The following is a 129446-nucleotide window of genomic DNA, read 5'->3' as shown; positions in this document are numbered from 1 at the left end:
ATTATGCTTCTACTTTGATTTTGAATGGCAGTGTTGCAGTGTTGAAGTATATCAACAAAATGACTGATATTCCACTAGTCATTTGCAATCCATTTTGTAACTTTAAAGGCATCAAGTTATGTAATAAAAAAAACCCCACAACTTGCTAAGTTTCTTTTCTACAATGACAGAAGTGAGCTGAATTTTCAGAATGACTTAGATCCACAGGAAACATCCAGCTTTTTTGCCCAAATTGGAAGATATTCTCAGCAGAGACCTGGGCAGACTGGATAGTTGGGTGGAGAGGAATTTCATGAGGTTCAGCAAAGGCAAGTGTAGAATCCTAAACCTAGAGTGGAGTAACAGGTTAGTGGTTGACCTGCTGGAAAGGGGCTCTGTGGAGAAGAACTTGGGTGTGCTGATGGACAACAGGTTGGCCATGAACCAGCAGTGTAATCTTGTGGCCAAGAAGGCCAATGGGATCCTGTGGGGCATTATAAAGAGTGTGGCCAGCAGGCTGAGAGAGGTGATCATCCCCCTCTACTCCGCCCTTTAGTGAGGTCTCATCTGGAGTGCTGTGTCCAGTTCTAGGATCCATTGTTCAAGAATGGAATTTCTAGAGAAAGTCTAACAGAAGGCTACAAAGATGATTAGGGGCCTGGAGCATCTCCCTTATGAGGAAAGGCTGAGAGACTTGGGACTGTTTAGCCTGGAGAAGACTGAGGAGGGATCTTACCAATGCTTCTAAATCCCTAATGGCTGGGAGTCAAGTGTATGGGACCAGGCTTTTTTCAGCAGTGTCCAGTGACAGGACAAGGGGCACAAACTGAAAAACAGGAAGTTCTATCTGAGCATGAGAAAGAGCTTCACTATGAAGATGGCAGAGCACTGAAACCGGTTGCTGAGAATATTCAAAACAGCTTGTTGTAGAAATTTAAAACCCATGGAGATGCTTTCCTTTGCAACCTGCTGTAGGGAACCTGCTTTAGCAGGGGGCTGGACTGGGTGATCTCCAGAGGTCTCTTCCAGGCTCTGAAATTGTGAGTCTGTGATTCTGTAGAAGCCAACAGGTAGATTCTTTTCTTTACTATAACAAACATTTCCCTGAAAGAGTGAAACAGAAAAAAAAATTAAAAGGGATTAGCAATATCTCATAGATTGGTGCTTCTTTGCCTTCATTACCAAATAACTTATCTTCTTTAATTTTAGAAGAAAATACTAATGGAAACATGTTTATATTACAAAAATGTTGCTTGCTCTAATCTTTTCAACTCTCCCACTGGGAGAGCTATGACCTGGTGTCATGGTTACTGGTACTCTACATCATAACATCATGTAGTGAAGTGGGGGTTAAGGTGTAAATGCTCCAGTTCCAGGTACCTGTCCAGAAGAGAAGAACTACATTCCCCAGACGGCTTTGTAGTCGGAGAAGAGATATAACTCCTGGCAAGGTCACCTGATTGCTCTTCTCTCTCTTCTTCACCTCTCCTTGCTGCTGCCCGTCCTGACTGCGCACATCACTTCAGTATTACTGTAAGGCCTACAGCTCTCAGATACTCTCTCATTATTTGATTTATTTGCTTCAATTCTAATTATACTGTATTATAGCATGTTGTCTTGCATTCTGATCCCTTCTCCAGAGGCGTGGATTTTGCAAAATCCCTCCGCCCCACTAATCACAGATCTGGGCCAAACCAGCCTGTAAACTATTGATACCTGGTTAATTTGTACATCTGAACCAAAGTCAATTAACTTGCTATGGGTGGGGTTAGAGATGTGAATAAAGCAACTAGGTTCCAGACCCAAATCTTGAGCACTAACTCTACTGTTTTTGAAGTCAAGTCAGAACTTTGGGAATCTACAGTTTTGGGCACTCCTGAAAAAAACAGGGATATCTTAGATAGGAGGAAAGTGCATACCTCATTCTGTGATGCAGAGCATAAATGATTTATTGGCTATGTTTATCTCTTTAAGTTTTGTGGTTTTTTTTTTTTGGTTTTTTTTTTAAAATAATTTTGCTGATTTTTATTCGTAGATATTAATGGTGCAGAGAACATAATTATGTACTATAGCACTCAAAAAAACAGAATCTGAAATAATTTTTGTTTTTATTTAAATTTGTTTGTGAGCAGATTGGCCTATATTCCACAGAAGGATGGAAATGGCCTTTCATGCTCTTTTTTCTTTTTGCTTGAGTATTTTGGCAGTGAAATTATGCTTTTTATGTACATTGGTTAGAAAGCCTTAAGTCCTTCATTTATTACACATACTTTTTTTGTGCATGCTTATTATTCATGCATTACAGGGATATGAGGTCACAGTTGCAATAAGAGTCATTTATTTCAATTTAAATATTACTGATCAGAGTTTATGAAAATATTAAACAGACATTCCCAATAGAAAACTGAAGATTGACTATCTTTTCCTGTATCTGTATTAAGAATTCATTTCTTTTTGAGAGAGAAATGAATGAATAGGACAAACACTTCAGAATAATTATATTTCAGAACTTGTTGTATTTTACTGAGCAGCATTTCTGAGAATAACAAACTCCCGAGTGGCAGGATCACATTGTAGTGGTTACTTAAATAACCAGAAGCAGTCTCAGAACTTTTGGTGTGGAAAGACAGTATTGAAGTTGTATAGCATTTTCTCCAGCCTTTCACAAAAGACAAGAGAAAGAGAGATGCTTTGGTAATAAGTGAAAATGCATTGCCTGCATTCTGAAAGCTTGCCAACCTAATCTACTTTTGATCAGTAGGTACTAAGCCTCCTGATAGGCACAGTGGAAAAGCCATGAAGGAGATCATAGATAACCATGTATTTAAGACCATTAAGCTTATAATTGTTCACAAAATTGTGATCTTGGAAAGTGCGTCTGCAATAATGGAGAGTTTGGGAGCTGTGGTAGAAGTGTGGCCTACAAACACTCCAGTTCCAACGTTTCTCATCTTATCTCATTTATTCATTTACTGACAGTGCTCATTCAATTATTAGCATATGCTACTGAATCGCTTGAGATACTTCGCTGACTAGAATACTGCATAAAAAAGGATCATAAAGTTCATTTTAGCTATAAAGATGCAGGCAGTGTTATTCTTTCCTGATTATCATAATCAACATGCTGGGGACTCAAATACCTGTGGAGATTCTAACAATAAAAGAAAAAAAAGAGAAATATTGTTATATCTTCTAAAAAGTGTATTTGTAGGATTTATTAAAGCAGGAGGTAAGTCACACTCACCTTACATGAAGGACATCATCTTGATTATGAACTCTGGATGACTAAACTTAGATAATCAATCAATGGTATCTGAAACCAAAAGACTGTTGAATGTAGGTTTCAGTATTTTAACTTCGGCTTTTTTTGCTCTTTTCCATGACTCTGTGTATACCCTTTCTCAGCATGAAGTTAGATAACATCAACTTTAGTTAAGTGCATCTTGAGAGATAAAGGATCTGTTGCTTTGGCTAAAGGAGTACTTGTCACTTGGGACCTTATGGGGGACAGGATCTTTGCCTCAGCACTAGTCTTCCACAGTCATGCTGGTTCCTGAGGCTTCCACAACCTCTCCTTCACAGGAGGTACCCCATTAGTAAGGTTACAGCAAGTATCAACTTCCGTAGACCAAGGAAAGTTATTTCACATGCGGAGATAAAAACCTGGCTCCCTTCTGTCGTCCTTTTCAGTTTTTTTCTCAAATATAGTGCAGCTGTGTTTCTTCCATTTTCAATGGTGTGTTTTTGTTGTTGTTGTTTTTCTTTAAGGGTTTCTCAGCTCCATTGGTAGGGAAAAGACTAAGAATCACGGGGGATCAGATAGAATACTGATTCATCAAGGTCAGTGTTTTTTCTCTCATAATAGCTTGAAGAAAATGGAGGAAAAATAAAAACAAACCTCACTGTGGAACAGTGCTGTCTTGTTTTCTTTTCCTTCCAACTATTAAAAAAGGTTTAAAACAAAACAAAACAAAACAAAAACCAGTGAGCTAATAAATGTCTGAAACAAGATGAAAAACTTTGTTGTTGTTAGGGCATTAATAAATGTTTTGTTTGCAAAGGAAGATCAGTTTGCTTTTTTTTCCTGAGACAGTAAAAAGAACTTTCTTGCCTAAAACAATGATTTTTTATTTATTTTTTTTTAAACTAATTTGATTCTGGAGAATGTACTGCTTTTACTGAGTAACCAACTGTCCTAAAAATGCTCATGCAGCTGATCAGGAGCAAAACTTACCCCATCCCTCATATATGAGTGAAGGAAAAGATGCAGAAGAATTCTCTCTGAAGGAAGAAGAGTCTTAGAAGGGACAGACATTCTAATTTGAAGTCTAGGTAGAATTCTCATTTAATTGAAATAGAGAATAATGAAGGAAGGCTGATATGGATAGACCTCACTCATGGCTTATAGAATTGTAGAATCGCCAAGGTAGGAAAAAACCTCCAAGATCATCCAGTCCAACTGTCCACCTATCACCAATATCTCCTATTATACCATGTCCCTCAGTACTACATCTACACGTTTCTTGAATGCCTCCAGGGTCAGTGACTCTGCTACCACTCTGGGAAGCCTTTTCCAGCACCTCTCACTGATCTCTCTTGGAGAAAAGTATTTCCTAACATCCAGCCAGGATTCTGAAAATGGGATTACACTACTTCATCAAATCTAGATATGCGACAAGCAAATCAGTGGGACTAAAGACAAATGTTTTTCCTGTTTGTTCTCTGAAACAAAAAGAATGCAAAAATATTATCTGAGCATGTAAAGCACATCACAGAATGCTAAATTTTGTGGCGGCAAGATACGGTGATGGATTTTACCCTCCAGAGCTTTGTGCAGATATTTTACAGTTGGTGATAAACTAAATTGGATGCTTGGCATTTACGTAAATGTGATCTGGAAACTAGTGGAATAGATAAGAAATTTCTTCTATTGACTTTTCACTAATTGATGTGAAAAACCAGGAGACAGATTTTGTTCCTAGTCATACCTATATAAATATTCAGTAATGCTGATCTCAGTAAATGATAAAATTGATGTAACAGAGGTTGGCCTTTGCATTTCAGATAAGTGAATCTTCAAATCTGTGCACTATTAGTTTTACTCTTCACAACACCTGCTTTTGCAATTTATTGTACCTAAAGAATAGCTTAAGATGCTGCGTGTCAATTAACACATCACTGTAAACTCCAGCTTAGGGTGAACAAAGTTTAAATCTGGTATAAAATGAACAGAGGTTACTTTTAGTGCACTATTTTATCATTGAATATAAATGAAATGAACTCCTCCCCAGACAACAGTCACCCAACAGACTAGAAACTTTAAGATCCAACTCCCAGGAGACCCAGATAAAATGGTTTTCTTGTAACCAACTTGGGGGATGTCAGAAAGCCTTGTATGCCTTAACATTGGCAGACTTTGGCAGGCTACGTGCATCTGCAGAAAGACCATGGTGTTATGAGACACACAGTATTCCGTGATCCTGGGATGCCACAATTTCCCAAAGCGTTCCACCACTGTAATGTGAGATAAAGTTAGCGTTAATGTAAGCAGTGCTGCTCTGTTGAAATGTTGTTAGTGAAATCATCCACAATTTATGAAACAGGAAGTGACTAACTTCTGGCTTCCTTTTCCACAGCCAATCCATTTATTTCAGAGCATCACTCTTGAAGAATGTCATAGATAGATATGAGGATATCCTAGAGCTGAATTTCTAATTCCGTTCTCTCACTTGTCTAGAACTGTTGTTGTTAGTTCTCACTCATAGACAAATGTCCAACACTTCATTTGTATCCAACATCACGAAAACTGCAAACATAGAGCTGAAACTTGTCTGTGCTTGCAACTTGATTTGAAGCAATTTCTCAGATGCACAGTGTACAGAAAAAAAAAAAAAAACACAAAACCAAACAGTAAGCAGGGATAGAAAGCCAGCAGAAATTAGCAGCAGTGTTCTGCAACACTGGGTAAGACACCGCTGCTATTTATTTTTTACAAAACAACATTTTGTTTAATCCTTCATAAGATGTATAAAATACATTCTTAAATCATTGTCTTGAAAAATAGACTTCTTACATTTTCCATAACTTTCCAGAGCTTTTCCTTAAGTCTTTAATGAAAATATAATACAACTGTATATTTTGTCATTATATATTTTGCCTTCCTTAAAGCACGAGTTTACAAAATATTGGGATGGCTACTTGTCTACCATTAGACAAAGAGTTTAAAGACTGGACTCAAGTCACCAGTTTCTAAAGAACTCAGACCAACCACTGGGCAAATAGGTTTATTTTTATAAAATGTTTTGTGTATGAATATCAATTAGCAGTTTAGTTAGCTTTCATTGAAGTAAACATAACGCTGCTGATAGGCATAAGAAACAGTCAGGCTTCTTTTGAATCTATTAACCCAAACTGTTTGTACCCTCCAACTTCAACATAAGCATCCATAACCACTTAAGTAAATGGGATATTTCTGACTATTGTTCAGTGTTTTTGGGAGAATTTATTTGTGTGGGGAAAGAGAAGAAACATAATATGCTACAGAGAATAAAAAAGTGAACAACCAGAGCCAAGGGACATGGTCTGAATAAACATTGAGAATGTGACTCTGAGATGAATGCAAAGCCTTACAATTAGTGTCTGCTGGAAAACAGTCTGGAAATAAGGCCAAAGAGCTACCCTTCTTCTTTCAAGTATATTTCATGCTTTCCAGTGTAATGGCTTGGTGTCAGGGAAGGTAATGTTTGCTTATTAAAACAGAGGACTTCTTATTATGAAGAAAGGAAAACTTAAGAATTGCTAGAAATGACAGAAAAAAATTACCTTTAAGCAAATGTTGCACCCTCTTTAAAATGGTGTAATAATATGAGATTTTGTTATTTAATTTGGTCCTTCCACAATTATGAGCTTGATTCACCTCACACATTTTCTGAATTATGTAAAAGTCATTTGTCTTCAGAGGCTATCTGAAAAGTAATTATTGCCCCAGCTCTGAAATTACCCTTCCAGATTTTGCCTTGCTATGACTATGCGCATGAAAAGACACACTCAGAGAAATGTATACAAAATATTATTACCAACATTGTTTGCACCCACTTCTTAAAGCATGGGTGAGTCAAAATTAGATAGCTCACAGCAGAGCTAAATATAATTCAGTTTTTTGAAATGGAATGCTTGGTATCAATATTCAAGGTCAGAGCTTGAATAAAAGTTCAACTGTCAGGGCATGACTTTCAAAAACCCATCTTGTAATGGCACTGGTATACTAATAAGATAGAAACTAAAAAACAAGTGGGTAATAATGACCATGCTATCAGTATATCAGGTATGACATCAGTTGATACATGTGGGTGATACTGGTGAAAAGACAATAAGCCAGTCTGAAAATCTATTTGCCTTTCAGTCTCTATATTACTTTGTTTGGCTGATGCCTTGAGGGATGATGAATGTATTCGTTTCCTTTAGCAGTTATTCAAACTATTCTATAGGGCTGTTCCTTTATAACAAATTATGACTCCAATTTTGTGCTTGGCTGAAAATGAGCAATTAATCATGGTAGTCATTAGTCACAGACTCTAACTGGAGAAACAAACCTCCATATTCACAAATGCATGGGGTCTATTCATACATGCTAGCAGTTTTTGCTTATTTACTGCTTATATTTTTTTGAAAATATTATACCCTTTTTTTTTTTTTTTTTTTTTTTTTTTTTTTCTTTCATGACTTGAAGAGCACTGGGAATCAAACAGCCACAGATTGAGGTAAGTTCTGTACTATGTGCTTTCAATAATTGCTGTAGTAATGAAAAGGAACCCTATTCTTCCTCTCCATGTTACAAAGTACTTTAAAAAATGGTGAAAAAGGGTCATGGATGCAGGAACTTGCAGTTAAAAGAACAACTCTTTAAATATGCTAAATTTGATTTACTATAAATAATTGTTCCATTGTAAATCTCTCTTTGAAGATCTGAATCAAATGCTATTCCCTATTTGGTATATATTTTCATGAGCTTGTTACTTTCAGCCAGCAAGGAATTGAAAACAAGAAGGAAAAAGAGCTGGGAATCTTATAAGAAACCTTCACAATAACTTTCTTTTGTTATCCTGAGCAAGAGCTTTTCAAAAGCACATAGGGGAGTGCTGGAGTTTAGTGAAGAGGGACTTAACTGGGACTGAGCTGAAAGGAAAGGGAAACAACTGCATTTGATTCTGCTCTCACATGCTTTTGTTGCAATCATAACTGCACAGTGTCAAATATAAATTTATCTTGATGTAAATGAGAGAAGGCGTAGGTGCGAGGCTTGGATGTTTTGGAAACCAACAGCAGACTGAAGCTGCTATAAAATACAGGCTCTGAAGCACTGGAAGTTCAGAACCTATTTTATTGGAGTAGACCTCTTAACTGACAAAACTAAGTCTGCTCAAAGGCTAGTCTTGAGTTATTCTCTTTCTTCAGGCTTGGTTTTGTTAAATAATACATCTGTTTCTAAGCACTGCACTCCCTGGAGGAGAGCTCCTTCTCTGAATGTGAGGTTGCCCTGTGCTGAGTGGGACCTGGACCCAAGAGGTCTCATGCAGCTCCATTTATTCCATGATCCTATGGGCTGCAAGGAACGGCAAAACTGATGCCAGTTTTGATGTAAGCTGTAAAACTGTTTTTACTGCATGGGGAAAGAAAAAAATGTTTTTGTTTCCCTTTATTTTGATTAGTTTACATTGTGATGAAGAAGGTTTGTGCATCTCCTCCCCCTTTTGGCTTTCAAAATTTGAACCTTCAAACCTTTTGGTTAGCAGTGGTATTGCTATTGTCAATCCATATATAACCATACCTAAATTATTATTTTTACTGTTTCAGTACTAAATTTGGCCTGACCCATTTAAGTCATTTTTAGAGACAGATTTGCATTTGAGCTGGTTATGTGAATGCCAAGTTTCAGCCTACAATGGCTGAAAACAGCTCAATAGTGAAATAGCGAGTGACACTGTTTATAAAGGAATCAGCTCCTCAGCCTTGATGACAGCTCTGTGAATGTGATGATACAAGGGGATGTTCAATCTTGCTCGTTGTTATTACTATGTAGATTCCTAACTTGTTAACTTCCTTCATCCTCAGAACATATCCTGCACCTCACATTTTTACATTACTGACTTTTTCTTGTGTCAGTTTCCCTTGAGGGATATCTTGTGAAGGACCACAATATTTACAATATCATCTATATTTATTTCTGTAGCTCTGCATTCTGCCTTCAGGCATGGCCTTCAGACAGAATTGCAATGTTATGCAATAGCATATTTTTCCTTGGCCTTGCCTTCGTCCAGATGGTAGGTTGTTATTAGTCTATGTAGCAGGTCCTTAAACTAGCCCAGTAGTGCTGACCGATGCATATGCATGTATATATACGTGTGTGTGTAAGTATGTGGGATATACAAAAGTGCTTCACTGGGGGTGCAAAATTATATTTCCCACCTTTTAAAATATATATATATTTTCACTCTCTCCAGCTCTATACATTTTCATTCACTCCTTTGGAAGTGAATCTGAAGTTCTGGAGAAAGCAAGCTCAAGATCAGGTTCAAAGTCCCCATACTGCTGCCTAAGTGTCCATCTCACTCTGCAACTCAAATTCACAGGGAAAAATGCAATCAAACACAAGAATTCTGATGAAAAGCTGCAGTGGTAAAGTACGAATATCACCTACATATTGAACAAAAGAAATGGTCTATCACTTTTCATGAAACATAAGTTTTTGTGTTTGGAGCATACCCATTCACTATTTCAAAAGCAAAGAAAGACGTAGTGGTATTTTGGTGCATAACTGTATTCTTTCTTTAAACTGAGACTCTAAATGCTCAACTACCCATTTGTGTATGCATGGGTGAAGGGACTTAAAGCATAAAATTTTGAAAGGCTTCACATAAAATGTACATCCACTCATTCATGACTCTGAATGTGCAGCAGTATGCAATATTCATGTTTGTCAGTGGAAGTGAGTACAGAGCTAAAGAGAAGAAAGGGCTTCTGTTCTCTATACAGCATTGAGTAAATGTCTATTATTCAATATAGTAAAATTATGTGAGGAAGATGTTTTGGAGAAAATAATTATATTTATTCTATGTCAATGTCTATTTATGAAATTTGATTCATTTTTCTAAGTCATGCTTTTTCCCTTTATGCTTCATATTGAGAGAGGCTACTACTTCTGTAACAACTCTGTGTGACTCTTCCATTCAAAGACCAAGATGACCAATGCAATAAAGAATGGTGCTGGAAATTCAGCATTTATTTCAGTTAGGGGAAAAAAAGGGAGAGAAAGTAAACAAGGTGCAGAAGGGACCATAGAAATTTATGTAAAGTCAGGCTTTCTACATTACTGGACTTGTACCTACCAATACATGTTTCCTTATTATTGAGACTATAAACTCCCAACACAACAGATTGATGTTTGAGAAAATCTTTGAATGTATTAATTAAGAAATTTTTTGTTGGTCTAAATTCACAGTCTTTAATATTATCTTCTGATTTATTGGGGTAATATGACATTTTAGCTAAGAAATCTTGTCTTGTTTGTTGTTGAATAAGATAGGATGGCATTCAACCAATTGGTTCTTCTGTAGCTTTGGTTTAGTCTTGTTAGACATTTTGTGACTCAGAATTTATACACTGTTTGAAGTGTCTCTTTATACATTATTCATATTCCCAACAGCACAATATTGAATTTTGATTTCCTTCCAAGGATTGGAAAGGAAATGAGGGAGAAAAAGATGTTGTATCTTTTCTTTTTATTTATTTTTTTTTCCTCAGACTTAGCTGACCATTGACCTACTTTATTTACTTAAATAACATGAGTGATACAAGTGGACTGATGACATTATTTCTACAGATATCTGCATAGAAGCAAAATTAAAAAGGAGGGAATACAGTCTGAAAGAGACAGACAAATACAGTCTGAAAGAGACAGACAATTTCACCTTTGGAATTATGCCAAAAGAATAGAGTGTATTGCTTTTTTTTTTTTTTTTTAATGGAAGAAAATGAATGAGTAAATTTGTGTTAGTAAAAAAGTGCTATGGTCTCTTAAGAACTAAGGCTCAGGCAGTGCTGCAAAAAGCTAAGGAAATCTGAAGTTTTTTTGCGATGCCATAGACTTTCTAAGTACAACTTCAGTACCTTCCTTCAGGAACTTTTGCATTAAGCCATGAATGCAGTAAATTCTGATGTTAACAGAAAGCTAATCCCTCTCTCCAAGAAGAAACTGAGAAGGAATATAAATACCAGTGTCTTCTTTCCATGAGGATAGCATGTCCATGGCTTTGACATTTCCTCTTTTGTCTCCTCCTGTTATCTTTTTAGATAGGATGCCTCAGAGCATTGTTTCTTCTATCTTGTAACTTTAAAACGAGTTCCTCTCCACTGATTTGACAGTATTCATTGATGTAATCCCTTTGATTCAAGCTTCTCATATGTAAATATATCTATTTATTTATTAGAAAATCCTAGAAAAGTAATAGGTCATATTAAAGTAGATAGAAAGTACTGTCATGTCATTGTTGTACTGTTTGATTAATTTTCTGTGGAGAATATTCCTGCACCTTTTTGTGATGTTTAGCAAAATAGAAACATGAAATATTTGCTTAGACTTTGATGCAGTGAGAAGCCAGTAGTAGATAGGCGGGAAGGTGGATAAAAATTGACTATTTTCCCAAAGCAAGAACTGTATGCATACAGATGCAAATTATCAGACAAGCTGACAAATACCATGCTTAGTCTCTAAGTTTTCCTTTTGTCTGGTGGGACAACCACATCACAAGTGCTCCTAGAAATGAAAGGAAGCATGACCTGTTCTCACCTCCACCTGAAGGTTCAAGGTTCAAGCTGTGCCTTAGTATTTCTGCTACAAAACAAAATTATGCGACCTTGGATTCCAAGTCAAACTGGGTAAAATATTGTAGAATTATATTTTCTATACATTTCACATTATTATAGTTCTTCCTCCAAAGTGTACAAGGTCTTGGACTGCTTAATAAGGGGTCCAACTGATTTGGTGCTGCTTTCTACTGCATTTTTCTTCTGTTTGTCCACTAGCAGGTGAGAATTTGTTGAGAAAAAGCATCATCAGTTATTATCAGAAAAGATGACTCACAATTTGGTTACTCAGAATTACCACTGAAATGAATTGCAGGAAGAATCAACAAGACCATAAATTTTCTCTTCTCAGTACTGATGACTTGAGATCAGAAGGAATCAGAAGGTTCTTTCTTGCTTCTAAGGTAGGAAATTCTTGGCATTTAAATTTCTAATCACCTTCTATGTGTAAGAGACTGCCTAAAACATAGAGGATAAAAATTTATCTGGCTGATCCCCACTAAGGATCACTATTATAATCTTGCACAAAGAATATAGCTTAAATTTAAGGCATACCTTAAATTCAGGTTCCTTTCTGTGGATATGCACACATTCAGGAGCATCATGTTGCCTATTTAGATGAATGACTGAGTTTTCTTTGTGATCGTCCTCTCATTCACCACAGAATATGTACATACATATAATGCTGAAAAGGCCTTTTGAATGCTTCTCTCTGTCATATCCTTGACTTTCATACTCCTGAAGATGTTTTGCTGCATTTTCTAGAGATTTTTTTTAGTCTGTCTTTTTAACTTTCAAAACTTCTCTTTTCTCAGGGCTCACTGGGAAGACTGGGTTGAGATGAACATCTTTCAGATTCTTTTTCCTCATGATAAATATTCCTGCTGAATATTTATGGGCTGAATTGTGATGAGCTGTCCTTCCTATATTGCATATTACTGGCTATTTTAATTCATGAGATGGGATTCAAAGCAGAGATGTGCTCCTGGAAATTCTTATAGCTCTATGTAAATCAATGAAAGTTATTGTCCCTTTGACAAGTTGCTGGAGTTGTTTTTTTTTTTGTTGTTTTTTTTTTGTTGTTGTTGTTGGTTTTTTTTATCTGCTTCTTAGGAAGTGAGTTTCATCACCTACTCCTTCTTTTATTCTTCCATGAAGTCTAGCTACCTTAGTGTGAAGTACCGTGTGAACTGAAACAGGGAATCACAGTTTTGATATTCCCTCTTCCGAGATAAGAATAAAACAGAATTAAAGAACTATTCTCCTTTTTCATTTATTTTCCATGTGAGCCTGGAAAGCAAATAGTTTTACTAAGATTACTTGGACAATCTTTCTCAGCTGTCCTCAGAATACCTGCTAAGAATTTCTCCCTCCTTGGATTCTGTATGTCCTGATTTCTTTCCATAATGTGAACATGAGACAGACTCTTAAAAATGTAACAGTAACAAATTTTTTGCCTTTTGATTTGTATCTCCTCCCATTCCTAGTCTCTTATGATTTTCTCTGACCTCAAAATATTTGATTTTTGTGAAAACAAGGAAAATCATAAATGTTCGGAAATTATGGTTGATTTAAGCTTTCCATTATTAATGCACTGTGCAATAAAGGCTGTAATATCAGTTCAGTAATCACGGAAATTTCAGCTTTGTTTTTTGTCTAAGGGTTTTCTTCTTCAAAAATATGACAATCTGACACAGGATTAGAAACACATTTCATTGATAATGCCTGTGACTTCAATCAGTAGTCTAGGACTAGCAAGTGAGTTGGTCAAATGTTAGCAAAAACCTTGTTAAGTAACTGAAGAAATCAGTCTAACATTCACTGCATACTTTAAAAGTGTGGTGAAAAATATGTTACTTTTTAACTTATTTAGCTTTTCTAGTGATTGTTGTAGTTTCTATTTTTCTCTTCCTTCTCTTTTTATTTTTTTAATGTTGCTTATGAGAAGAGTAGGGGGAAAACATGGAAATTATTTAATTTCAAATTCCTCAAGAAGGGATACTTTTTTCTTTATTAAATGATTCTTTTAATAAAAGCATATTGTTGGAACCATTACTGTTCCTGAGACTTGTCAGGATTGATCTTTAAAATACTTGAGAACAGAGAAAAAATTACCTTGTAACCAAGCCATGCATCTGTCTTAGCTTACTGTGTAGTCTTGAGAAAGTCATACTGTTTGCCTGATGGCCTGCCTGATAAGGGATACCAGCACTTCTCAGAACCACAGGGGCTGTGTGATTCGCAGCGCATTCATGATTGAAAAGCTCTTCTGTACTCCTTAGATGGAAAGATCTATAGCAGTGGGAAGCATGACTCATTTCTTAAGGTTATGTGTGAACAAGCTCAAGGGACAAATCTTAGGGTAGATTAGAAAACAACTAAAAATTAAGGTCAGTTCCCTGAGTTATTTAACCACAAATTTGCTTCTCTATTATTTCAATGATTAAAAATGATATAAACTTAATTCTACCACAGGGAACTTCATGCTTTAATACCAAAGAATCTTTATTCATGTCTTTTTGAAAGTAGGCAGTCAGGGAATATAATATGTTATGAGCACAAAATCACTGTGTGTAGTACTAGCAAAAGATCTGCTGCTGTAGTTACATCCTTTTCTGTCATGGATATGTTGAAATTACTAGGGCACTGAGTGGAGGATAACAAACCCTGGGTATTGCCATACACTAATTTTTCTTTAGAAATTCTGATTTTACTGTAATCACTAAAATTTTCTGATAGTTGTGTTTTTGGTAGACTCTGGTTATCTATCTTAGTCCCACTTCAAGGAAGTAAGATGTTTTGAAATTTTTTCTACATTTATGTTATCTACAGGAAGAAGGGTACCCTCCTTCTTTTTAAACAGACAAGTCTTAAAAATTGTCTACCAGTGAATTGGTAAAACTCAGCATTTCTTGCTTTATTTTCTTGACTCAGCAAAAGGAATGAGATCCAGTATGGTCTTAAGTAGAAGTAAATACCCAGCTAGAGTTGATACAGTTGAGAGTTTACTGGGCAAGGCACTGTTTCATCAAGAGCAGTATCAGGAAAAGTTATCTGATGTGAACATTTTAGGAATTTAGAGGTAGGGCTTAGAGTCATTTGCTATGGGCAGTAAAAAAAAAAAAACCCTACTGTTTTTAGTTATTTTATTTAAAACATTTTTTAAAAGTTATTTTACTTAAAAAAGTATACAATAGTATCAAAGAAGCAAGTCAGTTTGGAAGCCTTAGGGAAGTGAATGAGTAAGTGTGGCTGGGATGACAGAGTAAGGTGACGTCTCCAGATATGAATGCTTCTTTCTCTGACAGTCCTTAGTTCAGTCTGAGAAGAATATGTTTAATTAACTCCTGTGTGTACAGTGAAACATTAAGGCATCTATTTCTTCAACAAAGGTTTCTTGTATTTAAGATTAACTCATCCCAGTTTTATACAGCCTGTAGTTTTGTTGAGGGCAAAGCATTTAAATTAGAAATATCAACATGGCTTCATTGTCATAAGGCTAGTAAAGGGAAAGATTTTTAATGAGTTAAACATTGCTTGGAGCTGAAGCACTGCAGACTTAGATTTTCATATGGCTATGCCACCAGACTAAAATACTGCACCAAATGAAAAGAAACAGAAAGATCATTTTCTCTACCTTATATCCCCTGGGAACAGTGAGAGGCTATATGGCTTTTACTTTCTGTTTCTCTCCCTTATCAGCATGCATTTTTGGGGAGAATGTTCTGTGTTTTCTCCTTCAAACATTTGATAGGCAGTCTAAATAAAATAAAAAAGCAATGAATTTTGTAATAGCATCATTTAGTGGAAGCTGGAAGCTGTTTTGCTTCTTCAAGACCAAACTATATGAGGTAAGTCTGGTGATTAGCATTCAAAGTGTCTGAGCAGGGGAGAAAGGGATATTTCTGGTTTGCAGATCAATTCTGAGATACGTGGCCACCCTCAAGATGTGGGATTGCAAGAAACTTTAGAGAAAGAGGTTCAGTGAGTATATATACCAAGTTTATGCTTCTGCTAAGGACTGACTGAAGTGCTGGGGAATATACTAGTTTTAGGTACAGAAAGAAAGGTTACAAAAGGGCTACATCTGTCTACTGGTTTCCCAACACTGTATGGGGCAATTTGGAGCTCTGAAATATAAGAATTTTATTTTTCTATTCAAATACTGTAAACAAATGTAGCATATTTGGTTTTTCCTTTGGTTGTGGTGAATGGTTTCTTTTTGCATCAGCTCTTCATAAATCTTAGACAGTTTAGTACTTATCCTCAGTGAAAAATGACAGGGCTCTGACTGACTAGTGACAACTACCTGATAAAAAAATCCTTACTGTGCTTCTGGATTAAGACAGAGTGTACCACGGTTCCTATTTATAAGTACCTGCTGTTTGCATCATAAACATGACAAGTCTAGTCAGAGCAGAAAAAATACAAAGCCATGATTTGAAACTGCAAAGTTTGAAGCAGCGTGTCTGGATTTGACCCATGAAGTTTGCATTGTGCACATCAGGTGTGTGCATGAGGGTTTGTCACACTTAGGAGTCCCTCAGGCCCTGAACCATCTGCACTTATTCATAGGCTGCTTCATCTTTCGTGGTGGACACAGCTCCAAGAAGGCCCAAAGGCAGATTGTTTATGTACTGTTTGGGCTCTCTGTGCTGAAACAAATGTGGTAGGGAATGGTGGCAGTGGCATACCAAGGGAAATGCCAGCTGTGAGCCCACTTGTGCTGCAGGCCATCCTGGGTGTTGCTGTAGGAGGCCTGGGATCCTGCTGCAGGTGTTTTCCTGGACCGAGCTCTCTAAAGAGCAAGGAGGGAGGCAGGGCTATGGAGTGAATCAGATGCTTGAAATTAGTTGCTGCAAAACCCCTTCTTGCTTAATCCCTGCCTCAAAGGATATCTCAAAGGTCAGGCTACAGTCACAAGAAAGGGAGTAACAGTCAGTGTTATATCCCCATATATGCTTTCTGGGCTTTACATCTGCAAGAAAATTCTCCATACTGCTCTCGTCCTGCCTCCTATCTCCCTAGAGCAGCTGACACCAAGTGTTTGCAGCACTGGATCCTTAGTCATCAAGGGGAACAAGGCTGACAGCAGAGGTTGATGCCTGCAGAGAGAAAACAGTAACCAGCTGATGCTTCAAACAGCAGCTGCAGCATCCACAGATTCACCGACTCCCACTCAGAGACCTTGCCTGGATCCATCAACATGCAGCAGATAGGGCATATGCATCCATGGAGAAGCCTCCTCTAGGCAGAGAGAGCACTGACCGTGGGTATGAGGAGGTCTTTGTCCCACTGAGACCAACAAGGACGGAGGTGAGAAAGCTCTGTGGGGGTGGAGAGGGGACAGAGTCTTTGCAGTGTGGATAATGTCCATAACACTTTGCTGGGGAAGGGCAGAGAAGTGAGAAATGTTGTTCCTGGGAGCGGGGGAGTCTGAAGTACAGTGCTAATGAAGGAGAAAGTCAGGGGTTGTACCCCAAAACCTGCAGCCTGATTAGTCAGGAGTTGAAGATGTCAGATTCACATCAGGGGTCACAAATTGAGCTAGAATCCCTTCATTAGGCCTGCTGCATCTTTGGCTTTACCATTTATATATAGTAGGAAACTACTGGCATTGATCTGCCTATCTATAGAATTTCAAAACATCTACAAAACTTGATATAACAAAATACAGTGTGTGCTCTACAATTCCCGTGCCTGTTTCTCTGTATTTATGTTATACCTATACATAAATTAAGATAGAAAAAAAGAGGGAATATATGACACATAGATAAAATATGGGGTTAAGGTCAGATGGCTGTAATGAATAGCAGGGAGATCTGGAATAGATAAGGGTAATATTTTCTGTGACTGAGATGCACCATTATAATTTTAAAAGGCTTTTTAATATTGTGTTGTTTGGCCATTACTTTCCAGAAGAGTATACATGATATATGTCTGAATGCCACAGGCATCTCCTAGGAAGTATATTCTAGATGTCAGCAAGCAGGCAATGTAGCAGAGAGGAGAATTTCATCCTGCTTCCTCCAGATTGCCTGGCTTGAAGCCTCGGCTCACCTCCCGATGGCCCTCTGCTCTGCTGCTCTGGCTGTGTTTAATGTTCAGCCTGAGAGACAAGGGAGGATTGTCCTTACAAAATGTACCTACATCAGCATTGCCTAAAAGAGAAATACAGCAGGAAACACTGGTTCCAAATTGTGTTTAGAGTACTGGGTTTCTTCTGAAAGGCAGATGAAACAGAAAGGAAAAAGAAAACCAAAGAGGTTATTTTTGTTCAAGTAGAGAAAGGAGTTCCTTTTGGCACCTTTTCTAAGGCATGAACTATACCCAAAGAACAGCTGAAATGGGGTGGGAATGGCACTCCTGGTGTAAACAGTGAGATTTTTCTAAGGCAACAGCTACTCCTTTAGATACAGGTTTGTGCTGAACTGGAAATTTGGGAGGTAGAAACTGATTATCATTCCTGCTGGTAAATCTGCCAGGCTAAATATGAAAATAAAAGGCCCAAATTTTCCAGGCAAAGCTTGCCAATTCTAAATAATCCTGCTAAACATGTCAGCTGGAGACTGATGCAAGGGCTGCTGCTCATACATTATGTAGAATTCAGGGCCACAGCACAGAACTCTGAGGTTTTGGGGCTGAGAAATGTGTCTGGATCTGCTCCACTGGTAAGTTTGGGGAGAATGATAATCACAGAAAAGGTGCATAATATGAGGCTGCTGTGTATAATGTACTTGTTCACTAGTTGAGAGGTTCACAGATCGGAAAGGAGACTAGAATCTGCATGGGAGACTTGCTAGACTAAAATCACTTGATGTATGAGACAGATCTAAACTTTCACATTTAAGCCAACCAAGTTGTGCTGGTTGAGAATGCAGTCCAGTTTTAAGTTTGTGGTGAGATACAGGAAATCTTTGGGGTATCTGAATTCAATGAGGTAAAGTGAAGTAACCCCTATATTTTTCTGGTTCTTTTAAAAAGAAATCTTTTAATAAAACTCATACTCTGAGTACATTTTATGATCTTCTTGATCCAGAATTACTGTTCATCCTAAATGTTTAGATAGGAAGAAATATTGTTTGGCATAAAAGAATGTAGTGAATCAACGTTATCCTTAGAAGATTCTTAACCAAGTTTTTCCATATATGTTCATACTGCTTGTTGTAGCATGGAAAGGTGTTGGCTCATTACTATTGATGTTAAAAATGAATCAGCCCCCTGCTGTGTTCTTCCACATTGGTTCTTTTATTTCACTCCTGAAGTGATAATAGATATGGATTATAGTCTAAAGTCCCAAATTTTCATGGGGCTTAGCGCCAAAATTTAATGTGTTGTAAAATAAGAATAGAGGTATCCTATTTATACTAAGAGAAGCTTTGGTGGGGTTATAAGACAGCATCCAATTCTACCAGGGATGTACCCAGGACTGCCATCTGTTATGCTGAGACTCACTGTTTCTGACTCTAGTCCAATGCCAATTAAGTCTAGCATACTGAAAGCTGAGGTGAAGTGTCCAGAACAATCAAGAGAATAAGAAGATCACAGAAGGAGGTTGATGCTCATTCATATGTCAGTAGGGATCTATGCACTAGCAATGGACTTAAAAGATAGAGCAGAACAAGCAGTATAGCAAAATGGTAGTGACTACATGAAAAGTGTCACTGCAGTGACATTCCTGAAGAACTTCAAACTTCTCATTTTCCTGGAATAAGCAATAACTGTGCTATCGCACAGCACTGGCACGAGCAAGGGTTGTTTTTTAATGATGCTATCTATCTTTTGTGCATACTGAAAAGATAAGCTTGAAAGTAGAAATGTTCTTCAGAAAGGACCTGATAATTCCTACCATTTGTTTTTGCTCTTTTAACTGCTACAAAGCTCTGAGCTGATGTTTTTCATAGACCTAAATATCATAACAAGGAGGTCTTGCTCCCAGGTGGTAATTGTCAGCTCAGAGCTCTTTTAGTGTGAAGCTAAAATTGCTTTCCCCATGTGTACCACTTTTTGCATTCGTCTGCACTGTACACTGATTTGTTGGCCAGTCACTTGGGCTGTTAAGGAAAAAAAAAATCATAGTTAATTCTTGCCCCTAGTACTTTAGATAGCTATGTATCAGCTGCAAGTTTTTTCACGTCTCATTCTTTTCTTTAAGTGTTATTTTAGTATGTTAAAAAAGAAAAAAGAAAAAACAAACAAACAACAACAACAAAAACAAAAACAGTTTCTGGCACAAATCCATATTGATTTTGACTAGTTACTACATTGAGAAATGATGATTAGTCCAACATTTGTTTCCAGTTTTGTCTCCAGTTTAATATTCTATACACATTTTATTTCTTTATATCTTTGATAAAGTGTTGGAAACTTCTTGGAATTCCATGTGTATCAACTAGTCACATTTATCTACACATTTATTGACCCTTTCTTAAACTGCAAAGAAGCTATGATGACTGCTCTCAAATCAGGTACTCCCTAGGGATAGTAGGGCCCTAATAATGAATCCTGTTCCCTCCTAACATGTGGCTGATGCTGCATTTCTGTAAGTGACTCATTTTGACAGGCAATTATTTTTGCTAGGCTCCTATTTCCAGTCCTCTACAATAGCTCAAGAATGAGCATTCATTGTTTCCTGGAAGCTGGCCATGGCAATCTCATGTGGACAGATGTCAAGTCAAATTCACCTATAAATACACTTGCTGTGAATGTCTGTGAGACACTGTCCAGCTGATTTACCCTCATGAACATCCACAATGTCTAAAGCATTCTGTGGGTGTTCAGAAGGCGTCAGTAGTTCTAAAGACAGGGTGTTCATTCCCAGTGATAAATAGGATACACACTAATATACATCAAAAGACCCAGAATTGTTGCTACTGTAAGAGTCCTCAGCAGTGACTTCACAAGTCTTCAGGTCAGCTATTTCCCAACACTGTCAGTAACACTAGAAGAGTATGACTTGTTTGAAGCTTTGCCATATGCCTTCTAAAACCATCAGCATTCTGTTTGCTCCAGAAAATATCGACTTTCATATTATGAAGGCACATGCCTGCATGCATCTTTGCATAACAAATAGCCAGCTATTGGCATGTTGCCCTAGCATCTGAACTCTGATTCTTATGGTGAACTCTGTGTGCGCATTAGCACTCACGTAATTGCTTCTATCAAGTAACCACTGGGTGTATTTTCAGGGCAACATAAAGGTCATTAGGACAGTCAGTAAGATTGTCTGCATGTTAGTACAGAAAACACGGTGACATTTAATACATCTCAGGTTCTATGGGAAACTGCTCCAGCTCCTCTGAAGAGTAAACATTCTGGACATTCAGCCCCTGAGGCTCCTGGGTTTGGTTTCTCTCAACCAGGAAAGACTAGGAATTGCCCTAGTTGAAGATGCACTGATAGAGTTTGTAGAGCCATGAGGCTTAAATTTTCTGTTCTCTGGTCTATGTCATTGGGTAAACTCTCACCTTTTAAGCACTTACTTCAATATATTTAATCTTGGAGGGTTTGTTTTGTGTTTGTTTGTTTGTGTTGTTTTTTTTCCCCACTGTTAGAAGACTGGAAAGCAATAGTAATTATTGACATACAAAGTAAGCATCTTATTGTGGCTTGTATGCATTAAACAAACTCCATATATTTTTATATATTTGTAAAAGAGAGCACAGAACCAGGTTGACCACGGAGAAATGACACACAGGTTGTTTCTGATTCATTGGGACCATCTGGCATCCCTTCAAATCCCCACTGAGATTTCTCTCTATACATCACTCTGGGCATGTTCATTAGGGAAAGACAGCACGTAGGTCAAATTCAAGTGTCTATAAACACATTCAGCGCTAGCAGGTGCCTGTAGAAGCATGTATGAAAAATAAGCTATAGACTTGTTTTAGAAGGAGGAGAAAGCCTGCTGTTTGAAGATGGTGCCTTAAAACCATGCACAGAAAACTCAGGCCAGCTGCTGGATGGTACCTTCTGGCCAACCTCACTCCATAGCCTTCTTTGAAAAGCTGTTGAAATACTTACAAATGACAGCTTGCGTCTTAGTTTCTGCTATGACTGCAGATCACAGCAGACATTGATAACTATGTGGCTTATCTAAAGTGAAAGGGAATCAAAGCTGGATTATTAAGATAAGTATTTGCTTGTTCTTTGCATCAGAGAATTCCAGTAGTGCGGGTTGGCACCTCCTGAAAAGTAACTGAAATTCTTCTGTGTGATAAAAACAAAAGGACCTTTCCAAAAGTTCAAGAGTGAAGCAGGACAAAAAACAAACAAACAAACAAAAATAAACAAAACACCACAAAGGTGCTTGTATTCCAACATCTTTGCTAGACTTAAAGGAGGTCTACTACGTGGGTGTGAAGAAGCTTCTTTTGGGGATGGAAATGTTTGTTATGAAGAAGGATGAAGGGAATGAATGAGCTGCTGAGATCTGTAAGAGAGAATGTGTTGCTGGAAGAGGATTGTTGATGAGATATAATATGAACATACTTCAGAAGAATCTCTTCTAGGTAAGAGATTAGGTAAGAGACTAGGCCCGAAGGTATGGAGTGATCTGCTTTGTGTTGTTCCACTTACATCTATTGTTAGGGACTGTACCGTTTGAGTTACTCTCAATATTCCTCAAAGGTAGCTTGAAGGTGCAAGCTGTAAGAAGGGACAAAGAGGCAATGTGGGAGAAATTTAACAGTCTAAGGTAGCTGTAGCCTGGATACCCACTATTCAACCTTTGCTTCTGTTTTGTACCAGATGCACTGGGATAAGGTGGTTATGAGGACAATGTAAGAGAAGTCAGTAGCTTAAAATGGTAGTTTTGTCTATAGTCTATGAAAAAAACAAGCCTATGATATCTTCAGGTAACTATCTCCATATTTTTCCATTAAAATAATGGAAAATTTAAAAGAAAACATGCCTCTCTCTGTATATCATTTTGTTCTGCCTAGTTTGAATATGCCTATTGTGTCAAAGTACTCTGAGTCATGATCTTCAGTGAAAAATATCCACATAGATTCACATTTGGAAGTGTCAAACTTTCCATCCAATTTCCAGGCTGGACAGTTCTTGTGTGTGACAGAAATGATAACTGGAACAAAGAAGAGGAGTTAAAATGAGAACATATGATTTATTTATGAGATATGAAATAAATGCTTTCTCACTGTTCTAAGCACACACATAACTCAATTCAATAATTTCTAAAGCATTGAGCTCTCCTACCTTTTACAGTGTGTAAGTGAAAATTCCTTCCAGACCAGATGGAAAAACATCTGAGCATCACTCTGCTTTGCTGATTAGAAAAAATTTAAATTAGAAAATATCTATGAAAACTGCTTTTACTACTCATCCAGCTTAGGATTTTCTCATAGAAACTATGGATTTGCTCATAGAAACTACTAAAATCTAGTAGATTTTATTCTGCTATGACTTTTCACAATGACGTATCAAAGATAAAAAATGTTTGTCAAAGACTACAAGTATTTACATGTATGGGCCCACGTTGTTTTTGGCCCAGTCATTAGACTCTTTTAAAAGAATATAAAATCTGTCTAGTCACTATAGAATAGTCAAATAAAATCTGGGAAATTCCTGAGTTTCAGATGATAGCCAAAATATGTGTGTACAAACATGTGCATGTACATGAAATGAACTTAGTATTTTTTAGCGTTGGATCAGTTGTAATGCTTTCTCTCACTATCCCATTGGACCCATGTTCTGGGCCATAGCTATTCCCAACTCATATAACAAAGCTCCAAAATTTTTTTTTTTCCCCCAAAAAAATTCCCAAGGAGGTCACTTAGTGTAAAGTAGTAAGTGTTCCCATATGTCTATTCTCCTAATACAAATCTGGTAAAATAAGCAACCTAACTTCACAGTTACTCCAATTAATTATTTAATTGTCCACTGATCCCCTCTTTACTTCCTTTTCTTCCCCTGAATTTTCACATTTGATGAGAAATCTTCCTTAGGATTGTTTTCATTGTTGTTTTATTGTTGGGTTTTTGTTTTTATTTTTGTTCCTAAACACAATACAGGGTCATCTCAGACATCTTTCCTGTAGTCGTCCAGGCATCAGACCTACTTTCTAATAGTTGTTCTTGCTCTTTTGACTTCTTTCTGTTTTGTTATGGTCTTTTAAAAGCACTGCAAATAAATACTTCTGTGTCAATATAGTTTCTTCTTGTGTGTGTGTTGAGTTTCTTTATTCTACAGTATGATTTTGAATACTGCTTTTTTTTCTAGTTTACTCTTTTTTTTTTTTCCTTTTTTTTTTTTTTCCAAGCAAACTGTGAAGATGCTTAAATCCACTATTTTTTTTTTAATCCACTATTTTTTGTGTCCAGCCCATGACCATTCAAACTCTGCATGGAGTAAGAGTTGTTTTTTTTTCCTTTCACCTGCTGTGATCCTGAATTAGCCTGAAGATTTGTTCTCACAACATTTTTAATTTGTATTGCCAAGTGTATTTATCTACCTTTTTTCCTGGTGTGTGGGGAATTAACACCCTTTATAAACATTAATACTACCTTTTCTATGAAACTAAGTCAACAAGAATATTTCTCCATGAACCAGCCATGATGTTATATTAAAATAGTTAAATCATGACCATTTACAGTAAAGGACAACTATCCATAAATTTCTGTCTTCATTCATACATCCAGCAATATACTTGACAGAAAAAAATAGCAAAGTGCATTCTAGTAGACATACCATCTTACAAAAACTAAACCAGACATTCATCAATTACTTTTTGGAAACCAGTCAGTAATTCAAATCAGTGTGCATGAGCTAACTGCTGTGGTTAAAAAGGCTTCAAATTACAACATAAATTTAGCGTAAGCTTGCAGTTATTCCTACTGAATTATTGCGATGGAGTAGATAATAAATAGAAACAGGCTATAGCTTAGGTTTGTTGAGTATTATATATAGTAAATTATATTTTAACCTAACTTATTTTTGTAAGTTTTGTTGCAGAAGATTGTGGATAATAAATAGATTTCCAATTCTGTTTTGGATAGCTCTCATCCATGCCTCTGTCTGCACATAAAATTACTGGCAGCTTTATGTATCTAAGCATTTTAAGGTTATCTGTTTTATTCAAAGTGAAATATAAGTAAGATGCAGTCAAAAAGAGATATCAGCAGGCATTTTCCCAGACAACACTGCAGTGTGTGATGCTGAAAGACAATTAATGTACTGTGCTGCACACCAGATTCATGTTTTGTGTCTTCTTCCTCCTTTTCTAGTTGCTTCTCTACACTAAAAATTCTTGCTTCAGTCTGTCACTGAGTTAAACAAAGCTTCTCCAAGTATGTTTAGGAGATAATTTACCTATTTTTTCTTCAGTTCTTGCAGTGACTTTTATGAAAGTGGTTGTGGATTTTTAACATGGAGTTTTCCTTACTTTGTCCAAAGTCTGTTGTTCTGTATTATTCCATTATGTACTTTCTCCTTGCTATCTGCCATTTGGCATGACAGTGTATAATGACACATGGCACCCATGTCTGAACAGGTTAGGCACCACAGTGTTTCCCATGAGAAGATGCTATTCCCAAGAATAACATGGATTTATAATGATGCCTGGACTAAACTATGTAATAGGACCTTCCTTCCACAAAATCACAAAAGTGGTATAAAACTGACTTGCTTTTATATAAATTTCTAAGTCTCTTGAGCCTCTCTGCATGTCATTTGGCATATATATGCTCACAGACAGGTATTCTTTGAGTACACTTATTTTTATATGCCTGTTGGTTTGCTAATTCTGTTAGCAATGCTAAACTCATTGCTAATTCTTCAAATACATGGGTTTTACTTGGTTAATTTAGTGGCATGGATGTCGATGTGTGGCTGAGATGCTTAAATTCCTTACCTAATTGCTCTATGTTCTCAAGAACCCATAATGAAAACTGAATGTCATTGATCCCTAGTAAACAACGAATGGGGAACTGTAGCTACCAATTCCTTTAACTGACATGTCGAATTTTATTAGGAGTTGCAAACACTATCTGAAATAAAAGAATGGATTTCCAAGCAAAAGATCGATATGCTACAGCTACCTTTGAGCTGTACCATGAAACTCCCTTGGGAGTTTCTTGGAAAACTTTAGATTTGGTGAATTCTTTCACACACATGGGGGCAAACTTCTGAGTCAGAGAAGTCCAGTATAGTAACAGAAGCAGGTAAAACTGTGGGAAACAAAAGCTGTTTATCTGATTGTAGTATAAAAATTAATGAAGAAATCTGTCAGATAATGGAGAAATCCACCATCCATGAGGGACTCTGCTCTTAGTGCTCCTAAGTCAGAATTTTTTTCTATCCTGTGGACAGTTTTATATGATATAAGCAAAATTCAAGCACTGACCTAGCCTCACTTGTTTAACAACTAAATATCTAAGTATTTATTCAGAGGACTAACAATCTAAAATACAGTCTGAGTCAGTATTTGTAGAAGATAAAGCAAAGCTAATCCTTGGGAAGCAATAGAGCAAGGTTGTTCTGACCTCCACGCTTTCCAAAGCAGGAAGTTGTGGAGATTCATTTAGATGCAGGAAGGAAAAATGTCCAGGATTTAATCTCTTAAAATAAAAGTGCATTGCATGCAGTAATGTATTTATCATTCACTTTGAAGAATTTTAAGTATTGGTACAGAAATACCATGTTTCACATAGACAAAGAGGATTTGCTACCTATGAAAAACAGCAGATATTTAGACTATATTTGGACAGCTAAAACTTACTTGTGGAAACTTGGGTTTCCTTGGAAATACTGCAAATATTTCTCTAAGTACAGAATTCAGTTCCATTGGAAAATAACAATGTGAAATAATGACTAATGCAGCTGGACAGTGTGGGGTGAAAAAGAAATACCCTGCCTCAGATTATGTGTCTGCTAATTTTTATATCCAGGTTGCATCATATTAAAACTTTTTGCTTGGATAAATTAGTCTATGTTCCAGCCAGCTGTAATATGTACAAATAATGTAACAGAAGGAGTCAGGGCACATACATAGAATATTGTAATATTGAATTATTATGTCACATACATTTCCAGCTATATAAAAAAATAGAGGTTTTGCTTTCTTTTTTTTTTTTTTCTTTCTTTTTTTTTTTTTTTTTTTTTTCCCACTTCTACCTGCCAAGGTCACATGGTGCAATTCAATCCACTCCAGTAAATGGAAAACCTTTTTTTTTGTATTTTCCTTTTGATGGATTTTATTTTGCTGAATTCATGCCAGATTTATCTTTGCAGATAAAACAGAGATGAAAATACTATGAATTGAAGAGTTGCATTTCTAAGAAAGAGAACATTAATTGCTGTTACTTAATAAAAATGCTGAATTATAAACACTCTCAATCATGGTAGATGTAAGCACACCAACACAAAACTGATGTTTCATGTGTCTTTTTCCTTGTGTGAAGCTGCTTTAATCACTACTAAAATTACATCAATTACAATGTACTTTTAATAAGTTCAGTAAACTTGCGAGTATGACAAAGATGGCAATCAAGCTTCTTAGCTTTGAGTATTAATATCTAGAGTGACACAAAGACTTTAAGAGTGTAATCACGTAAGTGTCACTTTTAGGGTAATTAATTGACTGATCATTACACTGAAAAGTTGATTTATTTTGGTAAACTAAAGTCAAAAACAGTTTGAATTTCTGAAGCAAACGAATCTTCCCAACAGCACACAGGGATTACATCCTAAATATTTCACTTTATCTGGTAAAGAAAAAAGCCATCTGGGAAGGCAAAAGGATGCTGGATAGGAGGATATCATATTCTACAGTGGTAAACCAATAAACTTGAAAAAAATGGAAGAAATGGAAGCTGAAAGAATACATATAATGTAATACATCCCCTGACATTATAAGACCAAATACCCTAAATGTAGTACTAAAAGATAGCTGTTCTCAATGAGCTAGCTTCTAATAATTTCATGACATAAAGCTTTTGCTGCTCTTAAAATGATGAGAGGAGAATAAGAATACCAATAATTCTGTTCTTTAGTGGTGTTGTATTGATAGGCTAATGTAATAATGCTGCATCCCGGTTGATTACAGATGTAATGCTACTTCTTTAGGGTATACGGACATAGCTCTTTCTTTATATGCATCTCCATGAAACCACAAAACTCTTGTTAAGAATATACTCTAGGCATGAACACATTTTTCTATAAAGCCTTCAGAGCTCAAGTTTATGGTACTACAACCTTTCTAATGCTGGAATGACACTTCTTAGAAATACTGACATGAGGGTATAGGCCATTATATAACAAATGATATTCACTGAATGAAGACAAAACAAATTTCAACTTTCCTACTTGATATTCAGCCTAAGAATTAAGCTCTGTAAATATACATTTTATTCTGTATATTTACTAGGGCACAACCTCCTCTAATTTCATCAGAGAATCACAGTGCAGTACAAATAATCTTGTTCAAGACTAAAAGCTTATGTAATAAAAATTGCTAGTGGATATTTGCAGCTGAAGCACATTGGCATCTGACTATGCTGTGTGCTCCCTCCTGCTAGCAATTACAAGATGCTTCACATAGGATGCCAAGTTTTATTCAGTGTTCTTTATTTGTGGCAAATTAGGGAGATGTTCTGAAGCACTGAGACTGCTGAATGTATTTACCAAATGCCAGGTGACTGCAGTTATCATTTTATAGGTGAACAAAACAAGAACTATCCAATTGTGCTTTGAATGTACACAGCAACAGCAGTTCAAATTACACGAGCAATAGTGTTACTATTTATACAGGTGGTAATGGCACTCTAGAAAATACCACCCACATGGGAATAAGAGACTGTAGTAAAAATCTTTTATTTATCTGCCTATCAAAATCCTCTAAGGCTGAATATAAAGGGTAGTGTTTACAGGTAATATCAGTGGAAGAAAACTGTACCTGTCCTCTTACGTGTTGAAAATGTTTTACAGGCTTTTCTTCAGCACTGAAAAGGAAATTCACTGACAAAATATTCTGAACTTGGTAGGGAGCAGGTAGAGGCTTGAATGTGTTTCTTGTGAGGAACAGGTTTTAGCCAAATAAAGATAAAATGTGCCTACAAAAATGCATTTGTATTTTTACTCTTTCATAAATACATTCTCTGGCTTACAATTATATAGAGATAGCATCTTTTAACACACGGATTGCTGTCCAATCCTTGGACATACTTAAGAGCTGTATAAGACAATACATGCTGTGAGAGCAGTGGTATTTATCCTCCTCAGAGGAATGCTGCTGAGACCCCAAGGCATTTAGTGAATACCACCAAGCAACTCTACACACAGTGTTTCCCATGAGATGAAAAGGATGGACATGCTGTGTTTGTGCAGTGTATAGTTTGTAGCTGAAGTGTTCTACTGTATACTTCCAGCTCTATGTTGATGAGACCCAGGGGAAGCAGAGCAATTCATTCTGCAGAGGTTTCTGGGAGCTCCCAGATGCAGGGTGAGTGAATGCAGAAGCCCTCAAGGGCCTTGCCACTTTCTTCAGTGTTAACACAGAACATTTCTGTTTTATGAGAATACTTCACTGCTATTTAGCTGGATGAAGATGAGAAATGCTGTAGCCATAATAACTGTATGATACCACTGCCCATAAAACTTCTGAGAGAGAGACGAGATCAACTGTTGGAGATGGGAAAAGCAGTCAAGCTTATAGACAAGTAAATCACATGCATTCAGGCATATAGTTTTGTTTTGGTGAACTCTGATCTTTAAGAAGCCTTTCCAGCTTTGGCTAGCAATGGCAGTCTTTTAAGGAATTCTTCAGTTCCATAAACAATATTTTATTAGCTACCGTTAACATACCTGTATGATTTAATACTGTTTTCCAGACAGTCCACCTCTGCTCAGCTCGGGTAACCACCGAGTGAGCAGCACTATACTAATATCTGCAGTAAGTTAGTATTGCCTATATGATTTCAGCTCACATAACTCTCCAGTGTAGGTCCCCAAGAGTCTTCAAGAGTGAATTTAATGTTAATATCTTGATAATTCCAAAAGCTGAGTAGGACCAAGGGGGCTAATCCATCAAAGTATATACTGAACATTTTTTTCTAATAACTATTATATTTTCTGATTGGGTTATTATGGATTTTATATCTTCACTGATGAAATGTACTTCCTTGTAAACGGTTTTAGATTAAGATGGGGACAGGACTTTAAGTGGTATATGTAGTACATTCACACTAAATGCATGTGATTACTTTGGCCTTGTGCCCAAGATAAGAATTCTTTTTTGCCACTGGCTTTAGCATTAGTACTTCTTGAACTCTAAAAATTTGCCAGAAATCTACATGCCTGTTTTCTCTCTTTCTATGTATTTTGGGTTCTATAAGTTTGGGGTGCATTCTACTGTTTGTTTTGGTAATTCTAAATATTTTAATGCTAGAAATGGGATTAATTTAAATAAGCATAGATGGCTAAAGAATAATCTAGTTCAGGCTATTCACCTTTAAAAAACAACTAGTTTTTATTTTGGCCATTGTAAGCACTGAATCAAAATCTTGTCCAGGGTACTAACAGTTCTCCCTCACCAGATTTCACACATATAAATTGAACTGATTCACAAATATGTATTAAAATTTGGACACCTGAATTTCTTTCCAATTGTTGTCAGCTTTCCCCACGGAGCTTTCCCCACCTTCAGTCCTGCCACCTTCCTCAAAAGACCATCACTTATTTCTTACCTAGGTGACCTGCAACGATGCCTAAAGGAACCTTGCATGGGAAGATGTGATTGAAATAATGGGTATTCTTAATGGTGTTAGGGGCAGAAGTTAGAGAGATAGTCAGTTGTTGTCACTTTAAATTGGATTAAATTTGACATTTTTAAGTTAATTAGCTTAAAGACAAGTTTAACATCTAGGATTTAGAAATAGCTAGCCCATGACAGGCTTTTATCAGAGATGGGATGAGCCAGTGACACTTGGGAAAGAACTAAGCCAAAAGGCATGTGTGTGGAAGGGCACTGGGGAGAGACTAGGAGCAGCTGTTCCAGGTGCCTCTGTGAGCCCTGGAGGAGAAAATGATATTAAGAAACAGTTTGCATGCCAGCCCTGTACCTTCCGAATGCATGTTGTGTCCCTTGGTATCTGTTCACCTCTGTATTAACAGAAGACCCGACTTGCTATGACAGACATAGCCAATCCAGACATGTCAGTGAAAGCATGCTGAAGGCTCATTGCAAAACGAACAAGTTGCTATCAGCTCACTTGGTGAATGTAGTAGTAACATTTGTAATGCCATACTTTGGCCTAGGCCTTGACAACCCACAGTTTTCAGGGTTTATTTGAAATAATTCAAATACTTGGCAATGTAAAGACATACTGCTCAAGGAGAAACCCTGCTGTACTTCAGCCATCACAGAGCCAATGTTGTGAACATAGCAGTGATTTGCAGTGGTTTTATTGGAGTCACCATAAATTATACTAAATACCCTGGTTTCTGTGACAATGTGAATCTCTGAGCTGTGCCTGATTGCACTCACAGACCTGGACTGTCAGCACTGAGTTTCTTGATATGTCTCTTGGAAAAGGACTGTGCTAATGCCTTTTCTTCATACTTACCTAAGTTCTGATTAGACTGCACACTCGTGCCAAAAGCCCTCTCTGACATGGTTTTATGTATTTTGTATTTCTCCTCCCCAGGTCCCTTTTCAGATAACAGCACATACTTCAGTGTGATTTATTTGGAATGCTTAGGCCCAATGTACAACAGAAGGACAGCATCACAAGGCGTACAAGAGCACATGAGTTGCATTAGGAACAGGGGGAATTTTTGCTCACTTCAAGTGTACCATCTATACACCGAGTTACAGAAAGTGAGTTTTATGCACCAATGTATCTTTGTAGAGGAGATTAATATCCTAGCTGGAGACCTCACTGATCCTCCACAGGCTAGACTTGAACAATTCAAGAACAACTTGTGATGGTTGGATTTATGCTTATGTTGCTTGATCCACATGGAGAAAGTAGGGCTATAATGGAAGCTTCAATAGGGAACAATTCAGGAGAAAGCAGGGAAGGAGTTCAAGTCTCTTTTCCCTGGTTCTCAGGGTGTGATGATTTTTCCCACCTATAGGCCTATGCCATGTTTTTATGCACTAAGGGTTCATGCAAGTGCAGGCTTTTCAATGAGCTGATAAAATAGGAACAGATGGCACAGGCCTAACAACTTTCTGGAACCAAGCCATTTCAGAACAGCAAGGTTGAGTCATTTGAAGCCACCATGATTCATGGTAAAACTAATGGTGGGAGTGTCTGCTGGATCAGCCAGTCCTTACTGTGCTCCAATTAGCTGTGCTTGTAATTGATGTTACAAGTTTGAAGTCTGTTGCGACACATGGTGATTAAAGTTCTCAGCATTGGTGGCTTTTGTGTTTTAAGCAATCGACCAAAGATTGCCTTAAAATAGTTATGACTATGATTAACGGAATGAGAAGGTGTCTGAGAACCTAATGTTTAAGCAGTCTGGCAGAGGCAGGGAATTAAAGTGTCAAGGGCCATTGCATGCCAAACTTCCAGTTTCTCAGTATGCTTAGACACCGTATACTGACTATAACAGGGGCACTGTACTGAATGCTCCACTGGATATTTCCTGCCAGCTGCTAGGCATATTCTTGTCTGGCTGAGTGTTTTGTTTTGGCCTCTAAGAATATCCCTCACATTTTTGACCAAGTTGCATAGAATCCTGTGAATTTTTTATTTTTTATTTTTATTTTTATTTTTATTTATTTATTTATTTATTTATTTATTTATTTTTTCTACAGAGAGATAGATATACACATAGATGCAGACACTTGTAGATAGCTAGATATATGGTATCTCTTTTGATAGCGACTAGCACACCAATATTTTATTTTAGCTACTGGTATACATAGGGTATATCTCTTGGGCTCTTGGGCTTTTATCTCCCCTGAATGCATCTGGTGCTTTCTAAGGTCTACATGTACTGGCACAGTCATTACAGAGCTCAACTGTGAAAGTATGAGCAGTGCTTTCTGTGAGAGGCACCTACAGCACTGAAGCACAGCCAGCATGAGTAAGAGGGACATGGACCTTTCACTGTCTTAGCAATCTGAGCAAGCATTCTGAAGAAGCAGGCATTCAACTTCTTCCAGCTGCTGAGAGGAGAAAAAAGACACTTAGGGTGGTGGCTGTTACTCAGGGTTGTGTGATGATCCCAGAAACATGAGCTTTTGTTTCCAACTTGTCACCCTTTTGACAGTAGCAAGAGAGGCAATCTTATGTGTGAGCACCATGCAGTTCCTCTCCATGCTCTCCTTGCTATGTCTGAAGAGCCCTGGACACAAGGCCCTCCATACGCTGGCAAAATCAATACTGCAAATGTTGATGAGAAAATGCAAGGTGAAACAGCCACTCAAGAGAGCTAGCTTAAGGGCAGCTTGGTTATGTCTGCAAAATTTCTGGTAACAGCAGTGTTGTAGACAATTTTTCAGATACATCCATTTTCCTCAACTAAAACACATTTGAATGTATTGCTTGTTTTGTTATAATCCAAATACTGTGTGTGGACCTATTCTGGCACTAAAACACTATAAAATAAGGTTATAATAGTTTTAGCTGTACATCTGAGTAACAGTATCAGCTTGGGATCTTGCTGTGGAGTTTACATCAGGGATAAATGCACATAGGCATCTGTGAATATTCTTCTACATTATGCTCCATAACTCCCCTCCTTCTGGCACATCTCACTGAATGGCTCTTAAACGGTGTGGTTAAAACTTACCTTTTTGAAAGTAAGAGCATTCTGTTCAATAATTTTCTGGAGAAAGCAGAAAACAAAAGCCTAATCTCTCTCTATTTTGTTCACTTTGCTTCTTTACATGAAGTTTTTTTCCCATCTCTGAAAATTGGATGGAAAGGGATTCTTATGTTTCTTTCTAATGATTACTGACTTTGCAGTTAAAAACTATTGACCTCATGCAATGCCCAAAGGATCCCAATGTAAAGAAGTATGGTAGTTCAAATAGCTTAAGTGTGATCAGATCCATTTCCCCCATTTGGTATTGCCTCCTACTCATTCAATTTTGTTTTTTATTGAAAGAAAAAGACAGAAGAAAGTAGAACACTCTGGACTTCTGAAATATCCCTTACCAAAATCGCCATGCAGTAAGAAAGAGATCAAAACTAGCTTTGGTACTGAGGTACTGAGGTATACATTGGGGGGAAGCCTAAAGAAAGCCTCAAGAAAGGTGCCCAGGTCCAGGAAAGGAGTTCTCAGCCTGGTCCCTTCCTATATCAAGAGACAGAATACTCAGCAGGCGCCAAAATGAGCTGAGATTCACCATGATGTGGTGAATCTCACCCTTATGAGACTGGATGCCTTTGAGAAACCATTACACCCAGAGGGCTCACATTTTACCTCTCCCATATTACTGGAGAGCACCCATTTTTTTAACATTTCTACCCTTTTCATCCTCTGTGGATTTAATCAGCTCCTCACATTTGCTGCAGAGTGAACTACCATATCCGTGTCACGCTTATGAACACCACCGCAGTGTCAGGTCTGGAAGAACACTGGTCAGTATGAGCCTTAAGAATTTACCTATTATCATTTCAGCACCAGTTATTGTAAATGCGCGCATTTATCAATGTTGTTTTGTGTAGAAGGTGAAAGTGATAATGTTATACTTCATTAATTTAGAATATTATGTTTGAAAACTTACATTTTATTGAACTTTTGTTTTCATCTTGTTAAATGCCTGCTTTAATGTAGATAAGGGTATATTAAAGCCACAGATGGCATTGATATCTGGTATAATAAAGGAAGAATACGTGGAGAGCTTTTTAAAAGTCATTGTTCAAAATTTCCTTATAGAGAAATATATGAACCAGTAATAACATAAAAAAGACCACTGCTTGCTAGTTTGGAGGGAACTGTGAAGAAAATGCAGGTTAATTACTTCAATAAGTTTTGGAACAGTCTTAGCACTGAAAAGAATAGCTCTTAAGCCACTGAAACTTTTAAAAATAGGTCTACTCTAAATGTTCATTCTGAATTTAAAAATAAAAACAAAGGAATAATTCACATGGCAGAACACAGACTTCATTTACTTCATTTACTTTTAAGCACTTTAACTGCATGTGAAATTGAGAAATGCATGTTTTATAAGTAATATGTATATGCATCTATACATATACTTAATTGATTTGTAATCTTTTTAGAAGTGCACAGTGAAAGGAGAAGGAGCAAAGAACACAGTTCAGAATGGGTAAATTTCTGTTTAGTTACCAGAACACTTTTTTCTCTATGATATTGTCCAAACACTACCAGACTATCCAGAGACTTGCAATATCTCTGTCTTTGGAGATATTCACAGCTCTAATGAGCACTTCCATGAGTTTTCTAAATGGGCTCTAATGTTCACAGTGCTTGAACCAGCTGATACACAAAGGTCCATTTGAATCTGTATCTTTTTATGATTGTGTAAAATTCAAAGGATTTCAGGTGCATAAAATGCAGAAGAATGAAAACCAAGGTTAGTGGAAAATTGTCTCTAACAAACCTTGAACCTTGGCCTTTCACTGCAAGGCATACATTACTTGAATGAAAAATGAAGCAAAACTATGATGTAGCTACAGTTCTAATTCAAGCAGCAGTTGGTGGATTGCTATCAAAATGCATACTTTGGGTGCAAGAAATATTAATTTGGAAATAATTTGGAAATAAGAATATTAATTTGCAGTGTAGTAATAGAAAACTGAAAAACTAGTTATTCTGCATAAAAAGAAAATCCAACATGAGTATTTCTGTCTGAACTGTTCCATGCTGTTGAAATTCCTGGGAAACAGAAGTAAGTGATTTATTGGAACTTATTAAAAGAATCAACAATAACATTAAAATTATTTATTACAGTGTCAGACTTTACTCCTCACATTTTAGGTGCTGAGTGAATGAGAACCCAGTCAAAATTGGTGCAACAGGAGGAGGTACTGAACAGGCTCACACCTTTGGTGGTAACGGGCTTCATAATTATACAAAGAATCAGACAAGTATTATGCACCTTTAGTAGGGAGTACTGTTTGATGGAACAATGTGGTGTGGTCATTATCCTGTCCTTGATTTTTCCTGATTCTTTAGAAAGGTCTGACCTGGATGTCATTAAAGAATGACTGGAACCTGGAAGCAATACGTCTAAGTTATTAAATGGCACTCTTTCTTGACTTATTTGAAATGCTGCTGCCTTTTTTCCTTCAGATTGAGTCTTAAAGATATTGACACTACCTAATGGATGGAAAAACCATTGCCTTTGTTAATATTATTAACTGATTTGAAAAGCATCCCACAGAGAATGGGCACAGAATGATGTTTTTGACAGCAAAACTGAAGTCTATCAGGTAAAGCAAAATTTAATTAAAAATTAATTATAACACAGACTTCTGTGTTACATTTTGTATAGCCTCAGGCACTTCTGATTTGCCTAACATCATTTTGTTGTTGTTATTACTTTTTTGTGTTTTTGCATGTTGCTGTTTGCCTTTTTTTCCCCCACTCCATACACATAAGCAACAAGCACATTTCAGGTACCGATTCTTTCCTTTTCTAAGGAAGTGCCTAGTTCATATGAGATACTACAAGATAAATAATAGTATATCTACCTCTCTAGGGTGAGTTCTAAGCAAACACAGGAGTGGATTATTGTTCTGTTTGATGAGGAATGAAAGGTTTGAGGAAGAACAAGGCTCTATCTGAACAGGCAGGGAGGCAAATGGATGAGATGATTGCTGCGTTCCCTAAAGAAAGAAACACTGAAGATAGGACTGGAGAGGTAATTCACCTCTGCAGACATCTGTTCTTCCTGGAACTGTTCTGCATTTTCCAAGCCCTATTATGTGGTCTCTGTCAGTAAAGGAAAGATAGCTGTTTCTCAAGAACTATGGAAGATGTTCATTTTCTTTAATATCAGTACTAATTTGTTACACAGGACTCTGTCTGAAATTATCCGGCCATTATTGTCATCTGTGCAAAAACAGAGTTCAGAAAGAAATTATAAATAAAACAAAACAAAACACTTGATGGAATAAGAAGTAATTAAATTCAGGATTTATGGAAGTACAAATAAATAAATAAATACTGAGAGAATGAGACAGTGAGAGAATCGGAGGATGAAAATAGAAAGTACATAGCAAAAATGAAAATCAACAATTGTCTTCTTAATAAATTTATGTCATATCCATAAGTTTCTTAAAGCATGCGTAGAAGACATGGGATAGAGTTTATGAAAAAGGCTGAATATTTTCCATGAAAGTAGTAGTAATCGGATCTTTATTTGGATCACAACCTTTGTATCTTTTGCCACAGCTGACCAAGCAGTACATGATATAACAGAAAAAATATGCTGGAGGCACATCATCCTTGCAGAGTTTGTAACTTCAGATGAGGGATACAGCATGGGCTGCATTTATACTTTAATCAGTATGGGCTTGATGATAATTTAGACCAACAGAAAGGCTACTTTAAGGTCTCATCTAACACATAGTAAAACACTGCATAACGTCTTTACATAGATGTTTCCTATGTATGTACATGAATTGAAAAGGCAACAGAACTCTGGGTTCTTGCAACTGCATGTACAGTTTATACTGCATGTAGAAACAATGCAGCTCTAATACTGACTTGCCAGATATCGATTTTTTTATTATGTGAATAGATTATCTCTCTGTAAAAGCGTTTGATAACAAGATACAGGATGATTGATTCAGAAGAGGAAATCGCTGTGAAAACTTCAAGTAAATGCTTTTATAAATAAGTTGGCAGAATGAAGAAGAATGAAATATGATGTGTTCATGAAGCATGCAGACTCGTAACTGTAGTCTGTTGCTACAGAGAATAACTATAGTGGAATGGAAGTTCAGTTTCTATGATTGTTCAAAGTGCTTTTTTTTATTTAAAGTAAAGCAGTAAAGGCAGATGGTAAACAATACAAACCAGATGATAAATAAATGTCTCTGTATTTTATAGATAAGTTTACTGTGTCAGACTGGTGAGGTACTATTCTTTCAGAAACAAAAAGTTTCCATGTTGAAAGGCAGAAATAACACAAACATAGGAATTTATAATTTACTGTAAAAAAATGCATCCTGGTCTTGTAATATGCAGATCCTTGGATTCATGCAGTCATTAAGCCTGTTTTAATCCTTGTCAAGGCAGTCAGAACCCTTTTAAATTGGGTCTGCACATAAAGGAGTCAGGTTCAACTTCTCAAGCATTGTTGCTGTAGTATAGGAAGGAAAAAAAATGTCACTGAAATTTTGGTAGGGTGCAAGATATCTTGTTCCTAATGAGTTCCTGCCATTTGGAGTGCTTTGACAGCAGCTGGTGTTAGAGAGGTGAAATGCTGGAGAAACACACCTCTGATACTTATGATCTTATGAGTGTTTACATACTGGGGGAATAAGGAGAAACACAAACCTACAAATTGCTAGTATTCACTGATTACAAGTATCACTCCTGGAAAAAACAAAACAGAACAGAACACAAACCTTGAATAGCTGGAGCTCCAAGCCCTGGCTGTAGATGCCAGGTAGTCACAATGCTGGTGTCCCCTGTGGGGGCCCTTGTTTCAGACAGAAACATCACCAGGAACTACCATAAGAAGCAATACTCTGCTTGGGCAAATTGGAGCAATTTGCTAGACAAGTCAGATAAAAAATATATTCATTCCTAATGGTAAATCAATACATTCCTAATGTACATTTCCTGCTGGAAATTTAAGAAGTTCCCTGTCTGCTGAGACACATCTCTGACCTTGCATGTAAAGGACCTGAATGTCTGGCAGCCAAGATATGTTGGAGGCAATATACTTAACATCTTTTGCTGCTGACACCTTATGTCACCATTGCATAACTTTAGGCTTTTTGTCCATTTTGTTAAGAATGAAAATAAGAAGGCTGAATTTCATCAAGCAGTACTAAAGAAAATGAAGACTATTCATAAAAGTGCAGCCACAAATGGATTTGACTGCAGTAGCTTTTAAAATACTTCATTTTCATTTGTTAATAATAGTATGGTGAGCACTTCTCCAAAATTAGAAATAAGATATATAATATGCCACCTTGTATTTAATTAGAACATTTTTAATACCTCTGGTACAAATAGCTTTGGACAAAATGCAGTAGAGTTGTTCTTAATTTGGTCACTGGAGAAATGCCATTTTGTATTTTTTTTTTTAGTTACAACAATAGAAAGAGTAAAGAAAAGGATTACAAAAGCTGCTGGTCTAGAATCTCAGTGATTGCTAAACAGCATAGAGAACAGCTTGAGAATGACAGTGTGTAGGCATATAAATATAGACTTTTCTCTCCTGTGGATGTGTATGCCAGGATGGTATCTATATTTTGCAACCTGTATCTTTCTTGTAGTGGTTAATGGATGTTTAAATTTACCAAAATATGGGGAAAAAAATGTGGAAAATGAAAGAAAACTGTGTTAAACAAAAAACAAAAGACAGTCACGTTCTTTATTCAAGCACTGGCAAATAGGACATGAGATTTGTGTTCCTCTCTAGGAGGCCAGTGGGGTACCTGTAATGAGCTTGGCTGCATATTTTGTGTAATTTACAATGGAGCATGACAGTAGGCTGGAAGCAGCAAAAAATTCAGATGCACAGCACTGTATGATATATGAGACAAATCCTTTAGTATAACAAGATGCATTGTGAAGGCAGAAAGAAACTAACCCACATGTATTATGATCTTAAAAGGGATAGTACAACAGTAAAACACAAGTTTCTAAACTATAATTCTCTAAATTAGCTGTGTTGAAATGCCTTATGTACTTCTCACAAAGGTTTCATCTATCTCCTCCAGCAGAATGCTTCCATGGAGAATGAACAAGCTTTCCCCAGAGCTACTAGGGCTGGTTTTGAGTATCAAAAGATACCACACACATCTAAGGACAGACCCAGATAATTTCTATAGTCACAAAGGACTGCACAGCTTTGGGAGGTAGTATGTTACAGTGCTGATCTTGGCAACGCAGCCAATAAAGTGTTTGCTTTCAGCATTTTCTAGCATTATTGTGCTTTGTGAGAGTCGCAGATGTGTTCCTCTCATTTTTATTTATTTTTTTTTTCAGGAATTCTGTTAATCCTGCATCTAATCTCACATACACAGAAGTAGCAAAGTGGCTGAAAAAGAAACTGCATAATGCTGCAGTCTTTGTGAGAGACAAGAACCCTAATTCTCCTCTCCGTTACACTGGCTTGCTGCTAGTGTTACTTCACTGACTTCAACACAATTCCCTCTCCCCCCTGCAAAACTGATTTGGCAGAGTGAAGAAGCCATTCCACAGGGTGTTGTTTGCAGGAGCTCTGTGCATGTACTCTTACACAGTATGTGTGAGATCCACTTTGAATACGTTACCCACGAGAGCTATTTATAAACTCAGAATGCCTCAGTTGAGTAGCAAAGAACATGTCTACCACTGTACACAGGTAACGCTATCACCTCAAGTAACTGCAGATTGGTGTAACTCTTTCTAAAACATTGTTTCTTCTGCTGGGAATTCTATTCACAGGCTTTACTTGTCAGAAAGCTTCTCTTAATGAACAAAAGTGACATTACTCTGAGATGATAGAACCTGGAAGCTTTGTTGAGTTTTTGTGTGAGTGACTTGAGTGTGATTATAATCCCAGGACAGCAAGTGAGAGCGTTTTATGTTCTGGTTAGCAGTCCTCTGCCCAGTATCACTTGGACACTGACTTTTCTCAATGCTAGAGCTCTGCAGTGGAAACCAAAACCAGACTCTAGCTCTTTTTCCTCTTTTTCAAAAATACTTGATGAATCTTTGGGCAAAATGTTTAATACCTTTCTCTTTGAGAAGCAGGCTATATTAAAAAAGCCAAGGCTGGGATATATTGATCCTGGATATCTAAAAATCTGTATGCTACCCTGACATTTTTACAGGTGTTAGTGTACTACCAAAATTGCCCCAAAGGAAACCAGCTTGAAGGGTGGTCTTTTCAAAAATGAAAGGAGGAAAAGAAGGAAAGTAAAAACAGATGAATTCCAAAGACATACATTACAATGTTCAGGAGCTGTCCATACTTATTGAGAGAATAATTTTTATTGGAGCAAGTCACAATAAGTTCTGCCCTTAATTAACCTTCCTCTGGAACTCTGCTATGCTGCCAGTGGTGTGATCTACATCCTTTGTGTTACACTCACTGGTAACATTTATTTTATCTTACTAAGCTGCCACGAATGCAAGGTGCTCACCAGGATATCCTGCACTGTTGTTCACCACAATCAACACTTAAATGACATTCAGTTTTTTGGAGTCTGAAGGACAACGAGTAACAGATACTGTTAGTGAAATATTATCTTTTAAAATTACTGCAAACCAGAAAATTACAGAATCATTTCCCGTATTTGCCAGACAAGGAACAAAAATGGAATGTCACCTACCTATGCACAGGTGCCTTAATATAAATAACATACAGCATGAAAAACATTGCAAGCTTTATTTATGTAGTTTCTAGACAATGAATAAATAAAATGTTGTCCACGGGAAGAGAAGTCAATTCAAGTGTGAATATTCCAAATTTAAATAGAACAGAGATGTAAAATTCTACTAATGGCTTTTGAGAAAATGTGTGAGCAGACAATGTTTGAAGCTAAAGGAAGAAGTGTCCCAGGTCATGGAAGAATAACAGCCCATTAATCAGTGACAGTAAATGGTAGATTTAAATGAAGTAATGTTTGGCAGACTCAGATGCTAATACGTGCAGAATCCACAATGCACCCTGTCAAATAGACCAGCACAAATAAAAAGGTATTAAAATTGCTGTATTCAGGCATGTCTGTCAGTACAGCAATATCATTTTAACTGATGACCATGTGAATTGCCATACTGGATCACAACAAATGTTCATCAAATTCAGTGCTTGGCTTCTGGAGGCGTCTAGTCACTGTATGTCTGGCCAAGTCTTACCTCCTGCTCCTTCTGTCTTTGTTCTAAAAAATAGGTTGATAATTGTCTTATAAAAGATCTCAGAGTAAGAAAGGAAAAAAAAAATAGTAAAACAAATATTTGTTTTGGTGGAAGCAGAAGTTTCTTGAGGTTGAACAGTACTGAGAAAATAGGCAGAGCAGATGTGTGCATACAACAGAAAAAAAAAAAAAGAAAGAAAGAAAGAAAAGAAAAAAAGGAATCCCATTGAGGTGCAAATTGGAGGTAGTTAGTCATCTTGAAATTACTGAAAATATGATAAACACACAGTCTTAGGTCAATTCATTTGGTAACGTACAGCAATTATATAACATCTGTAGATGAATCATAAGTGTTTTGCACCAAATTTTGTAATGCATAAGCTATTTTACATAATTTTTTTTATTTTTATATTTATTTATTTATTTATTTATTTTGTATGATTCATAAACTTCCCAAGCAGGACTCTTGTTTAAGCCATGCTGTCTCTTGATCCTCTTTGTTTTCTGCTTTGGACTTGTGTATACTTCATCCACATCTTCACCTCACCCTGAGCCTAGTAATGCATTGCTTTCTTTATATGCCATAACAGTGTTCTATGTTACTGATGTCAGTCAACACAGCTTTTGTAAACTTCCTTTTTGGTGTAATAGGATCATGAGTCTTTGTTTCCAAAGCATTTTTTTTATTTTATTTATTTATATATTTTTTTTCTCAGCTGTGTGAGCAGGGAACTTAATAGAAGCCTATATATCATTTTGGACTCTGCTACAGCTGCTGATATATGTACTGAGCTGTTGTACTGCTGCACAGGCCAAGAAAAAATAAATGGTTATTTTTATGTCAGCAGGAAGAAGTAACTACTGATTTGAATTTTTCAGCACTCAGGTAGCTAGCAAAAGTAACAGTAATACAGTATCTCAAAGCCTCAAAGCATTAAACAAGAATAGCTGTATTTGTGTTAATCTACATCATGGAGTGCATAAAACCTTGTTATTATGCTGAGTTTTGCAGTCAGGCCTAATGAATAATTGCCTGGACTGGAAATCAAGAGCTCTGGATTGTTTCCTATCCGGCACATTTAGGAGGCTCTTGGGGAAAAGCCACTCTTTCTTTATGTGCTTTAGCCTCCCATTCCTAAAATGACCTTTGTGAAATGCTGTGAAACCAGTGGTTTCCCAGTCAATGCAGTGCTATATGTCATTACTACAGCCAGTATGCTTTTGAACATCAGTTGCTGCATAAGAACATCAACAGCTGCTGAATACATACAATTTTCATCATGCAGCTGTGACAGTCTATTGACTTTAAAGTCTATACCAACACTTTACGTCTCTCATTTTTATTTTTTTTTATCCCATTGACTCCTAAAACATAATGATTTGCAGCCCTAATAGTTTCGCGTGAATAAAGGAAGTATTTGCTCATAGTAAATGTCAGACAAGTCAACATATCAGACATGTCTCTGAGGTATTCTCAATTGCACTGGGGCAGAAAAGCTCATTTAACTCTAAGAAATGAAAATTGGACAGTGGAGGAACTTTTAATATTTGCAGTAGCTGGTGGTCAACAGGGAACGATGGGGCTTGTATTGAAATAATCCTTATTGTGTTAGCATGTTTTAAACCACTATATTTATGCCAGGTACTTTTAGCAGAGAGCATACTCAGAGGTATGGCATCAAGTTAGGATGGTGCAGATTGGGATGCAGTTTTGTTTTTATTCCTCCTTTGTCTGTAATCTTGGTTACAAAATCAGTTTTTTAAATGGGAATTATGATCCAAATCTGCGTAAGATCTAGGGGATAAAAATTAAAGGATATGTTATTATTGTTGTTTTGTAAACACTGAAATAGTAGCACTATTGAAAGAAATTTCAAGTACATTCTTTCTCCTGCACTACCTGAAGGTAAGTCTTGGCTTGGAAATCAGAAAAACAAGCAAGCAAACAAACAAACAAAAAACTTGCTTATTTGGAATACACAGAGAGATTTTCATTGATTTGTACAGGTTAAAGCCTATACTACCTCCTGAGGCTGCACTTGCATCTCTTAACACAAGTTTGTCCCATGGTTAAAAATTAAAAGCTTGTAAGAATTTGAAGTAAATTGGTAGAATAAACTGGTAAATATTTCCCAGGTAAAAGTCAAGATTTTTTTTCCTTTTGCAACACCAGATGGATGTGCCTCCAAGTACAGGCTAAGGGGTAAATTACTGACTTGATTCCACCAAGGTTTATGTTTATTTGCACACTGGGTCAAGAAGAATTTTTGGTTTCCTTGAGTAATGAACTCTAAAGGGATTACACTGATGGCAAGGCAGTATGTAGTCCAGACTGAGAGATCTTTTCCCAGGTGAGGTAACACTGAAGAAACACGGGTCATGTTTAAAGGATATAGTGAGGATATATTGTAGAGTCATTTGATATATAACTTTCAAATCATTAGCCATGCTCCCTATGGAATCAATTCTTCCCAGTCTTACCGCAGAGTTTCTTGCATACTTAGATCTGATGGCTTAGTCTTTTTACTTAGAACTTCATATTCTAGAAACTAACGCTGTGACTATGAACAAAATTTGCATTCATTCTGACAGTAAGTAAAGGCATCTGCAGTCTATAAAGGTGGCAGTGCCAATATTGGCATCTGTCTTGTTTCTGGTCTCACAGCTCTACTGCTGAGAGCTTCCCACATTATAACTCTGATCTCTGGCACAAAAATCTCTTATTTCCTGGAACAAAGTCCTCTACTGTTGTGGTGCCAATTTTTATACTGTTTCAGTCTACTGGTGTAAGAAGGGACAAAAAATGGACAACCAGCATGAGTTCCTCAGGAAACTCATAGGAAATGTATGTGTCTTGTGAGCCTTGATAACTTTGCAGTGGCAGAGGTGCCATCTGTTACATTTTCAGCTCACCTGTGCGCATCTGTTCTCTTCTTACAGTCTATGGCTATTAGGTTGCAACAAGGTGAAATATGTCAGTTTTTCTAATTCTTTAGATTTTTATTTTTAATTTAAATTCAGATCTTTTAGAGAAACATTCCCCTGAGTCCAGTAAAATGTGTTGTAGTCAAAATTTTGAATGGCATCATTTATCTCCTCGATCCTTTCAATCATCCTTTTTCAGTACATAATGATCTTGCATTGGAAACTGGGCAGCATACCCAAGGCCGGCATGCTTTAAAAAGCTTTGGATTGCATAGATACATTTAAAATATATGTTTATGAGCCACCTGATATCACCAGCACATTGCTTAGAATGATGGTTTGAATAAAGTCTATTATTTCTTTCTAAAAGGAACCTCATGTGTTTAGTGCAGCTGGAAGGCCAGCCATTAGTGCGGCTTATCTACATCACACATCTGAATCAGAAGCTACTGCACAAGGAATTGTCTGCTAATAGGAAATATTTCAAATAAAATCAGTGGTTGAATAGCCTCTTCTGGGACTTGCAGTCTTAGGCTATCAAAGCACATACTCCCCTGCTATATGTTCCAATCTTTGAGCAGCTGTATCCTTTACAAGAGTTGTCTCTGATGCTCATATTTCTTCTAAAGAGCCTGAAGCAGCAGTGACCAAGTGGCTGAATGCTACCCATTTTACTTGCATTTCCTGGCTTGTCAGCTGTCTTCATTATTTCTTTTTACATCAGTTATTGTCTCTTCCATGACAGCTTGCCCTTGTACTGGCTTTCATATTTCATGAAAAATTTCTCTGCTTTTTTCCTCATTATTTTTAATGCCTTTTACTACTAAAATTTCAATCAAATTTAAGTATTAGTGCTAACATGAAAGCATCAGCTTTCTGAAGAATCTGAATAGAAACAGCAGGAAGAAACAAAGTAGTCTTATATTCCTAAGAACTCTTGTAAGATGTATTTTGGCAGCTCTTTCTCTCCTGTGTGCAAAGTTTTTGGTGTCAGTGGCTGCATGCATGCTTCAGAGAGGTAAGCCTTGGAAATGAACAAGAAGTCTCCAGTGAATGAGTACTGTACATCATCTATATGGCACTTTGTATTGCTTCACAGAGCTGGCTATGAAATATCGTCTGCCCTTGCAGGAAAAATTTGAGTCTCTAGGAAGAACCGTTTGTGTCTGCCGAGGAAGAGTCAGACCACATCACCATGAGAACAGCAATAAAATGTGGAGGTGGCTGCAGGAGGTGGCCACAGGGCAAATGCACCATGAGCACAATGAAATGCTCAGAATCCTCTCATGGTTGCTCTTCTGTGCTTTCTCTCTAATCAATACTGTAGCAGGAGGCACTGCATCAGGTTAGAAATGCAAGTGTTCAGGGAATCCAGCATCTGCCCAGCTTTGCATCTTTGCTTAAAGTGCAAGCACAGTACTGCTACCTTGCAGTGGGGATACAAGCATGTGGGAATACAAAGATTGCTAGTAGAGCAATGAGATTAAAGCAAACAGTAAGAGCAAATTTTGGAGAACGGTAATATTCTTATGTTAGATTTGTCTTCAAGTGAAGTTACTTGAAGAAATATATTGATATTTTCAATGATTTCTGTTTGAATAATCTAAATATTAAAAAAATAACATTTCTTTATGATTCAATTACTATAGGTAACTTTATGTTATGCTGTATAAAAACTACTGCATTCAGTAATCTTTCCTTAGCTAAAATAAGTATATTTTTTTCAATTTATTTGGAGAAAAACAGTCATTGCTCTGTAATTTACATTTGCTTTAGAAATCAAACCATTGTTGATTTTTTTATGATTCAATAATAATACAGTGTACTATTGTACATTGTCCTTTTGCTGTGCAAATAGGTGTTTTTCTTGAAGAATCTGTAATAGTAGCTACAGATATTGGATATCTAAGGTAAAAGGTTGCCCTGGGAAATAAGCAAAGCTAATACTGCAAATTTAGTTCCATCATTTTTGAAGAACTTTTAGTACTGTAAATATTTGCAATAGGTCTTGAGGTATCTCAGCAAGGAAAAAAGCAGATACTGCCTCTTTTAAATTCCAGTGACAAGCCTTTTGTATATTCTCTACAAAATGAGACAACTTGTCTATTTAGTGTTCGCCTGAAAGCTCCCCGCTGCCAGTGCTTGAGCTACACAACCTCCTTGCAAAGCCTTTGCTGTTATATTTTTACAATGCAAGGCTGATTTGTTAAAAAAATATTTCTAGATAAACCTTTGCACTGTTCCTGAGGGTAAAAGCAGTCTAAAACACAGGAGCATATAGGGTTTACAGATTTCATCATCATTCAGTTTTTGTTAGCAGTAGCGTTGCAGGCGCTATACTTGAATATGTGACTTCTCAGAAAGCTGGAACTAAAACAGATATAAATATAGAAAATATTGATCAGAATTATTTGTTTTATATGGGAAATCATACCGTCTTCTGACAGGTTACTGAATGTTCCTTCCAAATGTTCTATTTGTATTTTTCTGTTCTCTCTTTTCTTGATTACAAGCCCTCTGAACGCCATCTCTGCACTGTAACATGTACAATGTCCTCAGTAGAGGACCTAATGACAAAAAATAGTACATTGCCAAGTTCTGCTGGCTGACTTGAGTATGACTGTTGGGGTCACCACACTTTATAGACCACACTGCATAAAGATGAACTCATTCAGCAGTACGTGTGAGCTAAAATAAATGCCAACTCTGACTTGGAATGCATTTCTTTCTCATTGAGGTAGGCCATACACTGGTGAAGCAGTGCAAAATGTCTTCAGTGCAGCGAGATGTGTTGCAGATGTTCTGTTCAGGATTAGGAGGATACTGCAGACAAAAGCTGATGGTAATAAAACACTCAGGACTAATAAACATATCAAACAATTTTAGAGTGCTTTTAGAGATAAGTGTCCAGCAACTGTAAAAAGAGCTAAAAAGGATCCACTTAGAGAGCTCTCTTCACCTTTGAACGTACTTTTCTCAAAACAGAGAGTGATGACATTATCTTAGAACCAAAGTATCATGAAATGAATTGAGTTGGAAGGACCTTAAAGATCATCCAGTTCCAAGCCCTCCGCTGTGTGCAGGGTGTCTTGCTTATGTTTTAAATCTGTTTTAAATAACTCTGACGTCCTTTCTTTATCCACTTTCTTTAGGTGTTTGTTGTTTGTTTGTTTTTTCCTATGAAATAGAAATCCTGAAACAATCATGATGAAGAAATATTACAGTAATTTGCTTTTTTCAAAAAGCAATAAAATGCTTCTTGTTTCTGGAAAGTGAGGCAGAGAGAGAGAGAAAAGGAGGGAGAAGAAGCTTCAGATCTACATTCTCAATAATTTACAGTTTTATTAAATATATTTTTGCTCTGTTAGATACCAATATTTCAATTAACAAAATAAATTATTGGAAAAGCACTGTGAAATTTTAGAACATAGTTGCATTTAATGTGAGATAATTATTGATAATGATTTTTATAAAATTCCAATACACTTTTACTTATGAGTTTTTGTAAGACCAAATACTATTACAATTTTAATAATGAGTGTTTCTTTCAAATTCAGTTTTCTTCAAGTGCTATTTATATTTGCAAAAGAGCTATATACAGATTTCTAATCAGAGCCAGCATATTTCCATAGTCTGTTGTGTGTTCCCTGAGCTGAGATGTTCCACATATCTTGAGTACTACATCCTCACGGTTCTTGAATACCTCAAGGAATGGTGACTCCACCACCTCCTTGGGCAGCCTGTGCCACTGCCTCACCTCTGTTTCTCAGAAGAAGTTTTTCCTAACATCCAACCTCCCCTGGCACAAGTTAAGGCCATTGCCTCTCATTACCTCGTGTTACCTGGGAGAAGAGGCCCAGCCCTACATCTATTTTCTGATCATTGTAGACATCCTGCGTCCAACCTGTGTACACGTCTTGACTCTGGCATTGGCCAGTAATAATATTGTACTCTCCTATGTCTGCTCTGCATCCAAACAGCAAGCTCCTTGTCTTTCACTTTGCTGTTGCATCTCATCATAACAGTGAATGAAAATGTCTACTTGTGTTTCAGCTTCATCTTTGATCCTCTTGGGTCTTTACATTGCTCAGCCCCTTAACAGGACAAAAGGAAATGTGCTGTTCTGTGTCTGTTGATGCTCATGGTGCTACAAAGCACTAAACAGTTATGTGTGTTTTCTTTTGCTTCTACAGCAGAAGTATCACTTTGCATGGAAAACCATAGTGAGTGGAAGGAAAAAAATTTTTAAATATTCCACAGAATTTTTATGATGCTGGTGTGAATTTTTTCCTCAAATATGTCAGACACATATACAACTGAAAGCAAAGCAAAGCAAAGACTAGCAATTAATGCAAATTCCAGGAGGGCTCTTAAAGAATGACTTGGAACACTGCATATCAGCACATCGTGCTGTGCTCTTCCCTCTTTACAGCTATTTTGGGAATAAAAACTTTTTACTTGTTTCAGCTAAAAGTGCATTTTCTATGTTTCCCTTTCAGTGGGACAGCTGGCAGGGTAAGGTACTAAGCTTCCTTTTATATCTCAAAACTTTATCTGCATTTCTTTACTAAGTGGAATGCTTCAGGACCATTTGTACTCAAGGTGAACTTTGCAATATCTGCCTTTTTCCAAACAGCAAGCATTCTTGAAGTTTTTGACCATTTTGATTTAGAGTTATTTTATTTTTTTCTGGAGAGAAATTTGAAGCTATAAAACCCAGAGTACAGATTGAAATGTCTTAGTAAGAAGATATGCAAAACACTCTGATGAGTTTCATTCTAGGTGTCTAAACACAGACATGCCTTATATAACTTGGAAAAAAAAAAAAAAAGTTAATGAAACACCACTACACTTTATTTGCAAAGATTCAAGATAAAGGTCTGACAAAAACTAAGCTTCTTCCAAGCATATCTCCAGAAGACTGAACCAAAACTCATCTTTGTAACTCTGAGTTGCCATTGCACATAAGCCTACAAGATTTTTAACACATAGCAGGATCTGAGAAGAGAATGCATGCAGAAGTAATACAGCTCGGTTACCAGGTGATCAGTCTGTGTACTTGGCTATCAGTATTTCAGACAGTCCTGTCACTGAAAATACAAGCCAAGCTGCAATTCTTTAAGAATGGCCAAGCAAGAATATAAAAATATTCCTTGGTTTCTCAAGCTATGTATTACAATCAGAGTTTCTGGCAGTGTATCTTCTTCTTTTAGGGATGAGAGACACAGTCTCCTTTTCTCCTTTCCATCTCCTTCAGACACCCCTCAGCATGCAGCACTGCCTCCCATATAGTTCTTCCTGCTGCCTTTAATCTCACAGTCTCCTGACACCGTGATGGGAATGGAAGAGAGTCCTTCCCTTACTCTTCTTCTACCTTCCTGCTCTTCATACTACCTGCTCTGCTCATTTCACTTTCACAACACTTCTGTGTGGCATCACTGAGCACCACATCTGTGTTTTCCAGCCTGTGTCCACATGCCCTCTTAACAGCTCTTAAGCATAGCAGGTAAACTAAGGAACCAGCCCAGCACATGGCTGTACTGCATCTGCTCTTCTATGTATGATGAGCCCAGGCCGCAGAAGGGGAAAATACACAGCTCAACTTTGAAAATATAACATATGAGGCAGGATGTGATCCACAACAAGTCTGGCTCCCGTGTAACAGAGGCCAGATGTGGAGAAGAAAGAGAGTGGTCCAGGGTAATGCTTCTCCAAGAAGTCCTCACCTCTACAATTGTCACATGAAATGGTGGGGTCATGGCAAAGACTACTGGCTGTCCATTGCAAGGTGACACAATGGCTTTTAGTGTGAAAAATACAGCCTACCCAGATAGAGCAGAACTGCGTCAGGGACCTTTCCTGCCTGCAGCTGCCCTGGCACCTCTGTAGCTACATGGCTTCCAAATGGGATCTGGTTCATGTCCAGAAAACTCAGGGCACGCACAGAGAACACAAGATGGGCTGTAACCTCAGTGTGCCAAAGTGTCTACAGTCACACCTCCTGTGGTTATTTTCTTGTAGCACCAGGGCTGTCTGGGAAATCCGCTGTTACAGAACTATTTAAATAATGATTGTTTCTATTTCATATTTAAAATGGGACAATAGAGATGGCTTTGGGGTCCTAAAGTTTGTTATCGTGAGCAGCCTTGCTGGTGTTTTTTAATGTAATTAGAATAATGCAAAGTTTTACATATTTAAGGAAGCTTTTTGCAATAAATTTTAATGGATTGTAGCAAGTCTTCTGAGAATTTGTTCAATCTACAAAGGAAGAGAGTGAAGGACATACAGCAGGCAGCTGCACAAAGGAAATAAGAGCATTAAATTCATAGTAATTTAAAGTATTTGGGTTCAGCTTTTCAGATGATTGATTTACAGCACTAAACAGAACATTTTTTATTCCTTTTTATTTATTTATTTATTTATTTCCCCCAAGGACAATAAATGTCCTAAAGCAGAGATTTACAATAAACCAGTAAACCATTCAGAGGAAAACTTGCCCATGTACAAGATTGCTAGGCTTCTCCTTTAGATAAATTAACCTGTTGAACAATAGCCCGCCAAGAAATAACTTTCTTCTTTTTTTTTTCTCCTACTAAGATCAGAATATTATCTAGGAAAATAAATTATTCCAGAAAAACAAATAAATAGAAAAGAAGAAGCACATTTAAAGATTTAAAGGAGATTTTTTTTTTTTTTCAGAAGTTGATTAGAAAATATATAAGAGAGTGATTGAAAATAAATCGTTATTTCTATAATTATAGCTAAAGGTTAATACTGCATTATATCAGTAAGTCATGGTCATTAAAACAACATTCCAAGTCTTTCTCTGGCTCATATCTCAGCAATTAGAGTGATGCTGGAATGCAGTAGAAAGACATTCTGCCAAAATCATTATGAATTTTAGAGAGGAATTATATCTTTTCATAAATGTCAGCAATTTTAATCTCGTGAAGGGACAAAATTCAGTTGTCCCCATGATGTATGTGTGATCATGGGAACACTGAGAAAATATCTAAAGGGCTACATCAGGATCATCTGAGCTAAGCAAGATGCTGTTGACCTGGCTGTTGGGAAAGAAGGAAAGCTTTCTAACACTGCTAAGTATGCAGTTTTGTATGAAAAAGAAGATTTGAGTCAGATTCCACATACTTGTAGATTCATCTTGAATACTCTGGCCACTCTGAGTGTGATCATTTTAAACAAAAACATAGTAACATTTTTCCCATACCTATGTAGGATGCAAAATAATATTTGATTGTGACAGTAGGCAACAGTATAGCTGGTGTCAAAAACAGTCTGTAGCAAAAGACTTAATTATATAAAATGCCACAAAACACTCTAAAACTAGGCATTTCTGCAAGTTTAACAAATCCATTTTGCAGAAGTCACTCTATGACTCTAGGAGATAACCTAAACCTAGCCAGAATGTGGCAGATGTGTCCATTTGCTGATTTAGGTGGGTCAGCCCAGGGCACCAAGAAAGAAAAATTGAGCCTTTGTTCTCATTACATTGTATTTTTTTCTCAAGAGAGGGTATCTTCTGAGATAAGTACCTGACAGGTAAAATTACTTAGTATATCATCATAAATCTTTCCTGTTTTGTTTCAGCTGTAACCATCAATTATGAAGTAATGAATACTTGCATAAAATAGAGTACAGTCACTTTATTTTCCAGGACTAAATATAAGTCTCTTGGCTTGTAACATTTCACAGAGAAGTCTGACACTTTCTTAAGTTTGTGCCAGCTTACTTTGCAATGATCAAGTTAACAATCATGCAATAAATTGATTTTTTATTATACAGAGATGATAATATATTACTTTTCCATGGAAATTAGAAGTGGCTGTAGCATCATTTTATTGACAGACATAAAACGAGACTGTGCAAATGCTTACTGATTCATTTCTGATTAAATCATATTAACCTCATTTAGGTCTGACATAAAGGGGACAGGTACAGGTTCAGTTCATTACAGAAGATGCACTTCTTAACATGTAAAATATGTACCCACTTTAAATGATGTTTCTTATTGTTATTTGTAGAGAGATATAATATCACAGTGACTAAATTAATGGTTTCAAGGCAATGATGAGCAAATTGCTGGTTTCTTTGTACTGCTTAAGTATTATTTTTTTTTTAGTCTATCAGTTCTTCTCTAAAATTTTGTCCAACTGCATGAAATGTTAATGTCCCACAAATAAGAAGTTTTTTACTGGAGAAATCATTGATAAACCAAAGATCCACACCAAGGACATTCTGACCCACTGAAGAGACCAGAAATTCCTCAGGGAATCATTGCTCAGTTTAAAATAAATAAATAAATAAATAAATAAATAAATGAAAATCATCTTAGGAAGTTCATGCTATGGGAGTCTTGGCTATTAAAAAATAATTCTGATCTTTTGTTTGAAATTACATGCTGCTTCCTTCACCCAAAGCAGGGCTTCCAGTAAAACATACATCCTCTTCCCAACCATGGTTTCCTATGTACAATGAGCTAAAGATACTGTTGTCTTTACTTCAGCCGCACCATCCAAAAATTATATTTTTTTTCAAATAAATTATCTTCCACACAGGAGATATTACCCTGCCAAACTCTAAAACAAAACAGCTCAGAGTGTGGTGAGGTGCTGGCACGACTCCCCACAGAAGCTGTGGTGCCCCATCCCTGGAGGTGCTCAAGGCCTGGTTAGATGGGGCTCTGGGCAGCTGAACTGCTGGGGGCCAGCTCTGCCCATGGCACAGGGTGGGACTGGGTGGGCTTTGAGTTCCCTTCCAACCCAAACCATTTTGTGATTCTATGAAGACAAAGACACATTTTATCACCATGAAAATTACTTATGGGATTATCATGGTTTTACCTTTTTCCACTGCATGGGAGTATTTTATGCTTCTAGAGATACATTGGCTGTATGTATGTATATCTGTATAGACCTCTTTTGTTTAATTGTCACTTGCACTGTCCTTAGATTGTGCCCATTGTAATCTGCTTTTTGTGGCTCTTTGGATGCACCAGTATAGCAAGTATATATAACTATCTCACTTAGAGTAGACTGAGAATTGTAATTTATATGTGACTCTAAAAATGATAGGATGTAGAATTGTTTATATTTCAGTCTTATTTTACCTGTGTAAAATAATAGCTGTGGCATATTACATTTATAGGCATAGCCACTGTCCTCATACAAGTAAGTGAGAAGATCTTGGGTGTTCCAAATGTGAGACATTATCTAAATAGCTAAAGAAGATTTCACTCTGTCAGTTACTCAGCCAAAACCAGTTACAGAAATTTCACAGCAGATATATCACCTGAATGAGCCCTACTCTGAGATCAATTTGTCTGCTCCTACTGAGAGAAAAGACTTGGACAGCCATGTCTTGTGATGGAATCTCACCCAGGGAACAGTGGTATGTGATTTTGAAGTAGTTTTTTGCTTGGCATTAAGTATCTTAAAACATAGAACCTTGAAATCTGTGGGAAAGGAAAATATCTGGATATACTACAGTGTTTCTGGGCAGAACTGAGTAGCAATGAAAGCAACGAACTCTGCTAATCTGCCATGTAGATATTATTTGATTAGAAGGCATGTAGAAAGTATACGCAAATCTGCCTAAAGTACCAAAATGCTCATTCAAAACTTCCAAAGACATTCCAAATAGAGAAAGAAACAAAGGTTCATTCCATTTTAAACCTAGTGCTGATTTATTGTTAGCTTAGAAGTTCTATATTCAAAATAAATGTTTGAGAAATGTCTCCCACATTCTTTTTCTTAAGTACAGACATTGGCTTGTCTGTACTTGTCTGTATTTAAATGTGTAGCTATTACAGTTATTTAATCCACTGTGCCAATTGAAAATAGACAAAAGTTGAAAATCATTTATAGAGACTCTTAATCCCGGGCCCAAGTAGATTTATATATGCATTTAGTTTTGTGTCTAGAAAGTAAGCCAGTGTTACTAAACAATATTAATAGCCCCTATACTATTAATAATTTATCTGATTGTTTTACTTTTGCTAAATATTTCTTTTACATGCTTTTTTGAATTTGTAATTGAGTCAGTATTAGAAGAGGAAATGCTGGTAAGATCCTTAGCTGATATGAATCACCATTAACTACTCCAATTTCTTGCGTATGCATGTTGTCATAAGCTGAAGTATAAGACATTTTTTTTCTCTTGCTTCTTCTGTGCAGAGCTGTAGAGACATGCTGTTGTCTTTGTCTGAGTTGTCTTTGCTGAAGTTTATCTTAAGGTAAATCAAGTATCTTCTAGTAGCAAAGCACCAGCCTACTCTCTTATTTCCATAGGCACTGAAGCCACCAGGTTTTAACTCAGCCTGAGTAATTCACTGAACCAAGAAAATGAAAAACCTGTACAAAGCAGCACACTTAATTTACATTTCAGTAGGAATGTAGTGTTACTTTGGATATTGTGATCATCTAAGCATGTGCTTAACTTACAAGTTAATCATCCCTGAGAATGTGGCAGTTTATACACAAATTTAAGTGCTTTACTAAATGCAACTGCATTCTCGCATCACTATTTTTCAAGTTATATATCTAGTCCTCTTTTGTTCACAAATCATGTGAAAACGGGACCAGATTTATGTACTATTTATTTTTCTTAAGTATTTATTGAACAGTTTATATAACAGTATTCCATCTAGGTCTGAACTGTCTGCCTTGGAAATATGTTTGTCACAACAGTTGTGACAGCTATTTTGATTACTGGGAAAAAAATTCAATGGAAAAATGAATAGCTGAAGACAAACCATTTTACTTGTGAATGATATGGATTTGATATCCACATACCTTTACCTTTCTAAATCTCCTTTGCTGTTGTGGTGCTCACGCTTATCGTTTACACACCAAGGAAGGATTCAAGTTAACGGTAAGCAAGTTGGTGCAGACTCGTTTGTGATCAAATGCATATGTGCTACCCAATGCTGTTTAATTCTTAAGTGTTATCTCAAGCTTCATTTCATTAGTAATGCAGAAAGAAGGCCAAAATGTTTTATTTACTTTAATACAGAATGAGAATTCAGTAAAAGTTTAATATTCTCTGTACAGAAGTGTTCTTGGAACTACTGAACTTCAACAGAAATTGAGGGACTTTATAAGCTTTCAGCAGATAAATACTACATTCATTTCGGTGGAAATACTGAAGCATGAAAGTAACAGGATTGGCTTAGCTATGCTAGCGAGTCTGCATCTTCCTAAGTAGGGAATAGTTCTGCCATCCTTCTCACACTTATGAATAATTTTCCCCAAGACTGAGTTGACAACCCAGGTCTTGTGAGATTAAAAGGTTAATATATCTTGATAGCAGTCCTAGGCCCCTTCAGACTTGGATACTTCTGTAAGTGTTTTAAAACATAAAAGCTGAATTGATAGAAAACACTAAGGAAGATACGAACTAATATACTCTAGGCTATTCCTAAACATTTCTAGCCATGATGATGGAAGATGCCTAAAACCAGAATGAATTTCATTCATGTGAGAATTTTGTTTTCTCATTTATTCTGTCACAGGCTTTGATCAATGATTCAAGCACTTGAATGCAGGTATCTATTGCCATTTTGAATGCCCACATCTCCAGATGTTGATGCAGAACTGCAAAAGTCTCTAGTATTCTCTGTGTTGTCGCTGCCTTCCAGTAGACTTGTTTTGGACATAGCTTATAGCACCAGTACATACCTCTATGAGAGAGCTTGTACCTTCTGCAGTTTGACTTGGGCAAGTCACTTAGGCTTCAGTTCTTCAAATTCTAACAGGCAGAGCATTATTTAATGAGATTTGCAACATCTTGGGCTCTTAAATATCTATCTCTTTAAAAACCCGTTATACTTTGCTTGAGGTTATTTACAAGACGAAGGGAGGCAGGGCCAAGCTAGTATCTTTGCAAGCTAAGTGGCGTTGCACACCAGCATAGATTGGTGGACACTGATGTGTCCCCAGAGTGTGTTACAATGCACTGGGAATGTGTTTCTGTCACAGACTGCTAGTCCTTATAAGTTAAAAAAATAAAAATAAAAATAGCCTTATTAAATACCTAATTTCCAATAAATATCAGTAATTTTTGACATGTTCATTGTAAAGATTATTTCATCCTCAGTGTGCATTGGAGAGAGCAGTTCCCAGTCCACGATCACTAATCATCTCTGTCTTTGAAAGAAGCATGTGAGGGACTATTTTTAAATGTTTGTAACATTCAAAGTAATTTATACATTAAAAAAAAAAAGTAGCGTTCTTCTTATTTCATAAATAGAACAGTGCGCTTTGCATTAATTTCAGACTTTTATCATGGCTGCCCTAGATTCCTAAGGCAGTAGAGGTAGGAATGATTCATGTTCTCTCCCTTTAATTGAAGTAGTATGATATTTGGTCTTAATTATTCTTTTAAATATGTGAAAAAATACAAAATGATGATTGAAGTTCAATAAAATTTCATATCACGATAGGCTGAGGAAGTAGAGCAAAGCCAGAACTTCATAGAACATGGTCTTTCCCTTCATGATACCTTCTTGTATAAAAATAAGTCTCATCAGGCTGTGATTTATATGCTAGTCCAAAGCCAAACTGTAGTTAGAGGCTTAAAACTACAAGATGAGATACCCTTACATTAAGCTCAAATTGAAACATTAAAAAAAAATGGGCAAATGTTTGATATTTTTTCCATTCTATTTATACAGTACCCAGCTAAATTTATTTCTTGTTCCTTGTCAGTTCTGCAGCATCTTATGTTATGGAAACATCTTCATTGTTAATACTCTCAATAGAATAGTTAGGGCATTATGATTTTTTATTACTTCCTCAACACCCTGGCAAATGGCTCCTTTGTATTTCTTGTATTATTTTCACATGAATTAGGACAATACACAAAAGTACTATAATAATTCTTATTTATATGATGGGTTTGAAAATCTGCGGGAAACATGATTTTATTTACTGTAAGAGGAATGTAGAGAATAGTGTAAAATGTCGCTAATTCTATGTTTTTGCATATTTTTAAATTTCATACAATCTTTATGTCATTGTAAATGTTGTAATATGGTGTCATGGTGATGGGTATTCTTTGTGTTTGTGCTGTTGTTTTTCTGTGGTTTTTTTTTGGTGTGTTTTTTTGGTTTGTACTGGAAATGATGATACACTTTTAACAGCTCAAGTTCAATTCAAATGCTTCAACAGCATTAATCTAACAGTATGGATAGTCATTTCAGGAATACGTTTAGGTGTTCATCTTGGAGCAAGCATAAGGAATACTCATAAGCTGGTGGTAGGAACAAAACACAATGGCAAAAATCTGTTTGGCCATGGTTGGAGAAAGCAAAAATCCTGTGTACTCAGTAACAGCCTTTGGAAGGGCACTGCAAACATATTTTAAGAGATTAAATATTCTGAAGCAAGTACTTTATTTGGGGGATAAATTGAGAACTACAGAGCAGAAAGAGAAAAGTCTCTTAAAGAATTTTTAAAAAAGTTTTCAAAGAAAGGTGAGAAAAACTGTAGTCTTCAACTTCCCCATAATCATGTGAATACATTTTGAAAGCAATGCACCAAGACTAAACCAAGCAGTTTTTACTGACTCTGAAGAAAGGTCAGTAAGTGTAATTTCTTAGCACAAGCTTGAAAATCTGCCCCCTAATGTGCTGCAGTAATTACCTGAAAATGTGCAGCACGGAGTCTGAATTTTCTGTTTTCTCTTCACGTGCATCAGTGAGAGACCTTAGATTGCTAATCAATGTACATTTTTTTCCATGGAAGTTTTTTAAGTGATTACAATCTGTAACTAGGCCTACTCAGAAAATCATATGTGTGACTTGCAGAGTTCTCCTCCAGTTTCTTCCAGTCAGCCTGGAGTTTGTCCTTCCTCCATTTCAACTACTACCTACTAAAAATGCAGCACTTTCACAGGGAAGGTTTCTCATAAAAATCATTCCTCCTAGTGTATAGATCCAGCATCTAACTTCTCTACTTGCATCCTGCTTAATCTTATAATTGACATATAAAAATAAGTGCTAAATGTTACAGATCCATTTAATCCTTCCTAACTTCTCACCAGATTTCCCATCCATTCTGTCTTCCAACATAGTTTTAAAATAGCATGTTTTCCCCTGTGCTTTTTGGAGTTGGGATCAGGAAAGTCAAATGGAATTTTATGCATAAAATCACCTATGCACCAACTGTCCCTGAAAGAGAAATTGCCGACAGAGAGCTGAGACCGAAAGGGACTTCACTAACACATCTGTTTCCTTGTGCTGAAAACACAGTACATTCAGTAGCAATCATATAACGCCCAAGGAAGACCTATTTTTTTCTGTCACCTGTTGGAAAAGAGTTTTCTTATGCAATATTATTCTGCTTCTTTTCTTTCAAGATCATCATTCTCATGATTATAATTCACCAAGTCAGTGTCTGTTATTTATATCCACACTTTACTCCTGTTGAAAAGGCTGAAGCTTAGACATCTATTCAGTGTTTTCTGGAGACAGACTGGACTGAAAGAACAAAGTTCTTTGTTCTATCCAGAATCTGTTCTTGCTCCAATATCTGAGAATCACCACACTAAGTTATCTGGTGAGTACAGATACAGCTTTGTTCAGTAACTGATACTGTGTTCTGCCTCCTGCTAGCAGTTACAGCTTCAATTCATCAGATTTATAGAAAGAGAAAAGAAAACAAACAAGAAGAAAAATAGAAGAAAAAAACAAACAAACACAGAAGTAACAGAAGATTAAGGATAAAGGACAAAGCTGAGTCAGCCATTAAAGGCTTGTTTTCCTAGGGAGGATATCTCTCTTAAATTTTTATCTAACTTCAATAACACAGTGCTGAAGATTGATTTCAGGCAAGCATTACAGTAATTGAAAATAATTTTTAATCTTATGAAAGATTAAAAACAATGGTCTGCAGTCTGATGACTGAATTAGATAGATACAACTGTAACACTCAGATTTAACTCACCTTTAACTCACAGTTGGCACAGTGCAGACTTCAGAACTAATGCAGAGTGGCCAACAACTTTTCTTTTTTACGCTGTGCTCCAGCCATTTCTTGTTATACTAGAAATTGTATGTTATCAGTGGGAAAAAGCCCTCTTATTGTTTTTGTCTTTCTTATTTCTTATGAAACCAGCTATGTCTCATTTCTGCCAAGAGAGCATAAGCAAAGGAGCCAATTCTTATCACTGAGAACAGTAACTAATGATGCACATTCTGCACTTATAGACTTTACATAAAATTATAAAATAAGGCAAAATGGAAGGGCTCTAACAGTAAGCTGTTAGAGTTGACTGACAGCCTCTAATGTCATTCTCAGTTTCTTAATATTTCATCTTCTTGGTGTTAACATTCTGTGTCAGTGTTCTCTGTTCCTGTTCAAGGACAATTTAAAAAGTTAGAACTGAAATAATCTTTTTTCTTTTAAAAGAGAGAGAGCTAAACCTAAACTTTTCCTACCAGAGGAAGACCAAAAAAAAAAAAGAAAAGAAAAAAAGCTTCCCAGTCTTACAAAGCAGCCATGTCTTGTAATGTTCAATACAGCACATTCAATACAACACCGAAAGAAACCTTCCTATTGTTCTGAATTAATTTTAATCTGACCCAGTCCTTATCCTACTTCTACCTGTGTCTCTACAACAGATTGAACAAATCTAGCAGAAGCTCATATATGCCTTTTCCTGAACTGAAGCTATTCTAGATTTAAATCACAATCCTCATACATGAGTGCCCTTGTCCACAAAAGTAATTTTTAAGCTAATAGGCCTAGTATTAGCTTAAAATCTATCTAACTAAGGCTCATCAACACAAATGAGAGCAGAATAAATTCTAATTGCTCTCAAGGCTTTAATTCTTTTTTAGTTAATACTCATGTAACTCTTTCAGAGATTCTTCCATTTCTGTGGAGTATTCAGATTTAAACTTCTGCGAGAGAGCACAGGATATTCAGAAGAAATTCTGGTTTTGCTGCAGTAAGTAGAATATCAGTGGTTAGCTTTTAGGAAACTGGAACTGCCAATCTTTGTCAGCACAGAAACATATTTTATCTAATAGGCCACATAGCCTCCCTGAAAAACTCTTTAAATCTGTACACTTGGTTTAATCCTTCATGAAAAATGAAGATATCCTTCTGTCAAGTGCATTGATTGTCAGAAATCAGCATTACACAACTTCAGAGCTCTGGCATTAAGTTCATTTCGCAGACTATAAAACTGAAACATGCTGTGCTACTCTTAATTTACATCCTTGATGTGAATTTCAGATTCTCCACTTAAAAATATTTCTTCTCAATGGGAAGAATTGAATTGATTTGCATGTGAGTGCTTGATTTCTTTTCACTAGGTATCTATCTTCAAGACCACATTCTTCTATTTTCTCATCAAAACTGCTCTATGGAATCTCATTAAATGTCTTTCCAATACCAAGTACACTTCAGTCCACTTGTATTTTAACCACAAATCTTGATATTGAATCACTGAAAAGGGTTCATCTGACTTGATCAGCTTTGGTTTTGACTAGCACATGTAGTTCTACCCAGCGTAGGTACTTTCACTATCTTTTTTACTAATTAACTCCTCCTGTTATTTAAATTAAATTCATCAGTTTCAATTTTTCCTCACCAGAAAAAGTAAAATGAAAATATTCACATGAAACCTGTAACGCTGACTGTGTTGTTATTTAAATTCGTCAACTAACTCTGTTTCTTCCACACATCAGGTTAGCCTACATGAAACTGTGCTTTGTTCAGTGTGTTTGTGTCTAAAGGGCATCACCGTTATCAGTGGCTTATTTTTTAATAATCACATCCCAATTTACTTCACAAATCATAAAGCTGCTTCCCATTCTCTTGATACTGATTCTGATTATTCACAGAGAGAAAAAATGCAGAGCACTATACAGCTTTGCTTAGGACAAAGTGCTCTCCTCTTTCTCTTAGACGCAGTGCAAATTTCTGAGTTCACCTATGTTACCTCAGACCTGATTCAGTCCATTTTATGCAAACAAAGGAAAAAAACGTCAGGCAGACTGTGTATGGTTCTAGCTATACAGAAGGCAAATCAGCTGGAGACTTAACATGGTAACAGTACAACAGCTTCTGAGCCCTACTTGCTCTGACAACACATCCCAGTGGGACTGAAGGAGTCTGTCCCTACTAATGCCGTGCAGCTATTGGCAGCAGAAGTGGCTTTCAGGAGCTTCCTGTCTTCATGCAAACATCACTCTCACTGCTGGGAGTGCTGGGGATTTTATACATCGGCTGTTACACTAAATTCAGACAGCAAGTTAAAAAATTAGCAGTCACATTCATTTGCATCGCACTTCTGAGATTCTGCACTCTTCCTCATACACAAATGTGACAAAAATGATAAATTTTGTAGGGGAATATATTGTTGAGACTGATTAAAGTTTTGGTTTCTGATTTTGATTGTGGTGTGTCATAGCAATTAAATGCAAAATAAGGGTACATAAATCATATGCTACAATGATCACGTCTCTAAGATAGACATCACATGTCAGTACAAAGACTTGGAGACAGACAAATCAGTTGTCAACCATGCTAATTGCAGTGTGCTCTGAAAAATGGCTGCCTCCACCACTGAAAATAGAACAACATAACCTGTAGCTAAATAAATAGCATAATTATGAGTTTACAAGCAAGCCACTGTAATTCATTTTGCACTCTTCCCAGAAAAAAAATCAAGCTCTATCCTACTTCATATCTTCATATGCTGAGAAGATCATAAGACTGGAAGATTTTTTTGTTCTTTCCTAAATCCGTAGGTGCTTCTTCCTTAAACAATATTGAGCATGGATCATGTAGTTTTTAAAAAGAAGTATGTTAAACACTACTGGTTTTCTATTATGTGCTGAAAAAAAAGAAAAGGGAGTAGCACAACCCTGCCTAATAAAGTGAGACCTTCTTCTTATCCATACTCATCCAAAACTTCTGTTTAATAAATATCCTCCTTGTGCTGCATCAAATAACAGTCATTAGAGAAATAGGCTTTCATGCAAAGAAATAGTAAAAGGCACTGCTCTGCATACAAAAATGGCTCTTACAATTCTGTTCCAGTGATCTTGGGAGTACTGGAGCAAGCTGCTTATGTGATTCTACTCCCACTAAGTTAACAATGAATACTCAAGGTCTAACATCAAGTCTTGCTCTTTGGTACCAAGTGCATACTACTTGATCACAAAGACAAGTTGTGAGAACCAGAATTATTTTAAGAATTGTCATGAATGTCCACTTGTCAAGAAAAGAGTTTGTGAAAAATTCTTTGTTGTCTGGGAAGAAAAACAAGCAAACAAATGAGTGAACAAACAATTACACAAACCAACCAACTAACCAAGCTAGAAAAAAATAACACAAAGATTGAGTTTTTATGATGTGAAGATGACAAAGTAGAAAAAGTAAGCACAGCAATAGTGAGGGAGGATAACGATCAGAGTGAGTAATATCCAGAGTAAAAAGAAAAGAGGTTGGATGCTTTCAAATACTTAAATTCATTTATCTCCTGCCTCTGCCTAAAAGAGGAAATATTTGCCACATCTCATCTGATCTCAGAAAAAGTGAGGGACGCGAAAAAATGGAACACAAAATATCAGAGAGAATATGAATTATCAGAGAAGAAAAAGTAATAGAAAAAGGGAAATGAATACCATCACTGCCTATTGCAAATATACAAGTTCATGTTAGCCCACTCCTATTCACAGATAGCTAATTTTATAGAAAAATATAATTTAATCAATACAAATAAAATAAAATATAAACTATAAACTGAGAAACATCCAAAATACTAGTAGTTGTTTGATTTTGTTAGAAGAATTAAATGGCTTTTGCCTGCCTGATCTGCCTGTGCTCTACTCACCAGTCTTCCTTCTTCAACCAACAGGTTAAATCCTGCAACACAGTTTCTCCTGCTCCTAATCCTCCTTTTCCATAGTCTGTGCCAGAGGAGTCACCTTCACTTGATTAGAGCTTTTTTTATTTGCTTTCTTAGCAGAACTGTCAGCTGCTGTAATAGGGTATGGCAGATTACCTATTAACTGAGTCAGTTCCTACTAAATCATGACACAAATGCTAAAGAAGTTTTCATGTAATGTAGTTATGGGATAGAATGTACCTCTGTCTGACAGAGGAGGGGACACCACTATGTCACCATCCTGGGGACACTCAAGGTCAGGCTGAACGGGGCTCTGAGCAGCTTGATTTCCTCTAAGTGGTCCTGTTCATTGCAGGGGAGTTGCACTAGATGGCCTTTAATATTCCCTTCTAGCTCAAACATTTCTATGATCCTATCACTAATATAATTTCCTTGAGGTCCATTCCCCCATCATTCCTCTGCAGAATACATCCAAACAGGAAATAGATAAATAATTTTTGTAGTTGCACACTTTAAAAATCTTTCTGAGATACAGAATCACAGAATCACCAAGGTTGGAAAAGACCAGCAAGATCATCCAGTCCAACCATCCACCTATCACCAATAGTTCTCACTAAATCGTGTCCCTCTACACAACATCCAAATGTTTCTTGAACACCTCCAGGGTTGGTGACTCCACTGCCTCCACTCTTCTCCAGTCTGAACAATCTCAGCTCCTTCAGCTGCTCCTCATAAGGCCTGTGCTCCAGACTCATCACCAGCTTTGTTACCCTTCTTTGAACACATTCCAGGGCTTCAATGTCTTTCTTGCAGCGAGAGGACCAAAACTGGACACAGCACTTGAGGTGTGGCCTCACCAGAGCTGAGTACAGGGGAACAATCACTTCCCCTTTCCTGCTGGCAACAGTTTCTGATACAAGCCAGGATGCCATTGTCTTTCTTGGCTACCTGGGCACACCGCTGGCTCATGTTCAGCCCAGCATCAATCAGTACCCCCAAATCCATTTCCTCTACACAGTCTTCGAGTCACTCTGCCCCAAGCCTGTAGTGCTGCCTGGGGTTGTTGTGGCCGAAGTGCAGGACCCAGCATTTGTTCTTGTTGAAATTCATCCCATTGGCTTCAGCTCAGCTTTCCAGCCTCTGTAGGGCCTCACTACCCCCAGTCAGACTGACACTTCCAGCCAACTTGGTGTCATCTGCAGACTTACTGAGGGTGCACTCAATGCCATCATCAATAAAGATACTGAAGAGGACAGGCCCCAGCACCGACCCCTGGGGAACACCACTCGTGACTGGTTGCCAGTTGGATTTAGCTCCATTCACCACCACTTTCTGGGCCCAGCCCTCCAGCCAGTTCCTTACCCAGACATGGTTGTACCCGTCCAAGCCACAGGCTGCCAGCTTCTGCAGGAGAATAATTTGGGAGACAGTGTCAAAGACTTTGCTGAAGTCTAGGTAGACTATGTCAACAGCCTTTCCCTCATCCACTAGATAGGTCACTAGATCATAGAAGGAGATCAGGTTGGTCAAGCAGGACCTGCCCTTCATGAACCCATGCTGGCTAGGCCTGATCCCCCAGTTGTCCCTTACATGCTGCGAGGTCTCCCTCAAGACAATCTGCTCCATGACCTTCCCTCCAACCAAGGTCTGACTAACAGGCCTGTAGTTTCCCAGGTCCTCCTTACAACCCTTCTTGTAGATGGGAGTCACACTGGCAAGCCTCCAGTCTTCTGGGACCTCACCAGTCACCAAGAAACTCTGATAGATGATGGAAAGCAGCTCGGCTATCACCTCTGCCAGTTCCCACAGCACTCCCTTTAGCACAAGATGAAGACAATAATATTGTTTGGAGAGGATGGATGATTCAGCTTTCCAGTGCAAACATTTGTCATGCAATGGAAGCTTACACATCCCTAGGCATGTTTGGCTCCAGGAATGAACCCAGTGATGAAGCAGGCTTTCCATGTAATTACTACTATGCAGCATGATACATCTCACCTTCTGTTTCCTGTCTAACTCAGACTATTCTTTCTACAAAATATAATGCCAACTGGTGTTATGAATTTTTGGCACATTCACAGGACTTTTTGTGAATGATATGGCATCAGCAATGTTATTTAAGCAAGCTGCCCATCTAAACTCAAAATACCTTGGCACCCATTCCTATACCAAAGCTCCCAACCAATCTGTGAACAGGCTGAGTGCCATCTGAAAACATAGACATGAATGTAGGCAGCCAACACATTCATTTTTATGATCATATGTGTGTTCAGGGAAGGAGTGCCAGCAGACTGTCTAGCAACTTGCTGATTAGACTCAAAGAGACACTCCTTTTATTTTTAATTTCAACTTGGTGTTGTTTAGTACTTTTAATTTATTTTGAACAATATTTAACTGTTCTTAAATTTTATTTAGACTACTGATGTATTGAAAACAAATTTGTATTGGTTGTTGCTTGTTGTAATGCTTAAATCTCATGTATTTCCCAGAGGAAATTTTTTTCTGATACAGAAACATCTACCGATATATGGTTGAGTGATTTTGGTGTGTTGTTTTGTCTTTGTTTGTTGTTTTGTGCTGTTTAGTTATTTCCTCTTGGCCAACTTTTTCAAATGTAGAAAGCTTAAATCAGCTTTCAGAAAGTTCTGAAAAAAATGTGGGTAGGTCTTATTACATGTGATATGACAGAAAATAAAGTATTTCTTCTGACTTTGGGCCATATTAGATTAGGGAGATATGCAAGCCCTCTTGCAAATAGATGCGGAAGTGTATACCTCACAAAGGTTCAACCTAGTTCTGGCCTTGTCTGAGCTGGAGATGATTAGAAAGGATTAGATCCTGATGCAATGGTTTGACCTCCTTCTTGCAGCATATTATAGTAACTCTTTGTACACATGTAAAACCTTAATTGCTTTTTGAATCCTTGTTACTTCTAGTAAAAATGACTTTGTATGCAATGAGTTCCTCAGTTTGGCTGCGCCCATGCTGAGTGATAAAATATTTTCTCTTTCTCTCTCTCTCTCTCTCTCTCTCTCTCATGTTCTGTAACTCTTGCATTAGGAAAATTTGCTTTTAAAATACTCTGGAAACCTTCTTAGTCTTTTCAAACTCTGCAAGAGCTTTTCCTTACCCAGTTACTCTTATCGCTCTTCTCTGAACCCTATGTGCTTTTTTATTATGCATGATTTACATGTTGTTCCAGGCAAGAATAATAGAAAGACTGCATCTTTTTTGCATATAAAATCATTATTACATTCCTCATACTGACGATTGTTCAGATTTGTGTGCATACTTAGCATAGTATTTCCTTTGCATTTGGAATTACACTGTGAACAGAGGACTTCATTTAATTGGCTGCACTGACATCTGGTCACTGGAGTTATTACAAATTCCTACAAAGTGTTTATGCATTTAATTACTCTCCTCCTCATCCCTCACACACCTTACTTTTTCTGACTGGTACGGCACCTCATTTTCATGCTGATATAACATCTTTAAATCTTTCTCTGATTATATGTTGCCCCATGACTACTTCCCCTGGAAGTACCTTGGAGATCAAAAGAAACTGGCAATTGAATCTCTCTTATATATATGGACATGCTTTATCTGTAGGTAGATGTTCAAAGCATCAGAGAATATAGCAGTTATAGCTCATTTTCTCACACAGGCATTCTACTATATTGGTAATAATGACTGTTTCATCCAGGTACAGGCATTAACATCCATCTCTTTGGAATGAGCAACAGAAATTTTAAACATGTATATAAAAGAAATATTGCTACCTATCTGTACTTTGGTGCAGCAATAGTCTTTGATTAGACACTTCAAATTTTGGTTAAGATAAGTCATTTAAGTTTGGCTGTTTCAGAACTCTGAATATCTTGACTCAAACCTGACAGCTCCTTTCTGCTGCTGGAGGTATCTGTAAAAAAGTATTCCTTTGAAAGTTATTCTTGCCTTTAAATGATCTTTGGAAAAATAATTACAAAACAAGATTGACAAAGAAACCATCATTTATCAGTAAAACTCTCCTTATGGTTGATTGCTGCTTGATTAAATATTTAGTGGGCCATACTCTCTTTTCATATGCTTCCTGCTTCTGTTATACCACAAAAATATGAAACAGTTCATGGAAAGCTATTTAAAGGTTTTGGAATCGGAGTCTAAAATACATAAATTTGGAATAAGATTTTACATCTAAAGAATTCCTGTCTATCAATATACTGAGAACTGGAAGCAAAGCCTCTATTTAAAAATCAGTATTAGAATATGCAAATGCCATATACATGTTCCTGTGTGCGTGTGAATTCGGGGGTCTAATTTTGCAATTTGGCTTTGACAGTGTTAATGGTAACAGTGTATGGCAGATGATAGCTGACAACATCATGAATCCAAGCTGTTGCCATCTGTGACATTTATTAAAAAAAAAATAAAAATGCTACTCCGTTTTAGATGAGATTAGGTCTCTTTTTTTTGCTCCTAGAGCACTGTCACATGACAAAGCCACATGATATTATAGCATTAACACTTGACACTTGACTGACCAGAACTTTTAACGATTCACAGCTAGCTGGAGGGAGAGATGAGCATGTGGGTGTGCCAAAATACTTCTGCAGTGTTTGCCTTTTCTGAGTTGCCATGCAGGACGTGGCACCTCCTAAACCTCAAGTTCACTGAGCAAGCTTGTGTGCTTGAGAAAAAACAGTCTGAATGTAACAGCAGTCCCACTTTCACAAGTAGTCCTCCTTGCTTTTTCATAATGCATCTTCATTATCAACATTGAACATATACAGATATGTTCCCTGCTCTCTGCAGCTCTCTCCTGGTTCCAAGAACTGGGTGGCAAAAGGAAACAAATGCCTTCCCTCATTTCAGTGTATAACATCCTGCTCCTCCACCATTTATCTGCCATTAAACCAAGCCACAACCAGGCTGTGGTAAATATCCTTGATCTAACACTGTCATTGCTTATGTAACATTCAGAACTGATAGCTCCAGGAATGTTTTTTTACAGTGGGAATAGATTGCATCTTGATCCTCAGCTGGTGAAGCAAAATGCTTCATTGTTGTGAAGGGTGACTTATCCCCATTCAGCCTGTCAGCTGGTTTCTCCAAGGTCTCTGAAAGATTAGCATGTCTTGTTGCAGTAGTTTAAGACATTCTCACACTCATTCCCAGCTCTCAGACTAGCTATTCTACTGGAGTTTACCACCTCTGCAATAGCATCTGCCATTTGTAGAGAATCAGTTCTTCTAATTTATAGCCTGGCATTTTATTCAAACTCAGTTTTAGAGGAAAATTAGGGTAGAGCACTGGACTCCTTTCCAAGGGGTCAGAAGTGCAAGTTGGTACAGCCTTCACAGCAAGAACTTTTATGATACAACCATGCCAACTTCAGAGTAAAGGTGTCTCAAAATCTGTGACTTATGAGAATTTTAAAATATTATTTCCAGCAGAATCAGAATTAAACCACTTTTATTATCAAAGAAGCATCTCACATATCTTTGTCCTAGTCTGAAATGTAAGTACTAATGAGTTGTCAAATTGCCTGTTACACCCTGTTTTTAAAATGTATTTCACTGTGCTATGGCTTTGCCACACTTAGAAATGCTTACTCTGAAATTCAGAGTATTTTTCTTGGAATGATTTTTAATCTATGAATTTTCTTAGAAAAATTTTTAATAAAAGTAGTCCTAGTTTTCTGAAAGATGAGACAGGAGAAATATAAAACTTGTTTGAAAGTGTTCCTGAAATTTTTAATTTAATCTGCATTGTTGTCCTTTAACTGCACCCTTTACTGCACAACACAAAGTAGCTGTATGAATCAGCAAACCGACTTACAGGTCTGTGTGAATTTGCTGGAGTCAATCAGACAAATTTCCTGCAATTATCTTTTCCTGGATCACACTAGCTTCACATCTCCTGGCACTGATAGCTGACACAAGCTGCCTCATCCCCTCATAACCCTTATCTTGGGCTCTACTGTGCAGGTATCTTCAGACAGTGATACCTTTAGGCTATGGGGATAAAGTTGTTTACCAAAACTTCTGAAACACCTCATTCAATGCACATAGGTGTTTCGTCCTGAGAGAATAATGCATATGGCCACAGTGGGTTATTACAGAGGTCCATCTGTTTCCTCAAAGAGTGATCTACCAAGATCTGGAAACTGTAAGACCTGGATCCAAAGGCACTAAAAATAGGATGCTTTCCTAGCAGTCTGTGGCTTCAAATTTCCACAATCCAGAGCATACCCAGTGATGGATTTACTCAACTGCTTTTTGGGACCTTCTGAACTTTTGGTGTTTCCTATTTGACAATATATTCTGTACTTGAACCACATGCTTTTTGGAAAATCGATCTTTCTTTACTTTGACCCCTTTTCCTGATAATTTTGTGTGATGACTTTATATCACAAGAAGTAATGCCATTCTCTGTTTGTGTCTCCAACCTACTGGTGATATTCTGTGCATTTGTCATAGAATTCACAGTTACATACTTCAAGGCTGAAGAATCCCACTTGGTTTAATCTCTCTCCATTTAGTTGTCATGCACAATACCCTTTCCTGAAATGAGACATTTCCTTTCTCGGAAAGGGTAGTCAAGCATTGCAATGCACTGCCCAGAGAGGTGGTGGAGTCACCGACCATGGGAGTGTTCAAGAAACGTCTGGATGTTATGTTGATGAATATGATTTAGCTAGGAAGTATTGGTAACAGTTGGACTAGATGATCTTCTAGGTCTTTTCCAAACTTGATAATTTTGTGATTCTGTGATTCTAAGACTGGGAGAGGCAATGACATAAAGCATTCAGAATGTTATATTACAAGTTCACAGTGTCACAGTCATGTTTTCTGTCATTCACTCTTCTCTGCTTGTTTCCAGTTTGATTGATTTTTTCCATTATTATGTTATTATCTAACCCTTTCAACTGCTATAGTTAATATAATATTTCTTTTCCTTGAGGGCCAGCAGCTAATACAGAAGCTGTTAATTATGTATGGTTACATTATTTTCTCCATGTTCAGTGCTTGATATTTATCCTAAATGAATAGTATCTTCATTACATTGCTCGGCTACACCAAAAACCTAACAATTCTTGTCTTTCTTCTTGGATTGATTTCATTTTTACTGTGTTGAATTACTTATTATCAACAGAAAACCTTTCCTCTTTGCTATGGGTTCCCTCTTACAGAATACTTTTAGTCACTGGTTGTACAGGAGAGGCATTTTTCCGAGTGACTATTTTCAAAATTAAGAAGCTAGATAGTGAATGAAGGAGGTGTTTGTCAAGAAGAAATTTAATGTGTCATGTTACATATACATTCAGAGGAAAATATTTGCTTAACACAGTGTTTTCTTGAAAGCTAGTAACTGTGCAATAAAGTAGTCTGATATTATACAGCATTAGATTGATTTGTGTGCAGCAAAAACATGCATTCATATAGCTTTACTTAGCAACAGAGCCACTATGTGTTTTATAATTTGCTGGCTAAAACTTCCTTGAAAATTAATGATGACACAAATTGTCTGTTTCTCACTGCTAGCCTTCTTGCTCAATGGTTCTTGAGGCACTGAAAATGCGTTAATATTTGCAGGAAAACTGTACGTGCTTGGAGGCTTAAACTGTATTTTCCCTGCTCCCACATGTAAAGAAAACAGTCTGATGACAAAAACAAGGCTGATTGTTACTCTGTTCCATGCTGGAAAGGTGAAGGGAGTGTTTCTGAATTATTGTGCTATCTATTTAAAATAAAGACTGGTTTATGAAGTTACTTTCAAAGTCATTTCCAGAATCCATTTAAAGATTTCTGTCTCATCTTCTGTATTGTATTTATTCATAGAGATAAACAGCATTTAGATCCTAGGGAGCTTTTCAGCCTGTGTTTCAATTTCACTTGGGGCTCAGTGTGGGTTTTTTTCAGCACTTCAAATTATTTGATATTGAATCTAAACTTAAAATCAGAATTCCAGGACTGTATATTTTTTACCCTTTCAGTTATTTAAAGATAAAGGTTTTTATAAGATTGCTGGAGAAAATCAAAGGCAGCATAATTTGTCACTTACTTTTCTCTTGTCTAACATTGCATGCCACTGACAAAGTTCAAATACTGCATGCACTATTTGATGATGGAGTTAATTCCAAAAGCTGTCATTAGTTAAGACTACAATTTTCTCTGGGCCTACATTAATATGTTAATTCAGACAGAGTCATGTACAGCAATACTGGTTTGTATGTGGTTGTATGTGTGGTAGGGTTTGCTAGCATGCTCATTGGAGTGGTCATGGATGGGGTCTGCTACCACATTCCAGGCTAAGTCTGGGTATGTCTGGGCTGTAACAGAATATTCTCCACATCTCAGCCAATGTCTGAGCACATGTTGCACAGCATCAACTGTGAGTCAGCAGTATAGCGCTTCATTCTTCTGGACACCAAAACTCTTCAAAAATCACTTATTGTTTCAGATACAGATTGAGTTATTGATGTAATATTGGCAAGAAGTTGCTTGATTTTTTTCTTTTTACTCACTTCACTGAGAGGTTAACATCTTATAGAATGTTAATCTTGAAACTTTTGTCTTTCATAAATTTCACTGAAAGATGTCCTGCATTAGTAGACTGGACTTGCATTTTATGTATGTGCATGCTAATGCAAAGATCATTTTCTTTTATGCAGTGAGATTACTATAATATATATAGAGATAGTAGGACAGTATGATCTATGATGCGGAGAATCTGAATTTATACTGTTTATTCACCTATGAAGAATTTATTTTGCAAATTCAAGATCAGAATTGCTTTAGAATAAACTACTTAAAAAGCATTTAATTCTGCCAGATTTTGGTTGGGTATATGATTCTTTCACTTTCCCATTTTACTCTTTCCTAAGAGCTGAAAGGCAGCTGAGATAATTTCTTTTCTAAAAATTTTTCTGAGCTGTTAATTTCTGGAGTCGAGCAATACCAACCATTTTTCTTTGGTATTCCTCTTCTATGCACTGGGTCACCTGTGCTTTGGCAAAGGAATTGTGGTGGTATACTATAGTATAAGTATTTTTATTTAATTAATTATTTATTTATTTTTCCCAGTGTAGCTTATCTTTGAGCTCCATACGTATCAGAGGAAAGAGAAATTTCTCTTTTTTCTCTTTTTTCTCTCTATATAAAATTACAATAATATGACTCAAGAGTGTAAGTAGTTTTTATAAACAAATTTTGTGCTTGATTTCGTTTCCAAATAAATTGAATTCCACTGTAACACTGTCTTGCTCTTTCCATCTTAGAAAGTGTGAGATTATGCTAATATGAATTTCTGTTAATGTATAATTCTCAAGAACAGTTGCTTCATAAGCAATTTCTCACAACATCCGCATCTTTCCACAGTTTCAGTACTAATTTCCAGTAGTTATGTCAATGTCTGCTCTGTAAGCAAAGTACTGTAGTGCATATGACTTTTAGCTATTCATTTTTTAACTGTCTGTTCCAGGAAGTGTCACCCTTGCTTCCAACTGTTAATTAATTTTATGGTTTTTTTTCCATCTTCAGTTCTTTTGGAAATGGCATACTCTCACAATTTCTAGTTTACTTCTTTCCATATATGTTATATAAATGCTGAGAAATATGCTGCAGGATCATTTAAAAAAACAAGTAAAGAAAATAAATCAGCCAAAGTAAAAAACAGTTTAAAATTGGGAATTACAACGGAGGACAAATGCAAGATCTTATGTATTCAAGATGCAAATATTCTTCAGATGTCTTGCATCAGATTATTTTAGCTCTGTGGGTTTCTTGTTTTTACTTCATCTGCGTGGTTTTTTTACCCTACAAAAGGTTCACAAATGCTACAACTTCTGTTTTTTCTATTCATAGAAGTGAAATGATAATATCATTTTTATGACTCATTGCCTGCTATTTGTATGCAAGCCTATGAATTTAACTTTCGTGTGTTGAAGGGGCTTGGGGTATTGCACTTCCCTTTGTCAAGAATGAGAGAAATTAATAGTTAATATGTACTTTAATTTATCCCCCAGTGGGTTTTTATAGTGGGTGCTATGACAATTGTTTTGTGGAATACATTTAGTATTTTTTCCTATCACTTTATTAATTTATTTTGTACCTGAATACAAAGCAAATAAAAAATATATATTGCTTGCTTTGTGACAGACTTTCTAAAGTTACAGTTTGCCACAAGATTTTTCTTCTACCAGGTATCTAAATCTAAGAACATAATTCCTAAAGCCTATTTGTGGAAAAAGAAGGACAGAGCTTCTATTGTTTGCCAGATGGCTAAATGAACTTAGGTTATGAAAACAACAGGAATATGTACCTTCTGATATACCTTCTCCTCAGGGTGAAAAAAACACCCACTTAGAGTTGTGATTTTGTGTACCAAAGCACAGTACTTATTCATGACCTATGGCAAAACTTTAACTAGCCACAGCTGGGTAGAAAGCTTGATCTGAAGTGAGATAAACAAACTGAAAAGAATAATGATATACCTGTAATTCAGACCAGGAAAATTAAGTAGGTTTGTCAGTTCTTTATGTACAAAAAGTATCCATAAAACAACAGCATGGAATTTCTGGATGTAGAAATGCAAGATGACGCTGTTTTAATGGCTGATCATTTGATCACAGACGAGAAGTCTCATATAAGATCCATTCCTTGTAGATTTTATTGCAAAAGTCAAGAGAATCACTACCAAACATTCTAAATAGAGAACCTATCATCCAGAAATCATACATTTCATCTGATTTCAATTTTAGAACAGTGATCTTTGTGTAGCAAAATCTATAATCCAAACTTCTATAAATCTACAGATGAGATAAGTTATTCTTTGAAGTAAAATTGATTCTGTGTGTATATTTAATATATATGCTCCCTTTTCTGCGTAGTAAGTATGTTGCTAGAATGATGGGGACAAACAGTCTCAGTTAAAGAATGTATTTAATCTTGGAGACAAACTCAAGCTTCATGTAGTATAACAGCAAACAAATATATTTATTTATTTATTTATTTATTTATTTTTTCTTACAATGAAAGATAAGAACTAACATGGACATCTCAACAAATAATCCAAATTGCCTTCTTTCCTTAGAACTGCATTTCTTTTTAGGCAGCCTTAGATAATGTCAAGTGGACAAAATAATATGAGGCATGAAAGAGCAAAGATCAACACAAATAATGCAGGAACTGGTCCATTTTATCAATTTTAACTTTTAAAATAAGAATTATAAGACGACTAATCCTCTGTCTTGTAACAGCTGGGTCATACAGAGGGCAACATCAGTAATTGTCAAAACATATCCTTAAACTCACTTAAATTGGTGTACATTTTAGTTTCCATGGTAGAATTCAGCTCAGAAAATAGGAGACCATTGTATAGTACAACAGAGAAATAAGATAATGAAAATGCTTAAGGATGATGCTCTGCTAGAAAAGAACATTATTTTGTCATGCTGTTTTAGCTTAATTTAGTGCTCCAAGGGACAAAGAAATCGTCCTGTTTATGTTGCATTCCATAGAGAATCTGAACAAATGCTGAATAAAAATCACTTTGGTATCCACAGAGCAACATGTGGAGAAAATATAGATATCTAAATTAATATGATACAATGAGAAGGCTTCTGTCTAACCCAATTAGCTCCTTGAGAAGCTAAGCTTTATTTTTTTTTCACAAAGCTCCTCCTGTGCCTGAGGTTTACCTGTCTTGCAGCTGAAGTCATGGTCTGAGGCCTGTTCTGTCATTTAAATTAATCATTCTTATCAACACAGATTGACAAGCATTTCAGAAAAATAGGTTATTCCATCTTTAAAACTAAAATACACAATAGCAGTATCTCAGCTTCACCAAAGCTGTTGAATATTGACAAGGAGGAGGGAAACTTAGATGCGCCCCTGAGCCTGGAAGTCCTTCACATAACTAGATCCAGCATCTGGAGTGCTGGCCATGATCTGTAGCTTCTTATTTCAGTTGGCAATTAACCACGGGAAGCATTTTTCAAAACACTGCAGTTAAATCTTTATTTTTCCTCCATGCTGATATTTTTCCCCCTCAAAGGGAGGCTTTAGGTGAAACAAGAATGGATCTAAGAAGTTGTCTGACATCAGCTACATGACACAAACTGATATTTTTCAGTCTGGAGTCTGGAAACAACTTAGAGGATAGGAATGGGTGATTCTCTGTCAAACACGTGGAAACAGAATGGGAAGTGAATGGAGAAGGAGATGTCTGAATCTGTTAAGAGACCACTGATGGAAGTACCAGGAAGGTTTAGATTGTTAGACTGCAAAGAGTGCCAGACATGGTGATCTTGTCTGTGTTTTCTGGCTGAATAACTTACCTATTGCTCTCTTCACATGGGCTCATATAATTTATATTTATTTGTTACTGACTTTACTGATTAAAACACTCAAGAGAAAGAAATATTAAAGATATCTGAGGGTTATATGTTATAACAGTCTAGCCTTTGCCTCTGAGTTACGCATTTAATGATCAAATTGATTTCTGATTGCAGTGTTGAAACTAATAACTCACTTTCCCCAAAAAGTTGATTTCTCTTCAAGTTATACTGCAACAATGAACAGTTTCTCACCTGCCCCCTGCAAGATCTCACATACAATATGAGAACTGTTCACATCAGAAATCTATGTCAGGATCAGTATTTCAAGCATGGAAATGCATAACTTCAGTTTCAAAACAGTGCTTAGAAACACCCACTGACCTCTGTGGAAGCTTCTCATTACTGGGTGGTTTAGAATAAGGTTACTTTTTCAGATTCAATAAAAACAGAGAAACCTTATTTGTAACTTGAAGTCTTTATAATGTTGGATCAGTTCTTTTTCATCTCATTTAGTTAGAATACCTTGGCAGTTTTGAGACCAGGGAGAAAGAAAAATCTTTCCTATGGTAGATTTTTTTAAATTAAAAAATAAATTAATAAAGAATCTTTACAGTCTTAAATGATAGAGAAGCCAAAAGAATAATTGACTGTGAAAATATTTCCAAAGTAGGTCATATGGCCAAAAGCTAAATCTACTTCTGGTGTGCTATCAATGTCACACAAAGTGATGCTACTATTAAGGATATATTGGAAAATAAAATTCTGAGTTAAGTGAATTGACTTTCAGAAATGCTGAGTATCCATAAATCTGACTGAAGTCAGTGATTTCTGTTGGCAAGTACAGAGCTCTTCCTTACAAGGAATTCCACTAATAGCAATATATGTATGGGCCTCTGTGACACTTGTTGAGACTGGTGACATGATCTTCATCCATATACACATAATGTTCTGCACAAATCTCACTAACCCATTTATGGGTCTTGGGCAAAACAGAGGTTATAAGTACATTGAGCTGAACAAAATTCTCCTCTAAGGCATTCCACTATTTAAGGTTCATGAGTACAATATTTAACTAAGTTTAGTGAATACATCTAGCATTAGCTGAATTAAGAATTTTGAAAGAAAACAGAATAAAATAGTCCTCCCTTGGTCTTTTTGACTCAGTTCCTCTGAAGTATTACTATACATTAAAACATTGCAGTGCTGCTTGATCATCTGATCACCTGATAAAATTGTAGGCTATGAATCTAAGACAGTTTGATTGGAAAAGAATCTTTCTCTCTCAAGAGTAAAAGAGTTTGGTATCATTCAAGTGATAGGCAATAACATAAGAGGTAGGAAAGATGACATCTTTCAGAAAGAGCCTCAAGTCCAGAAATTTGGATCTTCCAATTTTTATATATTGACATTTCCAATAAGATGATAGATACATGTGAAATCCCAAATTCTTTTAAGGCATCCTGAAAAATGTTCAGCCTGATCCCAATTATTTTTTCATTTTTTCCTAGGCAGCTATAAAACAGCAGTTTGCTTCTCTGTTCTCACTTCTTTCTCCTGAAAGAATAACAAAGAATAAGAATTGTTGAATGTGCTATAACAATTTAAAGTTATTAATTTTTTTTTAACATTTATGAGTTATCTAAAATGTTAAATGCTGTATCATCTTGAACTGAAAGGGAAAACTTCCCACGAAAAAGGTTTTATCCTTTTCAAAATAATTTTTACTTCAATAGGAGATCAATTATTTGATGCAGAGTATGCAGTAAATCTATGTAGAAAACTATTAGCTGTCACTCATGGAACTCGGGAATCTTAATCAGTGTTGTCTTAGAGAAATGCGTCTGTTTCTTAATCAGCACTTCAAAGGGTTGCCATGAACTATCAAGAGACATATGATTGCATTTGGCTGAACTTTGGCATAACTCGACAAATATTTGGAAATTCACAGTATGTGTTCACAGCATTAGGTGAACTGTTCATAGCCCTTTGATACAGACACAATGAAAAAAAAAAAAAAAAAAGCCAAGTGCAACAGACAAGCCCATCTGAATAGCACAGAGCAGTCATCTAAATAGCACCATATTATTACTTTCTCATTATGTAAAAGACAATGGAAGTCCTTTATTAACTACAGAAAAATACAGAACCATAGTTATGTCATGATCCTAGGAAGAGAAGGAGCGTCTGTAATTGTTTGGGTGGCTTCTGCACAAGAAGATGACTATGGCAGATGCTTTGATGCTTTTAAGTGCTCAGCACCTCTTGGTTCCAGGCCATTAGCATTCATCTCTCTCTAGGGAATATGGACTTATTACTCACACATGAAATGAGATGATGCTGAGGTTAGCAGCCCTCGTAGCTCTTTCCAGCTCAGTGTCAAGATGAGTAAGGGACACCAATATATGTTTGCAGCTTAAAATAAGAGCATGCTTGAAGAGGGCTGTGCAGTGGCAACTGTCCTGGGTGGTAGCCTCCTGTTCCCTAGTTGCCAATGTTGCTCCATCTATAATGGCTCTAAATGTCAGTAAATTTGACAGAATGGGATAATAAAGTCCATAAATAGGCACAAACATCTGTGTGAAAGGAAACTCCTCAAACAGCCTAAATCTGGGATGAAACATTAGATGTAACAGGGTGTCTCCAGCCTCCTTCTGTGCTGCAGAGTCAACATGGAGGAGCTGTGGGCTGTTTGGAGGAGAACCTTGACTACAGTTTCATGGCGGGGATTGGTCCCTTGTTTACAGAAGGATTAAAAATGAACTGAGTTAGGCAGTTATCTGATGGTAATAAAGAAGTTCCAGCTATTGAGATGCTGCAGTAAGATGACAGAAATGATTTTACTGATAATTTGGGAGAGTGAAGGGAAGCATAATCTTCAGTCCTGCTGAAGCACAGTAACGCCTAGAGGCCCCAGAAATCCTAAGTAGACCTGCTAGGCCCTTACCAAGGTCATGCTGCCTCACCTTCACTGCTCGTATTACTTATTCATACAAGAATTAAGGCTAAGTGTTCCCATCTACATTTAAAATGCTTTTTCATTTTGTAGGGGGAATGTAGCATACACAATATGTGTGTGTAGCCTCTGCAGGTCCTTGGAATTTTGCTGGGCATGAGAGGATGATTACCCAGTTTTATTTATGTTTCTGTGGAGCACAACAACATACCTTGGTTTGGTAACCCCAGAAAGAAACTTGCTTTCTTGTAATGCCTTGTCCTTTGGAGCCTATGCTCTTCTGACCATCAAGGATCTGTAACAAATTACCAGCCTTTTTCAGAATCAAATGCCACCATTGTTAGGTTTGGTTATCGTTACTTTGTGGTCCTTTTGGTTTGTTTATTTGGTATTGTTTATTTGATACATTTTTACATATCTTTCCATAACATTGGAAATATCAGATCAGATGACAGTTTTATAAACCAATAACACACTTTCAATAAAAAACTATCACTGCCCAGAGAGGCTACAGTGAAACTATGAGAATGGTCCTCTGCATGAACAAGAAATGCCATTCTTATCTATTGAAGTGATTCTTGACTGTGTATTCCTGACACTGTGAATAAAAAATAAGTATATAAAAAAGGAGGGGAGGGGGACTTTTGTGTCCCTCTTCAGGCAAGCACCAATCAAACTTCTGGCTTTGGAGCTGAATCCAGATGTGTTCCTGTTCTGTTCCCATAGAGCCTGCATACTGTGTCACTCCTGAGCCCTCTGTCTTCTCATCACATGCCTCAAAACTGCACAGCACAAAAAGCTCAGTCAAGTGCATGGTACCTTTTCTTTACTCACTCTGTATAAGGCAGAAGGCTTACAATGCTGTGTTGAAATATGTGGACCACTTTTTGTGATCAATAATTCTGATTTTATTTTCTAGGCAGTTTTTTTTTTGCCAATATTGTGGGCAACTTAATTGTAATGTATTTTAAAATATTTTAAGACTGTAATAATAAATCCAACTAAAAGGCAATTTCTTATTTTTCCTTATCTTCTTTACTTTCCCACGATACCATACTCAGGACAATATATCTTAGCTACTGCCAGTAAACCAGCATTAAATCAGTATGATTACTGAGGAATAATAACGAGATTTACACCAAAGGATGGCTGAATTACTAGATACTAAAATAATAAATATGATACATACTTCCTCTGATGTACTCCACATGCTCTTGCCAATGTGTTCATTTGTAAATATAATGCTCTGTTCTTGGAAAACAATTGAAAATAATGATAAGAATATTGTTGACATTGATTATGTATTTATCAAAAAATAAAAAACCCAGAGTCTGGAATTTTCATTCGCATATCATATGAAGATTTGTATCTACCATTTTCATATTTGTCAAATCTGAAACTACATAAGTAACCGTCAAAGAACCATAGAAAAGTGATAGTTCAGAATGGAAATAAAGTGGTGAAAGAAATAGTAATTGTATAAATAATAGATGAAATTGCTGCTTTCTCTAGTGAATAAGTGAATAAGCAAGACAAAAGTGACACAATATATGGCCCATGAGACTCTTGTAACTATAGCAACAAAAATACTTGTAATGTCTTCATTGCAGATTGGTCATATTAATATCCAGCTGATGGAACATACTATATATGTGTCATGCAGTCTCACTCTAGCTGTCTCTATTGCTAGGAATGGTCCTGTAAAAGATTTTAGAATTTTTACGATACCTCCAGGGGTAGGTGACATAATGTACCTAGCCACCATTTCTTCTTGCTTAAGAAGTCAAAACTATTTTCTATGACAGAAGCACAAGATGACAACATGTACGCATTTGCATATGGACACTGGACAATAGTCACCAGCCCCTCTACCCTTTAATCCCCCAACTTTTAATATTCTCATTTTTTTTCCAGACTCGTCCCTTTTGGATGGAAATATTTAGGAAATATTCTAGCTTGACATCTTGAAAGCATTTCCTTAAATTACACTAAATAAAAAAGATTTTTAAAAAACTAGTATTGCTTTATAAGTTCTCCAACTGCCATGTAATAGCTTTGGCTGTTATTGGGGAGATTGCTATGAAATTTCTCGGGACATGCAATTTCCAGCTGCCTCAGAACATCCTGACCTACTACTCCACAGATGGATATAGTTCTTCACACCCTCAACGTGTATTCCAAGAACCACAGAGGCAGAAGATTAGAAGAATTCAAACCAAGTTTCAAATCTCTATATCTCATAATCAAAACTCCTATATTCTGGATCTATTCTTTTCTCTTGGTTTATTATCACACTTGCCTGTTTTGCCTATTTAACAATATATTTCCATCCTGCTGTTAAAGCTGCTGATGCCTAAATGCAAATTGTGTTAAATTTATAAATACCAGTAATTTCAGTCTTTTCTTTGAAATTTGATAAATAGCTGATGATTTTTAAAGGTCAATTCATATTCTGAATTGCTTGACTTAATTACAGGGATGAATTTCCAAATGGTGCCGTTCATCATTCTGTGACACTGTGTCACACAGTCTTTCACATTATAGGGAATTATTTCTTCTCCCTCCCTGGTGTACCTGCACAATTGATGTGGATCTGTGGGGTTTGTGTTTGAGAATATCTATGATTACTAAACCTGAACTCATCAGGAATTGCTTAAGGTAACCCATTCCCTATGGTTTGGAAAAATTGGAGAAGGGAGCCTCTTGCTCAGAGAAAGCTGTGGTGCCCCATCCCTGGAGGCACTCAAGGCCAGGTTGGATATGGCCCCGGGCAGCTGAGCTGGTGGGTGGCAGCCCTGCTCATGGCAGGGGGATGGAACTGGATGATCTTTAAGGTCCCCTCCAACATAAGCCATTCTATTATTCTATTAAGAATGAAGGAGAACTGCATTAGGGCAAATTTCATTAAAGTCCTTTCCCATATGAAATCCTAGATAAGAATCTATTGCCATGGAAGGACTTATTGATCACTTGTGTCCTTGGATTTGCTACTACAGTTTCTGACTCAGTTGATTCAACCCTTGTGACATGGTTTCTTAGCAGTAGATCATCTCTTAACTCCCTCCACTGTCACTACTTGACAGTAAAGTGCCTTTGCTTAGCAGGTGAAGGGATCCACAGCTAGTGCTGAATTGACCAGATGTAGTAATCAAGTTTTAGGTTTATATAATCAGTATTACTGGATCCCTATTGGATATTTTACACTGGTTGGTGTTGCATACAGATGATAAAGAGGTGGGAGATGTTGCATATTGGGTAGGTGGTGCCTACGTGCACCTGGGGTGGAGTCAGGGAGGTCACGAGGGTCTGCCAGGGGTGGTGACCTGTACCACTATATAGGGCTTGTTGCGAGGCATTAAACTTGTACTTTCAGCGTTACACACTGTGTGTGAGTCCCGTCTGTTCCCCATGCGTGGAGGCACAGTAAAGTCACTAGGCAGTCTTGATTTGTTGCCAGATCGGGAGGCGACAGTTGGTAATGGTAACCTGTGCTGATGACATTGTTTGGTGATAAAACGAGTAATGGAGCTGAATTTAACAGGTCTGTTAATGTTCTTAGTTAGTAGCTCCTGTAACAAAAAATCATTTCTTAGAGGGAAGAGGAAGAGGCTAGAATGTATCAGAGGAACCTACGAAAGTGTTAAAAATGCCTCCATCTACAGGAACTGATGTAGCTACATTGAAACCATTACAGCCTTTTCACACCCAGTAAAATCCATCCCAAGACTGACAGTATCTCAAGCTTCAACTTCTAGAAAATGTGAATTTATTTTAACAAGCAATGTATAACCTAAAACATTAAAAAGTACCTTTTCAGCACTTGAAATTTTACAAGCACTTTATTGCTAGACTGCATAAAACAAATCCATGACCCAGAACAGAATATTAGCATTTAATTGGTTTTGTTTCCTCTAGCATTTGCTGTTCTGTACTTTTCTTTTTATTTCTTTTTTTCTTTTTCTAAGCCCCAGGTACTGAAATGGGCTTCTGTGTGGGAGAATTTTGAGATAAGAAGTTTTTTCCCATGATTGATCGGCACAGTTTCCTGAGCTGATGGCACAAAGCAGCCTAGCAACTATCCACATTTTCCACTGCTTCTTCCTAGGCTGGTAAATGCATCCAGTGTCTCTTATACACATCTCATAATTAAAACAACTCTGAAGTGTAATTTCTCAGGTTGTCTGTAAAGAGCAGGATCTTACATAGATAAGAGAAAAATAATAGTGAAATACATGGCTGTAATAGTCATTATGGAAAATACTGCATTTTAGCCATGACATTTTCTGCATTGCATAACGCAAAGTAATGTTTTGATGCAAAATACAAAGTAGGATTCTGTGGAATGACAGAATACAAAACTAAATCTGCCACAGGCATCTATAGGAAGACTGTTTCAACAGAAAAACTGGTAGTCTGAGAAAATGTTCTCTGCTGCTTTTTTTTTTTTGCATCAGTATTTTTTTTTACTCTGGTATTCTTTTCTCCATCTTGTATCTCCATGAGGAAGAAAGAACACCCTGCGTAGGAAGACCTGCTACATGAAGGCAGACTGAATTGCTATATACCTCAAGCAGCAGACAATTATAGATGCTCACAGAAGTCAGTAAATCACATTCTGCATAGAAAACCACTCTGGAGATATGTCAAGCGGATTGAAGTTGAGCTGGCACAGCTTCACTTCTGCTCAAACCATCTCTATGAAAACCTAATGTACACTAAAACAAATGGTAAGTTCATAATGCCTTTTGTAGTGTGAAATCCTGATTAAAGGGTGAGAAAAAGACCTCAGCATTCTATTTAATACTCTTGATTGAAGAAAGAGAAAGTACTGTGTGTGAGATGGTTTGGATGCTGTGCAATATAAAGGCAAATATTATGTTGTTTGATGTGTTTACATATGGCTAAACACTCAGTGAGGCAGTGTTGGGAACACAACTCAAGCCTTTGTATATTTAAACACTGTTATGAAAACATTCACAAGCACAAACATTTATACCACACTTACCACCCTGCTAGCAGGCTTGTTATGGATAGTAACATAATATAGTTTCTACATATTTACATGCAGGTTTTATTTACTGTATGGACATATTGCCATTCTGCTTGCTCTCCTTAACTCCCAAGATTACACTTTTGAGGGGTAATACAATGGTAAAAGCATCATGCAGTGGCAAGGATTTGTATGTCATTTGAAATGTTAAGATTTGATTTATTTTTTTTTTATATACATTCAGAACATGAAACCATTCTATCTTGCAGACATAAAGAACATTAACTTTTTATTTTATTTTCTACATTTATGTTGCAATTAAACAGCTTTACTTGTTCAGTGAAACGGTAGTAAGGATTATAAAGTGTTACATTATAATTTTTCCTGATGAAACAGAAATATGAAATAGCATAATCATTTTGTTTTAACAGACAAAACATTGCAAAGTGTACATTGATTAGAAACTGAGGAGAAAAGAGGTGCCCTCAGCTTGCCAGCTTTGTGAGCACAGGTCCGAAGCAGACAGCTGTAGCCTCAGATGAGTAGTTCCTTAGAGTGCTCAGTGAGCTCATAAATTAGTTTTCTTTCTTAGGAATATTTGACTATAAAGAACACAAAGATCCCTGATCACTCTTTACTATACTTGAATCAATCATTGTTGCAGTGAAATATTTATATTTGAAGCAAATTATTTATGCAAAAAAGCTAGTGTTAATCTGAATGGCATTTCATTTGCCAACACATGTAAACCAATAACGCAGAGGAAGAAGACTGCTACAGAACAGTATAGCAATCGAAAACAGAAATAGGACAAAGATCATAGAATAAATAGAAATTCTTCTGGCATATTAAAAGAAGATATTTTCATCACATCACATTGATCTAAAGGCAATAAGAACATTTTAACTGGTAGGACTTCTTAGAGATGTATTTTTCTGCACAGCCAGTTGGCACAGTGTTAACATCTCCTCTTTCCTAGCTCTTAATGCTTCCCTGCATCTTGGTGGTTGTTTCTTTTTTGCTTTTGGAGAGGGGGTGCTCATCCTATTCCTTTCTATCTATAACTTCAAATTTTCACTTGATTGGTTTTTGGCAAGATTCATCAAACTAGATATGAATTTGGATATATGGATTCTCATATACAGGTGCACTGCTATTCCTCCATATTCTTTTCTGAGCCAATGGAGAAAAACAGGAACTTTACAGCTCAATTACCTGGCCTATTTTTTATGCCTTCATTAAGATGGTATGTACCACATCTCAGAAGTATCTATTTCTTTATTCTGACACCAGAAGGAAGATGTATGACTAGTTCATAGGCAGATGGCCACTACAAATATACATATTTATCAATGGAATCCCATCCTTTGAACATTTAGATCAGAATTCTAACTAAGAAAGACTCCATATGTGTGACCCACATTCTTGTTTTGAAGGCTGAAAAAATAACATGCTGCCAAACATAATGGAGATAATACAAGAAAAGGGAAGGAAGTTGTATCTTCTGACATTTTATATGTTCAGTTGACTGGCATAGTGAACTCAGTGCTTGTATTTCTTTGCAAGGAATTTATCACATCCTGCTGTACTAATGACATGAATGACAATGGTTGTCCTTTACTGAACATTTGTGATCAGGACAGACTGAGGCAGACTCATGTGGATGGAGGATGTTGCTGCAGGCACTGTACCTGCACAAGCTTCTGAGAGGCACATAGAGGAGCAGCTAACTTTATCCCACAAGCAATTTTGTATTCATCAATAACCCTTTTTTTGTAGTTTCTTCAAAATCTGAACCTGAATGCACAGATCACTTATGACACTGATCAGGCAAAATACTCAAGTGTATCAATCCTGGCTGGAAGGATAGAAAATCACTGGAAGGTGACTATGGAATTCACCATGTAATAGCTAGCAAATTATATGAGGACTTCTTATGTTCTCTATGTACACATTACTCATGAAGGAGTATTCTAGAGCACTAATAATCAACTGTTAAAAATAAAAGCCAGAAAAAGCTTTCATTTATGACTCTACTATTCATATCTGTCCTTTCTACCACTCTAGAGAAAGTACCTAGTTGAGCTGAAGTTAGAACTGGGTTTCAGAGTGGTATTCATATCACTTGGTTAAACATAAATAAATAAATCCAGTCTTCTTAACTGGAAGGAGGGGAAAAATTAGTAATGATTTGCTTCACAGTGTTTCTTGCCAAAAGTTTTGTTTATTTGATTGGTTGGTTTGGAGGGGAAAGAATTATAATTACTTTAAAAGGATTCTTACCAAATGAATAGCTTCTATTCTCTCACTTTTGCATTCAAGATATTTATCCATAAGTACAACTAACAGAAATAAAATTTATACTCATTATCTTATGAGGTGGAACTAAATTATTGTAGCAGCACTAATCTAAATGAACACCATGGGGTGAACAGAAGTGAATTAAGCAGATGTTTTTATTTTATTTATTTATTTATTTTTGGAGGAAGAGAGGAATTTGTTCAGGTATTTAAATCCTCAAATACATATTAGAAAATGCAAAATAGGTACCATGTATACATAAATCTTCTCCAGATGGTTCTGCATTTGGAAGATCTGCAACAGTGGCAAGTCTGCATGAAGTTTATTTGTTGAATTTAACACTTATTGATGCCATCTATGTTGAATATAAATTACATGGATAATTTAGATAGTGTTGATAGCATGACAACAAAATTTACTGAAATCTAGGAGACATAGATTCAAGTAGAGATATGCCTTCTCTCTAGTCATACATATATTTTGTCATGATAGCAAGATCTGATCTCCTTTCTCCCATGGCTATATTTTCAAACATAATAGAAAAAAACTGAGGTTATTTGCTTTTTTTCAGTACACTGTTACACCTTGGAAAAAATAGATCTAGATTAGTATAGTCCCAGTGAAATCACAAAGCTGTATTGATGAAAACTCTTTTAGGAACATGCTTAATAGTTTAAAGATCAAAAGCATTTCATTCAGCAAATGTTTACACAAATTCTGACATGTGAGACATGAAATTACTATTAAGAATGCTGCTTTTCACTAATATCACATAAAATAAATATGCTTTCATTATATCCATATATGTATGTAAATCTGTCATCTTTCCATTTCTTAGCACAAAAGGTCTGAGATGCTAGGGCTGTGTTTACAAGAGAAGGGACATTACCCTTTGATTTAGTGGAGAAGCCAAACAAGTCTATGGCCTGCTCTTTGTAGAAGAATACTACACTTAGATAATGTGTTGTAAACTATAATGTAATTGTATTCAATGGATGTAGTCCATTCTGACTAAAGAGATTTTCTTGAGTTCTATAGATAATGAGAGAGCTTAGCTGCTTTCACAAACAAAATCTCAAGCAAATTTCGATGTCAAAAACAGGAACAAATTATTTCTCATGATCTTCATTGCTTTTTTCTCTCCTCTGAACTTTGTTATTTAACATCAAATGGCAGAATTGAGCATAAAAGTTTACATAGTCAATAAAGAGCTTGTTCTTTACTCCAGGAACCTGCAAACTTATTGGCAAAATGAAAGAAAAAAGGAAACAGATGATATCAAAAAGGTTTGTAGCAATGAGGAAGAAAGTATTGAATCAAATAAGCTTTTTTATGTTATGACATTATGCTCTTTTTCAGTTGTATAAACTCTGCTCAGCACTGATTGTGCCACATCTAAAGTACCAGATTTAGTTCTGGGCCCTCAAGGTATGAGAGACATTGGAATACTGGAGAAAGTCCAACAGAGGGTCAACATGATGATACAGAGACTGAAGCATCTCTCTGTGATTCTGTACAGCTGGGAGTGGACCTTGGATGGCTGTTAAACATAGGATAGAGATAGCATTAAACTCTCTGTGGTGAGTAAAGTCTTCATCACTGCTTGTTTTTAATTGTATGGAACTTAGCCAGTAGTATTCAGAATGCTTATTTATGACACCAATATGTAAAAAAAGTTGATGTTTTAAGTAATGACCATAAATTTTTCTGTATTAGCCTCATTAAACTCCTAAAATCAGATTAATTTAAGAGATACTGTATGAATGTTCTAGAGCTATAAATATTATGCAATAGCTAAGCTAATAATTTTTTCTCCTGGTTTAATGTGTCCAGCTGCTTTTGTTCTAAATATTTTTTATTTTTTTTGAACATTTTATTCTGAAATCTAAAGCTTTTCTCTAGAAAGTTATTCTTATTGGATTTTCCTTACCTTATTAATACGAGAAGTGGTGTTCTCCACACTTTTTATTTTTACTTATATTTTTTCCATATTATCTCTATTCTTTGTTTCTCTGCCTGAAACACTACAGAGACATTCTTAGGAAGGAACTGAAATCATTTCAGTTTATATATTTAATTTCTTCATTTAAGCCCATTGCATTGCTTCATGGAAAGCGTCAGATGTTTTCTGCTCTGCCTCAGTGAGGCTGCATCTGGAGAACTGGGTTCAGTTCTGGGCTCCTCAGTTCAAGAAAGACAAGAAACTTCTAGAGGGTGTCCTGTGAAGTGCTACAAAGATTTCTGGGGCATGGAGCATCTCCTTATGAAGAAATGATGAGAAACCAGAGTCTGTTCAGCCTGGAGAAGAAAAGAATGAGGGGGCATCTTATCAATGCACATAAAGATCTGAAAGATGCAGTCAAGTGAATGGGGCAAGGCTCTTTATAGTGATGTCCAGTGACAGAATAAAGAACAAGGAAACATATTCAAGACCTGTCTAGACATTTTCCTGTGCAACCTGCTGTAGGGAACCTGATTTAGCAGGAGGTTGAACTGGAGGCTCTCCTGAGGTTCCTTCCAGCACCTATGATTCTGTGATTGTCTGATTCTTCCCAGATACCCACATCAAGACCTTTGCTGCCATCTCAAAAAAGAATCAGTCCTATTGCTTTGTCAGCAATCCACAGTTTTCTGAAGTTTACTTTAAAACCCAACACTTCAAAATAAGTTTTGAGAGTATTAGAAAAACAGGGCATGATGGTATTCTGGCCACTGATCTTATAGACTTTAGCTTTGTGCTTCAGTAGATTTAATGGAAATGTTGTCATTTCCACAATTATAATATGTTTCTAAGATTATTTTATAATGGTATCAATCCCTAATGGAAGAGTATTCCTCCATTAATATAATAAATTTATTTTATTTATTTTTTAATAGTTTAATACTTGGCAATGTTATAGCCAGTTTTGAATGGCTATGTACAGTTTCAAGAGTATAGAAGATTTACAGTATAAAACAGTTAACTGATTTAAAACTCTTGGCACCGTGACTGAATTAGTCAGTGTTTATATAAACATGACAAAATTCAGCCTCCAGATATGCAGTCTCACTTTTTTTTTACTTTTATTATTTTTTTTTTTTTCAGTAGGAGCTGGATGTATGAAACTGGGTGTGGGATATTTTCTGGTGACTATTGTGAATAGTATAATTTTTAACTCCTATGAGTATTAAATTGGAGACTTCTGCACTTCTATGCTGTTTCCACATGTATATCTCACCTGTGTGAGTTAAGACCTCTAAGACTCAATCAGAGTGTGAAAGCCCTGGCCCTGCAGCTGCTCAGCCTTTACCTCCTGAATGTCATCTGGATAGACTTCAGAACCCAGGATATCGACAGGACTGGGGACAGCTTGGCATCTCACAGATGAGGATATTAGGTTAAAGGCTTTCAGGACAAATTATGCTATCCAAGTGACACAGAAGAATCTTAATATGACTGCATACATGTGGTAGGATGGAGAAAGAAAATGTGCTGTTGTTTGACATCATAGAAAGCTCCAGAGAGAGGTTCTAGAGAAAGATTAGGGCTGTTGAGAGACATCTGATCTGGACCACCCCCAGCCAGCTAGCAGCTGGTGGCTGGATCTGTGGCAGAGGGAAAACAGCTGTTATGTGGCTGCAGCCATTTGCAAAAGGACAAAACAGCTGCAGAGCCATTTAGCAGTCAGAGGTAACTGTCAGGATTCAGTCCAGCTGTGAGAAGGAGGCAGAATTTCCCTTCGGGAGATGCACAAAGTGCAAGCTGGCTGAATTGTGGTTGCTCTGGAAACCATCCTTTGAGTCTCTTTACTCTAGTAAGTGTAATTCCTCAGTCATAGCATTACGCTAATAATGTTTGGGATTAAATATCTTTTTTTAAAGCCGAAAGAGAAAAGGGGAAGTGGAATTATGACTAATTGCACATTCAAATAAGTGAACATATGTTTACCTGAATATATAATGTGGTATTAAAATTAATACACACTTCTTTTTCTTTTTTTTTTTTTCTTCTTTGCAGGACTAATTAAAATAATTGTAAATGCATGTATTTGATGGTAAGAGAGTCTAACTAGATTTTTTTAATGCCTTCCATTTTAGCCTCAGGGTTAAGACCCATGCAAAAGCCACTCATGAGCCTTGAAAAACCATCACAGCAGAACTAGAGGATATTTAAAGTACACTTCCAAATCCTGTTTAGGCAAAAATTTGTGTTTATAAAATAAGCTATCAGAAGGGCACAAATGCGTAGATGATTTTTTTTTTTTAAACTCATTCATAGTTTCATTTTATTTATATAAGAAAAAGAAAGCCATCTCCTTCTGTATGCCTTGAAGCTTTCACAGTGCTTTGCTGTTGGAAATAACAGTTATTCTAAGAAAAATGAGGATGGTGGGTTATCTTTTTACTTACACAGAAGGAAACAGCGGTAGCATCAAAATGACAGAGCATTAAGCATCAAAAGCTGCATGAGATTTTTTTATTTTTTTTTTTTTTTTTCAGTTATTAGAAAGGATAAAGCTTTTGCAGGAAACAAATCAAGGAAATATTCCACAGATCATGGGACATTTGAATTCTAAGAGAGGGAGATGAACGGGAGAAGTATTGATGAGAACACGTGTCCCTTACATGAATGAAGCTAGAAGGTGAAGACACCAGAATTGTACTGTTGGCAAAACTGGTTCAGTGATATTTGGGAGGGTTTATTTGTGCTTTCATAAAGAGTGAGGAATCCTAGACAAAAGGAAATCTTTTATTGCAGGAGCAGATGTTCCAGTTTTTGATGATAGATGGGCTGGGTGACAGATAATACACAGTCAGAAAGACTTAGAAGTATCCAGTAAAGATGATACAACGAAGAAATCACCAAGCCACAGCATGTGACATCTAATAGATCCTAGCAACATGGGCCATGTAAGGTATAACTGCAGCTGTAGAGGTTTCTGTTGCAGATGCCAAGAAAATATATAATAATCATTGTGCTCCAAAGATGTTCAGGAACAGATGAAAGATAATGGGATCAGTGTTACAAAACTTGAGTGATACATCTTTTCTCTGATTAGGGTTTTATAGATAGTGATTACAATATATTCCATAAGGATAAACTATTATCAATTCCGACTCCCAGGCAAATAGCATTTACAGACCCAGATTTCTTATTTCCATGCTTCTGACTAGTAAAATCTAAGATAAGCTGTGGCTGTTAAGAAGTTGCATGGAATCTCTAGTAGTACTTTTAATAGAGAGACTTGTTAAAGTTCTGAAAGTCTTTTGTCATCCAGCTGATTTATCAGAATATAAATGTAGTAGTATCCTGAATGACATATTCATCCATTGCATTATACACAGTGTTCTTTCTCGTGACCATTTAATGCTGACAAAACACATTTCTAGTAATTTCTCTCCCTTACTGTCTTCCTTATTCTCACAGGTGTGGTAGCATAAAGGTAATTTGAACGAGTAGGCTTTTTTTTTTTTTCTCTCTCAATTCAAATTGCGTTTACTAGTAGAGGTTGAGATATTTTATGACAGCTGGACTCCTTTTTATTTCTAATAGCCTATTGGTAATTCAGTCTAGAAAGCTAAAAGTCATGATTTTGCTGCTTTTCTTGTAATCTTTGATGCAAAACATCACTTTTAACTTCTGAAAAGCATACTCAGTATGAGATGTTTGGAAATTGAATTATAAAGCATTTGTACCTCTCTGTATTTGTGAAATGACTTTTCATGTGTATAGCATTGAACTGATGCTGAATCCTATCTGTACAGAGTAGTTAAGTTAATCTATTTGACAAGTGACACTGCAATACAGAAAAATATAGCTTCTTATTATGTCAAAGTAAGCACTGAGAACACCTCTAGAAGAGAGAAGAGCAAAATTCCTCATAGATTTAAAATCAAAATATGCCACCTCTTCCTTATGACTGAGGAGCCCCAGGTGAGATTTCTGAGATATAATGAGGGTGACTCAAGTGGCTGAAAGTTTCTATGTTTTTTATCTGATATATTTATGTCATTCAAAAATTAAATGAGTGAAAATTGTTTCTTGTGAATTCTGAAGGGTTAATACATTAATTCCCAAAGTTACTGTGCGATGATTTGAAATAAACAAGAAAATTCAGCCACATGTTGCACAACTGGAAATGATAAACCTCATTTCAAGCCAAGACTGTTTAACAACTAGAACTAACCTATGAATGAATGTCAAGAAGAGACATCAGGATAAATGTGATTTTCTGTTGGCTTTGCAAATGGACAATGAACTATTTGGGTTGGAATGAAGATGATTTATTCCTAGAAAATTAAAAGCAACACTGAAAACGACCAATGAATGGACTGTTTTGTTCTATTTTTTTCCAGTGGAACTGGTTCACCTAATAGTATATAGTAAGGTATATGAAATAAAATAATAATAATAATAAAATAATTTAAATAGCAAGGTTTCCTTCTTTTTTTGTTTTTCCTACAGCTTAGACAGCTTTGAATGAAGATGTGTTGGTTTTGAAGCAGACTACATTGTCACATAAAATGTGGTTCAATGAGACTCTGAAAATGAAACTGCAAAAAGCAGTTATTTATTTTTTCCATAACTGATTGGTAGTTGGTTTGCTTCCCTGGATGGTGGCAGGAACAGAGAAGCACCACACTCAAGAGGAGTGCAGGATAATTTGTCTGTGCACATGGCTTTTGAGAACATTAGCTTTTATAATGAAACTGTGTGCCCAGGAAGCAAAATTAGGAGATAAGTATTCAATGCAATGGCATCCAAGCACCATTGCTGGTACTCTAGACGAGATGTGGAAGACCACCCAACTTGGATAGATTTATATCTATGCAGCACCAGCATAGACTGCTGGAGGAGACTCATCCAGCTGCATAATTCCATCCAAGTGCAAGCCCAGACCAATAGCCAGGTAATACTTTCAAGATGGCCTAACAGAGTATATTTCAGTTCTGTTAAATAAATGTATTTGCCTGACATGGAATGTCAGATAGAGTTAGAATGATAAGGAATTGGAGTCTCTTTTAAATCCTCAGTAGTGTTTTGGAGTAGAAATTTATTTATATTAGTTACTTAGGTTTTTAAGATTTCTTATCAAACAGAACTTTTTTTTTTCAGGAAGAGTTTAAAATGAATATAAGTAACCATAACGTCACAGTCATTAAAGATGAAATTCAATTTATATTAGGTTGCTGAGCCAGCTCTACATTTCTATCAAAAAAGAGCCAGAATATGTGGGAATTTAAAAAAGGTAGGAAATAAGCATGTCTAGATTGTAAATTTCAGTATAATTTTTTTAAATGCGTTTGTCTTAACAAATGCTGGAAATGTACTTCTACTTCTAGTATAGGTAACCTTCTTTCTTTACTCTGGTTTAAAAAACAAAAGTTCCGTGCCTGAAGTATAGCCGTTGCTTATGCTGATAATGCAAAAAAAGCAGGATTCTCTCTTCCTCATCTTTATTGACTGTGTAGTGTTAACAATACTAACAGACCTCCTGTGTGCAAGAAAATGTGACAATGGCTGTGAAGTAGAAGTTATATAAGTGTGAAGTGTAACTTTTTAAAAGGTTGTTTCCAGTGATGTGCCATAAGAAATCAGGGTTTACTTTTCATACTTCAGTGTGAAACAAACTTGAAAATTAGATTTTTGAAGCAGAAATTAAAAGAAATGTGGTCACAATACACTTAGGAAATAAGAAAAAAATCTCCATCCCTTAACGTGATTGTGAAATTCTGAAGGGGATTCAAGAAATAATTAAAATAGCAAAATAGTAGAGCCAGACTTGGGAATGAATAAACATTCTCTTATGTGTTTTCATCTCAAGAAGCAACCAGGTTGGGTTGTAGAGCGACTGTATGATCCAGGGACTATGAGCTCAGCCATTCTGCAGATGGGACAGTGCCATAGTGTGTTTGAAATTATATATCCACTTAATAAATGAGGTTGCTGAGAATGGAAGTGATGCAGTCCTCTCAGGTGGCAAGATTTGATTAAGGAGCTTCAGGGTGACTCAAACTGGGAAATCACCACAAAAGCTATCATATTGACCACAGTGATTATAGTAATAAGGAAGCTTAACTTTTTTCTTTTTAAGTTGTGACCACTCCTATAACTGTAGACAATACGCTGCACTGTGATGACTCTGTACGTGCTGCTCACTGTCCAAAATTTCACTTCAGTGTTATTCATCTGCTTGTTTGATAGCTCAGGAATAAAACCTGTCTGTCCTTAGAGACAATACACAACCCATGATCTATGAAAATTACTTGATTTGTACAGTGTCAAGATCTTGTGTACTGTATAACAAGGGTGAAGGCTGCCATCTGTGCTGGGACAGAATCAGACCACCAGGAGCTGACAGAACAAGCCTCAGCAAAGTACTCTGTAATGAACAGTGGAATAGACCCAGAGAATCTTGGACCAAGCACAGGAATGGGCACATAACAGCCACTAGCTACATAAGTCCTGTGGGACAGACATACAATGCTTCTTCCTTCCAGAAACTGCTCTAAAAATACAAAATACGTCGACTTCATTTTAAGATTAAAAACAAACAAACAAACAAAAAAAAAACCAAAAAAAACCTTAAGAAGTTTTAAATTAATTTGTATAGTATCAATTTCAAGACAGTCTAGTTGTTTCAATGGCACTTGTCTTTTTATTAACTTTTATTGATGTTGTTGTATTATTTACTAAATTATTTTCAGATTTCAGTTTATGACAGCTTATTATGTTGATAAGATATAAACAAAATAAAATCTTCTGGAGTAGGTCCATGTTCTGAAACACCTGGACAAAGAATTCTTGTAAATAATACTATCATTCATCAGGAAAAAGATCCTTGTTCAGTGACATAGTCAGTTCTACTCACAAAGTTACTTCTGTTAGTATCTGTTTAATGGATATAACAGGGAAAAAGAAATAAGCATACCACTACCATGCATGAAACCATCTTACATAATCTAGGGATCCAGCTAATAAACAGAATATTTCATTGGCTTCTCTTGACTTCATATTTACTCTTTCAGGTTTATGTGAGTGTAGATAAAGGTGACAGGAGATAACCAGTTCTAAGTTACCTGAAAAGGATGATGGTCACCAGTTAAAGAAAGAAAAATTTGCTTACCTGTCCCAAGGATCAGAGATTGCTAAATAATTCAGAAGAAACAATCTCTAGGTAGAAAACCTCTCCTTATGGCAGCCAGCCCTTAAATAAGACCTATGGAAGGAACTGGGTTCCACCCTTTTTGGTTGCACAGGTGAATTGCTTTCTCTTGTGCTCCCAGGGCTGGCTGTGTCCCTTCACCAGGTGCTCAATCATTGGTTCTGGCTGTAATTTAGCTATTCCCATACAGTGAGGATTATCAAATTATGGAAGGGATGCTACAGAACTCTTAAAAACAGAAAACTTGAAGGTAGAAGTAGGAACTCTGGAAATTAGGAGTTGGCTAATTAAAATGTAATCTGAAGAAAATTAACCAGTTAACTGCTTTTCAAATGCTTCCTTGACAATGCAGATTACTTTCTGAATACAGACAAGTGCTGTGACTAGAAGCTATGGTTACTGTGTGGATTACCCAAATATGTAGGAGATCTAACATATTTTCCTGATAGGTAACGTGAAGAAAAACAATAACAGTCTTTTCACAGTTTAAAAATAAAAACAAAGGTGCCTTCAAACCTGTCACAACTCCAGAATTGCTCTACATGTATGATGATGAGAATGCTAACAAAAACTGTCTTCCACATGGAAAAGCAACATTGTCTTTACATATGACAACAAAATTTTGAAAATAAAATGGCTGATAGTTAGAAAGACTAGGTAATTTGAATGAGGATAGCAGAGTTACAACTTTACAATGGAAATGGGAAGACGGTAAGAAGCTATTCAATTAGCAACTTTAGCATAGCAGGTCAGTGATAGACCTTTCCCGGTCTCAAAAAGAGTGACCTTGTATATTACAAGTTACTTCCAAGCAGCAAGGCCACTACATCTTCTTTAAAGAGCAGCTGAATTTTGTGGATTAGAATATAGAGAATCTCTTCATTTTGTGGTTTGACAACTGTGCATGACTGTCTGCTTGTCATTCACATAGCTGTCACCAACTGAAACACTCAATCCACCTCCTCACTGTGCTCACACCCACAGTTTGGTTTCCATAAAACATCAGCAATATTACTGTTTGAATGTGGACTGCTGTTTTTTCCAGAATGCTCTCTAGTTTTCTGGATTTTTGCATAGCGTGTGCAATATTTTCCAAACACAGCAGATTTTAGTATAAAAAAATCTGAGGAAAATAATCTTCAAAAGGACAGGCAGTACAGGCTACATAAAGAGACTGACTATAACTGGCATAAAATCTGTCTTATGTTGTTAAACGAAAGATGTAGATGTAAGTTTCCACATCATAAAACAACCCTGACATTTTTAACAAAATGGGTGCTTTTTGCCAAAATGAATGCTATGCTAAAGTCAGGAAAATAAGAAGAAAAGAAAAGAATAGAGAGAATTTTTACATCTCTTTCTTAGCAGCAAATATCATTCTGGTGTGGAGAATACACTTCCGTTGATTTAAATTATTGCATCATTACTTGACAATAAGTGCTGAAAACTATGATGAGATTTAAATTATTTAGGAATTAGAAGTTATATTTTATTACTGTTAGTACTGATTGCTGTTACTAATAATCTTGTAAGAGTAGTTTATTTTGGAAAACTACATGTAAACTTCTAGCCTAGGAGCTCTAAAAACAGACACATCCAGCCACAAAGAAACCATGACACCAGTCAACACCGCAGGAAAGGAATATCTACTACCTAGCTCTGCTTAGTTTGATATAAGCATACTTAGCAGAGTTTATGAAGTCTATTCCACCCTTTTAACAAACACTACCTCATTTTAGGAACTGTACACAAATTTCATCACAAAACATGATCTTAATATTTGTCTTCAAGTGAACTCTATAGTAGTTTGCTGCTAGTTGTTAAGATACCACGCTACTGAATGTGTACTTGGGTATCAAGTAATGCTGCATAATAGAGTACAGATGTAATATAAATGCACATCAAACTGAACAGAAAAGAGCAGTATATGAGTAGAACTCAAATGAATTTTTGCATTATGCCTTTTGTGAAACATCTGCTTCTAATGAGCAATTGAGTAGAACATCAAAAATGCTTCATTTTTATGTTTGAAAAAATTATAAAGAAACATTCAGTTTTCATAGTTTTGGTCTCAATTATACTGTACAAGGGAGCCCTGAAAATTTTTGCAAAGTACAGAAAGTAAGTCAAGGCTGTCCAGAGGCTTCCATTTTATGTTATGTTACCACGTTATGTTAACCACACATTATGTTACACTCCTTGTTACTTAAATGATCATACAGAGTTGCATTCAAGTCTGTGCAAGCTAATTGATGAATTTTGTGGTATATTTGTTAAGCAACTATGGAAATCATGAAATGCTATCAATCTTTAAAATAAGTTTTAGGTTTGGTTATTTTGTGGTTGTCTTTTTTTTTTTTTTTTTTTTTTTTTTAGCAATGGTCGAAATCTGATAAAACTAAATAAATAGAAATATAATTAGGATTTTACTTTTGAAAGATCATGTAGGTTGCTCTGAAATAATGCCTCATTTTCATGGGAGCTATAACGGATACAGAGGGAACAATAACAATACTTGATAGAGCAAATAAGAGCAAATTTTCATCTACAAAATACTAATTTACAACATAGTCACCACTATTAGCTATTAATTTTCACCAGCGATGAACAAGAGCCTGCATACTGCACTCATAAAAATCTGCACTAGTGGAGGTGATCCACTGATACTGTTGCCACTGCTGAAATGCACCACCCACTGGTCCCAGTCTCATTGTGCTCACATCTTCTGTTTGTTCTCCATAAATGTTCAGCAAGCATCAATGAATGTTAGATTAGTAGTAGTAGTAGTAGTAGTAGATGCCATTTTTCCCGCATGGAGGAATTCAGTGACACACCTTTTCTTTATCGGCACTTCCATGTCAGACACCATTCTGTCAGACTGCACTTCTACTGCCATCTGTCACACAGCAAGAACATCTAATAGAATATTGGTTCAATCCCTACTTCCACACCATCAACATACACCTCTGTCATCATGGGCCAACATAAAAAAAGTAGGAGACATTCCTTTCAGTGCAGTCTTCATATTTAGGTTGTTACAGAAAAACATGTTTGAACTAATCAAAATATTTCAGGCTTCATTAAAAACCCCCATGGTCTAACACAAGAGTAAGAACATGTCCATAGTTAATCCAGAATGTCTATAGACTGTTGATATTAAATCTGACACAGATTTCTCCTTATAAACTTGTGTGAGGAAAATTTCTGAAGTATCACAAAAACAAAACAAATCAGAGATTCCCAAAGAAAAAGGTTTAAAATCAAAACAAATAATAGTAGTATTTCCAAACACATTTCTTATAAATATGATTTGATTTTTGCTCCATTAAAGGGGCATTTTTAACAAATGAGTACTTGAAAGTATTAGTAAAGCTACATTTAATTAGAATAATTTTAAAATTCAGATGCTTGTGAAAATTAACAAAGTTAAGAACTGTCAGTAATTAAATATGTCTTATCAATAGAAAGTTGCAAACAAAAATTATTTTTAGTAGACCATACTCAAATGCAGCTTAGCAGGCAAGCTGTTTGCATTTTAATAAGCCAGTAATTATGCATTTACCTGACTCAGTGATTTGGGGGAAAGTTGAAAACTTCCTAACCAGACATTTTTTCCTGATGAGCAATTGTACTCTGTCAATTCTGTATGGACTCACAAAATTGTCATATGTATGAATTCTGGCCTTAGTTTTCAGTTTAAATCCCATTCACAAACAGATACCAGATTCTTAGTGGCTCTTCTGTCCTCATTCTTTCTCATCCTGGTCCACACAGTGAAGCTGCTGTTCCTCAGATCTCAACTCAGATTTGTGCAGAATTATATCCTCTGTTTATTTTCTGTTTTAGTAAACTTCACCAAAAACATGAATCTTAAAAAGAAGTTGATAGTCCGCTAGTTTTGGAAGAAGTTAGGAAATACATGTACCTTACCAATCTTCACACTATTACTTTAGGGGATTTAGGGTTGTTTTTCCATTCTTTGTTTTTCCAAGTCAGAACACTTTTATAATTAAATAGTGATTAGCCTCAGTAGTTATAGAAAGGATATACAGACTGACAAAACCACTGAAATGTAACACACTTCTGTTTTATAGGATTGAATGTGTACACAAAAGCAGTACATGCATGTGGTTGGAAAAATGATAGTATTTGCATGCAGTTTTTCTAGAAAGCCATGTAAAAAGGACTCAAAGAAAATATAGATCTCATATTATTTTGCAATGTCAGCCTATCTCAGATGTCTTACTTTAGGTCGCTAATAGAATTTTTGGTAAAACATTTTGATATGTAGTTGTGACCATATTTGCAAAGAGATTTACATTTACCTCCAACCAAGCAAGTTAGCTAGTCTGCTAACTTTATTCTTTCAAGGCCAGGCTGAATGTGGCTCTGGGCAGCCTTGTCTAGTGTATTGTGACCCTGCACTCAACAGTGGGGTTGGAACTAGGTGATCATTACGATCCTTTTCAACACAGGCCATTCTGTGATTCTATAATTCTAAGAATTTGTCTGAATTTTGGCGTTTATACTCAAACAATGGACATGTAATATTATGAGAGGATTATTTTTTACTTTTCTTTCCTCCAATTACTGCATATATCATCTTTCTTTCCAAGAAATACTCTGTTACCTGAAGTTTTAATGAGCATTTCACCATAAGCTGATGAGATAAAGCCTTTATGTGGCTTAACTCTAGTCAAACGTGATGACATTTTTCTGCATCCATGGCAAGAATTAATCAATGAAGGAAAAAAAAGAAAAAAAGAAAAAAAGAAAAAAAGAAAAAAAGAAGAGAAAAGAAAAGAAAAGAAAAGAAAAGAAAAGAAAAGAAAAGAAAAGAAAAGAAAAGAATAAAGAAAAGAAAAGAAAAAGAAAAGAAAAGAAAAAAAAGGAAAGAAAAGAAGGAGAGAAAAAGGAATTGAATTCGATCGTAACAGGACTAGTTTGGAATTCTACCAGGAAAAAATGGATAAAATAGCCTATTGGTTTCATGTAATGTCATTCACATAATACAAGGTTTTTATATAGAAATGTGAATGTGATGTGAAACAGATGTTTAGAGCATTCTTCAAAGGTATCTAAACACTGAGTGTTGTATTCAGATAGACTGAGAAGGAAATCACTTGCTTCATCTGTAAAACCTTTTTTAAGAACAAAAACTTCTTTCATTTTTGTGAGTGTGAAGGTGGTCCTGATAATATAGCATTTCTGATTTAAACATTATTCAAAGGAAATCTAAACTACTTCCCTTAGGAATGCTAACTATGGTATAATGTTATCCTGTCAGTGATATCATTGATGTTAAAGAGTACCAGTTCAAGAGAGACTCCTGGGGACGCAGGTGGTGAACAGCCTCCACCTTGACACAGAGCCATTGACCACAGCCCTCTGGCTGTGACCTTCCAGCCAATTCCTTATCCACCAGATATTCCCCCTTCAAACTCACATCTTGCAAAACAAAACAAAACACAAAACAATAATAAAAATGAAAACAATAAAACAATATATTATTTGTTGCATCTTGAGACTTGGATAATACTTCCTACAGTGTACCTAAGAAAATGTCATCAGTGTTATAATGTTACTTGAATCAGATATTAACTATTGTGTTGAAAGGTATTAATCTTCAAAAGTAAGAATCTTCTAAGCCTTAGGACTATGCTGCCATAGTTCTCTGTCATGGAGGAACACAAATCTGAATGATTCAAAGTTTAGTATGATGCAGTTGATGTTGCTTTAGTTAGCCAAATATTAAGCTAGACCATTATTTCCCTATGCATATGTTTTCTGTGGTTTCTTTTTTTTATGGTGCATAGTGTAGGAAATGGGCAGAAGTCAAGTATGTTGTAAAACTTGGTGCACTGTGTTCACCAAGTAGAAAATAATGGTCTTTGGCATACATTCACTCATGCATGTTTTACAGTATTGCTCCTCTGCTGATTCAGTAAAGTAGTTTAGGTGTAAAATAAGAAAATATTTCAAGTACCCAGATAATATGTGAATTTTTTTTTTCTAATCTGCTGGAAACCTGACTTTATTTGAACTGGTACCGTGTATGTCCAAAGAACAGCTTATACAAAATTCAGTTGTCTCTTTGGCTACATCTTTATTTAATGTTCATGTCTTTTTTTTTTCTTCCCCAACTTCTTTTTAGCAAGTGCTTCTACATTTGATTAAATAATAAGAAAAAGGCCTCCAAAGATGGCTACACAGAAGAAGACAGAAAGATCTTTTACAGTTAAAAAAAAAAAAAAAGAAATCCATTTCTTATTAAATTTGTTTGCTTCTAGCAGATGAGAAAGAAAATATTTTAAGTAAGAGTCATAATTTTGTGTTTTTCTTTTACTAAAAAGTAAGAAGAGACTGAATATTAGAGAGAGTTGCACTAACGTGCATGCTGAAATTAGGTTACATAATAAAGGTGGACAATTGTGTCACTAAAGACATTAATCCTTTCTATGCTATATATAAAGCAAAGGACAGTCCAAAAACCTTGGTGGAAAACTACAAACTGTTATTTACAAATATGATTGAATACTTTTACAATTACTAGATCCAACATCTGAAACAATGTATTTTCTTATATTGAAAAAAGCAGAAATGACATTTGCTATTTTTTATTGTATAAATGAATATTTGCAGAATTGTATGTGATTAATTGGACTACAACCCTCCACCACTTCCCTCAAGTTTTCATATTCGTGCAGCTTCCTACAGCCACATAATCTGAATCTTGTGACTTCATTCCTCACACAGTGTAAGGTGGAATCCTTTTTAAGCACTGGAACAGACTGCCCAGGAATGTTGTGGAGTCTCCTTTTCTAGTTTCCTTATATCTCTTCATCTGTACTGTGCAGGCTGGTAAGTCCAGCTTGAGTATTCATTTGCAATAGAGTTACCTGATTCTTTAAGTAAGTCATCATAAGAGGAGATATTACAATTTCCAGGCGTCAGCAGCAAGAAACACAGAGCAATTTTTACATCCTATCAGTCACCTCACTTTAGCTTTTGCAATGCTTCACCAAACAGAGGGCCGTCATGGCTGTCAGCATCATTCTCTGGTAAGATGAACAGTTTGCAGTTAATTCTGCCTAAATGGAGCATGTAATTAAAAATGTTAATATAGCCACAGTAGTCATATATTGATAATAACATTTGACATTCGAAGTTTTCAAGCTACATTTTTTAAGGATTTGCTTTGATTTGTATTTTTTTTTTCTTTCTTTTCTTCTGTGAATCAGCAGAAGAAAACCATCGTATTATGTATATCACAGCTGTCCTTTGTACTTGAGACACATTGCAGCCTGGTCATGTATTTGTACCTCTGTTTTTGAAGATATGAGTTATATTAACGATAGAATTGTTTAGATTAGTCCAAGGCCCTTCATTATTATTATTATTATTTGTTGTTTTCCTTTATTTATGAAAAAGCTGTTAAATATCTGTATGGTACTTATTGTTCTTTGTACTTTCAAGAGTTCAGTAAAGAATTTGTATTCTGAGCACACGTGAGGCAACATTTCTCAGTTTCATAATTTCATATTTGCTTTGAGATCATCAGCAGCAGCTGAAGAAAATCCTTTCTGGTTGATAAAACTTCCCCTGTAATGTCAGTCTGAAAAAGTATCAATAATTCTCATAAAAGTGATATTTTTCCTATGAGCAGACATCAATTTATTTAGTTATGTAACCCATCATTGCTGTTACCGCATACTCTGAATACTGACTGAGTAAAAAAGTTCAAAATTCAAACCTTTGTGCCATGCTTTTGAGGGCTATAAAGGTGGCCCAGGTCATTCTGTGATTCTGTGATTCGGTGTGTGGCAAAAAAAGCAACTTTGGCTCAGCCTGACGTCTTCCTCTTATTTAGCTGTACAGACTCCCAGGGTAGGAAGGATGAAGATTGTCATTTGAGTCATTGTAGTACGTTATAGGGAAAGCATATATCAGTGGGCAGAATTTCATAGAAGAGGCTCAGGCTGTGCTGCTTTCCACAGGAAATGAATGTCATAAAGTGCAAAATCTGGTGCAAATTGTGTGGTGGAGACTGTGGTATCACCACTCCAGTCTAGAGTGAGGAAGAAGTCCAACCACCCTTTCTCTTTTTTGTTACAGCACACAGCCCACACATCCATTTGTAATTTTCAGTTTCACAAAGGCATTGTAAAGGTAAAGCTTTATGGATATTGAATAGTATTTCTGGATATTCAATAACTTACTCAGGAATACATAACTGCTCTTCTACCTCTGCTGGTAAACAGTGACCTTTCCATTCTGAACTCAAATGATGTGAAAAGAAATGACTGTACAAACTGGAACACTGTTAAGAAGCTGAAGCTAACCTAGACCTCATTGTCTCAACTTTTCAGCAACCAGCAGCTGAAAACAATCTGGACATGGCAGAGTGCAAGGTTCTAAAAAGCAACAAATAATGAATGCTGGCTAGGGAAAACAATGCAGTAAGAATGTATTGATTTTGTTTATAATTGTAATTTTACCTCAGAACACTACATTTTTAACATAATTGCAAAGTTTGTGGAAAGAAATTGTGTAAGAATTGTGTTCTTGTTCTGAAAAGCAAGAATCCTAGATACATGGTACCAGACAGACAACAGAGTTTTGTTGTAGAAAGCATTCCAGCATCTAGCTTACAGATATTGAAATGTCATTAAGGAATTTACTGAAGAAAATTAGGATATCTCACTGACTCCACATTGTTATCAAATGACAGTTTACAGACTGATTCCCTTCCTGCAGATATGCCTCAGTGGCATGTAACTTGGCTAATTAAAGAAAAGAAATAAAATTCATCATAGTCCATAAATGAGTCAGAGTTAAACTTGAAGGTTGTGTGAGCATCTCTCTATACCCATTCATTACCCTCCAAAGATCTCTGCTGTATTGGATCAAAGTGCTTTAAACACTTGTGACTGATCTCTTCCAGCTTTGTTAATGACTCTACTAATTACATAATTAATCCTGTCATCTTGAAAGCTGAATATATAGATAATAAACCATGTCTCCCTTCTTAAGAACTTCATTGCATAACTCAGTTTCACCGTAAAGATGTATTTGGATAAAAAATATTGTTTCAGACAAATTCAAGTACATTTTGACCTTTGTAGGGGAAAATGATTGATTTTCTGAAGAAAAAAATAATTAAGGCCATAATTCTGAGATTTATGCCTGTACAGAAGCTCTTGTATGGGCTTATTTCCAGGATATTCCATCAAAAATACAGGTTAAACCACCATCCTCTTTGGAGAACTACAATACAAATAAAACAAACAAACAAACAAAAAACAAACAAACAAAAAACCAAAAAAACCCATCTTTTAATTGAGCTTACTGCCAAACAGGTCAGACAAGGAACTCCAGTGTTGGTGCAGAGGGATTGTAGACGAAGTCAGTCTCTTTTCCCATTCTGCTCATCCAGATGCTTCCCGTTTAGCTAAACCTTTGATATCCAAGGGACAGTCACAGAAACTGAGATAAGACAATGGCTTGCCATCACTGAAGTTCCCTGATGTTTGTGGTAAGACTGGGTATGCCTCCAAAAGTATATTTTGACTATCAAAACATGATACAGATGGTATGAAGAAAAGTATTTGCATCCTTGATCTTATAGTATAGTGAGGATGTAACAGGCATTGTGCAAGCAATAAGATCTGTTTGCTACAGTTCTCAGACTGAATCTGCAGGTGAAAAAAAAAAAAATGAAAATGGAGTTTGTATGTGTGAATTCATCTTAAGAGCCCAGTCCTAGGCACCTATGCTGTAAAATGTTGAGCACATTCTATTTCTTTCAGCATGTCTATATAAAAAGAATATGAAGACTACAAGTTCTGGTGTTGTCAAGTCTGTGTCTGAAGACTAGGTTCATTGCTGTCAGGATGATGGCTCTCTTCCTTTTTTTTTTCTCATAGCTGTTCTGCATTATTCTTTCTTCTGTGCCTCTTGTGGTATTCGTGACAGCCAGTGACAATGTCATAGAAGGCTACCACGTTGGTTGAGCATGACTTCCCCCTGGTGAACCCATGATGGCTACTCCTGATAACCTCCTTTTCTTCCAATTGTTTGGAGATGGCATCCAGCACAACCTGTTCCATCACCTTTCCAGGGACAGAGGTGAGGCTGAATATAATAAAATATTAGTTAAGATTTATTTATTTATTTTTAAATATTATTGGGATGGAAGTCAAATGGGAACATGATACACAAGAAAAAGAGTCAGAGATAGATACATTGTGATTCTGGCATTCAAAGTTATCTTTATTCCTTTTGTTTGTTTGGTAATAACAGGATGTATAAGAGATCACTCAAGTTATGTGGGAAAACATGTTCATTTTAACAATTTTTTTATTATTTTTTTTTGTTTCAGAAATATGAGATCTTCTGAATTGGAAACAGAAATATGTACTCAGCTCACTGTGAACTGAAATTTCTTTTTTCAGTTATATTTCTAAGAATTCACTATTTGGATAAATTAGTCTTAGCTGACTTTCTCAGAAATCAGATGACCTTGTACACCTGGCCCTCAAGAAGCAAAAAAAGGAGCAGAAGTAGATGGAATAAATCACTGTGGTTTTTAAAGGGCATTCTGATTACTTTTGGAAGTGTTGATGGCACTCTCCCAAAAGTCTTCCTTATCTGAAAATACTTTTGAAATCAGCTCTATCAGTGTTTGCAGTACATTTTATACTTGACTGAATCCTTTAGTGTTCTGGTTTTCAACAGATGAACTGCATGTGATGTTAGATGAAATCAGAATGAAATTTTTCTGTTTTATAGTTTGTCTCAATGAAATAGGTTGGTGCTGACATTTTCTAGGTGTTATTAGTGTATTCCCATCTATCTTTGATGAAAAATAGCTTTCTTATTGCCTTACAGACTTTGGGATAATTCACTTGAAAGAAAAGGGGAAATCTCCATTCCTTGTGAATCTATACATTAGAAATCTAAAAAAAATAATAATAAAAAAAATGCCTTAAACTATTTAGTATTTATATTTTAAAATGCCTAAACATAATCTATACACAATCAGAATTAACAACAAAAATGGAAAAAAAAAATCTTATAAAATTTCATTGATAGCAAGCAAGGATTATTTCTAGTTTCAAACTAGTCAGATTATATATTTGAAATAAAACTGGAAGCAGAAAGCAGAAGCAATGTTTTCCTGATTGTACTGACATGTTAATACAGAACATGTAAACTAAAGAATAAAAGCGAGGAATTTAGACTCTGCATTTTCAAGATTCATTTAGAATTCTTAGCAAACAGCTCAAATGTTATAAAATCAGAACACCTGAGAAAAAAAGAATATGACCTTGATTTTACTGTTAAGTGGCTGCTTCATAATAGGTCTATTCATTTTCCAGAAGCAGAGTCTGACTCTTTCCTTCTATTGTTTTTCAATGGAATCGTGGGTGTAATTCCCAGTGGGAAAGTTTGAGCTTTGAAAAAGGAACTGTCAAAATAGATGTAAAGGTATTTTCTGAGCCAATTTACAGCAGTGAATACTTAAATCTTGCTCTATTTGAATCAAAACAAAGTAAGCAAAGCCTACAGAGTTTGTTGACACTATCAGTTCACTTTAAACATATTTCTTCTAAATATCTGCCTGGAGTAGGCTTATTTTGCAGTATGCTTGATAAAGTGAAACACAGCTCTTGGGATGAAGGGAATCTGATCCCACCTCCAAAGAAATAACTGGTCCTGAGAAGAAAAAAAAAGTTTGAATTTCTGTTGATGGGCCTTCTAGATTACCAGTATGGAAATGGATTAGTGGCTAGCCTTTACCTCCAGCTGTCAGGGATGGCTGGACTGCCTGCAGCAAGATATTCTGTATGGTCCTTTTCTTTCCCATTGCAAAATGTGGAAGTGACACTGTGCCATTTGTACGGAACTCTAAAGCATATGGATAAAGGTCCTGACAATCACTAACATTTCTGCTCTTCTGTTGATTTATCTCTTCATTTGAGGAAAGAGTATTTCAGTGAAGAAACATATTCAACCATACCAGTGTTTAATTGCATTTTATCCTTCTTTGATATTTTTATACGAAAAATATTCTATATTAGTTACTAACTATGTTGAAATTTGAAGAAGTATTTCCAGAAATGCAAGGCTGTGGTTTCAAAATTGCTTTGCCTCAGCTGATAATATTCTTAATTCAATAGACAGGATACCAAACATAAATTATTTTTATAGAATGTATTGTTCTGAGAAAAGAGACTACACCAAGCTAGGAATATTGATGTAGGTAAAATGAGAATGTCACTCTTTCTGACACAAATGTTATTTCTCTTGAGAACAAACCTTTATCAATATACTTTCATAGTTATGACCTCTAGAAAATAATTGTTATTGTCTGAATGTAATAGTCAGACATAAAAGACAATATACTTCTTTGCTTCACAATTAAAGATTCTATGAGAGTTTCTGAGCTAGCCTCACTCCTTATTTGACACTCTGCTTTTATAGTCTTAATTTTTACATCCTTCATAATTCCTTAGATTTTAGCCACACTTCCTTTTCCTTTGGTTTCTTCTTTTCTTAACACTACTCATTCTTTGGAATGTGTACGAATTTAAATACCAGACCCCACTTCACTTTAAAACTGTGTCAGTATAATTTTCTTTGTAACTCTCATTGCACTGTTTCCAAATTCTACCCAATAATGTTCGAAATTTATTTATTTGTTCTACTTTTAAATTTCTCTGCCTCTTTTTTTTTTGTTGTTGTTGTTCTTTTCCACATGTCTAATTTCAACTTTCTGTTCTCTTTTATCTTTCACATACTCCTTTTACTGTTCTTCAGTGAGTCTATCTTCTGAACTGAAACAGCATCTGAGCTGTGCTTTTTTTTTAAGACAGGGCAGAGCCCGACATTACCAGTAGCCCCAGCTGCCTGAAAAGCTCACTCCTCAGGCCAGACAAAACACTGCTTTCTTTTGCTCCCGGGTATGTGTGATCATTCACTTAAATGACGAACATCTTAGGTATTCATCTTTTACTGTCAGGAGAAACCATGAGAAATGTTAACCAAATACACGCAGTGGGCACCAAATAGTATTTTTGCTTGTGGAAGGTGTATTATGGATAGTTATACACACACAGCAGAACATAAAATGTTGCTGAGAAAGAGGCTCAGCAGTCCCATCAAAGGAAGGGAACAAAAAAGAATGTTGATGGATTAAGTAAGAGTTGGTCAAATAGGGGAAGCTTACTTGTGAATAAACACTGTGGATTAAGTTGTCTCCTGCTTTCACTAGCAACTGGGAGAATATAAAATATTTTCATAAAATTCTATCTTATATATATATATGTATATATATATATATATAAGCTAGGCATTACTAAAAAATCCTCCATTACTGAGGATTACTTAGAGGCAATTCAGCCTTGAGTAGAAACTCAAGAAGAGAGAAACACAGAAGTCGAATGTCTTCTGGTGTAAAAGCTGGAAGAAGCATCAAAACACATTTGAACCATCAAATTACCTATCCATTATAAGGCACATTTCTAAAAAGGGACATTTTTTATGTTGAGGTTTCCTCAATCTTCTATGATTATATTTGGGGTCTAAATATGAAAGAATGAATACCAAAGTTACTGCTTGAATATGTGCTGAGTTTTTTGGATGCCATTAATCAATACGAACAACCAATGCTTCCTAGAGGTATTCAGGTACCATTTCCCCCTACTTCTTCCATAAAAACTTGAATCAAAAGCACTTTTCTTCAGGAACCTTGCTACTTGAACATAGAGCCCATAGTTGAAGAGCAACTCCTCCTCTGCCAGTAACACTTTTTTAAAGACAAATTCTCAGCTCAGGAATTGCAATTAATTGTCTACTGACACATCAACCAGTGTAGCAGCATTAAGCATGGTTACAGTTTATCACTGATTATAATAGCAACATTAACTAATTAATCATTTTGCAAAATAATGAGAAAAATATCTTCATTAGGGGAAAAATTGTCACAGGTAGGGAAGAAATATGCCAGGCCAGAAAAATCTGCTAAGGGAGTCTGTGGAACAAGCTAAATCTTAATGGTGTAAGAAATAACCCTTTGCGTCCTCCCATCAGCACCATTCCTTCTTACTTTGTCTCATTAGATATTGATAGTTTCTGCTGAGCAGTAGGAATACTGGGAGACCTCTGTCTGAGCATCCTTGAAGAGACATTACTAATATGGAATGTGCAGCCCATATTCCTTGCGTAGTTCATGGCTTCAATTTTCATATACACAAGTATCTGAACAAAGAGGAGGGGTACAAAGAGCACTGTCAACTGTCTCCAGAGATGCAGCTTTAAGTTCAAAGAGGCCTAAAACTGTTCTGAAAACTCTGAACAAATAATCACTTGAAGTTAGAGAGATTACAGAAAACTTCAAAACACAAAATTTTGACTGAAAAAATGAAAGAAGAAAATTTATTTTTTTCTCTGGCACTGTGTACTCAGTTGATTGAATGAAAATACAAATGCAAGATTTTAGCAATTTAGTAATATATGAAGACAAATATATGTAGGTTTGTTATTTAAGTGTACCAAATAAAACATAATTGTCTACTGAGTTAATGAACAACTAGATATTCCTAAATCTACAGACCACATGGTAGCCTTGTGTATATACATGTTAAAGTAATGTGCTCAAAATCAGCAGGATAGTACTGAAATCTTCATCAGGACAGGAGGCTACTTATCTCAATTAAATAACAGTTACATTTATTAGCAATTCTTTTTGGCCTTTGTTACAACAGCAGGACTAAATCTCAAGAAAGGGGTGAGCTAGTAGATGATATGAATAGGGAAATTTTTATTAAAAACAGTTTGTTTCATGTGAAATAGTATACTGCAAGTATTGGGAAAATCACCAAAACTTTTAAAATGTGGGATTTTTTTTTTTTTTGCCAGTATTAGAAAAATGTATCCATAATTGCGTCTCAAAAACTGAGTCTGAAGAATTAAGCACTGGGGTTCCAATACCTTAAAGCCTACAAGGGAAGTAGTAAAGCATTAGAGCTAAGAAATCAATTGATTTTTAAGTCCTTTTTCTCTTAGTAGGTCCAGCAATGGGTGATTAGCTTATATGAAATTTCTCCAAGTCCAGAGCTGATAGCAGATGTTGTGCTTGGCCAGACCGATTTCTGATATAAAAGGATTTACTGTTATCTTCTCTGTCTGGCCACGACTTGTCATATCCCAATAGTAAGGATGAGGTGACCAAGCATAACACAGAAAGGCAGAATCTGTTTTTTGTTGTTCTTTTACAAGTTCTGTCTTGATAAGACATTTCTGCCTTGAGAACAGACAGTCTTGAGGAAGGCAGTGTCTTCTTCCCTTCTTCCCAAGGATATGAAGATGGCCCTCCCTTATTTTCATGACTCTGTTGCCACATGTTTGCATCTGAAAATGTTCAGGCATTTTGGTCTGATGTGAGAGATTGCAATTAAAAAAAAAATCATATGGCTTTTGAGAGAGTATGAAGTAATCTGATATTTTGCTCCATTCCCACTGGTAGGCACTGCCTAGACTAGTATGGATAAATTTTCCAATTTATATAAGAATGGGAGCTGGCTGAAATTTTACTTTGTGCCATAATAGGAAATTCCAGAACAAAAATTTTAAGGTACTTAGAAAGGGCTATTTTATTTGTATAGCAATGCCAGCACTGATAGACATATTCAAGATGCAATCAGAGCCTTTTTTGTTATTATCTCTCAGTATACCAGACAGCACATTAGTAAAAAGCACCTATGGGCCATGTTGTGTCATCAAGCTTTCGAAGTGGTTTGAAAGTGCACTGAAATTAGCAGGGAGTCCTACTTAATAAGCAATTCTACTGCTTCTGGTATTTGCTAAAAGCTACACTATTTTCTCAGATGAAATAAGCAAGAGAAATAAAGAATGGCACATAATTAGAAAATACAGTTGTTTTCATACAGTTCACAAAAATTAAATCTGTCCTATTACACTGGATGAAGTTCTGTTGGTAGATGGAGAGGAATTATCAGGAAAAGAGATAAACCTTGTATGGAACAGGTCATGATGCATGATCAGCTTCCAGAACTGGTTTTGTTGTTGCTGTTGTTGTTTTAATCAGGAAGTGAAGGGCTGGCAGCTGGTTACTGTGGTTATAAGTCATCAGAGCACTTAATCGTGAAAATAGATGAGACTTAAGCAGGTGCTCCATGCTGGCTCACTGAAGCCTGCTCCTTTCCCTCAGCAAAGCTCTGCCTCTCAAGATATATGGTCTCTGTGACCACAGCATACCCTATATTCACCACTGTGCTTTTAACAGCCTTGTAATGGAAATATACAGGCAGGCAGAGGCTCAGTGTGTTGAACCTAAGAGGAAGATGTTAGTAGGAAGACAGACATGGAGAGAAAAACATTGATTATGTGTACTGAAATGACTAAAATAGAACAAAAAATAGAAGATTTGAGCATCTGTCTAGGAACTTTGTGTGTTATGAAACAGCTCCAAAGGAATTTCACACAAAAACATTAGGTGGGGTTCATAAAATTTATGTAATATAAAAATTTTCAACATGATTAGGAGTGCTGTGTGACAGTTCAAAAGCACTTTGGAACTCAGGTTTATTATTTCAGAAGCTGAAGCCACTGATCTTAGAGATTTGCTGAGAACAACTAGAATCTGACAGGATGTAATGTTCTATGAATGCTTTTTAGCATATCAATACTATTTGTAGACCAGATTAGAGTATCCCTGGTCTTCAAAACCCCTTTAGGTTGCTGTTGCTTTTATTATCTAACAAATCTTCTATACGCAGAATAGTCTAAATTTCTACAAATTTATTTTATCTTTTGTTCCATTAGTTCATATTATTATGCCAAGAGAATATTAGAATGCCAAATGGAAAAGAAGTGTGAACCCTTATAGATGTGTTTGTAATGTATCCAGTAATACCTGACGTGATTGAGGACTGAGAAAGCAGTGAGCTACTGAATGATATTTTATACTAGTTTCCTCATAAAAGGTCTTGATTTTATTCTGATGCATTCTTTGGCAATATTGTAATGGATAGCAAACCTTGTCATGATCAGATTAAAACAAAGATAATTTATTCATTGAAAATGAGAGAAGTGAAAAAAAAAAAAAAAGAATATTTTTTCTCAGAAGTTTTAGCTGTCAAAGGTAGTTAATTTTTGATAATGTTAAAAAATAAAAATTCTTGAACAATCAATAATGGAGTTTGACTATTTTAAATAATAATGATCTCATGCATGATAAATGACTTCTAAGAAATGAAAATCCATTTGTCCTCATAATAAGAATTGCAAACAGTACATCTTGGTGTAAAAACCAAAATTCTATTTTGTATTCCTCAGTTAAGCTTACTTGTATGAATAATTAATGTGAAATCTAACAGGTACTTACCCCAAAATTGATCTCTCTCTATTCCTTCTATTTCAAAATGAGAGTTTCTTCAGTCCTATGCATCTGTGTGTAATGTTTCAAAGCTCTAAAATGTTGCTATTGATTATTTTTACATTAGTTCTACTTTTAAGAATAATAGAAATAGTAAATGATCACAAAATAACTTCAGCTAGACTCTGTAGGTAGTTTCCATCCTGCTGTCATCTGCTGTATCCTCTACTAAGCAGCTTGCCTAAGATACAGACTAAGGGATGTTCACAGGTGTACTAGGAACAAGATAAGTGCTTGGACCAGGAGACAGTCCAATATGCATTTAATCATTTTCTGGTAGTATTATGAGCGTTACCACATAGACTCTAATGCCTTCAAGGTAACAAACTCATAACCAGGGTCTGCCCTAGGGGCTGATAATGTTAAAGGACTTTCCAAAGCAGCAGACAGCTGGGAGTGAGCAATGAGGTGATTATAGCTCCTCTGCCAAGTGAGAGCCCTGGAAGCTGAACTGTCTGCCATTCTTGCTGCCTGGGAAGAAATAGTTGATGTTATGGCATCTGCTGAGTAAGGCTCACCTTCCCAAGGCAGGGAGATCCTTTACAGCCTTTCTATAATATCAGGGAGCCAGGAGGAGAAGAAAAAGAAAACAGGGAGGCAGTTGAGCCACCATCCCTGGATGTGTTTAAAAACTGTTTGGATGTGGAGCTCAGGGACATGATTTAGCGGAGGGTTGTTAGGGTAGTATGGTTAGATTACAGTTGAACTCGATGATCCTTAAGGTCTTTTCCAAACTGAGCAATTCTATGATTCTATGTTTCTGTGACCCTCGTCACCTCTGGTTTACCCCCCAGTTTCTCACAGTTTTCATTATTAGCTTCTTATTCAAGATAAATATGCAAGTTTTGAATGGGCATTTTTTTTAGTCCATAATTCATAAAGTACATTAGCTTTTACAATTGGTAGGTAGTTAGACTGCAGACTGCAGTTACAACTTAATGAATAGGTAAGATTTTGGTTTTGTTCAGAGACAAAATGATTGAAATTTTATGATCGGGAGAACTCCATTAAATCAGTGAAACATCTGAGACTTTCCTGGGGTTGATCAGTTTAGCTTGCGAAGGAGAAAAATGGCAAAGGCAGGTAATAAAATTTTAAAGTACTTCCAAGTTTTTCATTTATATAATGCTATTTTATTTCTCTAATAACTATAAAAATGGATTAATTTAATGTTGCTGGGCAAGGTCAGATACAAAGTCTCTCTGTAGTCACAGACAGGTAAAGGACTTCTGTTGGCAGCCGCCATTCATGTTGTCTTTAAAGTTAGATGCTTATGTTTGAGCTGTTTTGGAGTCATACGTGGGTTCTCATGTTCTTTCTCATTTGTCTCCATACCAGCCCTCCAGCTGGGAGCTTTAGCAATGCTCCTCAATGACGGGTTAAATTTTCACTTCAGTACTGGGTCCTATTATTCCCACTTAATGCCTTTCAGCACTGTCAGCAGTATGTGTGCATTTTCCTTCCATTAAACTGCAAAGCACATCTATCATGTCAGCATAAATTCTTAAAAGTGAATCATCATAACAAATCTCTGTGGACCTTTAGCACTCAGGTATGCTTCCCAACGTTCCCCTCAGTGCCAGGGATCTGATGGTTACCTGTAGTTATCAGACATCATTTTTCTCTCTTCTGATTCAGTGACAGTAGCTCTTAACCTAGCATGAATGTCTTCTGCAGGGACAGGTTTGGAAGAATTAATGAGTGACTGTTCTTGGAGAATGCACTTTTCGGGAGTCAGTTTTTTATTATCTGAATGTTTGCAGCTGTAAGGGTACAAATACAGTTAAACAAAATTCAGTCTGAGATTCTTGTATATTTTTCATTTCTTTTTCAGTATTGATAGCATACAAAAATAATGAAAATGATCAACAACTTACAGTCTTGAAAAATCAAAAATATCATTTCTATTCTTCAGCCCTTTGAATGTCTCTCTTAAGATGTTACATTGCTGTTTACATACACCAGAGTGTTTGGAGTACCCCTTGCTGATCATTATTTTATTCCCATTTTTAATCTGATGTAAAGGGAAAAAGGTCTGAAGTTACGCAGATCCATGAAGCATATCAAAATAACATTGTCAGATATTTTATCAGAAGAACTGAGTGGAAGAATGGTGCTTAGTGGAATTCTCTGTAAGTGAACTTGTTTGCGAGTTAACAATTCCCTCAGAACTTATTTAAAATGACATATTAAATAACTAATCGTAGATCAATTTTCCTTTCACTGAGATATCTTGTAAGCAGAATTAAGGATGAACATTTAAGTAGGAATGGGCTAGGGGAAATGCAGTGGGGAAGGTTAAAGGGCAGAAAGCTATCATTTCACAAAAAAAGAAGGCATTTTCAGTGATAATCCAGTAACAGTGATTACAAATAATGATATTAAAAGAGTAAAGAGAAGGGAAGTGATATAAATTATAATTTATTAAATGCAGTACAGAGAGATGTTTAGCCAAGTGCTGGGACAAAAAACCACAGTAAAAGAAAAATAGTTTTGGAAAGTCTATGAGGAATGAACATTAGTAGAATTATTCAAAAATGATGAAAAGATATATGTTTAAAAAATGTTTCTGCTCTCCATTTGGGAAGAAAAGCAGAGTTGTGTGACTTGATTTCAGAAGACTACACACTTTCCAATTTGCTAGCACCCAAGAGAGATATGAATCACATTTAGCAAGAGATAGATATCTTAAATATCAGTCAGTTTTGATAAATTGAATCTAATCTGTTTGAGATCATCTTTGGTCTTCAAATACATTATAAAAGCTCAAAAAAAGCAGAATAATTTACTTATGTTTGAAAAGAGAGAAAAGTTGGCTGTCCAGAATAAAATTAATGGTAGAAGGTTAAAGGGTGTTAGAAACATTATCTGATAATAAATACAAAATGTGAGGGTATAGGGGGTTTAAATAAGTCTTTAAACAAATATTGTGAAAAGGAGATGCTATTTACACTCTTTGAATTAAGAAAATTGGTCAGTAGTAGCAACATAATATACTTTTATAAGGTTGGTGTTGCCAACCTTAAATTAATATAAAACATTAGCACTGTAGAGCACTAATAAAACACATGCTTCACAGTGGTCAGCTGAGAGCTACAGCGTGTGGGTGGCTGTGTGGAAACAAAGGTACTGGAAGGACTAGGAGTGTGACTACAAGAAGCGTTTTCACCAGCGAAAGTTTCAGTGATAAACATGTCTCAAAATGCAACTGCAAATAACATGTAGACTTGTAGAATGGCAGCATGAAATCCATCACACAGAAGGATCCATTTTGAACTTTAAAAAATGGGAGAATTCCTGTCTAAGGAGGTACCTACATAGGTATCATAGCATAGAATTGTAGAATGGCCTGTGTTGAAAAGGATCATTTTGTCATGTGTAGGGCTGCCAACCACTAGACCAAGCTTCCAAGAGCCACATCCAGCCTTGCCTTGAATACCTCCAGGGATTTAAGCAGCGGTGGTATGCTTGAAAGAAAAGAATTGAAAATTATCTAAGACTCCAAAAGAAAAACAGTTTAGTTTCAGACTGAAAATGTACCAGAAGGGTTAAATGCAGTTTCTGAGTGAATACATGAAAAACTGATGAATAGGAAGAGGAAGGTAATGTTTTTTCACAGTGCCACAGTTGGAGCATTCATAGGATTTCCCTATGCATTTCTGATGCTTGCTTTTAACAAATGCTTTGAGGAGAAAAAAGATTAGAAAGAAATGTTGTGAGTTGAACGAGATGAAGAAAAAAGCTGGACTGCAAATTCACCATGGAAGATGTAAACAAAGAGGTGACACAAATAGTTGCTGAACGCACTGCACCAAATTGTTACTTGTATTGTTTGATTTATAGGACTTGACAAAAATTCCCTGTGAAACACAGTGTGGTGGTTCTTAGCTTTGCAAAGACATTTTCTGCAGCATGAAAACAGTCAGTGTATATTCCCTAGGCTAAGAATGAAGAAGGGCTAACATGTTTGGTTATTTAATTTTAACTGCAATGTTATTAAACAGAACTAAAACAGCTACTGTACCGATAACAGGAATGCACAGTTCAGTGCTTGTTGAAATCAGTACAAATATTCCTAATTCTCAGCACTTTCCAATTACTTGTGTGGTGCAGGACTAACATATAAAGCAACGAATGAGGTCTAGGTCCATAAGCAGATCTATTAGATGCTATTGTAATGCAAATAAAGAGTAATAGTAATGAAGTATAAGCCCTAGAGTATTTCTTTGGAAAATCAGTTGTAGTTCTTATGCCTTCAGTATTTTAAATTCTCACTAAAATTAATGTAGGGGGAATAGAACAGTTATAAAATGAAATTTATTCTTAGAACTAGCCAGCAGTTTCTGCAGTAAATAAGCACATAGCACCACATAATCCATGCATTTTGGTAGTTTTTCTCTAATTGAGGTTGTAGGACAAAAGGAAGGCACACACAGAAGTATTTTTCCAGTTTTATTTATTTTAAACATAACACATGTAAACTTCTCTTTAAGATGCACTCTTTTGTCAGAGACAATGACCTTGTCCCCTTATCCAAATACCCAAGTCTGAAAAACTATTCACTGTGGAAACTGTCTTCTTGAGTATGTCTTTTAAATTGCTTTTCTTTTTTAGAGTTATATATGACTTTGTTGACAAGTCAAACCAAAAAATCTAAATGGAATAAGGAAAAATCATTACTTAAGTGTCTGAATTTACATTTATGGGTTCATTTTTCTGCTTGTTTTTAGTTCTATAGCTCAGCCCTAGTTTAGTTGTACTACTTCTTATCTAGATGTATTTAACTAGATGGCCCAGAGAATGATGGTGTAGCAAGATAATTGATTTAGGATAGATACTTAATACTAGGAAGGTTACTGAGGTAACCTCATATTACTGCAGAACTAAAAATCAGTAATAGGTTCTCTGACCTATGTTTTCCTGAAAGAACCATGGCTCTAGAGGCTGGTCAACAAACAGTTATCACAAACATTTTGCATGTGTTTAGTAGAATTGCATTCAGATAAATTGTAAGATATATGCAATGAAAATTTTTGTGTAAATAAAGAATGTGTGTTATACCTTAACATTACACAAATTATCAAAATGGACTGTGGCAGTACAGGCAATCACTAAATTTAAAATGTGGATGATAAACAGTTTGTGTGAAATTCTTTGATTTCACTATGTAATTACCAGCATGTGATTTGTACTTTCTGTGAGAGATATGGCCGCTCTTTCCAAAGCAAGGTAGTATATAGTGGATTTGTTTCTGTAATTGCATGCATATGGCTGTTTCCAGCAGGGGAAGTCCTCATATGCAATGCCTTAAATGCCTAACACCAGCAATGGCAGCAATTACAGCAGCTTTTTTCCTGTTTTCACTCCTCTTTTTCCTTCCATTCTGACTGCTGCTGTCAAAAACTCTTGTTTCCCTGTGTAGTCCATTATTCCAGCCTCTGACCTCCCTCCAAGTACACAGGATTCTGTGCTCAGAAGACTGCTGAATATCAAATATGTAGAAAACAGAAAGTAGATTCATTCCACACTCATGCTTCAATTAATCAAGATTCATAAACTCATAGAAAAGGAAGCTGAAAACTATTTTCATACGCATTATATCACTTTTGCAATAGTACAAACCAGTGAAAATACGTACAAGTCTTTCTGTTTATTCCACTGCAGCTTAGCTTATTTGATTATGCAGGTACAAGTGCTTGGCTCTTCTAATTTTTCATTAAACTTTATTCAAACTGCTGGAAGCTGGAAGTGCTTGAGATAGAAGCTAAAGCATTAAAATGACATAAAAGAGCTAGCACCTTAAGAAAGACTCAGTGTTTTCTTCTGTGTTAAGTACTCCTATTGTGGTGATTTTGTGTTAGAAGTTGATAATTAATGTAGTAATATAAAATTTGAAATAGCAAGTAGGATGCTATAGTACTATGGATGGGATTATTGTCCAGAATTAACTCACAAAGGGTGAGAAATATCAGGTTATGAATAAAGATCTCTCTCTAAGTAGAAGAGCTCATTTTAGAAGATCTTTTTATCACAATTCAGCTAGAATGCCTCTGGTAGATAGATATCTGGTATATACCATTATTATGCAATATACAGCCTGCTGCATGTGGCATTGTATTTCCTGTCCTATTAAGGATCTCCAGACATCTACTATGACCATTGTTGTGGTAAGAAGGAATTAAACCCATTTCCCATTTCTCTGGCTGTGCTGACAAGCAGAGCTATGTAACACATAGCAGCAAGTGCTGCTGCAGCAAGCACAACGCTCCAATCGTGCTGCACCCAACTGTCCTCCCTCTGCAGTTCAGAGATTAGCAGCTATTTCAAACTTGTACAAAAATTGACTTCAGGAGCCCCTCTGCAAGGAACTGTTACATGGCTAGTGCTAGAAGTCTACTCTAACTCATCAAAAACCTAATTATCATTAGAAAATGCAATTTTTATACTGCAAGCAATACAGAACATAAGCAAAGTTTTCAAGTCATTTTTTACCTATACCACACTGCCTTCATTATGTGCACTCTTTAATAGGCTAGCCATAAATCCACAGTGAAATGATTAGATCTGAAAATCACCTCCAAACGAGTAAGTTTAAACAAGATATATGGAATTCTATCAGCTGAAAAGTTTCCAACATGAAACAATCTGCTGGTATTGATGCACTTTGAGTTGGACCTTTAATTGAAATTCATCAGCATTTATAATTTATTTCTGTATTAAGAAGTCAGTTAAGTCAAAGCCTTTTAATATCCATTTCTCATTTCTGCCTTCCTCTGTGTAGATGTTTACATACATTGGAACTAATACATAAATTACCCCTTTGGTTTATCTATTTTTAATGACCTACCAGGAATTAGCAGGAGTTTCTCTCTTACCCTCACTGCTTCCATAAATGAGACTAATCTTGGGATCTGTAAGCCTTGAGGAGTTGCTGAAATTCCAAATCTGGTAGCTTACCTAAAGCCAGAAAATGAAAATTACAGAATCATGGAATCACAGAGTTGCAGGTGTTGGAGGGACCTCAAGAGACCATCAAGTTCAACACTTCTGCTAAAACAGATACCCTGCAACAGGTTGCACAGATAGGCATCCAGACAGGTCTTGAATATCTCCATAGAAGGAGACTCAGCCTCACTGGGCAACAGCTCCAGTGCTCCACAACCTTTACTATAAAGTTCTTCCAAATGTTTGTATGGAACTTCCTAAGATTTAGGCCATTACACCTTTTGCTATTGCTGCACATCACCAAGAAGAGCCTGGCCTCATCCATTTGCCTCTCACCTCCCTTTGAATATTTATAAATATTTATCAGATCCCCTCTCATTCTTCCCCATGCTGAACAGACCCACGTTACTCAGCCTTTCCTCATGTGGGAGATGCTCCATGCCCTTAATTGTCTTTTTGGCCCTCCACTGGACTCCTTCTTGGAGATCCCTGTCTTTTCTGAACTGTGGAGCCCAGAACTGGACAGGGCAGAGTAGAGGTGAGAGTGATAGGATCATATCCTTAAATATATATCACTCTAGAACTACAGAGATAAAAAAGTACTTTAACACATTTTTCCTATTACCTAAACCAAATATTCATTTCTGCAGTTGCTCTGTCCCTATTAATACCTCTGTACAAAGGAAAACTGGCTTTTCTGTGTCAGTCTGGTTTTATCAGTCTGGTTTTCCAACTTAAGGGGCATTCTCACACCCTTCTACTGGACATTGTCCACTGCCTCTGCTATTTGTCAAAACAGAGGTACCTATGTCAGTCAATGATGCTGAATAAGATGCTCACACTGGAGTACTTATAACATCACAGTAAGATTGCTGATTCCCATTGAATACTGCTGCAGTAAGATCAGGTATAATCATATTCACATAACACTTACCAAAGCAGCTGGTTCTCAAAATGTATTTGTGCAGACTGCTTACCTTTTCACTGATCTTCATTAAACAGCCTTTTACTTTTTTAAGACAATATTTTCCATGTGTTAAGGTTGTTTTTATTTCAGTTCCTTAGACTTTCACAGCCTGGTGCCATTTTATTTAATTGACATCTTCTTTTATGTTCCACATAGTTAATATTGAGTAGTAATAAACCTTGGACAGATGGTATTTTTGTTTCATGTATCCTCTATCCCTTGTGACAGTGATCACTACTACTCTGGAACTGCTTCCAACTGAATTTGTCCTCTGCAAAACATCAATTTAATCTAGAATGTTTCCCCTGCTGGCATAAGAAATTATCAGGAGATGATGTCAGATAGTTCTGCATTTTTCATTATAATAAATGGTCATTAGCTGCACTAAGATAAGATGCAATTCTCTGTTTTTAATGCTTTTAACAGGATTAATAATTGTGCCATCTGTGATGTCAATTTTCTAATACTGTTGGCTCATTTAAAAGGCGTGCATATATACAATTGGTATGATTCAGTGTGTTCCCCGAAAGTCTACATATTTTGGAAGTCTGTGACAGAATAAATGCAGTAGAAGATTGTGTTTTATAAGAAATGGAAGTTAAACTTTTGTTACAGTATACACTGAAAAATGTCATAGGATTCATTTGTATCTTTATGTGTGTCAACACTGCTTCTCTCTCTGCTTCCCTTCAGGTAAGAAATCTGAAGACAAGCCTTAAGAGGTGCTGTGAAAATAGATTTATTTTACTCTAAAATCCTGGCAAATAAAAACTAGTTAATCAAAATCAGAAGGATTTAAAAGCTAAAATTTTCCTCTTTCCCTTCTACCCCTGATGTTCTGTCCTACATCTCTCCAACACTGCTCAAAACAGGCAGATTTCCTCCTGCTTTCAGCAGAACTCTTGCAAGTCATCCAGAGTCTTTAAAAATCAGTGAGACTCAGCTGAGTGGAAACTATCACAACCTACACCAAACAACTAGTTTGCAGTGATACACATAAGACAGCGGAATGACCTGAAGAGCTGGCAGGCTATTGATGGCTTCCTAAGTTGAAACTCCCATGGTAGCAGTTACCATGCTTTCCTGGATGGAAGTCATTTGCCAGGATACCTCCAAGACTTGCTTCACCACCTCTGGTCCTTCTGGTCTGATCCTACTGAGGAGAGTAGTAAAATTCCCATTTATCCTGAGTAGGACTTTACTTTCAATTAAGTGAAAGAGAACTTTAGTTACCAAGTACTTCTCTGGTTTCAGCCATAGTAGATTTTTTTTTTCTCAATGCCCAGATAACTTTTTTCAGGCCAAAGAACCTGAATGTGACAGTAGTTATATGAAGCTCATATGAAAATTATAAAGGAAAAGAAAAATGCTATCACTGCTGAAAAATACAGGATCAACTATTGCTTTTCACCAAGTAACTTGATATTTATTTTGCATTAGGAACTGGTAAAATAGACGAATCTACAGATTTCTTTGTGGGTTGTTGTCATGGTTTTATAATTTTGTAATTTTGCTATCAGTATTCCACATCATAACATCATGTAAAGCATGGATACTTCTATCGAATTACATATCCCAGAGAACATCACAGTCAGGGATAAGTCATGGGACCAGGACACTATATAATCTTGTTCCCAGGCTGGAGTGCTCTCTCTCTCGGACTTCTCGGAGAGTGGGAAGCGTTCCAGCCGTGTCGCCTAGAGTTCACAGTAGGCCTCTTGGTTTTCGGGGACTGTCTCTCTCTGTTTCGTTCGATTTATTAGCCTCAATTATATTATATTGTGTTATCTTGTATTCCGATATCATATTTAGTAAAGTGAGTTTTTCCTCCTTAGATTGCTGCTGTTTTTATCCCATTTCCCTTTTTTTTCCCCCTCCTTTCCGGGCCCTAGGGGGCCCTACGGGGTGGCTCCCCCCTGTCACGGGCATAGGTAAATCTAGGTAACCCGTGACAGTTGTAAACACAGAGGACCTGTAATAAGCATCATAACAATGTTATAAGTATGGACTGATAAACTGTGCTGGTGATAGATATAATCTGGAGTTTTGTATGATGAAATTGTCTACCATTTAAATTATGTAATCACTTTTTTCTTTAATTTACAATGTAAACAAATCACAGAATAGTAGATATTGCAAGGTGGGGACTTCTGGAGATAACCTAGTCCAACACACTGACTCATAGTATGGTCAGCTGAAGCAGATTATTGAGGACCATGTCCAACTAAGTTCATGTATCTTCAGAGATGGAGGAGCAACCTTTCTGTGCAACACTCACAATATTTTTTTTTTAATTGGTTTCAATGAAATTTCCCATATTTTGGGTTGTGTCCATTGCTTCTTCTCCTGGTAAAGGACACCAGAAGAATCTGGCCCCATGTCTGTTTTTCCCTCCATCAGGTATCAATATGCATTGATAAGATCACCTCTCCTAAAAGCCTCATCAAGGTTAAACAGACAGTTCCCCTTACATTTTCCTGTATGAGAGATGTTCCAGTTCTTTAATCATTTTTCTGGCCCTTTGCTTGACTGTCCAATACACTTCAATGATTTTCACATACTGAGGAGCCCAGAGCTAGGTACCTGACTCCAAATGGTTGTACTGTAGTGACATTAACACATCATGCAAGATAGATATCTACTTGCTTCCAAATGTAACCACATGTGCTATAGTGTTGATGACCTCAACATAAATCTTCCAACCCAGTGCCAAAGGAGGCTTACTGACAAACTGTTAACTTCCACAATACAGATTTTTTTTCTGTAATAATGATAATAATAATAAAATTCCTAAATGACAGTAAAAAGAGATGATGTTTATGTGAATCTAATAGGGTTGTCCTTTTTGATGGGAAATAATCTGATTGTAGTCTATCAGAAAAATTCACTTTGCACTCCAGGGAATAAAAATGAGAGAATGTAACGGGACTGATATTGCACAGTCCCGTTGCACATTGATTTGGCACAGACTTGTCTTTTCCATTCCTTTGCATCTGCCTGGAATAGATAGACTAATATCTCCCAGGACAGCAATTCAACATCTTGCCTTGGCAGCTTTCTCTGTCTCCTTTTTGATTGTTTGTTTCCATGTAAACTCTTTACTGATTGATTTCTTTGAATTATTCCTCCCCACCTTCTCCTCAGTATTTTTGTAGCTTAACAATATATAACAGTAGATGCTATCTTCATTATTGACTCAATATTCTTTTATTTCCCCTCTTTCAAGCACTTAAATGGCAACTATGTAATCTTATTTAGCTTTTCCCAACGTCTGCCTTCGTTATTTGCATCTTTCAGCAAATTCACCAGATGTTTATAGATTCTTGTGAGGAAAGTTCCTCTACCTTGCTTCTCTCATTATATTGCTTGCTGGCATCATGAAAAGTCCTTTTTGACAAACAAGTTGCTGCCTGGCTCTGCTACACTAAATGGGAAAAATGGGCATCAGTCTGGTCAAGTGGGATGTTGCAGTTAAAATGCCTGCCTCTATCTAAACAGTTTGAAATATTAACCCTGAACAAACCTTTATAGTCTCTCACACCTGGAGTAAAGTTGACTTAGAAAATCTGTTGGAAGTACATTTTCTTTTCCACTTAACTCTCTCATGGACAAGCTGTGGCAAGTGGAAGATTTTGTGTAGAACCTACTACTGCCATTGGAGGAGTAACAAAATAAGATATTTTTTTCATCCACCCCACTACTACCTTAAACTGCCACTGGAATGGGTTTCAACCAAATTATCACCCTGCCACCTTAAATAATGTACTTCAATCTTCTTATCAATACCGCATTAGTCAAATCCATCTGCCTCACTGCTTGGCAGAAAACATGATGTCTAAATCAGCACTTGAATTTCTGTGTATGAGAACATTAACTTTATAAGAATGTGCTGGTACACTGACTAGGGTGATCTGCAAGGCTAATGATATCCAACACTGCATATACGTGAAATCTCAGACACCATAGTCTTTATTCCACCCCTCTGGGAAGTATTTCCTTGGGTTTAGAACCATAATATTCTACTGGTCCTGAGCTCTTCTATGTTGTATTAAAGAAAACTCCAACTTCAGGATTGAGCATGGGAAGAAAAGCTTTTGCAATAGTTCTTTCATAGTTCTTTGCCAAGGAAACTTGTTAATCCACATCTAAGACCTCCCGGTTCTTATTAATTTGGCATCACAGTAGGATCTACTGAATCTGCAAGGTCTCTGTGTAAGATGTACTTCATGTTGTTCATTTCGCTTGTGCAGCTAGGATAGGGCCACTTGAACACAATGTAATCTTGTTGGTGATAATCATAACATAAACATACTTTTCAGACAAAAGCAGCGAAATAAATAAACAGTGTGTCTTTAATAATAAATGCTAATTTGAGTTTTACAGATGTAGAATATCCTATATATATTACCAACATTAATCTTAAAAAAAAAAAAAAACCAACAACAAAAACTGAACTGGCCTGAATACCTGCATAACAAATATATCCTGGCTTTTAAAGAATGTATTTACTAGCAGGGTTCAAAAAATAATGATCCATAACTTTTGTTTAAGCAAAAATAATATTTAACTTGTTTTAGTGCCTTGATCTTACTTCTGTGACTGCTTATAAATATTCTACCTTTTTAAAATAAACTAATTCACAATTATTAGTGCAAGTTGCTAGCTGAATTGTTGCTCCATGAAAAGGGGCTCCCACTGCCTTTGGGATCTTGAAAATATTTAAATTTCAATGGCATAAATGCTATTACTCATGCAACTACTTCCAGTCTGCGAGGGGTTGCACAGACTCTACATCTTCTCACAGCCACCTTGTCCCCATGGAGCGCTAAGCAAATATCACACCAAACTTTACTTGTGCCTCACACTAACCAAGAATAAGAAAAGGCACAGGCAATAGCCTGGAAGAGTACCTCCATGTGCATGCTATATGTCCAAAAAGATTTTAGGAGGACGTTTTTCACTCAGAGGGTGGTGACACACTGGAACAGGTTGCCCAAGGAGGCTGTAGATGCCCCATCCCTGGAGGCATTCAAGGCCAGGCTGGATGTGGCTCTGGGCAGCCTGATCTGTTGGTTGGTGACCCTGCACATTGAAAGGGGGTTGAAACTACATGATCATTGTGGTCCTTTTCAACCCAGGCTATTCTATGATTCTATGATGATTCTATGATCTCTCTGCTAGGCAGCCTGATACGTGATTGCGTGTCAAGCCTCCCTGAAGGTCTCCTGTTAGGCAGCAATTAAAGAAAACATTGCTTTTCTAGTGTGGTAATTCATATAGATTAATCATAAGTGGCCAGATTGTCCATAACCTTAATCTACTTTATAAAGAGATGTATGAACTAAATATTTTGCAAACTATTTGCACAGTCCCAGCAGAGAATCCCAGGGATGTACTGGGATCTTGGATCTGTCTCAAGGCTGGGGTAGAACAGGAGACATACAGCAGTATGGCAGGGATGACATTTTGCTGTCTGTGCCAAGGAGAAGAGGCCCCCCCCACCCCCCCCACCCCCAGTATTTTAAGTTCTGCTTTGAATGTTTGCTTTGCATAGCAAGGGAGTGCTGGACAAGTGATGTTTCAGATGTGAATGCAGAACTTAAGCCTTTGCCCAAGGGTGGATTGAACAAGGTTTTACTTCGGGTTATATCTGAAGGTTCAGTCTGCCCCTAATTAGATTTTTATTTGACCTAAAATATTTGTTTTTCCTTTCATCCAAACCCTGAGTGATTTTCCTCTTGAACGGCATTCTTTGTTCTTTTCAGAGATGCAATAAATACTCCAAGTTAATACATTAAATATCAAAAGAGTAACCAAGGGGGCCCAACTTATAAATGATTCAAAAGGCCATACAGTGAAAAGCATCTATTTGAAAACATCTATTATTTATTTCACAGTTTAGATGAAGTTCCTATAGGGCAGCAATTTATTAAATATTGACTTGTGTTAAGTCCATCAAATATACTTATCTTTAGAACAGTGCATAAAATCAAATGGTAGCAAGGTACCAATCACTGATTTAGACAATGAATAGAAAGTTCTTGTTTCACCAGAGTATCAACCATAACAAAATCAGTTATCTGAGAAAGCAAACATTATGTCACTAAACTAAAAATAATAATAATAAAAATAAATAAATAAATAAATAATATTTGAGAGTTAGAACAATTAGCATTAAACTGAATACAGGGGAAAATTATGGGGGAGAATGTCAGAAATATTAATTGAACTAAAATGAGCATATTAATTAAGGACATTTCAGCTTAAACAGAAGAAAAAAACTGCAGACCAACTCTCTGTCACCTGAACCAAAATTATTAAAGGTTTATGAAATGAACAGCGTCCTGGCACTTCTTGACAACTCTCCGCCAAATGCAGGTGAACTATTTCCTTCTGGAAATCATGTAGGTGTTTAGCTCTTGAATCATCATTTTAACTTCCCCAGCTCCCAAGCCAGGCAGGTAATTCATTGCAATGGCTGTGACTCTAAGCCAGAAATGAAAGGGTAGGTCCACAGAAAAGGCCTGGTTTAAGAAAGTGTTTGTCTTTAATCAGCTTCACATCTCCACGAATGGGTGTTTTGAAACTCTGGATTTCTTTACAGTTCCCATGGTCAAAATGTTCAATAGAAAAAGAATCTTTCCCATGATTAAAAAAAATCCAAAATGTTTCACAGCTCATTAAATCTGAATAACATTCAGTTAGTAATTGTAAGTAAGGATAAATAATGGCATCCTTACAATCAGAAATTATCCTCAGAGAGGAGTTTTTCTAAAATATCAACAAAACTTTCCAAGTAAATGCTCTGTAGTGTTGGCTCTAAATACTGATTCAGCATAGTTAATGTAGATCTCTAAGAAATTTTAAAATAAAAGAATCAAAACTTCACCACGATCCCATGAGAAGAGGAGGCTGATCCAAAACTCCGTGTGATCCTGGGTTCATCCCTTCAGTTATCTGCAGTCCTTTGGCACTAACTGAGACTAGGAGATGTCTGCTTGAAGGGGATCAAGGGATCTTGTAGGGAGGCATATTCTTTACACTGACAGTGTCACACAAGAAAGTAAGCTGATTGAGAGAAACAGAGGGCACACTCAGTTCAGATTTAACTCCATGTAGAAGTTACTTTATCACTTTAAGACTTTCCATCTGACAATCATCTTAAGGTTATGAGCATTACTGCACTTGATATTGCTTTAAAATTAGTTTAAATTGTGGCAACCATCTCTTTCATTTTTAAGATGTATTCTCCTTTCAACATAAGAGAATGTAATTATCGGCCGAAGAGTTTGAAAACTGCAACAAACTAATCAGAAAGTCAAGCCTAAAAATGTTTTCTACATACAGTTAGAAAATATATGTAATATCTTTCTTCTAGCTTCTTATTTAACAGTATAGTTTAGTTTACTCATCAAAATTAAACACCTAAATCTTCATGCTGGCACAAGAGATTCCACTTTGATGCAATTTACATTCACAGGAGTAAATAATGCTTTATACTTTTAGCACACTTACAGGTCCAGGTAAATCTAGATAAACTTTTGCAATAGCTTGAATGAAATTGGGACCTTAACAGCTTACATTTTCACTCAGTGCTCTTTGTTCAAATGCACATTTCATGATCACTGCTATCAGTCATCATCCATATTCCCATTTCTAAAGAGCTACTGCACTGTACATTTCTAAGCTAAGGCACTTTCCAACCTTCAGCTAGAGAGTGATAGAGGTAAAGCTGGTGACTCTATAGCGTAAAGATATTCCTCTAATGAAAGGATATAGTTTTGAAGTTTGTCTGACAGGCAAACAGCAACAACACATTTTTAGACATTTTTTTATTACAGTAAAGGCCCTTCTTCCATTTTCAATACCTTTCCTCTCCTCCACCGGTCTTCTGGGGAAGATTAATGTTTACAATATTTTTAGGACTTAATCCAACAAACTCTGATGTCAAGAGGTATCTGCAGTGATCAGTTCTCAGCATTAGGGAGAAATGCTGGACTAAACTTCCCTACTCTCTGAAAAGATCTAGAACTTGTGTTGGGCTCCTCAGCTCTGAACATGTGTTGTTATGACTGAAAGAGCACTGAAAGGACTATAAAATTAATCCAGCTGAGGTTATAACAAATCCTTTCTCTCTTCGCAGTTCCCCTTTTAGATTCAGCTAATGCTAGCTTTGATGTTTGGATGTAACACAGGATGAAGGGATGGTCTAGACACCTGGAAGCTCTAAAACACCAAAAAGCTGTAGAAAGCTACAGAAGCTTTGTATAAGAAGCTTAAATTCCTTGGTTAATTGTTGTTATTCCTGGTTAGGATTTGCTAATTGAGATGTCAGCAATTCTACTAAAGAAGCTGTCCAGCTGTGAAATCCATCATTAGAGGAGTGTTGGAACAATTGCATCTTCAAGAGCTTCTCAGTGAGGGGCTATTCACGTGGCTGAGGCACCCAGAGGAAGTGTTGGCCAGGGGAGCAACTTCTTCCTTGAAAATGCTCCCAGTGTTATTCTTCATTTACATGCTTTAATTTCATTGTCCTTGGTGTTACTGCAACTTTTTGAAGGCCAATGCATATTCAATGATTTCATTTTTGCAAAAAAAGTTATTAAGGTTTTAATGACCTTATTTATTTATTTATCTATGAGCAAGATCTCAGTCCTATCTGGAAGCTATCTATCTTTTATTATCTCTACAGGGAAGATTCCTGAAAGAACTTCATAACTTGTTCT

General features: G+C 36.4%; 1 long non-coding RNA gene across 2 annotated transcripts; it reads left to right on the top strand.

Annotated features, from left to right (window-relative positions):
* Nucleotides 1-18318: 18318 nt before the first annotated feature.
* On the top strand, nt 18319-105418 carry LOC107309997. 2 transcript variants are annotated; one of them, XR_004306185.1, is made up of 5 exons: nt 18319-18512; nt 82876-83019; nt 83418-83637; nt 87561-87781; nt 105274-105418. It is a non-coding gene; the product is annotated as an uncharacterized LOC107309997 (long non-coding RNA). The 2 variants fall into 2 exon arrangements; XR_001553422.2 differs by lacking the exon at nt 82876-83019.
* The last annotated feature ends 24028 nt before the right edge of the window (nt 105419-129446 follow it).

Source organism: Coturnix japonica, chromosome 2 (genome assembly GCF_001577835.2).
Source record: "Coturnix japonica isolate 7356 chromosome 2, Coturnix japonica 2.1, whole genome shotgun sequence".
Taxonomy (NCBI): Eukaryota; Metazoa; Chordata; class Aves; order Galliformes; family Phasianidae; genus Coturnix; species Coturnix japonica.
This window is presented reverse-complemented; position numbering and strand designations above follow the sequence as displayed.